The sequence below is a fragment of the Enoplosus armatus genome, chromosome 5 (genome assembly GCF_043641665.1).
Source record: "Enoplosus armatus isolate fEnoArm2 chromosome 5, fEnoArm2.hap1, whole genome shotgun sequence".
Taxonomy (NCBI): domain Eukaryota; kingdom Metazoa; phylum Chordata; class Actinopteri; order Centrarchiformes; family Enoplosidae; genus Enoplosus; species Enoplosus armatus.
This window is the reverse complement of record NC_092184.1, coordinates 14,434,336-14,563,107: the sequence shown is the minus strand read 5'-3', so window position 1 is coordinate 14,563,107 and position 128,772 is coordinate 14,434,336. Positions and strand designations below refer to the sequence as shown.

The window sequence follows — 128,772 nt, the reverse complement described above, 5'->3', positions numbered from 1 at the left end:
TTAGATGTAACTGTAGAGGACTTTCCATCCGAATATTCAGGCACACTGGCATGAGTAGTACAGTATCTTATAATGTGAGTCCAGTCTTTGAACTATTAAAGAAAAGATTGCTCATGCAAACTATACATTTGTAAAATTTCCATAATTTCCTTAGCACTTTTTAAAATCCTTAACATACAACTTAGACATAAAATGACATATTATGAAATAACAATCACATAAGTAATTCAATGTGGGGTTTTGTTTTCTATTTTATCAATCAGCCTACCTGGTAATTGTAGCTAGTTCTGCCAAGGTAGGTGCATTGCCAACTGTGAAGATTTTTACTCAGAAAGTAGATTCTGTAATCACGAAAGCACAACAAAAGCTACCTCCACTGTCTGACAGCAGGAGACATCCAGAGGTCATTATGTCAACAACCTGGCAGTCACTAATCCGGCTCTAAGGTTGTCTGTCTACCTACAGTGACGGTGCTACCTGATGTATCATCATTGTCAGTTGTTTCCAACATTTGGCTCGACTAAAACTATAACTTGAATTGCATCATCAAGTTCACTTTTGTCCTGAACCACTCTGTCCATATTTCAGTGCACCACTTCACTGTCACTGTAAGTAGACTGCAAGAGTTTGTCACAATTAATATGAGCAGCTGGGGTGTTATTAACAAATTCTATGTTAATAAACTATTTCAAATGAAATATTTGTATATTTTAGAACAGAACAGAACGTTTTAGAACAGGAAGGCAGTCTTGCTCCTACAAAATATTTATGAATATATATATTATGATAATTAATAAAATAATAGATAGATTATAAGTGTTTCTTGCTATTAATGATGCCGTAAGACAATGAAAGTTAGGATCGCTGACATGGCTTTTAAATTACAGTATTGTGTATATATGTGTGTGTGTGTGTGTGTGTGTGTATGTAACTGCTTATGTGTGTCTAGATGTATATGTGTGCTGGCATGCATGTTTACATATGTCATCAACATTTTGGAGTAACAAAGTAATGCACATATCAGTAGATGTGCCAGCAAGTGTGAGTATTTCAGTGTGTACTGTATGTTACAGTGTGTGTGTGTGTGTGTGCCCCATTCCCCCTTTCTCTCCTCTCCTCCAGCTTTCCTCAGTGTGATGTTTTCCTTTGGCTCTAATGAGTTCTAAGTGGCCAATACTTTCTTCTGCAGGAAACTCGTGTCAAACTAATTAACTTTTAATGAGAGGAAACCCACTGATTAGAGTGTTTTTCTTGGCAAACGAGCCTATTAATTCTGTTGGTTTGAGCAGCAGGGCCGAGGAGTCGGTTAAGAAGAAGGCCTCTCTTCAGCAGTCTGCACCACTCCTTCTCTCTCTCCCACACACAGACACACACACACACACAGAGCTCCTGCCTGAACCCCTGCTCAGTCTGTTTGGCCAGCTGCTGATGCTTTCAGTCCACACACTTTTACATTCTCTATCTCTCTCTCACACACACACCCACACACACACACACACACACACACACACACACACACAGACACACACACAGACATACACACACACACACACACACACACACACACACACACACACACACACACACACACACACACACACACACACACACACACGATTGGCCGCTCACCGCTGCCCAATACTGCTCTCTAGTGACTGAAAAGATTCTCGGAGATGTTCTATGGTCTAATTTCTGTGTGTTCTTGAGTTTGTCTAAAAGCTCTTTTAGGGTGTATTCCTCATAAGCGGACTCCTCTGCGTGTCTGAAGAAATTAGAGAGAAAAGCAAAGAAAACAAAGAATATCTCGGCTGTTTTTACAAATTTAGACCAACTCACCAAACTAATTAAACAATTAAAGGAATAGTTATTCATTAGTTTGCTTTTTCCAAGTTATGACTCCCTGGACCGCTTCTATCCTTCCACATTAGTTTGTTGTGAAGATACGAAACAATTAGTCGATGAATCGATTCGTTGATTGACAGAAAATTATCAGCAACTATAATCAGTTAGTAATTTCAACTGTGTGGATTTGTTTTTTTTTTCTTTGTCATATATGAATGTGAACTAAATATAATCTGTTTTTGAACTGGTGTTCAGATAAAACAACAAATATGCAGATGACTTGGGCTATAGGAATCACTAAATTCAATATGTTCTGTCATATTATAAAATGATGAATAGATGAATCCAGAATATAATCAGGAGATTGATCAATGTTAAATAATAATAATCATTAGTTGCAGCCCTAATACTGTGCCCTTTAAAACATACATCTGCCTGTGTGCTGTACAAAGTTAATCTTAAGCATACAATTATTTTTAAATGTAAATTTCATGAAGAGTCAAAATGTTGATGCAAAGATAAAGACTACAATAGATACCAGACTGATAACATGGCACTCAGACAGTTTTTTTTTGTGACACAGTTGTCAGTTACTCCCTTTGTGGGGCAGCATGTGTCTGAATTAGGCTTCCATTATAAATCTGTGTAATGTTAGACTGGCAATCACATGAGGGCCACACATTAGGGGGCAATATTTCAATGACAGACACATTTTCATGATGGTGGTAGCTATTTTGTGTGTGTGTGTGTGTGTGTGTGTGTGCTTCACCAGGATCAGCAGTGGGCCTATTTGACTTGAAATTTCATATCAGAGTGAGTTTAACTGCCAATAGACCACATTAGAAAGTACTAACATCTTATTACAGCGGCATTTAGATCCAGTGGGAGCGGAGCGCCGCTCTCTGCCATTCCCTGGAATCCCGAGTGGGAGCGTTTGATGTACCGTTCGGAGTGGGCCTCTCAGAACCTGGAAAATGTGTCTGTTTCATCCCTCAATTACTGTCAGGGTTTGAAGTACTGATGTTCTACCTTTATCTGTCACAATATGGCTCAAGTTTGTTGAAGTATCGGGGAAAAAAAAGGCGAGCCAACGAGTCCAAAAGAGAAAGAAAGAGAGACAAGCAGGACCGGCAGCTGGTGCTGTTTCAAAGCCTGCCCAAGCCCTTAAAGATGAAATCCATTTTGTTTCAAGTTCCGCACCCAGCTTGCCTGATGAGGGCTCTAGGGGTGAAGAGGGAGAGAGAGAGATGGAGAGAAAGAGAGGGAGAGATAGAGAGAGAAATCTGTTTGATTTGTCAGAAGTTCTTTAATTTAATCTACAGCTGTCAGGATGCTGACGATCCAGACCTCATCACTGCCTTTTATCTGCCTGATTTCACCCCAGGCACCAGACACTCTTCTCTAGCACACACACACACACACACACATATATGCACGCCTCCACACACACACACACACAGAGTAAGTGAATGAGAGAGGGATAAGAGAGGATGAACACCATTCATTTATTAAAGAACACAAAGAAAAGCTAGAAAGTAAGAGAACAAAACAAATAAAGAAGGTCATGTCATCTAGTATCTGGGAGTCCATGTTGGACTCTGAGTGACACTTCACATATCTGGTTGACTTTGTAAAACTCCAGCGTGTAGAAAGAAAAAGTTAAGAATCGCCCTGTGGCAGATTTTGAGGTGAGCATAGAGAGACGTATTTACCACATGTACCACATGTACAGTAAGCGCACACATCTACACCACAGGATCAATGTACATAGCAAAATACATGGCATCCATTAGGTGGAAGCTGTCAGGAATCATCTATGTCGGATTTGATATTTAGCATTACAATGGAGGTGAAGGGATTAGTCAAGTTATCTATTAGATGATCAATATTTTCAAGTTCCAGCTTCTTAAATGTGAGGATTTGCTGTTTTCTTTGTCTTGTGTGATAAATAATTTTGGACTCTTGGACAAAACAGGCAAGTTGATGACAATGTCTTCAGGAAATTATTACAAGCATTTTTCACTATTTTCTTAGAAACAATAATTGATTGAGAAAATAATTGGCAGATAAATCGATAATAAGTAATACAATACTTGGATTTTGGTACTTCTACATAAACAATGTTTTTCAATGACTTGCTTTGAGGATCTTTTTCTACAAAATGGAGCACCATTTCCCTGATGTTAAATGTTGTCTAAACACAAGCAGTCGTACAAAAACTGTACCTGGAAGTATTAAATCAGCAAAATTATGATTTAAATGAGGAACTATCTGATCAAATAATAAGTTAATAAGTGAGAATATGGCCAGGCATTCTGTGAAAACTATTGGTACTTCAGTAACATTATATGAAACAGCTGTTTTACTTTTTTGCTTCCTGTCTCAAAATATTTGCAGCCTTTAACTGGCTACAGTTGCATGTACTTCCTCTCATATGTGTGTACACGTGTGTGTGTGTGAATACACTGAGTAGATGTGCAGATTTCTTCTGTTAGCCAATATAATTTATGAAACAACTGAGGTTTGAAAGGAATTCTGCGCAGTACATTTAATACCGCTTGCCTCTTTATGAGCTGATTCATCTATGACAAACACATCAGACATATCAACTTACTGTTTACTGCAGTTGCATTTGATGGCTTCTTTGCAAAGCTATGAGAAAACAGTGATAAACACATTTACTCAGTTTGTGTACACGAATAAGACTCTTCCAAACCTCAAGAGTTAAGATTGTCACCATGATAAAGACACAAATGCTGGAGGAGCCCTAATGTATACAGAGTTAGAGGTCAAATGTGATACTGGCTTGACAGATAAAGGAACAATTCACGGTGTGTATGTGAGGAGTCCAAGGAAATTAAGTTCATTTGGATGGAAGAGGTAAAGAAAAGGTTTTTTGTTAAAGTTTCTCCAGGCTTTGTCTCTTGAAGGCATCACGACTACACCTTTTGTCCTCTGGGTTTTACCTTTGCAGGGGTTGTTCAGGTTCACATCTATTGACTTCACTGCCTGACGTGTTTACAATAAAAAAAAACTTCAGTTCTACAGTGGATTTTCCCCTTGACATTCACTCTCTTCCACAGTTGGAGGCCCATATGCTCAAAACCCTCAACTGTCCATATGTTATTTGCAAATGTTCTGTTTTAATTTTCCTCCATTTTTGCCTCTACACCTACTTTTTAATATCACTGTATTTCTCCCCCTGTTTAAGTCTCTCTCTGTGGTTGTATATCCACCATCAGCTTGTCCTCTACTGGCAAAAGCTCTCATTTCCCATACTCTCTCAATCTTACACAAGTCCAGTCCCTTACTCTCCTACACATCGTATCCACATCTTTTGAAGGATCTCTCGCACACTCAGGAGCACACATGCAAGCATCAGACCCCTACACACACACACACACACACACACACACACACACACACACCATTCTTCTCTTTCCCATTGGGGGACCCTATTGCAGATGGACATACACTCCTTTTGTGTTAGCTTGTGAAAGAGGAAATTAGAATTAGACACTCGGGTAAAGCCTGGCCTGCAGAAATGTGATCCCACTGCTCTCTCTGAAGGTTTCAAATGGTCTTTTTCTTTCCTCTGTCCTCAAGATAGTCCTGAATTGAGGAACCTGTGGACGCTGGAGAGTGCTATCTTGTTATTGAATCTGAGGACTTGACAAGAAAAATAGGCTGCCTAAAGCTGCACTATGTCCAACCCCTGCCAGATGAGATCCAGCATTTCACCAACCCTCTAATAACCCCCCCCCCCCCCCACACACTTTTTTTTTGTCTTGGCTGCTCTATTTACTCTTTTCCATTCCTGCATTTCAATTTCACCTCTCAGTTAACCTTTACTGTCAGCCATACAGGACTGGGATTAGGGTAGAACTCACAATGCATTCACAAATGTCTGGCTAACACATTCAGAGATTAATTTATCATTTGTGAGTCCACCAGCACTTATTTCTTGGCTACTTTACTTGTCTTCTTCATTTCTGCTCTTTCGCCTCTATCCGCTCTTTTAAATCCACTCCTCTCCATCTGGCTGCCTCTGTCTGCAGCTCTGAGGTGAGCCTAGATGTCTGTCAGACCGCACAAGATTTTGTCATGTGTCCAAATAGTATTTCTACATTCTGTGGCCACTTTATTAGTTGTATGTACTAGTACTAAAGAGGACTGATTTGCCCGCAGAGAAGCGATGTTGGGCAAGTTCAATGTGCAACTCTCTAATAATAAATATTTCCCAAGGACTCAGTCAATGCTTTCATGGTAGTTTCATAACATTCCTGCTGAATTTTTGTGGTCCATTTAAGATAGATTATGATTTAAAGACTGTGCAGGCCACTAGATTAATCTTTAGTTGCGATCATGTTACTGAAGCTATCTTGATTACATGTGTTTCCATGGGTGGGTGGACTGAGGCTATGAAGGGTCACAGTCAAGATCTCCTATCAGAGTGCCTACAAAGGTGAAGGTGGGGTACCATTACACCAACAGCAGCCAGTTCTGTAAGCAACATTCATTTATTTGGCGATGGATCAATTGATTGGAATTGTCAAGTTATAAATACAGGTCCTCTTGATGATAGAGTTACAGTTATGTATTCACAACCTCACTGCCTGACATTGTGTTTCAAATCTTATGTATATCATAACCAAATGGCCGATTTTGGCAGTGCTTCGTTGGACAACATGAGGTTTGGCGCATTACTTGTTTTGGATCTTTGGACCACAGAAATGCTTTTATGATCTGGGCAGGCATGTTAGGCCATTTTACCTCTGTCCTTGTGTTGAAGTTGCCTGCAGGGAGGACTATTTGGTGGTTATTCCCACCATACTCTCATCTGTTTTGTGTATTGCAGCAGTCTCTGCAAACTCAAACTGTCCTGGCCATGATAGACAGCAATAAAACACTGTTACAGGCAAACAACATAAGACAGACAACAGAAAATATGCCACAAAGTCAGAAATAAATCAGAAATGCAATTAAGTCATTATGTGTAAGGTGTCCAGCACCATTGATCAAGCCATGTTAAGTCACTTAACCTTACTGAACCTCACAACCCCATCGGTGTTTTATCTGCTGAATGGCATTTACTAAACTCAGACTAGAGAGGTGGAAGTGTGTGCATGCATTTCACTCATATGGATACAGAATATATTTTGATCTATTCCAGATGGCTTCATTAGTATGAAAAGAGAAAGTTATGTGTTCATTGTGAAGATTTATTAGTTCATTTTTTATGTAATACATCACATATCATACATCAGTACTGTTGGATTGGTGCTAATATCACATTCACAGGCTCATCTACGGCAATGCCTGATGTGTTACTGCCACCCAGAGATCAAATCTGGCATAGCAAATTTACACTCAGTTGACAGTTAATTAGGTACAACTAGCTAAAAACTAATCCAGTCTAACACAACAGAACTGCAATAAATCCTACCTTAATGAAGGTTATATTGCTCAGTTTTTGTTGAACTGTTTTAGAGAGGTGTTAATTCAAATCAAATGGTCATTTTGGAGGCAGCAGTTTGTGGTGCTGTTGAATTGTATTGTGTTATCTCGAGAGGTTGTTCTATTATATTGTTTTTGTTCATCCTTATTGGTACAAATGGAGTGGATAAGATATTGAAGACTGCGCTCAGTATAACACAACACAATTTAACAGCACCACAAACTACAGCCTTCAAAATGCTAGGTGTACCTAATAAACTGGCAACAATGATTCTCCGCTCAACATCATTATGTATCTTCCTATAAGTAAGATAAATATGTGGCAGCAGGGGTCTGTGTGAAGGGACTGTTAATCACTATGATTAACATGTATTGTTGCAAGGGTTCTGTCATTGTCCTTATGAAGAACATCACAAAAAAGAATCCCTCATCATGATATTGTCATGATTTGCGAGGGTGGTGGGAGTTACGTAAGCACGTAGGACAAGGATAACCCTTTTAGGCATCTGTAAAGGGTAAAGTGACGGTACTGAAAACAACAGGAGCCAGACCAGGGCCAGCTGTTCTTTTAGATGGGCCAGTTATATCAACTTTGAAACTGAGCGCTCATATTAACAGTGGTTCAGAAGCCAAGTCTGACAGAAATAAGATATAAAGTAAGATTGTATGTCATTTTACCAACAAAGTGAACAAATTCAGAGTACCGTATCATTGTGGTGTAACAGAACAAACCACATAACATGCAATTAGTAAACTGCAAGATGACATCGAGGCAAAAGATTTATAATAACATATCAAAAATAACAAACATAGATACATGACTTACACACATTTCATTAAGTATTATCTTAGCATGCAAAAATATATACCATATAACAAAAGCGTCTACTCTGATACAGGTAAAGATTTGTATTAAATACTGAACAGATTGAACAATAAAAACATTGACAAATCTAAAGGTTTATGTTCACACCAAGAAGTATCAATGCAGACTTCTCAGTCTTATATGACTGGCATTCAAAAACAGCCTTCATTATTAAAGCTTAAAAACAAAACAGCAATGAAAAATTCTCATAAGCAACTGGCAGACATTTTGCACAGACTCATTCACAAACCACACACAGTCAACAGGTGACTGAACAACCAAGAAACGCCAAATTGGACAAGTTATTGAAAGCCCTGTAGGCGGTTTCCCTGCTGAGTGTATCATGCTGTGACACAACAGCACATAAGGTACAGTATTATAATGTAACCTCCATAACACCAACAAGCACACAGCAAGGAGTTTAAAACCCCAGAGAGCCAAGTAGAGACATTTAACATCCAGGAAAGCAAAACAGCAGGGAGCAAAGAGACACAGAGAGACAGACAGGTGGTGTATGTGATTCACCTTGTTTGCTGCTGAAGTCCGGTCTACTTCCTTTCATTAAGATGAAGTATCCATGTTTTATTATATCCAAATGCACTTGTTGCAGTGATGGTCGGTTTGTTTGTTGACAGCACTCGTCTCTTCTTTCCGTCACTGCTAGCTATCACTTTTCTTACAAAACCACGGTAGCTGATATTATTAGCATTAGCATGTGGAAAACTAACGTTAGCTAACTTATTGTTTCACTTAGCTAGCTTAAATGTTGTTGTTAACTGTCTTTTGTTTGTGAGGCCAGAGTGTGACTGGGCTGGCTTCGCAGTTTGCTTTAGTTGTTTTTCCTCAGTCCATTCACAGTTTCTCTATGCCACGAAAGTGACCGCATCTGATAGTTTGATGCACATTTTAAATCATCTTCACCTTACTTCCCTCCAGTAGACTTGACTTGTAATACTGCAATATCAACTTTGACCACACATCCCAGAGAGGCGCTGTTTCACTCAATTGAGGAAATTATTGAAAATGAAGAAGAGATGGCGGTGACAGTGAAATTGTGATATGTGACAAACAAAATCATTGAATTTTTTTTTATTAAAATAATATTTGTAGATTTTTGGGGTGTAAGATATGGTGCTGCTGAGTTTTTAAATTTTTGCTATATTTTTAATGCATTTAATTTTTTTTACCAGTGCAATACATACATATACATTGTTATTGTATAAATATTTTTTATTTTTTCACTTAAATATTATAAATGTATGTATTTTATATATATATATATATATATATATATATGTATATATATATTTTTTTTTTACATTTTTTTTTTTTATATCTTATATTTTTACAGACTTCTCATTTCTAACCCTATGCTACTTTTCTATTCATGAATAGGAGCACCTGTAACTTGTCTAATTTCCCCCCGGGGATCAATAAAGTATTATTCTGATCTGACTTCCCACATTACACGGTAGTGCTGCTTATGCACACAAGAGGGAGGCAGAGCACTACTGCATTTAAAATAAACTGTCTGAATGGGGGTAAATAGTGTGTGTTAAACCAGGCATCGAGGAAGGTAATTTGATTATTAATCCTGCTTAGTTCCTCTCAATAAAAGACCAACACAAGCAACTGTAAACCAGCATCTATGGAGCAGGATATTCATTTAATAAAGCATGTCAATTGCATGCCTATTCCAAACATGTCTTAACCATTTCCTACCGCCACGTGTCGCTGTTTGCATGTGTGTCTTGCACATTCTAACCTCCACTGTAAATGCTGCTCCATCCTTCTTTGGTCGTGACTGGACTGCTGATGAGTAGTTGACATTTCAGAGCTCCCCTTGAGATGCATGATGTATACAGTATAGCCTCAAACACCCTGGTGAAATTCCACGTTAGCAGTTTAAATTGTTAGGCTGCTGCTGAATGCTGAATGAATCCAAAGGCTGCAGATACATTTGGGTTCACAGGCTATATTTTGTTGATTAGGCTTAATGGAAAATAAAATTCAGTGCATCACTGTGAAAATGATCTGCTTCTTTGCACGTCAAGTTGGCCAAAGAAATACTAGAACTACACTGCAACTAATGCATTTAACCTTCAAAATAAAAGCACCACTCATGGTCAAGGAGCCATTTCATTCGGGTTCGCCAAATTTGTTTTAATTCGAAAGTAATAACCGGAAGTACTGTTTTTGTTTCAGTCGAGTTTGACATCAATTTCAGCGGACAGGCATCTTCTGCACTCCGCGCTCTGCGTGTGTGGACTGACGGTGAGTGTGAAACGTGTGTGCGTATGTGAGAGTGTGTGTGTGTGTGTGTGTGTCTGTGTGTGTAAACACAGCTCAGTCGGCTCATGTTAGGAGCGAGGGCCAGGTCTTACTGCAGCAGTTATTACCAGGTTGAATTGTACTCGGTGACCGGTCAGATGAGGAGATGGCAGCCGAATCGACCCGGAGATTCACCAAGAACCTGCTGAAACCGGGGAGCGCGGCGGAGATACGGCAGACGGCGTGCAACGCAGTCAGACACTCCGCAGTGACGGTGAGTAGACCCGAATGAATTGTAAAAACATGGTGGTAGTGAAAAACGCATCACCACCTGTGGGCCCGACGCTTTTTACTGCTCTGGGCTTTGAACGCCGCGACCCCCTCCAAAGCTTTACATCTGGAAGTGAATTAGATTTTGGTCTCATCTGTACCAGCCACACCGCACCACTGCACCGTAGCTCTGGCAGACCTGACATTGGCATTCATGTTGCATCTTTCTTTGCAGTGGATGAGCACAAGCAGCACAGTGCAGCAGTGCTGTTCAGCCTCTGTCTATTGATCGTGTATGGGGGGGAACAATTCAATACGTTTTCAATGGATAATGCTCAGTAGGTGAAGGGATCGCCACATTTCTCTCCACTATTGAACTAAAAGAACCCGCTTATTGGCTGGTAATGTGGCTATAAAGTCGTAGAGCCTATCATATCCCCCTGTGGGTTGGAGTTTATTTCAGTGTGGCTGGCTGAAGTGAATGAAATGCAGTAAGTAGCGGCTTGGTAGTAGGATATGGTAGTGGGATGCGGCATGACACAGGCAGCGGTTTACATCTGCCCAGCGGTGCACAGAGACACAAGGAAAGATGGAGGGAGGATCTGAGAGGGAGATGAATTCGACCACTGGCCTTGATTTACGACTAAGTCTATTATCAGACTATTTCAACACCGCGTATTGTATGAAGTGTACGCTCCAGTGGGTGTGTCACGCCTTATAATGAGAGGCTCTGATTGACACGTAAGATAGTGGGAGGAGGGGTGATCCAGGAAAAACCAGCCACACGCACAAACACACACAAGGAGGATGATTTATGTTTTGATGATGTCCTTTTGATTCATCTGGCAGAGGACAAATCCTTTACCCCACGTTTTGTATGTATGTGATTGTGTGTGTGTGTGTGTGTGTGTGTGTGTGTGTGTGTGTGTGCGTGCGTGCGTCCATTCTGTGGAGATTAGCATAGAGAAAGGTCACTCCACTCCAGTCTCTCTGCTGCTACTCTACATCCTCTTCACTCTGGTGTTAGTGTGTCAGTGGGACACACAGCAGAACAAAGCGTAGTGAGAATTGATTGGAATAAAGAGGGAAAATCTAATATTACCTACAATTTTTTCAAATGGGGTGCACGGCAGAAGACAGGATTAAAATGGAAAAATGAATTGAACGGGATCACAATGAATGAAACTTTGCTTTTTCAGTGTATTTCTCACTGGAAAATAGAAATTTTATCTGAGCAGCCAGATGTTACCACTGACACTGGGCCAGCTGAATAGAACAGAATCCAATAGAATAGCATGAGCCGTAAGAGTAAAGGTTTCTGACAGTATGCATTTGTCATGTCCCCAGATGGAGTACAACAGAATAGTGTTTTATTGATTCCCTTCTTGGATGTAAAAATTGACTGGTGGGTCACCTTGTGTTGGTATCATTTAGGACACTGATACATGTGTTGCACTGCAGCAACGACGCACTTGAGCTTCACTGCCTTGCCCGAGAGCCCTGCAGCTGAAATCACACATTGAGTCTGTGGTTTACAGGCAAAGACACTGCAAACAAGTGACCAGTTTAATAAGGAAGTGAGATCTCGACAGGAGATACATGGAGAAGCCAGCCTGAAACAAGACGGACAGTAGTCTCAGTAGTACCTTAACAACGTATTAAGGTTTAGTATGTTTAGAGTTTATTCAAGAATATAAAATATTTGTTGGATTAAATACATGCTGAATGAGTGGTGGACGATAAAACCTTCCATTATCTATACATTTATTTCACAATATAAGTATTTATCATGATGCAATAAATTTTTAGTTAAGAAATTGTTAGTGGATAAAATAACCAGACAGGCATGTTTGCTTCGGGTAACCCAGTAAATGAAATACCTAACAAGTCAAAGTACTTTAACACATTGGTGCAAAAATCATATAAAACTACAATGCTGCCACTAATGGATATGCAACATTTCCCACAATAGCCTAATACACCCTGAGATATCAAATATATAAGTATCACAGTGTAAACAATGTGGCAAAAATATGTGATGGTTGGCATGTTTTTATCGTCTCATGTATATATTGTCATATCGCACACCACTTTGCAGAATTTACCAGAACACCCAACCATTTCCTAAAAAGGTGTGAAGTTGTTTTTTGTAGCAGTGAGAACTGAAACGGAAACCACGACTGATACGTTGATCTACACCAGCATGTGCAAAGACACAAAGACACTTGCGAGAGACTGACAGGTTCGTCTCAATTCTTTCCTATATCTTGAAATGTCTCTACAGATGAAAAAACCCATAAATAATGACTTAATTCTATGTACAGATATAGGATGCAGAAACATGGAGAGAAGGGGGGGGGGGGGGGCTGGATTGAAGAGTAAGCATGTGTGTAAATGTGTAGGTATGTGTGCGCAGGCTTAGGTTAAGTGGGTGTGTAAATGTCCACCGGCGTTGTGTGCATGTGTGTGGACGTTTTTGTGAGTGTGTTAATACATGGCCTTTGTTGGTGAAAGAAACCAGGTCAGCAGAATCAGGCCCTATGGCATAACATTCAATGAAGCGTGAGCCTTTTTCTCTCTCTCTCTCTTTGACCCCCTCTCTTTTTCACAGTAGCCAACGTCACCCCCCCCCCCCCACACACACACACACACACACACACACATTCACCCATTCCTTCACTGATTTAGATCCTTCTCTGTTTGATTTCGGACACTGTTTTCCTCTGTATTTCTTACCACCCCACTGCTCTGCCTGGGTCCCCAGTCAGGTTAGATCCATTTCGGTGTGTGTGTGCGTATTCGTGAGTGTATAGCATACATGATACCTGCTAAATCCCCCTGGCGCATGCTGCATTTTCCTCTGATGAACTGCTCTGTGAAAGCAATCACTGCTTTCTGACTACTTCACTGTTTCTCATAGTGGTCAGCCCACCCATCCTCAAATATGCAGGGAGCATGGAAGGGTAGATAGATACAAGAAGGAAGGATGTAATGGTCGTTGAGTTTTTTTTTTGTTTTTCTTTTTAAAGGTACAGTGTGTTGCTTCAGTGACCATGGGATCTTTTCCGTTACATGTCCTCGGTCTGGCTCTGAGCTGCTGTACACCAAAGACCAATGAAATTAGATATAAAAATAGATAGAAATAGGCAAGATATGTTAAATATATTAGATAAAGAAGCAAGTTTTGTATCAAACATGCCTAAACTGCAGTATTTATATGACTAAATTACTGCTGATTAATGGCACCAGGGTGAATGTGTTTATTATGACTCTCGGCAAAAGTGAGCAGCGTAGCCGTGTAGACACAAGTGTCATTCTTGTTGTGACTCTGGCTGCCTGCTGGGATGAACCACATGTCATACCGTGCCTGGAGGATGCCAGCCACACTCACCACACAGCCAGAGAACGGGGCCAACATGCCCACCCTGGCATCCCGCTGTAGCTCAGAGTTTATTTGCCCTGTAGCACAGGGTTGCTTGTATGCAGTCACCAGCACTCGCTGCTTAAGGCCATATGCATACGCTCATGCATTTTTCCACATGGTATCCCAATGTTTGGTGTTATACCACCGTGGTCCTGTCTGTCCTTTGGCACCAGATAATGCCACTCCTTGCGCTTGGCATCCTCGGCGCCCTTATGGTACAAGCTTCATGCCTGATCACATATTGACTATTTTTGGTGCCCAGCCGCAGTCTCCAGGCATTTACCAGGAATTTTCCATTTTGTTACAAACCAGTGTCTGTTGTCCAGTCATAGAGATGTCCCTGTGATCCTACAATGTTAAGATATCTAGTGTGTGTAATCATTACAACAGTTGTTGTTTTTTTCCCCTGATTTAGCTTATTAACTACAAATACACTGTATCATTTATTACATTGCTGACCATTTTCCAAATGCAAACCATGACTAAAGCGGACTGTTTCAAGTCTCTGCAAGTTCATTGATTAATAGACTCTATGTGTATTGATTACTGTGAAGTCTAAGGTCTAAAATATAATTTTCACATTTGAGTCCCTGGAACTAGTAAGTCTGTTACTTTTGCTTGACAGATTACTTTAGACAATGGATAAATTATCAAAGTATTGTTGATTAATCTTTTGTCGATCAACTAAATGATCATTCAAATAATTATTTCAGTGCCAGATTGGCACCAATGGCTGCTTTGAAGGCCCCAAATGTAACTGACATCACAGAGGTTCTTAAGTATTTTCTTATCTCCGCACCAAATTCAAGAGAAATTAAGTAAAATATTTATTGTCGTCTGTTTAGATCATTCTGTTAGTTAGATAGTTAAATCATTCTGTCAGCAAGGTCTCTTCTGCGTTACTGAACAAACTGGAGGGTATGAAATTACTCAGTGAAATGACATGAATGTCTTTGGAAACTTCCTGACAGTGACGTAAAACATGTGACTTATCGTTAATGAGCTTAAACAGGCACAAACTCTTTGGTATGATGGTCCTTTACCAATGCGGTTCACCTCCCTGCTCATGTGCATGTTCCTGAGAGCAGTATGTGTTCTTTTGCCTTAACACTAAGACGTGAAAAAACACACACACACACACACACATACACACACACACACACACACACACACACACACACACACAAACAAACACACACACACACAAACAAACACACTGCAACATATAGTGTTTTTCCACTTTTTGTATATGACCCAAAGCTTGCACTGGATGTCCTCAAATATTGAAAAAGGTGTTCATATTTCATTGAACTCCCTTCGGCTTGTCTTTTTTTCTCAGGATTTATCCCATTTGTTACATAACTCCTCTCACTTTTCACTTGGTGGAATTAGGGATGGAAGAAAGGAAGATGGGATATTTCAGATCTCCCTTGTTCTCCTCTCTCTGGAAATTGGACTGTTTTTGGCTTGTCTCATTACATTAGTTTAATTTTCTCCACTCTCTGTTAATCTGTACGTACGTCAGCCTTTATTTCTCTGTCTCGGGGCTTACATTAGTCATGTTCTGTATGCGTGTGTCTGTTCTTCTAGTAAAATATCACTACTGGGCATGTCTGTCTGTCTGTCTGGAGCTAAAATGTGTGTCAGGCGGAGGGGAGCAGTCGTCTGTTGGTGGGGGGCACGTCTACCCAGCGTGCCCCAGTGATGTGTTGCGGGTGCGTGGGGTTGTTGGGGGGGACATGCTGTCAGTCTGGCTCTGCTCTCTCCTCATGGCACATCATGTTAACTGCCTGGGATGCATTGTGCATGACTGCTGACCTGCCTATTTGTCCTGCATACATGCATAGTAGCCTGAATGTACGTGTGTGTGTGTGTGTGTGCATGAGTGGTACTTGTGGCTGTTCCTAGAAACAACCATTTAGGCTGCGTCCTGTAGCACCCTGCTTTAGATCTGTGTCAGCGTGGTTTTTCTTGATTCGACCACAGTGCTCTGCTCTTTTTCAAGAAGAGGGTTGTCAGTGTCACATTAGTCAGTCGCTGGTATCGTGCAATGCCAGCTAATATGCCCGTCAAACGTTCGTCAAACTGAAAATGCTGAAAATCAATTGTCCCAGAGGAGAGACACTGGTTAGATTACCAGTAATTAGCCTGCTCTCCCATAGCCATGCCTGTGTTACCACGGCAACAGAGAAAGGTCAATTAGGATGGAATTCTAACAGGAAGCACTCCTATCACTCCTCCCATATCTCTCTCTCTTTTTCCCCTCTAGTATATCTTATTTCATCTCATCTATCGCTCTTCTGTTCCCACGCTCCCAAGTACTAGTTATTAGTATATTTCAGAAATTAATTTAGCTTCAGTTTGTGTAGCTGCTTATATTAGACGTTTTCTTTTAATTGTATCTGTAACCCGCCTCCTTCAACCACTTTCTTAGCACCCACTCCATCTTTTATCGTGTTTTGTGTTTTCTAAAACATTTTTATTCATCTGTCTTGCTTCTCTCCTGTGAGGTTATTGCTTTCACTGTGACAAGTCTGAACGATAGACTGGCTGTAGTTGTTGAAGGAGATCTGCACTGATCCTGACATTTCTGTCGCATGCCTCTTATGACATCTGGACAGGGCAAGGTAGGACAGGGAATCGGAGTGGAGCTGGAGCCAGAATCAGGCCTATAATTGGGTCAGACAGCCTTATCGTTTTAGAGAGCGAGACCATAAAGAGGGGAAAAACAAGAATAAAATGAGGGAGGAAGGGTGAGAAGAGGAAGAAAGAGATTCAGTAGATCTGTTTCATTTCCCAGAGGAGGTCACACTGAGGCTCTACTGCAGATAACTTGTCCTCTTATAAACACTGTGTCCTGTGTTTGTGGATGAGTTTGTGTGTGTATAATCATACATTTAGCAGGATATTGTGCAATTGTATTGCTATGTGCATGTTTTTAAATAAAGTATTGGCACAGGTCAGGTTGTCTCATTAGCATTAGTAGGCTCATGTTTGAGTTTACATGCAATTATGAGTATCTTTGTGCTATATTCATAAGTTTGCACGCTCACAACTTTGAATATCCCTGAGGACGTTCATGTAAGTGTTCCAGTTCTTGAAGAAAGTTGGTTTCACTTTCACAGAGCAGAAAATACAAATGCTTGTTGTCTTTATTTTCATAGAGTCGGATATGAAGCTGCTTAAATGCATAAATCAACAGAGGCAACATTTCCTTTCCTGCCAATGTAGTTATACTCGTACATACGTTGGGGTTTTTGAAAATCATACCGCAGTCGTATTGTATAACATTATAAATAAGACTGTAAAAGAGATTCTCCCAGCAAGAACAATCAAGAAACTAGCTTTTGGCCTTTAACATCGCAATGGAGCTACTGAAGTAGCACTTTACAGAGCGATTATCAGGGTTTATGGTGATGGTGGGCCACCTCGTCTAGAATAAAGACCACCTCCGTTAATGTCATAAGACATGCAATTTAAGGTAAAAAGAGCGGAGATGCTATTTCACACAGCAAATGCCATATTTTTAATGAGCTTGGCTACTGTTTGGGCCATTATCTGCTGGAGAAATTGATCACTAAACAAGATGCATTATGATCAGGGTGGATGACCCCCACTGCTAAATAATTTCCAAGGGGAAACCCTCATTATACTGTAGCTAAATTAGCACTGATACATGGCAGTATATGACATTGGCCATGCTCGGCAGACACACACCATGAATAGCAAAATGCTGAAGTAATAACACTGCTGTTGGAGTGGTGCACATGTATATAATTCATTTTGCATCTGCGTCACCTCTGGGGTCCACTGTTTCCTGACCTTTTGTAGCCGATGCATGTGATGAGTCACACGCCATCAGAGAGGCGCCTCACATTGTGTTTCCCATCTCCAACTCAGTTTGTGTGTATGTCATGCTGTATCTTATACTCTGCATGTGTCAAACCAGGTTGTGACAGTGTCACCTCCTAGATTGTGTTTGGGCACACCCTGACAGTGTTGGACAGGATGTCATGCTCTCTCTCTCTCTCTCTCTCTCTCTCTCTCTCTCTCTCTCTCTCTCTCTCTCACACACACACCATGCATTTCGTGTCTTTGACAAACTCAGCATGCGGGTTTTCTGAGAAGTGGTGCGGTGCATTTCTTCATTGCGGCTTCATGCGGTGCAACATAGATGTGTGTTTATTGGAGCTGCAACGATTAGTCAGTTAGTCTATCGAAAGAAAACTAATTGCCAACTATTTTAATGATCGATTAATCGTTTCAGTCATTTTTCAAGCAAAATTTGCTGGTTCCAGCTTCTTAAACGTAACGATTTGCTGATTTTCTTTGTCATTTCTGATAGTTAATGAAGAATCTTTGGGTTTTGGACTGTTGGTTGGAGAAAAGAAACAATTTGAAGACTCTGGGAAATTGTGATGACCATTTTTCACAATTTATTTCCATGTTATAGACGATTAATTGAATAATCGTGAAGATAATTGGCAGATTAAATGATAATGAAAATAATCTTGAGTTGCAACTTAATTAGCAGGGTGGCTCATACTTATCCTCTTCCTCCTGTCTCCCCCTCTATTCCTCCCTCCACTTTGCGTCTGCTTGCCTCTCCCTCCTTCATTTTCACTTCTTAACTTCTGCCTGCCTCTGCTCTGCTCCCTCTCTGCCTTTTTTCTCGCTTTGCCTTCTCCATCTCTACACGAATTCCCGTAATTGCCTACACTTCCTTTCTACTCCCTCATTCGTTCTCATAATCAACCGGATTGCATTCAGCCGGCTCTTCAGTTCTCACTCCTTGTTATTTTGAGTGAATGCTTCTAGTGTCACCGGTGTGTGTATATACATGCAGACAGGAGAATAGAGAAAGGGATTAGAGGAGATGAATAGCTCTTTGACATTTGTTATGACTGAGCTGCAGACGACTCAGCCGTGTTTGCCCGATAACAGTAGGACCGTGCACTGCCAGGCCTTGGTGTGTGTCTGTCCCCATCTTCTCAATGACTCATTCAGAAAGGACAGAGAAATAAAAGCAAAGAGAAGAGAGCACAGAAAAGAAAATCTGAGCCTGTCGCTGTCACTAGTGATGCTGTCTCCTGCTGAATTCCCCCACTGTTTGAACTCTGCGTGATGCTGCAGTGATCTCAGAAGTGTGTGTGCTGGGTGTGAGCACAGGAAATTCATTTTTTCCCCCAGCAATGCATGTAATCTTGTAGTTTCAGACTGCCAGTTGTTGATTTGTATTAGAAGACAAAATGTCTGTTTAGTCTAGGTAGGAAAACTGGATAGAGAGAAAGTATGTGTCTGTGTCAGTGTTTGTGAGAGGTCACATGAGAGGAGGAGGAGGAGAGAGTGAGAGAGAGAGAGAGAGAGAGAGGTCCCCGGGGCTCCATGCATTGTGCCAGTGTACGTTTACAATAAGCTCTTTGGAGAGGCTTCACAGCCAGTGAACTGCTCCATTCAGACTTAGCTGACCGGGCTTTGCCTCACTGGAGCTTAACTTTTATCCTCTCTCTCTTTCTGTAAAGCTCTCCAGCCTCCAGCCTCGCCATCCTGCCCCGCACCTTAATAGACACCAAGTCCACTCGTCCATCCAGACTCTTTTCACGGCCCGCAGGGAGGAGGTGAAGAAGGGGAGGAAGAGAGAGAGAGGGGGGGGGTCCACTTCACATACTGGACTAAGAATAGTTCAGTGACTCTCTGCGAGTGAATTGCAGTGTTGTGTCTCTCCCTCACTCTGCATTCCAGAGTAGGAGGCCTGAATATGCTACGGCCATTACCGTCCGACCCCCATGCCCTGCTGCCCTCTCCCTGTTGTAGCCGCACAGACACACACACATACACACTGTGTGGCAGTTATACGTGATGTGGACTTTCCCTCATTAACACTGGCTGGACAGGGCGAGACAGAGAGAGTGATCTGATTAAGCAACGCATTTGCAGGATGTAAAGAAAATGTGTCAGGATTTGTACGAGCCGTCCTCAAAGTCTTCAAATCTTTAAACAGAACCATGTTTTTGTTACACGGTCAAATCCTCTAATCTTTTTGTCCCTTTCTGCTCTGCTTGTCTGACTCTTCTCCGTTGGCTTTGATCAACCCGGCTGACCCACCAATAATCCCGTCTGACCGTGTCTGTCCTCTTGGCTCTGGTGTAAAGTAAAAACAGAAAGAGACAGAAACAAGCAGCCATTATCAATGTTTCACCACCAGCACACACTCTAGTTACTCTCATCCATCCAGACATTTACACCAAGACAAAGGTACACACATTATTATGTCTGCAGAGCCTGGGCCCCTGTCAGAAATAGAACAGACAGCTTTCATTTATAGCTGATGTGTTGTCTTGAGTAGCAGCGCACAAGAAGACATAGCTGGCATAACTGGTCATAGCACAAGATAACTGGCTGGAAAAAGCCTCCAGTTTCAAGATATGGCTGCTATCAGCATCCTCTATTGGTGAAATGCTGGATCAAAATATATATTCTTCACTGGGGACTTTCTGGCACATAATCTTCTTTACACTATGTATCTAAGGTCTGGACAATAAACTGAATTTATCAAATTTCCAACGTTAAGAATCTGTTACCAACCTAAATTCACTAACCAGCAGTTCAACCAACCAATCAGCCAACAGCATGGTACCTTTTTAAAGGATTAACTCAACGCTTTTGCTCTCTTGCTGAGAATTAGATGAGAAGGTCGATACCACGACACCACGCCAAATATGACGCTACAGCCGCCAGTTAGCTTAGCTTAGCATAAAGACTGGAAACAGGGCGAAATGGCTAGCCTGGCTCAGTCCAAAGGTAACTAAATCTGCCTACCAGGACCTCTAAAGCTCAATAATTAACATGTTATAGCTTGTTTTTTTTTAATTTGTACAAAGACATGAGAGTCGTATCAATATTCTCTGGTATCACCTAACTCTCGGCAAGAGTGTATTTCCCAAAATGTCAAACTATTTTTTAAACTGGTCACACTGTAATTAAACAGGACCAACAGAAGTGAGTCAACATGAGAAAGGAAATACATGCACTGATGAACAAAAAAACAATTACGGTTGCATTTATTGTTATCTAAGTAAATCTGATCATTTAATGTTAACTTCTCTCTTTCTGAGTTATCAGGACTCTTGAGGGTGTATGGTCACACATTTCTTCCTGCGAAGTGGCAGGAGTAGAGATAGATTTGACTCAAAGATGCCAGTTCCACTCATTACTATTCATGCCTACTGACACAAAGAGATGTCTCACTGACATGCACAGGAAACATAACCCCGAGCCAAAATGCTCAATAAGTGAAGGTAGTAAAAGTGAATAAACAATACTCTTGTGGATGCTGATGTTAGAGGGTGGGAGTCTGTAGGATTCCTGCTTTTTTTTTTCTGTTTGGGATTTAAAGCCTTTCTCTGGGTCTGCGCTGGCTCACTGTATGCCTAATGTCTTACTCTGTATGCTTTGTGTGCGTACATCAATTTTGTGTGCCTTACATGTCAGCCAAAGAGCTGAAAGGGGATCTGCAAAAGAAATAAGAGAGGAAAAAAGCACTGGGCTGAGAGGGAGACAGAGGAGGGATTTGAAGTCTGTAAGAAGGGGAGAGAAATTGGGGAGGGGATGGGGGGTGAAGGGGGAAAGGTAAGAGAGGATAATACACATGAAAGCGCATGAGGAAAAGTCTTCAGAACAGCTGCGTCCTCAGTCTAAACTGGGACCTCAGGGAGAGGGAGCTGTGCTGAGTGGGCGTCTGGTAGATAGTTAGCGCTGGTGTAGGGGTTGCACAGAGGTTACATGTAGGCTTTGTGTAGGTGTCATGTAGGCGTTATGACTGAATGATTTATTGCAAACAAGCCACTCAAGTGGGCTTTTTCTTCACTGTGAGGGTGTAGATTGGGGGTTGGCATAAAGTCTTGTGATTTATGTTTCACTCAGGCTGGAATGAGGCTGATGTGACTGTTCATAACTATAGTAGCTTATAACCGTAGTGTTTCTGGCATGTCTGCATAAAAGTAAATATTGGCTTGGGCCTGATTTAGGATGAATATGGCAGGTTCAGAGTGAGGACACATTTTTCAAGCTAACAGAGTTACAGGAAACAGAAATCATTAGGGGTAATTGCTTAAGGAATAGTTACGGTTTCCGAGTGTCGGACGCTCAGTGGAAGTAGAGGAGAGTTTGGGGTATTTCGGAGTTTGACTTGGCCGGCGTGAAGGAGTCAGTGAACTGTCTTATTGGTTGGAGACTCTCTTACCTGGACAGGAAACAGGAGAGGCCTAACAGCTGTGTAAATGGCGCAGATAAGATCACAGAGAAACAACGGATTCATGACAGTGCTGAGAGAGTAATCATGACTACCGAACTGGACTGGTATTTATTATGTTGCTGCAGAACTCTTTCCAGTAATATCAGGTTTTGATGAACAGATTAATTCTGGCGAAACCTCCTCCCTCGGCAGTGAGGGCCCTATTTCTGTTTCTAATTAATGCTCTCTCTTCTTGGACGGAAAATCAGGATTAAAGGACCAGCTCTTTTGCTCTGCTTGCTGCTATTACCTTAAACCTTCCCTGTAGTATGAGCTGATGCTTTATCTGTGTTTCTCATTTAAACCATGTATGCTCCTGTTACTGCACAAACCAAAAAAAAAAAACTTTACTACCTCATGTATTTCCAGAAGGATGGGTATTATCGCAAATATTTATTGCAGAGCGCATAAGAAGCCGGTGACCTCAGTCGTCTACGCTTGACTGCTGAGGCCCGATGCGGGACAGGAGGGGGGGGGGACAGCAGGGAGATGTGGAGAGATGCCACGTGGGAGAGTGAATTAATGAGACACCAGCTCTGTGACAGTACAGTGGCTGTGTGTGTTTCTGCTGCATGGCTGCTAAATGATACCAGTCTTCTACTTTACACGTCTCACAGGCCAGATTTTTCTCTTAAGATGCATTTTTATGAATGTGTGAGTCAGTGAGTGAGAAACCAAACAGGCAGGTAGACAGGTATAAGCGATATATATGTTTTATTGTTGTTACTGTTACCGCCATTAAGTCCAAGCTAAACGAAGTGTCACAGAGTAGATCAAGGAACAATAATGTACTTGCAACGTCACAATGTAGAAGCTTGTTTCCCAGAGGGATCCACCAATATCATAAAAAATCCTCTTTATTTATTAATGTTTTTAAATATAAAGTAGTGTCTGCTTCCAATCACTCTCCCATTGATTACTTACCATTTAAAGCTGCTCCTCTGTTGGCCTCTGTTGGACCTAATATGCTGCCTGACCAATATCATTTTCTCATGAACCAAGCTGTGTGTGTCTGTCTGCATTTTGGGTTTATCTAAGAAGTAGAAATACTGTAAAGGAAAGAGTTCATCAGTTCTTTGGAGGGAAGGTAAGATGGACGGACAGGAGAAAAGGTGAGGGTGATTGTTGTTTTGGGTGGGTGGGTGAATTTTCTCGAGGGAGGTGAGTCGAAGAAGAATGAATGGAAATTTTTAACAATGCCCCCCCTTCCCGGCAGTTCCTTCTCACCAATTTCCCCTCTCTCATATTCTCCACCTCATCTCCCCTCTCTTGGTCCCTCCCCCAACATCCCTCCTGCCTCGGGACTTTAGTTCTCAGTTAAAGACATTTTAATAGCTTCCTTTTCTAAACAAACCAGCTGCCAGAAGACCAGATAGTATCTCTGGCACAGAGCGCCTCCTGGAGGTCATGCATTAAAGACGTGGCAGAGGGAACAACTGCTGCACAGAGACTGGCACAGAGTGAAGCGCCTGCTGTGTCCAGTTCTCAGCACTAGATGGCATTGGCAGTGTGCTGTGACTCTGAACTCTGGTTCTTCCTGTTACCTCCTCCAGGGGAGAGTTCAACTCAGAGCCAGATAAAACTATGTCAGACATTCCACACGGTCTGACTTCAGGTTCACAACAAGATCTTGTTACGTTATGGTTGCATAATCACTCGTATTAAATCATGATTTTAATTTATATCTGCAGTTGCATTCTTGCATGAAAGTATTTCTGCAGTTTTTGCATTAGGAGGGCATCAAACCAAGTGTTTCTAATTTACCCCATCAACAAATACCAACACAGCTGAGCATCACATGACAGGCAGGCACTGGCAGATGGGCCAGAAACAAAAACAAAAAATCTAACAGAGTAACAAAGTGAAAGTAAAAGCTCTGGAGGAGCAACAAAATCCAGACCAAAATGAGTCAGAATGAAGAAAACCCCTCCAGTCAAAACTAAAGTGTTGTGCTTGACCAGAAAAAGTCTTAAATCCATTCTGTGAAACTCTTTCGAATTCAAAATGACAGTCATAAGCTCATAATTTACAAGCACCATTTTGCCACAGCTGCAGCACATCAGGGTAACACCATAAATGTATACAACCACATGAACCAACATCATGAAATACAATATGATAAAGCAAGTACAGGTACAGTAACAGAGGGTTTTTATTGAAATATTTTCTGTAATTGATTCTATTCTGATTGACATTTTGTCTTGAATCATGGAAAAATAGATTGTATTGTAGAGTACCTCAGTGCATCAGGTAAAAAATGTGCTCAGTTTAGACCTTGTCCGTCTTCCTGTTTGTGCAAGAGGCGGTGTGCTGTGCTGTTGCTGCATCCGCAGGCTGAGGTTTTACTGAGAACAGCACATCAGAGTGAGTTTGAGACAACATTAACAGCAACACCAGAGAGTTATAAACAATAGTCAAAGCATAAGCTGAAACCACCAGTCCTCTGAACAACAATTGCAGAAACATACTGGTCATTTGATGTTCATTTGACCCAACAAATCCGAACAAAACATGAAAAATGATTTCTTACATTTTCTGCAGCTGAGTTCCTAAGAAAATGATCCCAGATTAACTTTATCGGAGAGCTTGCAGTCTTCAGTTCTCCTCCTGACTGTATTTTCCTTCAGCTGCTCAGTTCTTTGAGTCTTCATCTCAGTACAATCAGTGAAGTTTCTGCATCTCTGCAGCGCGTCAGAGAGAAGCACTGTATGTCTGCGTACTGTGTTAGGATGGGGTGGGGGTGGGGGGGGGGGGGGGGGGGGGTTGACCCTGTGTCCCTCATGTGGCTCTGTGAGTGCCAGGGGCCAAGCTGTAGTTTGCTGAGAACCCAGCACTCCTTGAGTGACAGCATCCTTCCTGTTGTGGTCACCATGGGAACAGGAGAGTGTTTTCCCAAGTAAACTCCGTGGAGCTCTGCACCACATCAAACGCCGCTGCCATGAGTCAGCCTCCAGCTCTACAGGGATCCTAACTATAGCAGAGCTAACTGCTTACAAGGCAGTGTGCAGCAGTTTTAATGGACTGTGGTTTCCTACTTGGCCTAGTTGGCTGAGGCATTTGAAGTCAGTAAAATGGCGTATGTTTGTCTTTTGCTAAATAGTTAACCTCCATACATGTATAGCATGCACACACACACACACACACACACACACACACACACATCAAACTCCTGCAAATCATCGAGTACATAACCGCTGCTATGTCACCTTCAGTGTTGTTCAGCAGAGTAACAGTTCTGCTGGTAACAGAGACTGAGGCTGTACAGCTGGAAAACATTAACTCCACAAATGATGGCAGCACACTGCCCTATACACCCCAATGATGTCATCCCTCACAGAGGTTCAGACTCACACACAGCTAAACCCCGGTCACACGAGGAAGGACAGGCAAGCACTGGGAGCACACATGCTCAGGCACACTGTAGACCCAAACAATAGCAAAGGTGCACACACACAAACTGAATGCTAACACTTTATTTTACAGGTCCATAATGATAATATCTATATAATATATAATATAATATTTTTGGGGAAAACTGAGATAATGTAAAGTAACTGCTATGTTCTTTAAATTTGTTATTAAAAATGAATACAAAGTTAGTATGGCACATTTTTCAGCATAGTTTTTTCCTGAGTTCATCAGGTCAGCTGAACATGCAAAACTCAAAACATTTACCGTACAAAATAAATGATTAGCTTATAAAATGTGTTCCATTGTTATAAATTACAAACTGTAACGACTTAGCTCCGCCTCGACCAGCTAACATTAAAATGCTGCTTACACGTTAATATAAGAGTAAAAATAATGAGAACTTCAAGTAAAACATGGAGGACTAGAACTTGTGTTTTGATATTGTGGTATTGCTAGATTTACATTAAAAAAAATTGAAATAATTCTGTGACCACTTCTTTGCAGTTGGAAATTAAAGGTAGGCATACAATTTAACAAACATGGACAATAATATACTTTCAATCATTAATCTATAGCCTATTGTTACCAAATGGATCTTTGTAAGTTTCTAAAATGATTAAAAAGCCATTTTCTTTCTCGGAAATATCTCTGGAAATGAACTTGAAAACTCAACTGTGCTCTTCTGTTGTCTATATACTATATCATTTCCTTGTTCTTTCTCCTGAAGTCACAGTCAAAAGTAGTGGGTACCAATTTAACGTTTTCTCCATTTCCCCAAACAAATAGCACCATTTTAAATTGTACTTTTTAGGGAACTTTCTAGGAAATCACTTGGAAAATAAATGACCCATAAAATAAAGCATTACCAAAGATATACTGTTAGAGTGGTTGGCATTTATTATGCGTCCAAGGGAGTTCAGAAATTGGATATTTGAGTTACAGATAATGAGCTGAGAAGAAATAGGGAGTGACAGAGGGGAAAAAAGGAGGGACTGAAAGAAGAAGTAAAGCAGATTATTCCGTCTCATCGTGTGCATGGTGGTACGGGTGTTTGTGGTTTTGTCCGGGGATGTGACACTCTGCTTGTAGGGTTTTGTTCTCCCATTTCATTGTGTGATTTATTTAGTCTCCTAACCGACTCTTAACTAAAGGACAGGTGTCCTGGGAGCTGAGCTGCTTTACACTGCATCGTCTCCATGTCTGTGCCTCTAACCACAGAGTGTGTGTCAGCTTCCCTTCCTTGGAAGTGCGAGGTCCTCATCACTTATTCAACACTCACCACCTCATCCGCTGAAAAATTGCCCTGAGTGTTTTGCTTTAAATTCATCCCTCGCTCTCTCTCTGTCTATTTTAAAAGGAGGGGAAGTAAAACAATTACAAAAAAGGGCTCCAACAAAACAAACAAAATGCTGAGAAGACTGTAGCTGTTGTAGCTTTCCATCAATTAACCTCCAGCGCTGGCTCCGCGTTAAGACTGCAGTGTTTTCTTATGGGAAACGTGCAAAGAATTTTAATTTGATCGATGGCTACAGTACAGAACATCATCGGTTAAAGACTTACAGCATGAATATGGCGCGATCAGGCCTCATTCTTACATGATGATGAACAGAACATCTACTTCCTTTATGCACATTTTGCATTTGTGCTTTAATATCATGTGGACAAAAAAACAGCAAAATCTTGCTAAAGGGTTTTACACTTTGCTGTGGTGTACAATTTGGCATATTCATTAAGAGAAGATGCGTAAAGGTTGAAACAGAGTTTTTGAATGTACAGTAACAGGACCTGCTCCTGGTTTGTCTTCTTCTGAGTTCAGGTTGACTGGGCAGTGTAGACACAGCTTCAGCACATTATTGCCACCCACTGTTACAGACTCCACCAGAAAGCTCAACGTACGGAATTGAAAAAATTACTTATATAAATGCCATATCAGCATCAATTAAACTCCGCAATTTAGGAGTCGTTGGTGCTCTTTATGGTTTCCTGTCATCCTCTCCTGTAACTGTTTGCATGTCACCAGATAATGGAAACATGCAATGATTAGTTTTAACCTTGACGCACATTTGGATGGAAACGTACTTACAGCAGCCAGCATGGTGATTTGCGTTTGAAAAAAAAAAGAAGTGTGAAGGCAGATGGATGAATGAGAGCACAACACCGAGCTCGCTGTATAACATGGGGACTTTGCTGGCATCTACAGGGCATGTATGTGTGGGCATATTAGCTTGACAGGACCATTGTGGAGGCCTGGCATACAAACAAAGCCCATCTTTGTGGCGTCCGTGTGTTTTAGCTGCTGCTATCAGGCATGTTGCGCTGAAGAGCCTTTAGTGAGAGGCAGTGGTTTTGGAGGTGGTGGTGGGTGTGGTTAATGTTTCTCTTTCTCTCCACTTTGTACATTGCTCTGGACATATGCACTGTCATCTCCACACACACATTAATATTTGTACACTGTGTGGGTGGGGAATAACAATTCCACCTGTGCCCACGCTCATGTATGTCGTGTGTCTTTCTGTGTGTTTGTGTGTGTTGTGTGTGTTGTACTGTTTATATTTAGCTATGTAAAGGATTATAATAATGAGCATTTATGTGGGTGGTGGGTGGGATTTTCTGTCACATTGGCATGGACACTAATGACCTTAATCATGACCTAAACAACATCACCATGGTTACCTCCTACTCTCTGCAGGGAGCGGAGAGTGTGCAAATGTCTGGACCTATACATTATGCGTCACTTGATTACAGATCTACCGACACCCTTTGAAAGCAAGGCACCCATAGAGCTAGATTAGAAGGTATTACAGGTCAAATGTGTAAAATGTTCCCTCAAATGACCCTGGGTGTGGGGAACTACCGGTTTCTCTTCAGTGATGCTTTGGGATCTGCGTTTACATGTTTGACTTTATTTGTGTTAATGTCTACTTGTTCTGTTCCTTGTGTCATTGTTCAAGTCACCTCTAACCTCTCGTCGCTGTCATGTGAAAACCATGGATCTCCAAAACATCCACTTTTCGTAAGCAATTTTGGAGCTACGTGGTTTTTATGTGATAGTGCCGCTTTTTGTGTTGTTGTTATGTCATATTGCGGCAATTAAATACACAAGTGTGGACATGCATTAAGCTGCAGTTTCTGAATGCTGGTTCCATGAAAACTCACTGTGTTAAAGAAAAATCTTCCAACTTCTGTCTTTAAACACAGTCAATGCATTATTAAATGAATTTAGTTAGTAGTTAGTGTTATTTTCACTTCCTCTACCGTGTGTCGCGGTGCGGATTTTGACGATCATTGTTCCATTGAGGAAATATTAAGGCTTAAAGGACAAGTACTCTGGGCAGTATTTGATTGATTGACAGATGTCTCAGCCTGTCACATTCCATTTCTTGTCCTTGTTTTCCCCATCTCACTCCAACTCCTCCCCGTTTAACTGAATTAAATGTTTTTGGCTCCAGTGACTGACAGATACGGCAAAGACCAGCAAACCAAAATGCAGCTTTCAAAGCGTCCCTTCACAAAATTTGGGTGACATAACTGCTGCTTCGTCCAAATTTTTCTACAATCTATGTTTTGGAAAAATCTTTGGTTCTGCAAGTACGACTGGCAAAGAAGAACAAAGGGAATTTTATAATGAGAATAATTTCAAATTGCTGCGAAACATATGAAAACCATTTTGTTCTCAGAATGCACATTTTTTATTTCTTTTTAGCCACACACAGCGAAAATGGAACATGAAGAATAAAGCAGGACCAGATGTTACGGTGACATGAGAACAATTAGAGTGGTTAAAGTGATTGTCGCTGGCACTCACGGACATCAGAAATTATATAGTGGAATTTTATACTTGAAGCACTTGTTTTAGACGTACCAAAAGCCCAGTCAATAGTGTCCTATTGCCGGTCAATGTGCTGAACCAAAGTCAGGGGAATTTCATGCTAGCTCCACAGTCCTGAAACTCCACATGCACGCTTAATCTGCAAAGCCGCCCACTCCCCACTTTTCATCCACTTTCCGTTCACTAGCCTCTCTCACCACTCCCCAACACTCTCCCCAGAGCCTCACACACACTCTGCCAACTCTGGAGCACTAAGCTGAATTTACTGTAGCAAACACATGCTTAAACACATACATTTAATACACTCTTTAAAAAAGCAACAGTTTATTTAACCAAATCAGAGTGTGGGATAGCGTGTCTGTGCCTTATGTCCTGTCTTCAGTGCACAAACCGCAAATGCACAAACACAGCGAGCAGAACTCTGACTTGAAAGGACTGGTGTGATTGGGAGGAAAAAATGGTGAAGGAGAGTGCTGCAGAATGAAAAATCAGAAAAATGATGTAGGTTTGTGTGTGTGTCTAGCAGCTGGTTCTGGTCAGCTGACAGCTATTGCAGACTGTGATTTGTTGGGTGAGCTGGGCTGGGCTGAACCGTGCACAGCTGCAGTCAGTGTGTGTGTGTGTGTGTATTAGAGGAAGAGAGAGAGAGAGGGAAAGAAAGAGAGAGAGAGAGCCATGTAAGACTGCCAGTGTGTAAGCTCAGCAACAGCAACATTAGGAGCTGGAGACTGGGGTAGAGCAGTGCAGGAAAGACACAGAAAGCTTGCAAAGCAGGACTCATTGAGGTGAAGCAAGGCAGGGGAGGCTAGAGTAGGATGGAGTCTCAGTTATCCTACTGGGCTTGAACCAAGCACAGCACCGCTGGCCGGACCAGGGGCTGACTGGACTGGACTGAACTGGACTGTGTCATCAGGGCAGACAGTTGAGTTCAGGTTGACTGGGATAAACAAGGAACCTCAGTTCAGGTGAAGCCTATACTGCTGGACTGGATCAGGCTGGACTAGGAGACAGTGGATTATGGGTTGTTCGGCCAGTGTGGTCCTGCTCCTACGCTCAGTGGGCGGGGCCGACTGTGGCCACATGTGTTCGCGACAGGACCAGATGTCATTGGATGCTGCCACTCCCACCCTAGAGGGTTACACCACTACCACCTCACCTCTGACCATCATTGTAATGGTAACCAGCTCTAATGCACCTCCAACTCCCCATTAACATTCTACCTAATGCATGTGTGGGCAGGTAGAGGGGGCTACAGTATGTGGGTGTGGAGTAATTGTGTGCGCAATGACATCATGTTTGGATGTGCATGAATGTATGTTTATGTGCATTTTAGCCAGAGGTTAAAAGTCGGCAATTTTTACCATGTGTTTACACTTTATTTTCTTAGTTTTGTTTAGTTTTCTCTACATCTCTGCCTTTCCTTGTCAAATGGTCTCTTTTTTACTGGCTCTTTCTTTGTCTCTCTTGCTGAGGTTGATATATGGTCAATGATTGGGGCCTGGTTGTTTCCCTTCACAGCTGAGAGGCAGAAAGACGGAAATGGAGGGAGGAGAACAGAGGGGGGATGGTGGGGTCAGACATGAGGAATCTAGTTTCTGTGGGAAAAATCTGCTTTCTCTGCATATGGCCCACAGAGAAGATGATAAAAATAGCTATTCAAAGAGAACCATGAATAAGATGGTTTGATGAGAGTTGTTTGGCGGAGTGAATGAATGAGTGCATGACAGGATGAATGAGTGCATGAAGGAATCGATGAATGAATTACATAAACGTACATGTGTGTTTCTCCTTGCTGATTTTTCTTTTCAGTGCAGGGCTGCATGTCAGCCATCTGTTTGGTATCTGTATCCATTAGTGTTGGCCAGAATTTTTTTTTATTCCCAGAAAGACCCTGGTTTCTGTAAGCCCAGTGGAAAGATTTTTAGAGTTTTGGCAGGGTGGGATCTTTACAGTCGCCCCTTCTGTTTCTCCTTTCTTTCTTTTCCTCCATAAACCTCCCGTCTCTTCTGGTGTCGTTTTTTTTCTGATCTCTGTGGCAAACTACAGTTGTGATAGTTTACACTGCAAAGTCATGTTTGCCTGCTGATTCTTGTACTGTAAGTATAAGAGCATGTGCTGATATATTCAGGCCAGTCTGCACCAGAAACTAGAGCACTAATTCTACCTTTTGCTGATATAGCATGCGATATTTCCATGTCAGAGTAAGTGATTCATCAGTGCCAAGGTTTCTACACTTTTTACAGGCTTAAAAGACACTATAGCAATCATGTTGGGAATAGTCTTCTACTTTAAATGATTTAGTCACCTTATTAAAATAGAAAGATGGCACTTTTCTCAATAACTGTTTTTGCAGCACCGTTTAATGCTTTAAGATAGCGATCTGATATGTGATTCACCAGTTGGGATTTAGACTGTTGGCCTGGACACCTGGACAGTGTTACGTTTCAAAAGGTTTTGTGACATACAATTGCATTAGACACTCATGTAGGGAGTCAGGTTGATGGATTCTAGGAGAATCAAGCAAAAAGCTACAGCTGTGTGTCATCTGCATAAAAATGATGCATACAGACAGAGAATAGTAAAGGCCCAATATAGAGGCCTCGGGAACTCTGATGAGCTCATTCTCTTTTGAAGATGTGAATGAAACCAACTTGTCCTGACCCTGAAATTTCCACCCATTGTCTAAGATGTTCAATTAATTGATTGATCAGTAGTGTCTGAGTGGCAGAGCTGTGAGCTAAAATAACTGCCAGCTGCCAGCAGTGAGTCCTTCATAACATAAAGGCATAATGTAATAAAGTGCCACCTCCTGACTATGGTCAGGAAATTTCTTGAAAAGTTGATTTGTGGTCATGAAACTAATCATCTACAACAACTTTGGTCCATAGAAATGTTTGAAACTTGGTTTTCAGTTCTTCAACTCTGTTTGATCAAGAGAAGATGTCTTTAAAGGGTTCAATATACAGTGCATCCGGAAAGTATTCACGGCGCTTCACTTTTTCCACATTTTGTTATGTTACACCCTTATTCCAAAATGGATTAAATTAATTTTTTTCTTCAAAATTCTACACACAACACCCCATAATGACAATGTGAAAAAAGTTTTTTTGAAATTTTTGCAAATTTATTAAAAATAAAAAACTAAGAAATCACATGTACATAAGTATTCACAGCCTTTGCCATGAAGCTCAAAATTGAGCTCAGGTGCATCCTGTTTCCACTGATCATCCTTGAGATGTTTCTGCAGCTTAATTGGAGTCCACCTGTGGTAAATTCAGGTGATTGGACATGATTTGGAAAGGCACACACCTGTCCATATAAGGTCCCACAGTTGACAGTGCATGTCAGAGCACAAACCAAGCATGAAGTCAAAGGAATTGTCTGTAGACCTCCGAGACAGGATTGTCTCGAGGCACAAATCTGGGGAAGGTTACAGAAAAATTTCTGCTGCTTTGAAGGTCCCAATGAGCACAGTGGCCTCCATCATCCGTAAGTGGAAGAAGTTCGGAACCACCAGGACTTTTCCTAGAGCTGGCCGGCCATCTAAACTGAGTAATCGGGGGAGAAGGGCCTTAGTCAGGGAGGTGACCAAGAACCCGATGGTCACTCTGTCAGGGCTCCAGAGTTCCTCTGTGGAGAGAGGAGAACCTTCCAGAAGGACAACCATCTCTGCAGCAATCCACCAATCAGGCCTGTATGGTAGAGTGGCCAGACGGAAGCCACTCCTTAGTAAAAGGCACATAGCAGCCCGCCTGGAGTTTGCCAAAAGGCACCTGAAGGACTCTCAGACCATGAGAAACAAAATTCTCTGGTCTGATGAGACAAAGATTGAACTCTTTGGTGTGAATGCCAGGCGTCACGTTTGGAGGAAACCAGGCACCGCTCATCACCAGGCCAATACCATCCCTACAGTGAAGCATGGTGGTGGCAGCATCATGCTGTGGGGATGTTTTTCAGCGGCAGGAACTGGGAGACTAGTCAGGATAGAGGGAAAGATGAATGCAGCAAAGTACAGAGACATCCTGGATGAAAACCTGCTCCAGAGCGCTCTTGACCTCAGACTGGGGCGACGGTTTATCTTTCAGCAGGACAACGACCCTAAGCACACAGCCAAGATATCAAAGGAGTGGCTTCAGGACAACTCTGTGAATGTCCTTGAGTGGCCCAGCCAGAGCCCAGACTTGAATCCGATTGAACATCTCTGGAGAGATCTGAAAATGGCTGTGCACCGACGCTTCCCATCCAACCTGATGGAGCTTGAGAGGTGCTGCAAAGAGGAATGGGTGAAACTGCCCAAAGATAGGTGTGCCAAGCTTGTGGCATCATATTCAAAAAGACTTGAGGCTGTAATTGCTGCCAAAGGTGCATCAACAAAGTATTGAGCAAAGGCTGTGAATACTTATGTACATGTGATTTCTCAGGTTTTTTATTTTTAATAAATTTGCAAAAATCTCAAATAAACTTTTTTCACGTTGTCATTATGGGGTGTTGTGTGTAGAATTTTGAGGAAAAAAATGAATTTAATCCATTTTGGTATAAGGCTGCAACATAACAAAATGTGGAAAAAGTGAAGCGCTGTGAATACTTTCCGGATGCACTGTATTCAGTTTTAAACTGAGTGAGACTAGCACCACTGGCCAGTGTAGAAAATGTCAGGATAAAAGGTAAAACTACTTAAAAAAAATGACCTCTATTGGGAATTTAGCTGGAAGGATGTCAAAAGAGCCTTATTGTAACCATGGCTTCCATCAAGTACTCTCTGAAGAGTCTAAGGATATAGGGGTGTTAGGGGAAAAAATACAGACTCTGGGACAAACACATGCTCACAAGCCATGTCCCCTAGCTGTCAGACCCTCCATCTCTCTCACCAAGCTTGACACTCCTGACACTCTGCCTATTCGTTGGTCACCCTGTCACTGACACTGCGGTCAGGGAAAGAATGCAAATCCTCCCGTCTTTCTTTGGCTACTGTCAATCCTGTTTGGTGTTGACTTCTTGAGCGGCATTCGATAATGTGTTTTTGGTCGGTTAATTGGTTGTCGACAGGGTGTGTGCTTTCGGGAATTATTTATTTGTCCATTCACTGCCGATGAATGGTCTGCAGAATTACCTTCACACAGCTGAACGGACAGACTGAAATAGACGTGTTAAGTAGACAGCCACCACAAAAACAGTGCTGTGTGTGTGTTTTGGACAAAAGGCAAGAAAGTTAGAAAAAAAGTTGGGTTCACTGGCTTTTCACTTTTAACTCAACACGTCAAATTGGCCCTACAAAAGTGGGGAACGCTGGTTTTCATCAGAGGAGTGACTTCTCTTAGAAGTATGAATCCCCATTAGTCCCACTGTGTCTCTCCTCAGACCCTGTATCGCTCTCATGATGTAAAGCAGATGGCTTCTGTCTGGTTTCTTCTCCCCTCTGCTGTCTCAGCTGTCTCTGTCCCCCTCTCTCCCCCTTTCTGTCCCTGTCTCTATACTCCCTATCACTCTTTCACACTCTTTCTTTACTTCCACACTCCCCTTCTCTTCCTTACATCTTTCCCTTTAGGGGATGATAAGCCCTTAAATCTGTGCTTGAGAATGACACCGACCAGCTTGTGCACACAATGTGCAAAGATGTGAACCCTGTGATTTCTCTCCATCTTTGTCTTAATCATTTCCCAACTTAGATTTATTCTGCTCTTCTTTTTTTCTTCTGAACAGTTATGCTGGAGGAAAGCCATGCTGTGAGCCACCAGTCTAGTGCTCTATTTGTGCCCTCCACACAGCTGTAGTTTACCAACATCAACACCCACTCTATCTCACCCCTGCTAAGAGGGAGGGAGAGAGGGAGGGAGAGAAAACAGAGGAGCAGGGGGACTGAAGGAGAGATGTTAAAAGAGATGTTTAATAGGGTGAGAACAAGGGAGCAGAGAGACAGAGGGAGAATCAAAGGAAGAAGAAATAAAGGAGTACGCTGCTGAGGATGTTTGATGAAATGAGGAAGCGATAGGAGGGGATGAGAGGGAGGACTGGAGGGATGGAGCCAGCTGAGGCAGCTGGTGCAGAACAGAGGATGGATGGAGGGAGCGAAAGAGTGAAAGAAGAGGAGGGAGGTTGAGCTGCTGATGTTAAATAGGCTTGAAGGAGTGCAGGGCTAAGAGCGTAATTATGATTCACTGTTTCAGATGCGAAACATCAAATACTTATTAACGGTTATTAGATTGGGAAAACATACAGTAGATTAAGATTAATGCTTTGCTTAGAAGTGTCTTGTCCTGGTAGACTTGCAGGGTCATGTTGTTGTTTCACTCCCTCGTGAACATCAGAGTTGCAGTCATGAGACAGACTGTAGTGTCATTTCTGCTGAAACACAAAGTGACCCTACTAGTCACACTACTGCCATTAACTGACGTGAGCTTGACATACTATAAACTATAGCATGTGCTATTACACTTAAAAGATGGAGTGTGGAGAGGAATGAACAGCTTCAGATTAGTAATGAATCACTTCTGAATTACTAATCACAAATGCTTTAAAGGCTCAGTACACACAAACCCCCCAACATATTTTCTCACTTAGTACTTACATGAGATTGCCGTCTAACCCTAACCCCAATACAAGTGAGATGAATTTAATTTAATTTGTTGCACAGATGTTGCTGTAAACAGTTTGAATAGGAACTACTTTCCACCAAAGAAATAGCCCCTATATGAAAACTGTTGACAGCGTGTTCTGTAGATTATCCCGAGTGAAACAACGATGCTGTTTCTAGAAAGAATTTCAAACAAACAGTTATTTTTCAGTGTTGTGAGCACCGCAAATGAAATACCATTCAGCTGCATTGGGGTGGAAGCATAAAATTCACCTAATTACAAAATATGGGCATGAATCAAACAAAAATCTGCATGTCCCAACCACAAGAGGGAAGTGATACAATATGTGTGTTCTCCTTTGAAATATGAGTGAATTGACCCTTGATTGTGTCACTTTAATCCCTCAGTGCTCCCAAAAAGCCTAATGGCTGTGCCTTATGTAATGTGTTACCAGCAGGTGTAGCAGTTTGTGTTGTATCGTCAGGAGTTGTTTCCTCTTGTACTTCTCTCTGGGGAAGTGAGTGTCTGTGTGGGGAAGTGAGTGTCTGTGTGGGCAAACATGGATTTAAAAGTTGTGTGTTTATGTTGTGTTATGTTGTATCAGTGGATACCTCCTGTATGTTTTTTTATTTTGTATATGTTTTTTTCATGTGTACAGCGTGTTGCAGACAGTCATGTAGGAGGAGATGGAGGACAGGTTAGCCTTAGAACAGGAAGTTGATGAATTTGCATGTTAGTTCATATGTTTGTGTGCATGTGTGGGCTGATGGTGTGCTATTGATAACTTTGGACAGAAGAAGATAAGATGCTGAGAGTTTGACTTTGAGTGCGTGTGAGTACATGATTGTGCTTAACTGCAGAGATGGGTCGTCCGTTATTGTGTCTGTTTGTACGGTTAGTAATGTGGAGTGTAAAAACATTGATTGTCTGTAAGCTGTTTGTTCAGTAAAGATAACAGTGTCTTACGTTGTCTCGCTGAATTGTCAGAAAGTGAAAGCATTGAGAATGTGATGTGTAGAAACTGGAGCGCCTGATTGGTTTGTTTCTCGTTTACTGGGGATTTTCTGTGTGTGGGTGTGGTTGCGTATGCTGAAGTGTGTGTGTTAGACATCAAACATCAACTTCCTCTACATCCACGTGCACTGACACAAACTCATGAATCCACTCAGTGTTAGTTCTGCTTCTGATAGAGCGCATGTCTGCGACGTGTGTTTTGTTTAGTTCACTTTTAATTTAGCTTCAACCGTTTTTCATCAGGTCGTGCTGCTGATTTTTTTCTGTAATACTGCACACACTCGCTCGCACACTTGATTCTGCTCGCCATGAGCTTCAGGAGCAAAATCACCTTCAGGAAGAGACTAAAGAGCAAACGAGTGCGATCGGATTTCAACCGGCTGAGTATTGTATGTATTCTCTTTCTGTCTCTGCTAGTTGTTACATCAAGTGACACTCACGCCGCACAAGTATTTATTGACTATCACATGACTGTAGTTGACTGTCAGTGACTTACAGGTGTTTACATGCTGTCAGTCATAGTCATTGTTGTGATTTATACAGCTTTAATGATTATAGACCACAGTCTATGGCCATTATATTGTAGTGTTTTATGATGTTTAGGTGCTTCATTTCCTCCTCTTTTGAAGATTTGTTTGTTCCACTACATTGAGCCAGGCTCTGTGACAGGAAGAGCCAGATAGAAGAGAAGAGCTTTGAAGTTGACAGATTAAATGATGTGCGTGTTAATGATACACACCTAGCAGAGCTAATACTACATTACTCTATATCTGTCAGATGTCAGCTCACGAGGGGAAAGCCAGACTTTCCCCTGAAACATTTACTCTGACGTCACATGGGTGAGGGTAGAGTCACAATGCACAAATGAAAACCTCAAGCTTAATCTACTCACCTGCCTTTGGTTTCCTATTTATGTTAGAATCTTATGTCATTTATCTGCTCATACGCACATGTTAAATAATTTTGGTTTAACCATTAGTTATTAGGGCTACAACTAATGATTATTTCCATTATAGATTAATTATTTAATCATTGATTAATTGTTTGTCTAAAAGCATCTTCTATTGTGATTTACTTGACAACTTGACAGTTGGGTTGAGATCTGGTATCTTTGTAGGCCACAGCACATGATTCACATCTATTTGGTAGACGCCAAACATTACAATGTCACGTTTCACTCATTTATTCAGGTTTTTTCTTTAATTTGACCCATCACGATTTATCAGAGACCAAGCTGACACCTTCAAACTGCTCGTTTCATCCAACATAAAAGGTTAATCAATTATCACGATGGCATGTTGACAAATTGTGTTGACAATTAATTTGGCAATCAATCAATCAATACAATTAAACTGAACAGGCACAAGGAACAAAGAACTCAAAAATAACACTCTAGATGAACTGTGACTATATTGTAGGCCTGGACAGAGTGTAAATCATGCTGACAGTGTAAATCAGCATACATACAGTATAGTGTAATACTGCATGTAATATTAACAGTATATAGTATGGGTGGTAAGGGCTATACTTAGACAGAGGGCTGCCCTAAAACATAGATCTCCTTCAGTTGAGTTGCTTTTCTCCTCTGTGCTTTCTCTTGGTTGTGTGAGGCCTGTTCTGACTGTTGAGGTAGCTGTGGTGGGTAAAAGCCCCGGTCTGCACTGCATGTCGTGTGAACCAAACCAAACATCATTACTTCCTCTGCCTTCCTCACCACAGCCGGCTTCAGCTCTCATTTTGCTGCTGTTGCTATTCTTTGAGTGACAGAAGTAATTTGCCATTGTCCTCTAGCTGTAAAATACATGTTTAAAATGTTTTTTTTTGTGTGTGACTCTTTGACCAGTTACATTATCCTTCAACATCGTTTTACGTCTGTTTGAGAAAAGAGAAAGTTAGTGTGTAACGGATTGTTTAGCCTGAAGTGCATCAAGTTCTAGTTTGGTGGTGTATGCACCGAGCGTGGGGTTTGGAGGTGTGTTGGTGACTCTTGTATGTGGTGTTATAAACAGTCAGTTTAAGTTGGTCTGGTTGCTTGTTGAAGTTTTCACTTACTGAGAATAAAATCCACCGGTATCATGTTGTGTGTCCAGTTAAATGAAGCTGTCTCTAAAGTATCTAATGTTTCTCATACTAGTTGTTCTGTGTGGTGTCTCACAGCCTCACTTCAACTGAAGTGCTACTTCCTCTGTGATTCTTTTCGGTCCTAATGATGTCATGTCACAGGAAATGTCATGATCATAACTGTATCTGTCATGGATACTGCTTTAAATAAAATCTTTATGCTGTAAGATCAGTGTGGTTCATGAACACAAATGTAAAAAACATTATACTATATTGTCTTTTTTTCTGCTTTCACAATATCTGGTTATAGATTTGTGTAATAGACAGTTTATAGCTTTTAGAAGGGTTTTCAATATCGGAGCCAAAACATTACTTTTTTGATACTTCATTTACAAACTGCTCACTTTATAAGTGTTAGATAAAGACATCTCCATAGATAGAATATAGTCCAAAGTTAGAAAGGTTTACTAATCAGGAAGTATTTGATCAATTTGACCAAGCAACTTTCAATACTTGACACTTTTCACTACCTATCGTATTGTATCATCGTATATCTCACTATAACTTATTGTTTTGTATCGTATTGGGGTTTGATACCCAACAACAAGTGAACACTAATCCAATGTCTTTGTGTTTCCATTTGCAGCAGGAGAAGCCGAAGCTGATCGATCCTCTTGACTATGAGACTGTCATCTTTGAACTGGGGGACGAGTTGAAGGAGGACCCTCTCAGAGACCTGCTCCTGTTCCCTGACAATGATCTCTCGGTAAGTGTGTGTGTGTGTGTGTGTGTGTGTGTGTGTGTGTGTGTGTGATGGCCTGATGGTTCAGTGGTTAATGGAGTCAGAACAAAAAGGTTCTTGGTTTAATCTGAATCCTGCGTGTTCTGAATTGAGTTATTTATCGATTCATTGCAAGCTACCAGAGGCTGACGTGACATGTATTTTTCTGGGATTGTTTTTGCCTTTATCAGTGTACAGAACAGGGGGGATGACATGCAACAAAGGTCCACAGCCAGGCTCAAACTGGGGACGCTGAGACGACGTTATCAGTGTCTTAAGTAGTGTTCATGCCATGGATGTTACTTGCTTTGTTCCATTATGGGAACTTTTTAAGGCACTATGTTGTGCATAAATTTACTCAAACTTTCTCTGAATTAAGTAAAAGTAAAATTGCGGACAGTAAATGTAGCACACTATATAGTAGATAGGGAGTGGTTTTGGACACAATCCAAGTTGTCAGTTCTTAATTTGACAATGATACATTTTTGTTTAAAATGCAACATGTGATATCTTTTATCCAGCCCAACATGAGACACTTATTCACACTAATCATGCACGTTAAGCATTGCAGTCTTTTCATTACAGTCAACAATTTATTCTCGCCGGCTCCCTTCAGCTCTTTGTTTATTAGTACTTTCATTACTGTGCTAATGTGTTTCTGCACACGCAGATCCCCTGCACATTAAGATGACCTGCTCGTGGTAAAGGGAAACGTTTGCTTGCAGAGTTGTAGCTTTAATGCATAGCTCTGCTGGTTCCCAGCTCTGTCTGGCTACAACACAATCTCCTCTGATTTTCTTTGTCTCTGCAGCCTACAGTCAATTTCCATAATTGTAAGTGAAAGTGGCTTGGCAGAGTATTGCTAATGCACAAAAGGCATTTACTAGATCTGCTTCATTGCCAGTTGGTTATTGAGCTCAGCCCTCTAGCCAGCTGATTGTATAAATCAATGTCTGTCTCTGTTCACACACAAAGATCTTTAGTGCTGACTTGTTTTCATTCCCATTCTGCACAGTCACTTAAATATTGGTTGTTGATTTTATGTTTCATGGATCATAAAATATACTTTATATAATTAAAGATGCATGATTCAAAAGTTTGTTTTGTAGTTGTAGGTCTAAACACTGCTGAGAAAGGGAATACTTATTAAGAGATTTGACTTGAATTATTCATCTTCACGGCAATAAAGCTGGCCAGAAACGATTTCGAGAAGAAGGAATGAATGAATATTTCATCAATACGCTGGATAACTTTCTGCATGTCCTCTCAAATCATCACTCATGAGGTGTTAATATATAAGCCATAAAGCATGACAAGGAGTCCTGATGAGGGGAGACAAGACTAAGAGTACAGTCATGTCTATGGTTCTGTGAGGCTGCCCAACGGTGCTTCAAGCATGCCAACATGCTCATAATGACAATGTTGGCATGTTAACGTTTACCATGTTCATCATCCTAGTTTAGCTTGTTAGCATGCTAGCATTTGCCAATTAGAAGTAAACACAAAGACCACTGAGGCTGATGGGAATGTCATTAGTTTTGCAGGTATTTATAAACCAAAGCACTGGAGAAAGGGACATTTTTGACCTGCTGGTAGCGCTTGATGAAAAGTAATGGGATCACAAAAGTGATTAGGATACATCCTCTAGGGACCATGAATGTCTGTACAACATTTCATGGCAATCCATCAATCCATTTTTGTATTGCCGAGATATTAGGCCCAGTTCATTGTTTCACACAGTATATGAGGATACTGCATTATAGGCTGTTTCCACCATTCATTGCTCAGTTGAATTAGTGAGAGTTAACTGACAATGTGGTGAGAAGTACCAGTTTTGCCATTGTGATTATCTGCAGTTTAATATACAGATGGGTGACAGTATAAAGGGAGAACAACAATTTAAAGCAAATATTAGGAACGTGTTGTGTCACCACGAGCCTCCAGAACAGCTTGAATGCTCCTTGGCATAGATTCTTGGGATGAACACTGTTTGTCCATTTGGTGTTTTGATGATAGCGATGGAGAGCGCCGTCTAACATGTCAGTCTAAAGAAAATCTAAATTGTTCAGTTTACATGTCCGTCCGTCCTGGAAGAGGGATCCCTCCTCTGTTGCTCCTTCCTTTCCTTCCTTTCTTCCATTTTTTTTCTTCATTAAAGGGTGTTTTCGGGGAGAATCTAGGGTCTAAGGATAGAGGGTGTTGTATGCTGTACAGATTTTAAAGCCTCTTGAGGCTTTACTTGACAACTTGAGATCTGGTGTCTTTGAAAGCCACAGCACATGATTCACATCTAGACACCAAACCATTACAATGTCACATTTCTCCACTCATTCATTCAGGTTTTTTCTTTAATTTGTCGTCAATCTGTACAATGTGTTTTGATTTAGAACAACTATTGAACTATGTAAAAGTATATATAGAAAGAAGCATTTTCAATAGCCATGGTGTTTTTATTACCTGTGACCCTGAACAGAGTAATTAGCTTAGAAAATAGACAGATGGATGATTTCCTTTTAACAATAATCAGTGTTTCCCCCAGGAGATCTGCCACCCAGATCCTTACACATCTTGTCTCAAGATCAGTTTAGTTAGTAGATGACAGCCTAAACAACACCCACAATTATCGGATGTGGCATTTGCTTTGTGAAATAGCACCTCTGCTCTTTTCCCCGGTGGTTAATGTTTTATCTCGATAAAGTATATTATTTGTATGTGATTGGAGGTGTTCTTTTTATTTCACCCCTCTATGAAACATATCAAAATAATTGTGTTTCCTGTCATGTTAACAGTCCCTTCTCGATCCTTTTATCCGTCCAGGTATCCACTGTGCCTCAGGAGAGTCGGACTCTCAAGTCAACTGTTCCAGAGGGGGCAGAACTACAGGCTGAATGTCTGCTGGTCAGACAGGTGAGGCATTAGTGTGTGTGTGTGTTTGTGTTTGCCCACATGTGTCTTTGTGTGCACAAGACTGAACTGAAGCCACTGTAGTTTGGAATTGAGAAAGGTTTCGGTTGGTGGTGGATGTCATTGACATCATGGTACCGGTGGAGCGGTTTTACCATGCCTCTAAAATAAACCAGATGTGTGTGTGCATATCTTGATCTGTATATGTGTGTGTGTGTGTGTGTGTGTGTGTGTGTGTGTGTGTGTGTGTGTGTGTGTAGGCTAGAGCTATCAGGGCTCATTTCAGATCGACCAGCCATAATCTCAAGGGCTCAGCGGAGAAATAATATCTGAGTAGATGGAAACTCCCCAGACAGTACAGTCACAGCTCACTGGAGACTTAGCGTGGTTGTCTGGCTCTCTCTCTCTCTCTCTGTGTGTGTGTGTGTGTGTGTGTCTGCTGTCCTGTCTGAGGTTGATATAGTAGCTGATAATATGTTTGGTCTGTTTATAATTTGTGACATTGTTAACAAAAGATTAAGATCGCTCTAAACAAATGGATTAAAGAGAACAGCGACACGGGAGGATGTGAAACTGGCCTCCAGTCTTTGACTTGTGTATGTACAATACAAAGTAAAAGTACACACCCTGTGAGAGTACCATTTCAACCCCTGAGACCGACAAGTAAGCTATAAAGATGTAAAGATATTTTTATTTGCAGACTCCTTGGGGACAGAGTCTTAATTCAGTTCCCTTTATAATTTAAATAATCTAATGACGAATCCCAGCCTGCACATCAGTAACTAGGCCTCAGGAGAGCTGCGGTAGCTTTCTTCATTGTCTGCACGCTCTCCAGCTGCCCCAGGTCCAAATTTCGCAGAGAGGCCATCATTCTGTAAAGTTAATATTTAATCATATTCACCCTAATCTCCATCCTCTCCCCCAGGCCTGTAAGTACTACAACTCTGAGCTAAATGTGGTCCAGTTCAAGTATGACGACTACGCTGGAGACTACCGCCTGCTGCCCAGGTAATACACTTGGACATCTCTTTATAACCCTGTCTTCTGCGTCTCCTGCATGGGATTTAAAGGAATACTTCATCATTTGGGCGAATACACTTTAATTTTTTGCCGAGAGGTAGATGAGAAGATTGACACCACTTGAACATCTGTATGCTCTATATGAAGCTACGTCCAGGAGATGGTTAGCTTATCTTAGCACAAGCTAGTGGAAATGGCTAACCTGGATTATGTGTGCGAGACTGCTTCTTGGCCAGGCACAGCGACTTTGTTGTCATCACCTTGAGGTTGGCAGACAACCAGTGGAGACACCAGGGAGTCACTACACCCAGTCAAGAAATAGTCCGACACAAACCACACTGTGATTTTTGCACTGATTAAACCAACAAGAAGTAATGTGTCTATTAGGGAGCTTGAGAGGTGCTAGTACTGTAGGTGGATTTTGTTACATTTGGACACAAGCCAGGCTAACTATTCCCCCCTCTCTCCAGTCTTTGTGCTAAAATAAAACTGTTTTGTAGAAAAATGTGTTATAGTTAGTGTATTTCTTTGGATTTTGTATCAGTACCAAAACTCGGTGTTGTAGAGAGTATTTTCAGCCCTTGGTTCTTAGTGTTTCCTTTGCTGTTTCCTTTAGTTTTATTTATACATTGTTTTGCAATGTATGATGAAGTGGAAATTTAAAAACTTGTTTGTTTGACTTCCTGAGTTGATTAAAGACATGCAGAAGTAGCCGCTAACATTATGGTTAACCACAATTATTTACTCTAAGGTGGGAGGTCATTAACAAGAACATGATGGTGATGTTGAGTGAGACAGAAGTAAGACTGAGGACATTCCACTTGAACAAACGTTAACTTTCAGTGCTCCCTCGATCCTTTTTTTAAATGTCAGTCATCCAGTCAGTCGTTTATTTAAATCAAGCTGTCAGTCAGTCAACTGGAGTCTGTCGGGTCCCCGTGAGACTGACCCGGAGCAGCCCTGCAGTTACTGCTCTCAACCACAGGAATGTCCCTCTTCTGTCCCATGGGTTGCCACTGTATTCTTTCAGTCAGTTCACATAACCTCTGAACTGACAACCAGGATGAACCATAAAGTAAGATGCAGCTTAAACACAAGTTAGAGCACAATCATACCAACTTTATTTGTCTCTTCCTAGCTGTGGAATTAGCATAAACACACAAACACTACTCTAATATTGTTTGTTTAGAAGGCTAACAAGCTAACCGACCATAAACTGTAGGCTCACATAGTGAAATACACCAGGGAAACCATAGGACAATGGGAATCTACAGCTACTGTATATGTGTGGTTGTCACCACTGTGATTAAGTGGAGTGATCTTCATCTGTGAAGCCAATATTAGCATTCTTCTGTCAGTGGCCAGCCCATAATCACCAGAAATCTTCTAAACATAGTCCCCTTAAGGGATTTTTTCAGACAGCTTTTCAACTGTGTGACTTTTAGCAGAGGGTGGTTTCAGTGTTATCCTCCACAGACTGCAGCCGAGCTGTCTGCAGCTCACAGCACACACACAAAGGCATTTTATCCCATGGCTCGCACACAATGACGGGTCAGCCTGTGAAATCAGTGGAGCGGGATCAAGCGAGGACTACCTATTGTTGACTCCTGACAGAGAAAGATGGAGCAGAGTCAGCCACCCACAGTCCTTTGCACCACTCAGATAGAGTGGATTAATTAAATTCCTGAAAATAATAATCAATATATTCCATTATCAGAGTTCTTCTGGTCTTTCCCCATTCCTTTGTAGGAAACTGTACAAGGCAGAGAAGCTGCCATCCCATTCTTTTGAGATTGACTATGAGGATGTGGACAAGGATGAGGTTAGTAATGACCATCTTCTGACAAATGCTTTTAGAATGAATGCATTACATGACGGATACATCCTGAGCCTCATGTTTAAATTAGTTTATCGCAGCCTTAAAGCTGTTAAATATACTTTGCAAGAGCAGTTAGCTCATTACAGGTCAGTGGGACATTGTTTATGAACATAATTTAACTGTCAAAGAGTCTCGGAAAGTCTCCTGTTCGCCATTGATCATCTGTTCCTCTGTGTCAGAGGGATGAATGGAAAGCTGAACTATAACTGACCATATTTGTGTTTTACAGGATACCACCTCGCTGTCCTCGTCCAAAGGAGGAGGGGGAGGAGGTGGAGGAGGAGGAGGGGGAGGGATCGGTGTGTTTCGGTCAGGCTGGCTCTACAAAGGGAACTTTAACAGCACTGTCAACAATAGCATCACTGTTCGGGTGAGGAAATGTCTGATGCTCTCCCTTTTCATGCGCACACACATTTCGTCTGTCTTGGTTTTTCACCCCCAACCCTCAGAGGTTCCCCTGTTTTTAGTTAAAATGTTTGACCTTGCTCTCTGACCTGGTAAACTTAGTTTGACTCCTTTCAATGACACATTTTTCCCAGAATTAGTTCGTCACCATCTACATTATTGTTTGTAAAGATTTCTTGAACCTCTTTCTATCTGTGCAGTCATTCAAGAGGAGATATTTTCAGCTCACCCAGCTGACAGATAACTCCTACATCATGAACTTCTACAAAGACGAGAAGATATCCAAGGAACCCAAAGGGTGCATCTTCCTTGACTCGTGCACTGGTGTGGTACAGGTGGGTTTTAAAGCATTCATATACGTAAGAGCGCAACACAGTATATATACTATATAATAAATATGTAGACTTGTATATTTAGAGTGATATAAGGAGGCTTTTCAGGCTCCGTTCCTTACAAAACTGTTGCACACTACCACAAAAGAAGAAGGTGCTGGATACAAAAAGCAGCAAAGAAGAAACTGCACTGTACCTGACCTTCATCAGAGGGATGCTCTCCCTCTATAAACAAAACTCAGTCGCAGGATGTAAGTAGGAAGTAAAAAGAAGTGACATTTAACTTTAGCTGAGCAAGTATTATCTTTTATGAGGAGACATTGTGTTTTATAATTGTACTGCTGTAAAATGTGGCTCATAGTTTGATAATGTAGGGCATGATGACACTGCATGCCCCTTTCAATATATTATTATTTTAGAAATGTTTTACTCACCCAGTGACTGACAAACCCCATGGATATAATGTTTATGTCCCTGCATGCAGTTTAAAGACAGTTGTCTAGCTTAATTTACAGTAATTGCTGGATGTGGGTTTGGGAGTTGCAGCTTCCTCTTTGTTACAAGGACCACAATGGAAATAAGCCCTTAGATTTATTGTGTTTTTATCCTCTGCAATGTAATCATAAGTGTATGCAGTCTTGTATTTCCTTTTATTATTGTCAAATAAATCCATATATCTCTCTAAAGGTAAAGTAGACTGTTAAGACTTCTCCAAAGATGGATTGTACATTTAACAAAAGAAAAATGTAAAGTTCAATTAAAAAGGAAACTTACATAGGACTTCCTGTTTACAAGTACCCACAACCATGGCTGTATTTTGTAATAACTTCCAAACTATCACTTTATTGTTATGATTTAATATGTCCTTGTAAAAAAACAGCAGGCTTTATGATATTTTTCTTCTTTTTAGAGGGGGTTTCTTCATCCAGACACTAAACTAAGCTAGGCTAAGTTCATGATTCATGTGTAAGAAGGAGTCAAATTTTCCAAAAACCAAACCAAGTTCTGGTTTTGTTGTGTAACCACATTCTCCCTTCCATCCATCCCCCTAAAGAATAACCGCCTGAGGAAACATGCCTTCGAGCTGAAGATGAACGAGGTTACGTACTTCGTGCTGGCCGCGGAGAGCGAGCAGGACATGGAGGAGTGGATTAGCACGTTGACCCGCATCTTACAGATCAGTCCCCACGACGGTCCGGCTCCTGACCGCAAGAGTCTGGATCTCACCGACCACCGGCAGGGTGAGGCTGATTCTGTTTTTGTATTTAAGGATACACAAAGTCTACCTACGATGGATGTAAAGAGATGCTGAACTGAAAACCAGTTGGAGAGAGCAAAGGGGATGGAAACACAAATGGTAATTTAGAAGAGAAAGGGGTATTTAAAGAGAGACGAAGAGGAAATTTTAGCATAACTCCAACACATGTATAAATTATGGTGCCCTTAAGAGAGGAATGATTTTATACTTAGTGTCAGCAAAAATTGTAACCTTTCCCTCTCTGTCTGACTTACTCTAACTAAATAATATCTGCCATCTTGCCACAACCTTAATGGGGAATTTCTCCTTGGTTGGGGCTCAATCAATAGCATCACTCTCAGGAAATGAGGCCTGACACCAACCAGTGACTCCACCTTTGTTTAATGCATCATACCATGTTATTAAAAAACTGAACATGGAAGCAGAAGTCATAAAACTCAACCTTAAGTGCCAGCTCTGTGAGAGCCTGGGCAGGGGACCACCGCCTGTAACTTAACACACACTGACAGAGCATTGAGACTTGGCCCAGTGAAAAGTGGTGGTATGATGTAATAGCGCTCAGCCGTCACGGCTCTGTGGTCTGTTAGCATGCCTCTAAATCAGGCTGCGAGCATGTGGTGACCTACCATTAATGAGCCATTTTGTTCAGCATGGCCTTTGGGAAGAATTGCTCCAGGCACATGGAGGTTATATTTCTGCAGAAGCCTGCCTGGCTTATGATGATAAATACCACAAATGGAGTCATATTTTATTCTGAGATGGATATATGTCCACTGGCTCTTGTTACTGTGTATTTAGTGTACTGCTGAACCTATTTTAGAAAATGGTATATGGCTGCTTAGATAAACTTTCCCATCCACTCAGTGTTGGCAGTCATCACTCATAAACAGTCCTGACTGTGTTTGTTCTCCCTGCAGATGTGTTTGACCTGTCGCTGAGTGACTGCTGTTTGCAGGAGAATGAAGATACTACGACAGAGAACGGCATCAATCCAGAGCTAGCAAAGGTCGGCTGAACTGAAACCTCTTTTTCATTTTCAAAAAACAGCTTTTAAGCATTTCTGCTACTCTATTGAAGTTACCATTATCATAATTAATAGTTGATGCATGTAAAGCACACCAGTCAGTGTCTATTTAAAGGTACCCTATGGAGTTGACCATTAGTGGTGCCATGGAGCAATGTTTTGCATCATGCACATGCAAACACACACAAGCATGGTCATGATTCCTGCCGATGGTCTCACACTTCCATTGATCAACAGTCGGTGATGGTAACGCGCAAAGAAACGTAGCAATACATCAGCAAAAGACAGGAAAGCCTGCTGATCAGTGTAAACATGGGTGTAAAACATTGTGTAAACAATGAAATAAATAATACAATAAAATTTGGCTCTGTATATATTTTATGAGGAAGGAAATGCATTTGTCATGTTTTTATAGGCCTCAAGAATACACACTGCATTTTGGTGAGAAACACTGAAAGTAAACATAACTGCCCAAGAAAACTCTGCAGACTACCTCTTAGTCCAAGCCATTAGAACACATTACTCACTAATATCGTAATTCATAATGACCTATTTCTTATTTGCATCAAGTTGTTCTTTGACTGTCTCTTTCTGTCTTTCTTGCCATCTCTTCCATAACAGTATATCTCTGAGACGGATGAAGGAATCCGCTCTGCCAGGAGAGAAGAGAGGCTGAATCTGTTCTCGCTGGACCCTGATACTCCTGTATGTGTAAAGAATTATTAGTTATTTATTTTCTCTCTTTTTACCTTTACATGACTTACATCTTGTTTTCATGCATTGTTGTACTTTAGGACATTAATCATATGTCTATGTTAGTCATGAAGTTGAAGTTTTAACCAGATCTCATCAGTGAAATTCTCTCAATTCTTCCAGATGATTCCAGCTTGGTCCAATAAAATAAAGTAAAGCATGCCTCCAGGTAACAAACTGTGTTTCACTAACCACAGGTTCTGAGGAGCCCGCGGGCCGAACATCCATCAGTTGAGAACGCGGCAGTGCGTCCGTTTGAGGAGAAACTGGGCAGAAGGTTTATGATAACCTGCCGATCACTCAGTCTCATGCTGCAGGGCTGCATCAACGAGAGTGAAACTGGACCGGTCACTAATGTGAGGATTAGAAACATTTGCCTTTTACACTTTTAGACATACTTCAAAGTTGACTGTTAAAATGTCTCTGTAAAATAAATGGTAATGGCACTCAAATCTGTTGATGCTAAAAGCTATTATATGGATTTAATCCAGTGTAGGATTTCTACAAGAATAAGAACAATAGCTCTGGTCATACATTAGCAGCAGTAAAGAAGGGAATTAATGATATGTTCTGAAAGCATGTCGAAGGGTTAGGGTTAAGGTCTTATGCGTAAAGGAACTGAGAATCACTGAGCTGAATCTACTCCACTAGATTGAACCCTTCTTCGTGTCGCTGGCTCTGCTGGATGTACGAGAAGGGAGAAAGGTGTCCGCAGACTTCCACGTAGACCTCAACCACGAGGCAGTGCGTCAGATGCTCGGGGGCTGCAGTAACGGGACAGGTGGTCCGGGGACGGTAGGCGGGGGTCAGGAAAATGGCCTGTGCTCTCCTGCTGAGAGGAAGTCAGGGGACTGTTATCTCAGCCTGGACCTGGAGCACTGGCTATGCTTTCCCAAACAGGTACACGGATGTTAGTCCTGCAGTATGATACTTTCCCTCCATCCTTTACTCCACATTTAACATGTAGAATGACTCTAATATGCCTTCCCAATGCTCCCCATGCAGGCCATCTTCTCTGTGACCAACCCCCACACAGACATAGTGATGGTGGCAAGAGTGGAAAAGGTGCTGATGGGAAATATTGCTTGTGGGACCGAACCTTATATCAAGAACACAGACTCCAGCAAGGTAATTCTCACTGATAGTTCAGACCGCATTAATATTTACATTGCTTGATTTATTTTCTATCATTGGCCAACAACATAGAGCTAAACCTTTTACACTGTCTTATCTCTTGAAGCAAGCTGGGAAAAAATGGCTCATGAAACATGCTGTTTGGGCGTTTATTGTAAGGGAAATGGCCTAATCTACTGAAACAGTTTAATGCGTGACATTTACAAAATGGTTTTCCTGTAAGGCCAGAGTTTATCTTCATCACTGAATGCCAGTCCGGTCAGATAGTGTAGAAAGTAGGTTTTTCCGAAATCCTATCCCAGACATTTCCTGGTTTCCCCACTGGCAGTGCTCCATGTGGTCCTTGTTTAAATGGCTAAGTGAATCACCAGATATTCAACCTGCAGCCGGAGTAACTGTATTAAACAACCTCTGATTTAGTTTGTCACTCTGTCCAGGTCAACTAGGATTTAGGGCTGAAAACTAGGATTTAAAAATATCAGCTGTGGAGTCTTGCTAACATTTCCTTCTGTCCGTCTTTCTCTGCTTGTGTCTTGTACAGACTGTTCAGAAGATTATGAAGTCCAACAAACAGTTCTGTAGTAAACTGGGGAAGTACCGTATGCCGTTTGCCTGGTCCGTCAGGTCAGTGGCCACTCGTTGGACGCTCGGTTGTCTAAACATTTTAAAATGTATCTACCGTGTTCTCTTCAAAGGATCTAATCTTTAACCTAAACTCTTATCTCTTTATAGGTCAGTGTTTAAGGACAACCATGGAGCACTGGACAGAGAGTCTCGTTTCTCACCTCTCTTCAAACAGGAGAGCAACAAGATTTCCACAGATGACCTGATTAAGCTGGTATCTGAGTACAGGAGGTAAGGCATACTGTAGGCTTTACCAATAAAGTAGGTCAATTCTCCATGGCAAGACAAACCGTTCCTATAACATTTTTATGACATGTTATTGTGTATGCAGGGCTGAGAAGACCAGCAAACTGCAGACTATTCCTGGGGCGCTGGACATCGCAGTCGACTATGTTCCATTGGAGCATCCTAGTATGCGATCAGTCATGTTTCCATTCTGCCGTCTGTCTGCCTCCTCCTTCCCTTCTCCTTCTCTGCTCTGTAACACCCTGTAAACTCTTTCTTCTCTGTGCTTTCAGACTGTGTGACATCCTCCTATGTCCCGGTGAAGCCCTTTGAAGAACTGAGCAAACACCAGCCCACTGTGGAGGTGGAGGAGTTTGTCCAAGACACCACCAAGTTCACGCAGCCACACCGCGTCTACAGAAACCACATCTACGTCTACCCTAAACATCTCAAATATGACAGCCAGAAGAGCTTCGCCAAGGTATATCACAGTACTGTTAACAACAAAGCGCAGTTTAAGAGAGGAGCCTGAGTTAAGGTTGTAAAAAGGATCCAAATTTACTAACTGTACAACTGCATACAGCGTGCCTCGTGTTTTTTATATACTTTTATTGTTCACTGGTTTTTGTATGTGGGCAATTGTTAATGTTACAATGGTCCTCTTGTTCACAGGCTCGTAACCTTGCAGTCTATGTGGAGTTCCGCAGCTCAGACGAAGAAGTTGCCAAACCTTTAAAGGTAGAGTGCTATCCAAAAACATGCTGACAGGATATTTATTAGCTTTTATATGACTCCTTTTTCTCCAGTTAAACTTTGTCTATCATGAGAAACTGGCTGAGCATGACTTAATTTTCTTGTTTTTAGTGCATCTATGGAAAGCCGGGAGGTCCAGTTTTCACCACAGCAGCCTGTTCCACAGTTCTGCATCACTCCCAGAACCCCGACTTCTATGATGAGGTGAAGGATCATCACATAAATATCATTAGAACCTGGAAGTGGATTAACTTTAGCTTTAGCAATCTTGAACATGAACAAGAAGATGTTTACTAATAACTTGACAATCTATCATGTTATTGTGTCTCCAGGCGAAGATTGAGCTTCCGACTCAGCTTCATGAAAAGCACCACCTTCTTTTCTCCTTTTACCATGTCACCTGTGACATCAACGCTAAGACGAATGCAAAGAGGAAAGAAACCCTGGAGACCCCAGGTGAGTCTGTGGTAGATCTGGAGCTGTAATTTACTGAAACATTTATTAAGCAGCAGGTTATTTTTGAGGTTGGTTTTGTCCACCATTCACATGTTGTGTTTTGCATTTGTGTGTGCTCTTTTTTAGTGGGTTATTCCTGGCTGCCTCTCCTCAAAGAAGGCCGTCTGTCGTCTCAGGAGTTCAGCATCCCTGTCTCCTGTAACCTGCCGCCTGGATACCTGGCCATCAAGGAGGCCAGCAACACCAAGGTGAGAGGGAGGAAGGAAAGGGAAGTGAAAGAGGGAGGGAGATGGGCACTGGATGTACAAATATTAAAAATACTGATAAATAATAAATCAGAAATTTGTGAGAAAAGAAGGGTATTAATCATTGCAGCTTGTGATAACTTGACTCAAACTTTCTTTTCTTTTTACAGAATGGAGCAGATGTGAAATGGGTCGATGGAGGAAAAGCTATCTTCAAAGTGTCCACCAATGTCGTCTCCACAGTATACACTCAGGTAAGACATCCCATCACCTGGGTGTCTGCAGTCTCCCCTCACTGACACTGTGATAGACTGGCGATGTGTTCAAGGGATGCCCTGCATCTTGCACAGTGAACGCTGGAAAAGGTTACAGCCCCACATGAACCTGAAACCTGAAACAGGATAAGTGGAATAGAAAATGGATGGCTTTCTACCGATTCTTTCATTTTCATTTTAGGAGCTGTTCCATCTCAGCTTTCTCCAGCAGAATTAAAATGAATGAGGTTTGCTTGTTTGGAACTGTAAAATGGACCTAAAATGACCAAATTAAACAAATTATGCAGCATGCAAAAATATTTAAACAAATGCAATTTGAGCCCAAGATGCGCAGTCAGCATTAGTGGATAACTAAGTGGTAACTTCCTCTAATGTGGCACATGAACTGTTTCTGTTTCCAGTTTGCCAGTAGGATGTTTGGACAGAGCAGTCTCTTGATTGGCTGGGTGATGTAAATGGGATCAGCCTATATCTTAATTTCACCTGTGATACTTTATAAAAGACAAATTAAATACACTGATTTATGAAGGACATTTAAAATTGCCTTTACAGACAAGTTAGAGATAGAATAAATCAATGTATAAATACATTTAAAACAAGAAGTTTAAAAAAGCAAATGAATTCACAGACAACCAATGAGCAATAAAGAAAGAATATGAGGTTGTGTTGTCATTTCAAAAAGCTAAGGACAAACATATGTCTTAAGACTTAATGAGTGATTTGCAAAGTGGTGAAGTTCACATTTTAAGATGAACTTTTAGTTAAAGAGGAACCAGTCCACTAAGTCTTATTGCAGATGCTAGCTGCTGATTTTAATGGATTGTTCCCTCTGTGCCAGGACCCCCACCTGAACCGATTCTTCCAGCAGTGCCAGAAGAGAGAGCTGGACCTCTCGCTACCTCCTACCTCCAACTTCCTCAACTGCCTGAAGGTCAGAGAAAAGGCACTATTTCCCCTCGATTTTAATTTATTGTGACTGAGACACGGCCATGTGTCTAATCAGTTCAGCACTTTATGCCAAACATCATTTTGTTTTTTTGTCTCTTGATGATTTATGTTTCTTACATATTTCCACCCTTCTCATCCTCCAACTTCTCCTCCTCTTCCTCCTCCTACACCTCTTTTCCACCCCTCCCCAGGGTCTGCTCAGTATGGAGAGAATCCCAGTGATCATCCGATTTCTGCCAGTGCTCTTCAACCAGCTGTTCAAGGTCCTGACTCAGAATGACAACGACGAGGTCACGACTGCCACCACCAGGTAGGCCGTGGTACTACAATGTCCATAACAACTGGGTAGACATCAGGGTGGGGGCTCAGTGGATGTAGTAAAGCACACAGTGAGGAAAGCACATAGTTTAAAACACCATATCCTATTTTTATTGCTTATTTACGACTTTTTATTTTTGGTTTTTAAAGTTTGATTAATCCAGTATTGTAATAATTTAACTGTTCTGCCAGCTGTTGAAGAGAGAGACAAAAAGAGAAAATAGGTCAGTGTCTGACAGATGTTTTCTGTCATTGTTTAAGGAAAAAGGCTATAATTAATAAAACTCTTTGTTGTTGTCTCGTGTCTGCAGAGTTCTGGTCCACATTGTTGCAAAGTGCCATGAAGAAAACTTGGATCACTACCTGCACTCCTATATCAAGGTATAATAACAAAGAGGGTGGTGTGTGTGTGTGTGTGTGTGTGTGTGTGTGTGTGTGTGCTCAGGAAAATCATATGATCATTTTTAAGGCTGTTGTTTTCCATGAAGGAGTGGAATCTCTGCTCATTTTGGGAAAGAAAAATAGAAAAGGGGGGCTTTATGTGTTTGCATATGTGTATGTTTGTGTGTGTGTTTGGACCAACAGGAGTGTGGCGAGGGCCGTGTGCCCAGATCACTGTGCAAACACACACAGAGAAGTAGGGGGAGAAGAAGAAGAAGACGAAATTAAGGATGATTGAGGAGGAGGAAAACAGAAACAGAGGCCATGTTTGTTTAGGGGGAAAATCAGTAAGAGAATTAGAGGAGAGAGCAGGAGAAACCACGAGACCTGTTTCATGTTGGCCACAGTGAAGGGAAACTGCAGCGCTTGAAGAGGCAGTGGCAAAGACGGATGGTGGGAGGGAAGAGGAGAGGACTAGCAGAGCTAATGGAACCAGGGTTGCCATAGTAACAGATTGGCATGATGTTCAGTAGTCGTGGTGCCCAATTTAAACTGCTGAGTATGAGTGTGTGTGTGTGTGTGTGTGTGTGTGTGTGTGTGTGTGTGTGTGTGTGTGTGTGTTCAATGAGAAGTGGGGAAAGAGAGGGGGTTGAATTCACTGTAGCATGAACTGAGGAGTATGCAGTAATATTATCTGAATCAAACCTCACACGTGTTGTGGATTTTTATATACGATATTTTATTCGCCTTATTTCAAGTGCTTTGTTCACATGCATCGATTCAGTATTTGCGAATGTGTGTATTAGTACATATAACAGTTAATTGATTAATTAATCAGCAAGTATTTTGATAATCCATTAATTGTTGAGGTCATTTTTTTCTAGAAAAAATACCGAACATTCCCTAGAGACATTTTAAATTTCATCTTGAGTTGTAGGAAATTGTGCAGACACGTTATGCTATTATTTTATTTTATTTTATTTGTTTACATTTTATAGATCAAGTAATTAATCAGTTAATCTAGAAAATCATTGACATATTGGGACATCCTGGTGGTTGGGACTAGAGCTGCAACTAATGACTCTTTTCATCATCAATGAATCTACCCGATATTTTCTCGATAAATCAATTAATTGTTTGGTCTATGAGACATCCAAAAACAGTAAAAAATGTCCACAATATTCTGGAGTCATTAAATGTCTTGTTTTGTCCGACAAACTGTCCAAAACCCAATAATACTCAATTCACTATAATAAAAGACAAAGAACAGAAGCAAATTCTTTCATTTGAGAACCTGGAAGTGTGAATTCTTTTGATGATGACGATTACGTTTTTTTTTCAATTGAATTGTCAATTAATCGACTAATCATTGCAGCTCTAGTTAGGACCATGAACTGCAACACACCTGGTGTCTGGACGGGAATCTTTGTTGCATGAGATCTTTCTCTACCCTCAGATCCTGTTATCTCTTTACTGTTGCTTTCCAAACAAGACCAAAAATGATCCATCGATAATGAAAATAATTGCTAGTTGCAGCTCTATTATATATTTGTGTCTTTAGCTGACTCCTGCTCTGACTCCTTTTCCCTTCCTCTTTGTGTGTAGTATGTGTTCAAGTCAGAGGCCCACGGCTTCAGGACCGTTCACGAGGAGCTGGCTAAGGGGATGACCTTTGACCTGAAGAGCAACGAGCAGGCAGCAGTCAGGAATGTCCTGAAGGTTCGTCTCTCTCCTCATACCTGCTCTTCTGTTTATGCCTCTGAGGTCCTATAGAAAAGTAAATCAGTGCCTCAAAACAAAATGATGACCTTGATTGACCTTGCTTTGACCTCTCCTGCTTTCAGTTCTCCTGGTTCTTCTTTGAGCTGATTGTAAAGTCCATGGCCCAACATTTAGTGGACTCTGACAAGGTAAAGGTAAGGTGACATACTCTACTTCGAGTGTCTCATTCCTGAAAACATCACATTTTTTAACCACGTGTTATTCTTGTTCAGTAAAGTTCCTTTTCATTTGTATAATCTGACCTGGGACACAGTGCATGTTTAATTTATGCTGACTCCGTGTTCCTACAGCTTCCGAGGCCCCAGCGCTTCCCTTCATCCTACCTGAGCCGCGTGGAGACCCTGGTGGAGACGGTGTCCGAACACATCTTCTGGAAAAACAAAGACCTGGCAGAAGAGACACGTAGTGCCAACTTAGCTGTGGCAGCTTTTGTCAAGGTGGGAGCGAAATGTGGATTTTAAATTATAATGTTAAATGAAACATTGACGCTGTGGGACACAGTCAAGCATGAGTACATGTGAAGGGAACATAATGTGCTATTAAGCTTACTGTATATTGCTCTGGGAGGGATCGATACAAACTGTGTCTGCAAATGAAAATAGTTTCCAGTTATAACTGTTGCCTATTGATTACTCCATCTGTGTTAAATTATCTCTCTGTCTTATTAGCTGATGTTGGGTCTGATCTCTTGTCTCTGTCTGTCTCTTTGCAGCGTTGCTTTACCCTCATGGACAGAGGCTTCACATTCAAACTGATTAGCAACTACATAAACATGATCACTGCAACTGACAGCAAGGTAAAAAAAAAAAAAGAAAATAATTGATTTCAGGGAAACAGTATGTATTAGTAAAAATGAGCCCCTTTGACTTTATAGATATACAATGCAATACTCTTTTTGTGTCTGGTAGGTTTTGTGTGAGCTGAAATTTGAATTCTTGAGAGAGGTGTGTAACCACGAACACTACATCCCTCTCAGCCTGCCCTTACCGTCTGCTCGCATCACAGGTGAGAGAGCCCAGGTCGAACTCTGTAGTTCAGTGACACCAGTGTTAATGTGGTAACTGTCATACATCGAGTAGCTCCCACTCTCATTTGTCTATTAACACTCTGTCTTTCCTCTCTTTCTCTTTCTGTCATTTCCTCTGACTGTTTGTCCATGTCAGACCATGCATCCCCAGAGCCACAAAGTACTCATGGTAAATATGTTCACTCATTCCTTTGTAATGTTGTATGTGTGGCAGAGTGTGTGCTACGGTGGTGTGACGTTAATGACATTCATGGAAAATTGGCTCGTCAAAATTATTTGCTCACTGTAACCAGATTTTTATTTGTAAATGGATTAATTAAGTCCCAGATGGAAAGCAAATATTGGCATTATTTAAATAACGTGCAGCTCAGTTAATTTTCCACTTAAAATGTAAATCTTTTATGCTGTCTCTCCTCAGTGTCAGTGCCCGAGTACAACCTGACTGGAGAGTTCTGCAGGAAGCACTTCCTGACCGGCCTGTTGCTACGGGAACTGGGGCTGGCCCTCCAGGACGAGCAGGACCTGAGACACCTCGCCTTGGCCACCCTGAAGACTCTAATGGCCAAACACTCTCTGGATGCACGCTATGCCACCAAGGTAGCCAGAACACATGTTTACATGGGGAGAAACTAAAAGGCATGAACAATGAGTCATGAGCTCACTGCAGAAATTCTTCCTGTGTGACTCATTCAAACACACACACACACACACACACACACACACACACTGACATGTGATTGTTTGTAGCAGCTGCGAGCGGCAGAGAAGATGCCTTAATGAATGCTGGGAAGTATCCAGATTAGACCGAGTCAGTAATCTGCCCTCTGTTAAACACTACCAAATATTGCCAACCACAACACAACAGCAGGGCTGTAGTCAGACAGTCAAAACCAAATGTGTGCAGAGGCCAAATATAAGCATGTTTCCAAAACAACCACAACATTTCTTGGCAGGATATTAGATTAGATATTATGGAATTGCATTGACATTTTCTGTGGATTACCCAAAGACAGTAGCGATATAGACCATCAAATCTTAAATACATTAATGAAGTAGTAATGAACTCTCCAGGGGCACATTGTAAGTGCAGTTTTATTTTTATTCTATAACCCTTTCCAGGCTAAGGGGACTTTGAGTGGCTTTGCAAACATATCAAATCTATCTTGACTAGCTTTCTAAATCAGAGACCATGTTGACTTGTCGGGGTGTTACAAAATAATGTCACCGGCTATAGAATGTGCAGATTTGTTTTTTAATGCGATACCCCTTTCGTTGGCTGCCTTTTCCAGGAGAAGCAGGCGAGAATTGCATCTCTCTACCTGCCTCTGTATGGCCTGATCCTGGACAACATGCCTCGATTCTTCCTCAGGGACATCTTCCCCATCTACTTCACTTCTAGTGACCAAGTAAGGGACAGATCTTACTGATATCTTTTAAATAATATTTGCTCATAACTGATAAGAAATAACAGCCTGAATTGTAAAATAATAAGACTGGAGGTGGAACAAAAAATATTTTTCCTTTTTAAATAAGTCCTCTCCCCTGTCTGCACCCCTGCCAGGGCTCTCGAGATGACCTCAGTGTGGGAGGGGGAGTGGCTGGAGGGGTGATTCCTGTTACTCGCCATGGCAACTCTGTAGATGCCTCCTTTTCCAAAGAAGTCCTCAACTCCATCACAGGTAGCAGTGTGTGGTGTGCGTGTGTGTAGCTGTCTAGTGTCTATCTAAAAAAGGTGTGAATGAGGACCTTGATGCTGACACCCCCGCCTCCCTCCCTTTCCACCAGCCTTCTCATCCTTGGCAGTTGCCACGGGTAACCAGGCCGACTCTCGGGGCTCTCTGATTAGTGTGGACTCCAACCCTAGCAACAGTGACAGGAACAGTGAGAAGATGGACGGATGTGAGAAGGTGAGAAAGAGAGAAGAGTCAAGAAAGCAGAGAAACAGCCATCACCTTACGGTGTCGCGTCCCATATGGTGTTTATTTCTGACTCTGGAGGAGGAGCAAGCAGATCTGTCAAAAGAACTTAAATTAGATATGTTTGATGTGCATCTTCTTCATTGTGAGTCTTTCATAATCAATTCTACATTATATATTGATTTCTGACTTCCTGTGGCTTCCATTTTATCACACTGCTCTAATACCAACAAGAAAAACTGAGGCTGGGACATCCTGGTGGTCTAGGATTAATCATGTAATTGCAATGTTCAAGTCCAGCCGGGGACCTTTGTTGCATGTCCATCTCTTTTTTTTTCTCACATTTTTGCAGGGAATTGGTAAAACCTTTATTCATGTATTATGTGTTGGCCTAAAAGTAGTAAAATTGAATCTGAAAATACTACATCAGCTTATGAAATACCCATTATATCTAAGTTTCCATCCAGGTTGCTAAAACCCACAAATTCACATAAACAAATACTACTGCCCTGATACTCACAGCATATCTTTGGCTGTATTTCTGTCTGGATGTTTCTTCTTAGTTTGCTCGGCCGCAGTCCCTCATTGGCTACGGTTCTCGTTGTGACAAGCTGGACCAGGCAGAGACCCGCAGCCTCCTCATGTGCTTTTTGCACATCATGAAAACCATATCTGAGGGTAAGAAATCGCTTTTCACAAACGTGTGTTTGGAGGATTCACACAGTCCAGCCCTTGTCGAATTTTGTTTGTAAATGCTATTCATGGGTTATTATATTTAGTACTATACTACGTGTGTTGGTTTCTGACACACTAGATCAACAGAAGCCCAGAAGATTTAGACAACAGTCGTTCTTTTCTGTTACTGAACCACAGATATCTGCACTTTTTTGCAGGTTAAAACACTAATTGTTGGTAACAGTTTGAACTGGGTCTGTTTCAATCCCTCCAGCAGCATCAAAGTTTTCATGCTAGTCTTCTAGAAATCTGCTGTGATGTGTGACATGATGTCTTCTGTCTCCTGTTTCCAGATGTGCTGGTGTCCTACTGGCACCGGGCCATTCACCAGGAGATCTCAGACTTCTTTAACATCCTGGAGTAAGTGCTCTTCTTTCTTCAATGCAGTGTTAGTGTTGTACTTTCCCACTACAGTTACCACAGCTCATTACTAGTGATACTGTGCACAGAGAGAAAACAACATAAGACAAGACAGACAGGGACGGGGACAGGAGAATGAGAGGAGAAGAAGAAAAAGGAAGAGTGGAACCAGAAGGGAACACTTGAAAGTAATGACACAGCAAGAGAGAGAGAAGAAAAACAGACTGTAATTCCAGTGAAAGCTCCCAATCCTCTGAACAGTGCAGCTAATTAACTGTCTGTTTCCTGTTTGTGTCAGCGTCAAGACTGCAACTCTGTTTGATCACATGCACTTTATTTAACCTGCGTTCTTAACTCACAAAACATATAAAAACAAGGAAACCTTCACCCTTCACCCAATATGTTTTTGCAATTTTCTTTTCTTCAGGCTGTGTCTTCAGCACTTCAGGTTTCTCGGAAAACGCCACATAGCCAGGTGAGTGTGTGCTGCTTACTGCTTTCTCTGACAAAGCGGTGGACCGGTTCTCATTCAGATGCATTTATTGTAATGCTGCAGATATGGAAACACCTTATTAACTCAACATACATGCTGCAGCCTAAGGTTGTAACACCCCCCCACTCACTGATACATAATTCATATAATCATGCGCACACATGAATGCACACATGTGCAAATGCAGCCACGCAGACACATGTGCAAACACACACACAAATGAATGAATCAGACACAGTCGGGCAGAAATACTAATATGTTTTCTGCATGCGTGTGCACGCTCAGGGATGAGCTTCAAGAGGGGAAGAGGTAAAAGGAGGGAAGAAAGGGAAGAGAGGGGGAGGTGAAACTCCTGGATCTTGCTGTTGAGAGAGAAGCACTGCTGGATATTGTATTGTAGTAGTTGGCAAGCACAGGATGGGGGCTGTTATTGTGTGTGTATGTGTGTGTGTGTGTGTGTGTGTGTGTGTGTGTGTGTGTGCTCTTACTGGAGCTGAGCCATTGGCACCGCTAGACTCCTCCATCTTCTGGTTCCTCCCAGCTAATTAAATTAGCCCTCTTTTTCCTTTCAGCAATAAGATGCTGAGATGTTAGCCAACAAAAGGCTGGGAGAACACACTGCTTTACTGTGTGCGGAGGCATTAACAGAATAAAGATAGCTGGAAGCCTAGCTAGCGCTCTCAGACGTAGCTGAGCCTGTCTGGGGCTGCTAGCTACTTAACATTCGTCTGTAACACCAGGCCATGGGGGATTCACAGTCTTACGCCTGTGCCTGTCTCAGTGTCTCTCTCTGTTAGCTCTTTGATGCCTGGCTGAGTCAGTGTAGGCACCCATTGACGTTCAGGAGTGATGAATTACGCTAGCAGTGTGTAGCCAGCCAGCAAGCCACAGGAAATCGGCCAGCATATCAGAGAACAATTCAGTCATTGAAGCGCCTGAAAATCAAATTTGAACACATTTGATTGACAGTAGCAGCATAAGCAAACAACCCCACAACTGTCCTCAGTTTGTTTAAAATGTTGCTAAATCCTGATTGCCACATGGACGTACATGACATCACCATTTTCTAACTAAGCCCCGCCCACTTCAAAGTGGTGAGAAGAGCACAGGCAAAAAAAAAACAAAACTGAAATCTATAATGTAAAATAACCAAAGTTGGTCCAAATTTGGCTGTAACATGTGTGTTCTTGTATGGTTTCAACACTCGTAAGAAGCTCACTGAGAAAATAGGTTGTCAGGGTCTTGAAGTTAACCAGCGATGCTGCAGTTTAATGCCAGACATTCTTCTAACGTATCCTGTTGCTGTCTGTGTTGATGCAGGGAGCCTCACTTCCTTAACTCGAGGCATATTTTAGACTTAAGCTAAGACACAGACACACTCATGCACATGCACAATACACACTACATACGCAAAACACAAAGAGAGACACAAAGAAATAATTGTAATGTTTTCTCCATGTTCGACCTTGCTATTGTGGTCTCCCCACCACACTGCATGCCTCATGCCCCCCCCCTCTCTGTGCACGCTGCCGCTGTTAATGGATTGTCAGTGTCACATTATTGATGTTCTGTTCCATCAAGTCACCCTTTCTGTGTTGACATAAATGGTAAATAAACAGGAAATGTACGCTGGTGCTAGTTTTGTTTGCTCTTTACATCCTTCAACACCTTTGCCTCATTGATGTTGCATGTCGACCTTGTGCCCACCATGTCTCCGCTGCCTGCCTCATGACTGGCTGGGCTTCACCTGCTGCTTGGCTTGATTGAGTTTCCTTAATGGGCTCCGAGGCCGTTGTGTTGATTGGCTTACACATAAGTTGTTTCGTCTTTCTTTTGGCTAGCCGTGGCACCATTTGCCTTGCAGTTGTTTTCCTGATAGAGCCTCATTTAAGCGTCATAAGAACGTGATACGTTAAACATCTGTTTGTTGAAATCCGATTACTAAGCTCATTTTTGCTGCAGCTTAACTGTCTTTTGGTTTCATCACATCTGTACATCTTAATCTCCACTGTTTTACATTAATGCTGACCCCGAGCCTCTACCCTCCACTAACACTCAACCAAGAGTTGATGTGACATTTACACAATATTATACTAATGGCAAACTAAAACCATTGACTCTGCTACGCCACTAACCTTTCCATCTGGCTGACCTCCCTCTCTATATGAGCTGTTTGATGTTTCTCTCTGACTCTTACCGCTCTCATCGCTCCAAGGTCAAATTGGAGTTCCTGTATGCTTTCAGCATTTCATTTAGCCTTACAGGAATACAATGTGACCTAGTTGCTATAACAAGGTCACAGAAGTGCAAAAATAGTGCTGTTTTTTTGTGTTTATTTACACTCTAAGGTCAATTTTTATTGAGCAACTATTAGCACGCCACACATAGTTAACATAACTGACTAATGATGATAATGATGGACACTAAACAATGACGGTCTCAACTAAACTAACTAATGTTAGCTTTGATGTGATTGGCTCGTGAACAGGAAGCTAGCAGCGGCACTAAAGCTGGCCCAGTCCACCCAGGCCAATGGCACCCTGAAGGGCTCTAACCACCCCTCTCAACCCTCAAGCCTCTTCCCACAATGGTAATCACCCTCCACCAGGAAAACACCTCAGCCACGATGACCGAGCTAAACTGTTTAAAGATACTGAGTCTTTGGATGCTGAAATTGTTCTTAATGCTAATGATGTCTGGTGATAAACTAGAAAGAAACTCCAGACCATTTAAATACTAAACACTTTAGATAAATACATCCTTGTCCTGTGTATATTCATCTTTGACATGACCACTGTGTGTTTCCATGTTATAGACTGTGACTGTGTTCTCAGCATGCCCCTCCTCATACCTGCAGTGTTTTGTGTGATTTGCCAGTCTCTGTCTCTGTACTCCCATGTGTTAATAGACTCCCAATAACAGCATGTCCTTTGGACATGGATGCCATTTATATTTGCCAACTAATATGTGCAATATCTCTAGAGATGGTTGATCTAAACTTGGTACTAGGTTTAGTAGTACATTTGCTGCAGCGTAATTTAAACAAGTATTAAATAATACGTGTGAGTGCTGTGATTGACACTAGCTGCTGATCCCTGCTGTCGCCTCCAGGATGGCATCATCTGGAGGGGAAGGTCACCGACATGCTCGCTCCCAAACTATGCCCATCATCAGGGGCAAGAATGCTCTCACCAACCCCAAGCTGCTGCAGATGATGGAGACAGGTAACACACACACACACACATTCATATTTTGACTGAGATGAATACAAAGTTACTGAGATGGATTTGAGTTATTCATATATCTGATTCCAGATGGGAATATTCAGGATGGGGACACCCTGAGTCCCACAGATATCGAGGCGAACTTGTCCACTGAGGTGTCCCTTACTGTGCTGGATGTACTAGAGCTCTTTGTTCACCATCACAAGGTCTGTGGTCCTTTCATAGTTTACAACCTGAAACTAGATCTATTTTAATGTATGCTATGTGCTGTATATACAGTATATATTGTGTACTTCAGATATGTGAAACCTCTGAATATTCAAGTATGTAATAATTAATATTATGTTAAACCTGAGCTCTGAGCTGTGTGGCTTTGGCACCTTTATTTTAAAGGTTGTATGTCACATCATAAGTCTTTTTTTTATATTCCTCTGGCTCTACTCTCTTTTAGTCAATTTTATTTAAATAGCCTAATATCAAAATATCAAGGGGCTTTACAATTTGCACATAACAAGACACCATCTGTCCTTAGACCCTGGATTCTTGGAATTCTTCTGGAAAAACTCCCCCAAAAAATCCTTTTAACAGGGAAAAATGGAGGAAATGTCAGAAAGACCAGCAGAGGAGGGGTCCATCTTCTAGGACAGACAGGCATGCAATATATCAATATAATAAATTTACAGTATCAACAATCGTGATGACTAAATTATAAATAGATTGTAACATATAAGTCAGAATGGGTCCGGGAGGACGTTGAGCAACTTCAGGTGTCGCCAAACAGATAAGACCTGAGCCACAGGACCTCCTCTCCACCATGGAAACCTGGAAGAGGACAGACTACACAAAGAGGCCTCATATTACTCTCCCCTTCAAAAATCAAATAATACATTTTCATTAATTTGACTATTTGACTGTAACTAAAGCCAAAACAAATCTACGTTTTTGTCCAAATTTAAATTTTCATGTTGTGTATCCTCCAGAATGAATTGAAATGTAATTCATGCACACATGCTCATTCTAAAGCCAGTGACACTCTATTGCCACCTGGTGGCTAGGAAAATCTCTTTGAAAACTGTATGCTTTGAAGTATAAGATAGTCTTTGCATTAAACAGAAATGAGAAAAAAATTTGATGTTGAAACTTCGATAATAAAATGTGTTTCTGCTTTTTTCTTCATCCATACAGAAGCAGCTGTTGTTGGACGATGGACAAAATGCACTGATGAAGAAGGTGCTGGACACCTACTTGCTCTTCTTTCAGATCAACCAATCGACCGCCACTCTACGGCATATCTTCGCTGCACTCAGGCTCTTTGTACAAAAGGTCCAGCAAACTTCATGTAAACATATAACATAAAATACCTGAAGATCCCAACTGTTATGCTAATGCGTGGTTTCATCTTCATCTCTTTCTGTAGTTCCCCAGCGCATTCTTCCAGGGTAAGGCAGACCTGTGTGGCTGTCTGTGCTACGAGATCCTCAAGTGCTGTAACCACCGTTCCAGCTCCACCCAGACGGAGGCAGCTGCCCTGCTGTACTTTTTCATGAGAAAAAACTTTGAGTTTACAAAGGGCAAGTCTATAGTCCGCTCACATCTGCAGGTCAGTGGAATGTAGTACAAATATATAATTTCAGAACTGTGTGGTTTGAGCGTGACATTGTCCTCAACCCACACTCCTCTTTCCACTTCAGGTTATCAAGGCAGTGAGCCAGTTGATAGCAGATGCTGGTATTGGAGGCTCGAGGTTTCAGCAGTCCCTGGCTATCATCAATAACTTTGCCAATGGAGATGCACCACTCAAGGTAGAGCAGGTTCTATGGGTATATAACATCTTAATTATCAATAATTATGATGCATACAATGGTGATATTTCACTCTACTTTCGTTTTCTACAGAACACTCCATTCCCTGCTGAGGTGAAGGACCTGACCAAACGGATCAGGACGGTTCTGATGGCCACAGCGCAAATGAAGGAGCACGAGAAGGATCCAGAGATGCTGGTGGATCTTCAGTACAGTCTGGCCAACTCCTACGCCAGCACCCCCGAGCTTCGACGCACCTGGCTGGAGAGCATGGCTAAAGTTCACGTCCGCAACGGCGACCTCTCAGAGGTTATAAATGTTACACTTTGTAGGGTGCAATTACCTCAGAAGCTTCACACATGGCTTTTTAGAATGAAGTATTAATTCAAATTGATGGTAATTTGTCCGACTTTCCCTTTAGGCTGCCATGTGCTACATCCACATCTCAGCCCTGATTGCCGAATCGCTGAAGAGGAGAGGTTAGTGCAGACATGCTGCTGCTTTGACTTTACTTTTTGCAGCATGGTTTGTAGGCAGGGCTATGGTATTGCTGCTGTGGTGTGCACATCTTTGCAGACATGGTAACTTCTAACCACAAAGTCCGATCAAAGCCATCCTTTGTCAATCAGCAAACCTCTCTTTCTCTCTGCTAACATGGTTATTGCATCTCTCAGGCATCAGTCCTTCATATCATCATGGAGTTGATGTGTGTGCGTGAAAGTGAGCACACTGGTGACTTGAGTGTGTCTTTGTATGGTGAAGGTTCATTAGGAACTCATGGGGAATGAAGATGGATGGTATAGATCTGTCTTTGCATCCAAATACCATTCCCATTCTCGACTTCTAGTAGAAATAGACTGATGTCTACACAGTTTGCTGTGCTGCATGTTCCTCTGTCTGCAAATCTGTTTGTGTGCACGCTTCCTCACTCAGGTTACAGCATGTGTCTAACTTTTGTTGTACACGTCCGACCATCTTTTCGCATGCACTGTACGCGCTGAGCCTGTGTGGCGATAGCTAGCATAGCATGCCAGCAGCTCGGCTGATTCGTGAGCATTTTCCTTGAGCATCAAAGGCAAAAGCAAATGGAACGTCAACTTTGTAAACCTCCTCCTCCTCCTCCGCTCCTACCAAACAGGCTACTGGAGAGCTGACAAGGCCAGGATGTCCAGTGTGTCCCCTGAAGAAAGCCCTGTCTTTAACTGTAGCTCCTTACTAACTACCTCCCGAGATCAAGACAGTGAGTGTGTGCGCCTGGGGCCTGCTGGGTGGTGGGGCTGGGAGTTCAGAGCATAATGATGGAGAGACAAGAGTGTGGGAGGGAGTGGGTGTGCACGGAGAGGTAAACGTGGTTTGGGTTGAAGGGGCATCGGGTTGTCAGGTGCCACTTTAAATCTTCTTTGCTGGATAAGGTTCTCTACACTGAGTATTATACTACGCAGTTAAATGTTATGAGGACCACTGTTCTTGCCCGAATGATATGAGGTTATGTCAGTATATTGCTTTTTACTGTCACTGTTTGACCTCCACCATTCACTCAAGTCTCACTGGATAAGATGTTCAGTGTCACTGGGGTTTGATATGAAACACGCTCACATAATTTGATGTTTTTAATTTTGTTCTGAGTGTGCAAATGCCTGACTGTAAAAACAACGTAAAACTTCTTGTATTTCAATACAAGAATGTATGTGTTGGATGCAATTAATGCAGCTGTATGTTTAAAAGCATAACACTAGCAATAATGTGTGACCTTTTATGAGAAGTTTATATCTATTGAATTATTGCCCTAATGTCACTTTCACTTGTTTGAAACCCCAGCGTCGTTCTCTATGGGCTGGGCAGCGTTTATGTGCATCAGCCCGAATGTCAAGGAGGAGGGTGCCATGAAGGAAGACACTGGTACACAAGACACACCCTATACTGAGGTCAGTGTTAGCCTTCAATCCTGAACAGAACCTTAAACCACAAACGACTAGTTAAAGTAACATTTTATGATAACCATTTTGACAGTTTGAGAAGATGTGGTGTGCTAGCGGTGTGGCAGGAAATGGGTTTCCCCTTTCACTCTAACATGCTTCCTGATCTTTCTGTACTGTGTAGGACACCCTGGTGGAGCAACTGGAGCTGTGTGTGGACTATCTGTGGAAATCAGAGAGACACGAGCTCATCGCTGACATCAACAAACCTGTGATTGCTGTCTTTGAAAAGAGGCGCGATTTTAAGGTATCTGTTAACCCCTCCACTCTTTGTGTGTGTGTGTGTGTGTGTGTGCATATTGAGCTAAGTTTAACTTTACATGTGTGTTTGCGTGTGCCCACAGAGGCTGTCAGAGCTGTACTACGACATCCATCGCTCCTATCTCAAGGTGACTGAGGTGGTGAACTCAGAAAAGCGGCTCTTTGGTCGCTACTACCGTGTAGCTTTCTATGGACAGGTGAGCGACTGTTCATTACTGCAGACAGTTCACATTTGCATGGGCACGTGTGTACACACACAACTTTGGCTGCTGCAGTAACTCTACAGCCAACAGATTTGACAGATGAAGATGTCCCTGTACGTGTTGCACTTTACCATACAAATAAATGTATTAGTCCAGTATGAAGACCAAAATATAAACATGTAGGTGCTTCTTGAAAGCCAGAGGAAACTGACTTGGCTTATTCCACAACCCACAATGTTTTTTTGGGGACACCTCTTTTCATAAACAATGTTACTTTTCATAAGATAGGACACAGTTTCTGCAAAAAGACTTTGCTGTTTAGTTTTTCCAATGTAGTTTTAAAAAAGTTTGAAGTATATCAAACTGAGACAGCAGAAGTCTCAGTAGCAAAGATCTCAATACCTCTGCAAAAACGGAAATATTCGCATAGCTAGATGCCACCAGGGGTACGTGGGGAATTTTTTGTAATTCATTGAACTAACTCTTTAGAAATGGTGAAAGCATATATTTAATATAACAGGGGAATTGTGCCCTGGTTTATCTTTGAATCCCTGGCTTTATCTTTGCGGTTCGGGCTTGGTTTTTAAGAACCTGGATCCTTGACACAGTTTCCTATTTGTTAATGAGGGATAATATTTCTATGCAGGGATTTCACAGCTCTGAAGTGAAGAAAGAGTTTAAAAAGCCGGTAATGAGAATATGAAGTCTTCTCACTGCTGGAAAAATAGGAGGATATAACGTCTTGTCAGTGAGGAGATGGAAAGATAAGGAGACCAGATTTTTTTTTTACTGAGTCAGTGTCCTTAATTTCTCTGTCTGCTCTTTTCTTCCTTTTTTTATTATATTCTATATCAAGATTGCGGTAAGTTTTGTATGTCTTTGATTTTCCATTTTCCTCAGTGCTAACCACTTTTACCTCTCTTCTCCTTCTACCACTATTAACATCTGCTGCTCTTACCCTCTGAAGAGGTTGTGTCAAGCTTGCTGTGGTCCATTTTACTTCCCATAATCTCCAGTGATAAACACTAAGAAGAGCTGGTGTCACACAGCCACAGTGGACATGAAGATGCTGCTTAATAAACCTCATTCACCTTTGACTCCAATGCTGCTTTGAAAATGACCTCTGAACTCTCCCATCCAGAACTTAACACCGACACCCTGAGTTGTTTTAACACGTGTTATGGTCTATGTGTCCAAGCAGCGACTCAAGAAACCACTAGGGGGCAACATAAAATCAGACTGACATGTACACAGCGTGTTGTGAGAGCAAAAGCAACATCATCTAAATATTGCACCCACTCATACATGTAACAGGCTGTGTTAATGAGTGTGTGCATGTGTGTGTGTGTGTGTTCTGGTAGGGTTTCTTTGAGGAGGAGGAGAGCAAGGAGTTCATCTACAAAGAGCCGAAGCTGACGGGGCTGTCAGAAATCTCCCAGAGATTACTCAAACTCTACTCAGACAAGTTTGGAGCTGATAATGTCAAGATGATCCAGGACTCCAACAAGGTAATTGACAGAATTTGGCTTGTTTGTAAGTTATTTGTTTCATATTATTATTATTATTTATTGGTGTATCACTGGTTTGTGGACGTATAAAAATATTCACTATAGCTTGTGTAACATTTTTTTTTAAAACAGGTCAATCCTAAAGACCTGGACCCCAAGTTTGCCTACGTTCAGGTGACGTACGTGGTGCCCTACTTTGACGAGAAAGAACAACAGGACAAAAGGACAGATTTTGAGAGACATCACAACATCAACCGCTTTGTGTTCGAGACGCCGTTCACCCTGTCAGGGAAGAAACATGGAGACGTGGAGGAGCAGTGCAAGAGACGCACCATATTGACCAGTAAGTGTCTGTTTACATATCTCAGTATAATTTCTGTCCTTACAACAGACTGGCAGGGGACTATGACGTAGAGTTGGTCTGACCAGTGGGATGTTATTTCTCTCTCTTCAGCGAGTTCCAGCTTCCCTTACCTAAAGAAGCGTATCCAGGTGGTGGAGCAGCAGAGCACGGAGATGAACCCGATTGAGGTAGCCATTGATGAGATGTCACGTAAAGTCTCTGAACTCAACCAGCTCTGCAACATGGAGGAGGTGGACATGATCCGGCTGCAGCTGAAACTGCAGGGCAGCGTCAGCGTCAAGGTGGGGATTCTTCCAAATACAGATTTTTGGGTGAATTTGTGTGCTTTGCTCTTCTCACCTGACTTTTCCGTTCAGGTGAATGCAGGGCCTATGGCCTACGCCAGGGCGTTTTTAGAAGAGAAGAATGCCAAGAAATACCCAGACAACCAGGTCAAACTGCTCAAGGAGATCTTCAGGTAGGATTAAATGCACAATTCAGTACAAAGTGTTGTGGATTTTGTTCCTAGCATTACACAGTCGGTATATATTTTGCATGAAGGTTAGAATTATGTCTTGGAACAATAGAAGTCCTGCATGCTTCAGTCCCCTGTAAGCATTTGATAATAAAGCCAAGCTATTTGTATGACAACACTATCAGGGCAAATGTTACCTCATAATGAGACCAAATAGAGTTATGTTATCATATGTCACACAAGTGCACTTGGTGCAAAATGCAGTTCAAATGCATGTGAATAAAAGGGAAGAAAATAGTGCTAAACACACAGGATAACCTTCTTAAAGGGCAGTTCCTATAGTATTTTTGGTCCTATTGCGCCTTTAGGATTTGTAAATGCAATCTTGTAAGTGTAAAATTATAAAAAGTATCATATCAAACATGTTTGTTTAATCAATGGCAAGAACACTTTAGAGCCTAATAGTTTTTGATGTTACTTTTTGAGAAAATCCTTATGTAGATCATAAATGGTCGGGTTCACAGCATTAACAAGTGAAACTTTGTTTGCCCCCTGCAGGCAGTTTGCAGAAGCCTGTGGTCAGGCTTTGGATGTGAATGAGCGTCTTATCAAGGAGGACCAGCTGGAGTACCAGGAGGAGATGAGAGCTCACTACCGGGACATGCTGACTGAGCTGTCTGGCATCATGAATGAACAGGTCTCACTATGCAATGACCAATGAGTGTCCAGACTTATGTCATTACCACACAGTTGTTGTTTTTTTCATTACTCAGTTGCATGGCATTATGAGCATCATCTTGTCCTGTGCATTATTTTATGACACATTTTGCATTTTTCATGAGCATCAGCTTCTGTTTTTACTTCACAGTTCGCTCTACTTCTTTTCAAACTCTTCCTCTCATTACAGCTACAAAAACGTGTTCTTGCTGCCAGTACGTCATCTCTCTCTAACAGCTGTCTGTCCACTCTTTCTAAGACTGGTATGTCATGTCATCAAATTCCCTCATGAAAGACACCATGTCACTTTGCTACTTGCTTACCCCACTTTGTCCCCCCCCCCATATTCCAGCCTATCCAAGAGCCAAACTGTCTTGATACTTACCTCCTTTTGAATTTTCCTGTTCCAATGCAAGCTTTTTATTCTTGCTCTTGTCCAGATTCCTCACACAAGACAACCAGGAACGGAACGGCACAGCGCCTACTGAATGGCCAATAGACTCACAAGAAATTCTTTGTGCCAGGGAGGACTTTTTTTTCTTTTTTTTTTTTGAGTGCCAGTTTGAGTCTCAAAGCGGCTCATTTGCTTGTTTCTGACTGTAGTTGTTTCCTGCTGCAGGGAGCAGCGGGCTAGTGGAACTGTGACCGACGGCGAGTGTAGAGAAAACAAGGGAAGAAGTGTGTAGACTGTGGTCGTGATAGTCTGTAGTCCTGTTGTTGAACGTTGACTATCTACAGTAGAGGCCAGGCTGCTGGACTGTTAGCTACCGTTTGTTTTGGTTTTTAGAGACGCGATCCATGTGTCATGGATTCCCCTGCCCTGCCAACTGATTGATCAGCTTACATACTGACCGACACACTCACAAACAAACACATACAGTGCATACACACAACATGCGCCTTCTCTCCACAACCCTGTCCCCTTAGAGAACAGTGACCTTACTGAGCTTGAGGTGCGTTCAGCTATGTAATATATAGCTTTCTGGTGCATTTTGATGACAGTTTTTACCTTTTTTCTGTGGAACATCATTGTACTTCAAACTATCTCAAGAGGTCTTGCAAGATGACTAATGTGAAAAAACAAAAGACTCTGATTACAGGTCTTTAACAAAGCGAGCATCTGAAGAGTTGAACGCACCTCCAGTTCCTGTTTGAATGTAGAGCAGCTCCACATTGCTACTTTGTATCCTTGCTAACGTTCTGGAAATATCAGCTTGCCGATTTTCAAATGGAAACAAAAAAAAAAAATGTTTTGTAACATTTTTATGATTGAAACTGCATTGTTACTGTTATTATTTCCTGTACTGTTTTGAATTGTAAATAAGAAATATTAATATTTAAAATGTTTGAAATGTTTCTTTTTATAAAATATACAATATATAAATATTTGTTTAGCTGAATTAAAAAAAGAACAAAAACTAAAGTTTTATGTATAACATTTAAATAAAATTTTGTTAATGTCCAAAATTAATTTTCCCCAGTATTTCTTCCTCCACTGCCCTGATGTCAGTGTTGCTTCAGTCGTATGTCCTCTATTGCACCTTACCTTCAGATCTCCTCTCACTATAGTTCATGTCACTCAGTATGTTAATACCAGGTTTCCAATCACATTGAATGGGGTAAAATGGCTTTCTAAAATGAAATTGTGCCTTGGCTGCAGCTGTGCACAGCAGCCCCTCATATCCTGTCTATTGACTGGGCGTGCGACCTGGAAGCAGCTAATTATAGATAATTGCGGGGTCCTTCACCTGCACAATAGATGGAAATGTTTGAAATAGGAATGTGTAATGAGCAAAAGAAGAAGAAAAACACTTTTTGCCTTGGTCCACAGTGTAGAAGAAAATGGACAACGGCTCTTTAAATCCAGCTGCTCCTAACACTATAGTGTTTCCAATATCAACACATACAGTAGTACAGACAATGAGACAACAGAAGTTTAGTAGAGGTCGAACCACCATTTGTCATGTGTGAAACTGTACTGTAAACTCTCACCTTTCATATCCTCATTCTTCAGTTGTGCTCTGTTTTGTCGGTTTCGTCACTAAAGTGATTTAATAAAAAGCAGTGGTACCTATCTGAAAAAGGCCAGTGCAAAAGATGAAAAGGCTCTGCTGCATCAAAGCGCTCTGATAAAAGAGGTCAGGCTTGTTTTCGACCAGCAGAAAGGCATTTGGCTTTAGGTCAACCTGCCATGTCATCTCCCTCCACCATCAATGTCACAGGGCCAGAGCTGCTGTTTATACCTTGAAATTCTAAAAATATTTCGTTGTTAGATAAGTGACATTTTGTAAAGTCGTGGATGGTTTAAACATTTTCTCTTTGCATATCAAATGGAAAACAAAGATATACTGTATTTACAGTAGTGAGACTTTCAACATATCTTTAACTCAGAAAGGCAGGATTACTGTACAGCAACAGTAATCCTGCCCAAAATGAATGGACAGACTCCAAAAGCAACAATCCTTTGTTTTGGATCATTGATTTTGTTTTTTTCAAAGTCAGAGGGGTCAGAACAAAGTCGGCAGCCAAATGAATCCAAATCTGAGCGGTTTGTTTAGATCTGATGGAGCCTGGAGGCTCTCATCATCACTGCTGTGTGTCTGTCTGTTGTTTGGTTTCTCTGCTTCAGACTGTCTCCGCCTTGTTTACCCTGGAGCTCTGTTTTCCTTTGTGCTTTGCATTTTCATTGTCGACTTTATATTCACTATAACCACAACTGATGACAGACTATTTTCCTAGTGTGTGGGCAGCCAAGATGCCATCTGGAAATAGGAATTAGTAAAGGGAATGATTTAGTTTTATTTCATAACAGGAAGACAATTAGATGTGTTTTTGAATCGTCTGTGCTTCTTTTCAGTCGCTTAATTAACTGATTACCTGAATGTTACATATTTTCCCTCTGGTCGACTTTGTTGTAAGTAAGGTTCAATTTTAAGATGTTTTCTCGGCAAACTAGCCATTTATTGACACTCCCTTACGTACAGTATTTTGTGAGCCCATACTGGCCTAAAATGACCCTTGTTGTTTGCCTTTCTGTAACTGCAAAGGGTAACGTCCACAACGTACAGTGCCTCAGCATGAAGAAGTGTGGATTTAAAGGTCTCATCTTACATTAAACAGGTGTAGAGAATTTGATTCAAAAAGCATGTATATGAAAGTAATGTAGACAGAAACGGCACCGACTTCTGCACACAATATAAAGTATGTAGATACTTTTTATATGCATATAAGTATACAACTTGTGGTTGAGGTTTCATTGAAAGTGAAATGACATTAAAATTTAGCATGTGCTCTGACATAGAACAGTTTTCCAAGGGATCTGGTGTCAGTTTTATTTTATTTATAATAGTTGGGTATTCTGTAATTACTGACCATGCAGAGAGAGCGAGAGGTTGTTTACTTATTGATGCTAATCCTGGGGTTAGGGCACTGCACACATAAAAAGAGGTTAAGTGGCCCCGAACATACAGCCGGTGGTAAAAGACAGCATGGAGTCCTCTGTCTCTCTCACTTGTCTGTCTTTATGTCTGCCTGACAAGACAGCTGACACATTTATATCTCCGTCTCTTCACTCTCCCTCTGTGGCTGCACAGCTGAGGGGCAGCAGATTAAGTTTCACTGACCTCTTACCTCTTCTACACAAACTCCTTTCCTTCCAGCCAATCGGATATTTCTCTCCTCCTCAGTCTCATCTCTCTCTCGCCTCCCTCCCTCCCTGTAGCCTATTTTGTGAACCAGAAAGAGGGGGCCGATTGGGTTTCTCTCCTCTACAGACTGGCTTATGCATGCCTGTCTCCCTCCCAGCGGCCTAGACTCTGGCAGGGTCAGGTTGCTCTGATCCAGCACCATTCAGTCCAGGTTGCAGACGACAAACTGTCTCAAACCTACCTGGTAGCTAATGTCTCTTCCTGGCAATATTTCATAATTTATCTCATATTATTTTAAAGCATGTGGGCAGTGTTACACCTCTATTCATGTTGGAGTCAGGCCACCTAAACTACAGGTGTGCTCACAGACCGTGTGGTCTATATTCATAATGGGTCACAACCTGTGGCCACATGGGCTCCATTGCAGCACCTGACCATACAATCCCGGCTGTGGAAGCCCCATTGAGTGTAATTATCTGTAATTTTCTCCTTTGTGTGCGGCCTGCCTGCATTTGATGTCTGTTGCAGTGATTCCTTCTCTTATTATTTATCAAACGCCTGTTTTGTTTTCATGTGTTTCTCTCCCCCAAGACTGCCTGTCATCACTGAGTTAACCCCCTGACCTGCCTTTATCAAGCAACTTGCATATTTAGTAGGATTAAATTAGATGCCAACCAGCCCACATGTCTTCCCGTCTGTGAAATGAATGAAACCTCACTTTGCATGGGCTCCCAACTGTCTATGTGTACATTTAACAGACAAAAACCCACACTATGCATGTACAATGAATCAATATGGCCTTCTTTTTAATTGCTCTGTCTTATATAAATGATCTTCTGCATCACAATCAGAACAGAAGAAAAATACTGACAGGTGGCCTTTTTTAGTTTCCTTCCTAGATTTATCTCTGTTGACAGATTTAATTAATATTTTAGAGGGAGGATATTGTAATCCCAGCAGAGACTTGGTCATTACAAGAGGAAGCCTGAGGTGCCAAAAAAGATCTGATCTTCCCCATCTTTTCTTGAGCTGAAACATGGAGTTGCTCCACATGATTAGGACCAAAAAGTTGTCAAAAACTATCCGCATATTTCAGTGATCCTGCAGGTTTAGTGGGTCTCCTGCCATTCAAGCTCTTATGCAGTGCACATTTCATTTCCGACCCCTGCTTAGTTTTCCTGAAACTGGACGCCTGGGGCTGATTAATAAAACATCCATTGTGTGCTGCTGGCTGATCACCGGAGCCCTGTCAGCTGTATAAGTGGTGAAAGGCGACATAATCTCCCCAGAACAAGATCTGGACTGAGATTGAGGCACAAACAACAGAGAAAGGCACACATCGGGGAGGACCACAAAAGCCTCGGGAGCAGCATGTTGAAACCCCAGCAGCACGGCGAGCTTCTCCTGCACGACTCCCCGCCGGTTTTTGGGAAGCCGTGGTACTGGCAGCGCAGCAGCAGCACCATGGAGAGCACCCGCAGCCTGGCGCAGGTCATCATGGAGATGCGCGATGAAATCAAGAAGCTGGAGGAGGAGAACCGAGAGCTGCGCGGAGACTACGGCCAGCGGCCATTTGGGGGCATGCCAGGGGAAGCCAGCCCGGCGTGTTCAGCAGCAGAGCCGCGGGAGGGAATGGAGGAAAACCCCTATGTGAACCTGAGGCGAAATGCGTCTGCGCCAGTCTTGGAGGGACAATACAAAGGTAAGAGAAAAGGCCCGTTACTGCACAGGTGGTTGGCTGGTTGTTTTTAAACTTGTATTAATATATATATTTTTTTACAATTTTATTATCAAAATAGCACCATAGACATCAAAGGTTGTGATACATTCCTTTAGCACATGAAAAACTGTTAAATAACGTGTTGTGTGAAGTGAAATGATTGTACAAATGTTTAGCCTTTGACCTAATGCAGGTCAACCTCACCCTGGGATTTTTCAGGTCCCACAACACTGTTAAAACCCATGAATGAAAAAGAAAGGGGGGGACAGAATTTTAAAGGAGCACTCCAACAATTTCGCACCACACTTTCATTAAGTTGGAGGCCTCACGAGAGACAAAATCAAGTTTAATTTATTTCAAGACATGCAAAGTTATTACATTTTTAAATTGGCGTAGAAAGAAACTTTTGAATTAGACATCAGAAAATGTGTGTGTTTTCTCTCCATATCTGTATCTGTGGAAATGGATCCACTCCAATGCATCATGCTCATGTTGTTTCACAGAGAACACTGTCATGACTGTCCGACGGTACTCTATCAGCTCCAACCTGTCAGGGGCGACCACGAGAGAGGCAGGGACTGACAGGGCACAGCGAAGTGACTCTGGATGGGGAAGACTACAAGAAGAAATCCAGCACGGGATCGGCATCTTTGATAACTCAGCCAGAGGAGAAGTGGGGAAAGTTACCAACAGGCGCTCCCTGCAGGAATATGTACACAAAAACAGGTAGACAGGCATGTCATTCACTTCAAAACCCAGGAATGTGGCTTTAAAGCAACATTCTTGAATAACGTTTGGTTTAAATTTGACACAGCAGAGATTTTCCCCATTAAAGGCTGTTTTCTCTCACTAGGCTAGACCTTATACTCCTAAGTTGCAGCTTTGTGGAATCATAACTCTTGTGATTTCTTTGACCTCTTAGGGCCAAGGTAAAAACTGTCACATTCCTTCTACCCGTGGATGACATTTACACCAACCGTCCGGTTCTGACCAAGCACCAGGAGGAGCCTAAAATCACCGAGCAGGCTTCCATAACTGAGACAGACTCTTGAGAGAAGACCTTTTAGAGACTTTGGCTGTGGCCATGAGACAAAACACACACATGAACTGAGCCTCCGTGGCCTCAAACCAGGTTAGCCTCTTCATTTAGGTCAGTGTAGATTGGGCTCTTACTGAGTGAGCCAGCAGACCGATTTTATCACACCTGACCACACAAACAGAAGACTCTGGTTACAGGTGTTGTTTTCATCCGGGCCATGGCAATCCAGGGCCGGTCAACAGCGATGAGACACGGGACCCTCTGCAGCGAGGATCAGATGTCTGGACTCCTCTCCCAACCTGGGGTGTTGTTTTTTGGAGTGAGACACACACCTGCAGGTGACAGCTCTTTTATGGACACTTGTGGTCACTGACTCGGGCCTCGTGAGCAACACCACGCTTATTATTTATTCATCTTTGTTTCCTTTCACAAAGTAAACTTAAATGGGTAGTCAAGGGGCCGCTTGTGTGTTTAAACATGTGACCTGTTTCTTGTCTCTGCTTTCATGTATGGAAGGCTCCTTGTAAATATACCAGTGTTTGGCACACTAATATGAAAATGAATGTAAGGCACCTTTAACAGTCATTATAAGCTATGACCTGTGATATATGCTGAGTTATAAATTGTTTTGATTAAGAGGCTCATTTATTGTTACCATTATCTTTCACTCTTGTCTTTATTGTGGGTCAGTTTAAAATGTCAAAATAATACACATTTAAGTATTTATGAGACTGGATATACAGCTGCATTTTGAACCTCAAAAGACGACGTTTTACTCTGAGAGCAGTTCACCTCTAGTTGGATATAATGCAGATTTTGCTGGTTTAAGTGCACCATGTAGACAAGGGTGAGCGTGTCAATTCTTCTCTGCACTGCATGAAAAAAAAATGAAAAGTTACATAACTGAATATTTTTAGCTTCTGTGCTCATAAGATCTATTGGGAGTCAATCACTGACGGGGCAAATGCATTTATTATTTAGTACGTCAGACATGAGCTACAAGCAAAACATATGCTGTCAACTTAATATAATACTTGGTCTACTGCCTCTAAAGTACCACACACACTGACAATGCAGAGAATCTAGCTAGCTGATGTAATACATAATGATAATGAAATTACATGTTAAATACGCTGCATCATGGTTGATAAATCATTTAAAGTCAATCAGCCATTCAGCAAGTAATTACCAGCTCACAGGACCACACAGAACCTGGTGCGGGTGTGTTTGCTTTGATTGTTGGTTTCCACAGCAGCAGTAATCAGTTGTTGTTTCTCTGCGTCCATATGGCTGTCAGTGTCTAAGCCCTCCATATTTGTTTCCGTGATTTTGTCCTCTGTTTGGCCAAATTCATCTGCATCTTTTAACTGGTCTGTAGCTCCGTCCTCTGACTGATCATCGCTGTGCAGGCTTCCGTAGCTCTCAGAGTCCCGGGGCTTGATGGCGGGGCAGGTCTGGGCTTCAGACATATGTGATGATGGCCGGGGTTCGCTCAGACTGTCTCCATATTTCATGGGGATCAAGCAAAGGTCATCCCTGTGCTGCCTCTGAAGAGCTACGACAGAGGAAAAGAAGTGAGTGAGAGAGGGAACGAGACATTTAAAAACAAACAATTGCCAATTAAAAGTCCTTGTTCCCCAATTTATAGGACACAGAGTAAATACATAGATATAGAATTAGAAGAATTTGTCAGACCAGAAACAGACCTGGTCTGTGGAGACCTGGCTGGTAGCTCATGTGGCTGTCCTGCTGTCCAGCCCCAGTCTCTATTTCTGAGAGACCCATAATCTGCTGCTCGCTGACTCCTATGTTCCTTTCAAGAAAGTAAGTTGTCATTCTGCCCTTCCCCTTTACCTCGATCTCCCCTCGCTGCTGGATAACAAAGCCTTTATTTTTCAAAGCCCTGGGAAATGTGGACAGAGGAAATCAGAGAAAGGAGACCACAGGGTTCGTGGTGCACGTCAAAGTGTGTATGAATGCATGAATGTGTGCGTCCTCACTGGTAGACGCTTGGGCTCAAATGGATCTTGTCGGGGAGGCCGTGACTCTCCATGCGAGATGCGGTGTTGACTGTGTCTCCAAACAGACAGTAGCGAGGCATCTTCTCCCCAACTACACCTGCCAGTACAGGACCACTGTGGAGACCCACACGGATCTACAGGAACACAACAAGCAGTATAACAGATGCTGTGTTAGGACACAACACAACAAAACACATTACATGCATATAAACATTGGATTCATTTTTGTTTAATCCTTGAGACATATGCATTTTCAGTGGTGGAAGAAGTACTTAAATCATTTACTTAAGTAAAAGTAGCAGTACCACGCAATAAAAATACTTCATTACAAGTAAAAGTCCTGCAAAAGTTTACTCAAATAAGTACAGAAGTACATAATTTGAAACAAAATGTACTTAAAGTATCAAAAGTAAAACAACTCATTTTATATTACTGGATCATTATTGTTGGTTTATTAATATGTAAGCAGTACTTTAATGTTGTTGTAGGTCAACACAGAACTCATTTTGACTATTTTATATGATGTTGGGTAGTTTAATCTTTAATAATACAGTATATAATATATATAGCTGTCCAATAAATGTAGTCAAGTAGAGGTATAAAGCATCATAAAATGGAAATACTCAAATAGAAATACCTAAAATTTTATCTTAAGCACAGTACTTTAGTAAATGTACTCAGTTACTTTCCACCATTGTGTATTTGAGAAATGCAGTACAATCATTCCTGCACCTGAATGGGTCCTCCTGTGACAGGGTTAATAACCTCCCTGGCAGCCAAGATCATACCCAGGGCGAAGTTGGCCACCCTCTCAGCATGGCTGGTAACAGGTATGGGCACCCCACCTACCACCATATAGGCGTCCCCTATGGTCTCAACCTGGGAAACACCAAATAAGTCAGATCAAATGACAGAAATCCAATCCCTCCATTTCTGAGGAAAAAACAAACTTACAAATGAGTCTTCCTTTAATATCTGAGTCTAAAGGTTCAATCAGTTCCGGGTGTACCTTGTAAACATTGTGCACAGTTGTGAGTCGGTCGAATCTGAGGTACATGGAGTTAAGCATGAGGACAATTTGAATGGGTTCACACAGGGAGCAGATATCAGTGAAGGTCACCACGTCACTGAAAAGTATGGTGCACTCTTTAAATTCTCCTACAAACACACACATAAAGACACAAAGCGGCCATATTAGACACAGTCATACACATAAAACATGCACATTATTCAATGTTTCTAGTATTTGCCTTCCATTAACCTGCTTCTACTGTCTTGCCCTCTTTCAGCTGGTTGGCGACATGCTTGGGCAGCATGGCGTACAGCAGGTTCTCCGTCTTCCTCCTCTCCTCCTCCAGGTGCTGAGACAGGAGGCGGAGCTCCTCCTTCTTCCTCTCCAGCTGATTGGACAGCTCCATCTCAGCCAATCGCTGCTGATTGAGAAGGATGAGGTCGCGGGTGACGTCATGGGGCGCGATGTCAGAAATGTGCATGTCCCTCTCCTCCAGCTCCTGCAGGCTTCTCAGCAGAGGAGAAGCTTGATAGAGCATACAGTCCAGAGAGGGCATCCAGATCATCTGACCTATGTGGAGCAAACATAAATACTTCTTCTATCTGATCAAGGTAGACAATGTGTAGTTTGTTGTATTTCTTTTGTCCTCTACCTCGGAGCTGCAGCATGGGCCTGTCCTGCCAAGCTTCAGGCATCATGTCCCGGCGCGTCTGCAGGACAAAGTGGCTGTTGATGAACTTCCTGATGCTGGAAATGGTGAAGGTGACTTCAGGATGCACAATGCTGAAGTAAAGGTCCAGGTGGATGCTCATAGTCTGGAGCCCAGGGACGATCCTCTGGAGGTTCACCCCTGCCTGGTGCACCACCAGCTGCCTCAGACACCACCAGGATCAATTCGGTTAATTTAACAGCCTCTCATGAATGACAGATTTCAGACGTGAGAATTCACAAAGACCTTCTAATATACTGTGTGTGTAATTTGAACATGTACCTGCTCATCGAAGACTATATGAAAAGGGAAAGCATGGCAGAAAGTCTTCAGATCAATGTTAAGGGTTGTAGGGTACACTGGCTCAAAACCCCTCAACAGTTTGCCTGAAAGGTGAGACAGAGGGTGTAACTTTGCAAATAAAGACACACATGTACAGGTACCTGCAGGTATGCGACTCCTGTTAGCGGTCTTGGGTACAATTAATTCGAGTTCTACTGTCTCTGACTACTGGTGCAACCTCCAGGGTTTCTATATATGTTTATGTGTGTCTGTACTTTACCTTTCCCAAGACGAACCAGCCCCTTAATTGTCTCCCAGTGACTCCTGTGCATGGACAAACTGACACTGGATCTCTTTTGATGAAGAGGCTGAGGACACAGAGATAACAGAGTGAGAATTTCACTATAATCAGTAATATCATGTTCATTGTTATGGCTCTGAGCCTCTCCGCTGGTTGTATGTAGTTTACAAAATAAGTTTTTGTTTTTTACATACAGAGCTTGTAGCACAGACCATTAATCTAACCTCTTTAATCCAGATCAGGGCATTACGCCGGTTAGCCAAAGGCTGGAGGGATTGGGTTCTTGGAAAAGGCCCAGTTTTACTGCTGACCAGTCTGGACTGAGCAGCAGCAGCTGGCCACTGTGTCACCAGGAAAACCACATGCTCCTTCTTCCCAGTTCTCTCCAGCTCCTCCAGCTGGTTGACGACCTCCATCGTTATCTCACTGTTGAAAAAATCTTTAGCAACAGCTCCAATGATACCTGCAAAAGAGAGGGATGTCACATGGTCTTTGATCATAAATACAATCAATCAAATAAAATGATGAGAACAATACAAAAGGACATAGATGAAACTGTGTTTCTAATTACCAGGAACAATGTGGCAGAGTCCTCTGCGGTCTGAATAGTAGTGCAGAAGCATGGTACCATCAGGGTTCCTCTCCACCCGAAATGATGGTGCATTCATTTCCTGCAAGAATCAAACAAATTATAATTATAAATGAATTATAAATCACAGTTTTCTCCATAAAACAAAAAAGATAAAATAAAAGATCACATGAATGGGCATGGGAGCAGGCACCTTGTAGGAGAGGGCGAGGTAGCTGTGAAGGGCATCCAAATTCTCAGTGAATTCAAATAAATTTCCTCCCAGAGTCCGCAGCATGTGATCATAGCCCGAGCGTTTGCAAAACTCAAAGAAATATTCCCCGAACTGCCTCAAGACAACCTCTGGCTTCACTCCTGCTTAAAAGAACAAAAGCAGGATAATGTATTCATAAGCAAAATTATTCTTTTTGATTTATATCAACTGACCAATATTTTAAATGTGAACACACAAAATAATTAATTTACCTAGAAGCTTGCAGGCTTCTGCTACTAACTTCATGGTGATTTCGTCCTTATAGACTTCATATGTCAGGAAGGCGTCCTGGACTCCTGCTTCGTCCCTGTTACAGCATAGTGAGGATTTTGGGAAGAGAGAGAATTATTGTTTTTGTGTTTATGATAAAGAGGACAAAAAATGAGGAGGAGAGAAACATTAACCTCTAAAAGTAATGCATGATTTATTAATAAGTAAACAGCTGCGTTTTTAAGTAAGTCTTGTAACAAATCTTTAAATACAGTAAATAGAAATGTTCCTTTACCTGAGCTTCACCCACGTCTCCTCGCCAAACTTTTCAAGTACCAGCGATTTCAAACAGGTGTTAATAAATCCATACTGTCGGGGACAAATGCATTCATGTAAAGGGGAGCGTTCAAATAAGGGTTGTCGTGCAGGTCTGTTAGGCAATTTATAAAGCAACCAAAAGTAAACAAAGTCTGTAAAGGCAGCGTACCATATCTCTGACAAGTTTCATGCACACTTTGTCCAACAGCCACTTTGTCCTTCACAGTGTCGTCGTCACATCGCAGTAAGTCCAGCCATAAACACCGAAAGACTGTAAGAAACCCAACGCGTGAGGCTGCAGGTGTCCAGAGACAGACTGGAGCTCGAGTCCTCTTCCATGAGACCAGCCCTGCAGTCTTGGAGACGCCAATATTTCACATCCTAAAGATGTCAAATAACCACAAGAAATACCCTGCCACTATTTTATACGTATTGCTCTTCTACTAGCTGCAGTTGTGCGTGTGACAATTGTTAAGCATCTTTCCACAGTTAGAGGCTGTCGGCTCGGTTCTTTTAAATCTTGGGCGAATAAAAAATATTGATGGGTAATTGATGTACGGGAGCCCAAAGGGACACTTTGAAGTTTGACATTTTCCCGAATTTTTGCAGCCACAACACAGGACTCAAACGTGTGTACGTTTATAAACGTGTTTCCTCAAAATATACGAGTTTCAAAGTCTATCTAGATTAATTAACTTTTTACTATATATTTAATGTTTGTAAAATTAAAGTCATCATTTAGTTTCTTTGGGGGGGTCAAGAGAATTTAGATTTGTCACAACATAAAGAAAGCAAAAATAACAAACTGTACTTCACATTAATAATTCATTAAATGTGTATATCAGTAACATATTAGAGGAATCAAGTATTATACTATACTTCATATATTATCAAGTATAGAGTTATTGAAAGCATATTATTCCCTTGTTTTACAGAGAATTAAATTACAGTTTGCTTGCAGGTATGACTAAATTTAGTGGGTAAATTTAGTCTAACATGGTGTAATGAAGCAGAAAGCCTGAAGATTGTGGTAAAACAGTCACTGATCATTTGTTTTGAGGTCGTGATGATGTTGTTCTGGTCTGATGTCTACTGACGTCATGACGGCGGCCCATGGTACCAGCATCAAAGGTAGATAAGACAAGTCTGTCAAAGAGGAGAGCCCGGCCCAACAGGGCCCAGGCACAAGGGTGCAGTGCATCATTGGAATATCTTCAAAAATAAAACCAAGTACTGAGCCAAGGCTGGCTGCCAATGCATGAGCTGATGCATTTGTCACCAAAACAAAGCCAAAATAAACAAAACAGTCTTGCAATCATTTACAAACATAAATACTTTATTTCTCAGAGAAATACATTTTCACTCTAATATGTTTAAAAAGGTCAAATCCACCTTCATATATTTGTAGAAGTAATTACAAATATTATGATTGTAACACACAACACATGCGTGCATATACACACATACTGAAAGTCATGCAATATGACACATCAAGGGGATTCAGTCGGTTCAACCAAATAGAGCACATTATTTCTTTTAGGTCCTTCAGCACATCATTAGACTAATCAAATTACAGGAATATGTATCAAACTATTTCATCACTGCAGTTTCTTTACACTACCACCGGCTGCTGCATCCACTTTATGAATATTTATGACATTTCAGAACCTGTAACTATCAAGCAACCCAGGAATGTTTTAGCACCATGAGATTTTGGCTTCCTTAATAAACAGAACTACTATCATTTTTTAATGATTAATTTAAGTCCAGGTTGTCCATTACTGTAAAATGTGTTTCTATACTTAGAAAACTACATGAAAAATGTGTGTGATTATGAGCTTTATGCCCTCTGCTGGTAAAAGACTTAAACATCAAGTAAAAAAACAAAAAAATGGATCCAGGCAGGTGTTTGAGCCAATATGAACAAAAATGCATCTCTTTAAAACAGTCATTGGACAGTGAGATGACTAATCAGACAAACTGAACTTGTTTTGATGAAATGCACTTTGGGTGGACTAGTAGAGACAATTTAAATCTGGTTTAAAACACACAGTCTTCAGATGTGTTACAAAGTTCCTAATACAGTAAAAAAAAGAAGAATTTTCTCAAAGGATCATATGTTCAACAGACACTTGCTTTAAATAGGCTGGTCTATCATCAGTCTGTGGCTGTGTTGACGGTGAAATAATGGCCATAGGTAGGTAGATAGCACCAACAAGATTAACCTAATGTGCTGTGTCCATGTCCTGGTGGGTTTCAGGTCCGTAACGAGGTCTGCAGAGCCTTCATGTCCCTCAGCAGCCTCAGGTTCCTCCTGCTCCTCTCTCCTGGTCTGACTTTGACTGCTCCAGCAGAGCGACCTCTGGTGGACACTGTGGTAGTTACTCTCACCTCGTTCCCACTGTTCTGCCTAGAAGTAGCCTCCTTTCTTAACTTCTTTATCTAGAGAGACGAGGAACGGTAAAGGTCAGGAGTCGCAAAACGAAACATCTTACTTTTGCAATTTGGTTGTGCGAGGACCTACCTGTGTTTTGTGTTTGTAGAGCTTACTGATCTGCTCTCCTTTCCTCTCCATTTTCAGCAGCAGCCTCTCCTGCTCCCTCTGAAGTTCTTTCCTTTCCTGTTCAGAAACGCTGGCCTCCACCTGCCTCATCAACTCGTCCTGCTCCCTGCAAACACACACATGCACACACAGATAAATAAAATGAACTCTATTTTAAGCAATTCACTCACAATAGAGCTCAGATGCAACTACACTCACAAGCTCATGAGTCGCAGCTCCTCCTGTAGTGCTTGCAGCAGCTCTGATAGCTCCTCCCCACTAGCGGAGGAGGAAGAGGAGGAACTGTCTGAATGCCTGCGACTATCTGTCTCATAGCTGTTAGAGAGGACGCGGCTGTTGCAGAGGTGTGGCTGGTGTCGCTTCAGGAGAGACAAAACTGACTGGACGTTTGCTCGGACTGAGTGGCTGCAGCCTACTGACTGAAAGTCAGGCGGGAGAGTCGAAGAGAGAGCCGGTGTGAGGGAAATGCAGCATTAAAAACTCTAAAAACAAAAAAATGCATATATGCCCATACTACCGTTCCAGCAACAAAAGGTACATCTCTGAGGCTCAGTCTATAGTGTGGCTCTGTGTAGGACGATTGCTGTGGTGAAGATTTCTGGAAAGAGAAAATCAACATAAACAATAGTAAGAAAATGATAATTTGGGAGTTTATTATTGCATAAAGACCCTAGCGGAGAAAAGAAAATCATTCTTGTGGGTGCTTTTTTGAGAAGAGAAAAGCAGAAAATGGACCTTCCATCCATTTTATACCATTTTAAAAATTCATCATATCATAACGAATGCACTTAAATTCCTTCCTACTTGATTCAACATAACATTCACAGATGTACCAACACTGTAGAGAAACACTCGACTGCAGCTGTCTTGTCACATTTGTTCAAACATCTTCTTATAAAGAGGGAAAATACATTCTCATTTCGCTCAAACAGAAAAAGTCAAACCTGGCACTGCCCCTGTGAAGGTCTTTACCTTTGAACTGAACTTCTTTTCTTTGGACTGTCTGGTGGACAGGCAAGGTGACACTGACTGTAGCAGGATCCTATTGGCCTCCAAACCTGTCTGTAGCTGAGGAACACACACACACACACACACACACACACACACAGACACACACACAAACACAAAGAAAACAAAACCCACAAAAGATTATGCAACAGTGTGTGTGTGTGTGTGTGTGTGTGTGTGTATATTGAAAGAAACTGATAGCTAAATAGATATACAAATCAAAGCATTGTTACTTGATTGGCTTTATCCTGGACCAGCTTTCTCTGGTGCTCCTCCTCCTGTAGTTTCATATCCAGCTCCCGAATCTTCATCTGACATATTCAGACACATACAATCATCATTACTGTGGTATTAATAATAATAATAATAATAATAAGAGGATCAAAAAAATGTTTCCTCTTGTCACTACCCACTTTAGATTAAAACATAAATTAGCTTTTCAACATCATTCTGGTTAAGTAAGACCATACCATGGAAATATTTCTGAGTTGATAACTCTGTTGATGTGTAATTTTAAGTTTAAATCAGAGTACACTCAGGCTTGTAACTTCTGAACTGATCTGTGGAATCAATGTCTACTTGTGACCCCTCGTCACAGGTTTATGGCCTTTCTGAGGACATAAATTGCGAGCAGTTTAACCAAAGAGTGACTTTTCCCTCCCAAACAGAGATCTGAAGAGGTAAAAGTATTCAGCATTTCACAAGAAAAATATCAAATATATAAGTTTTATTTTGTTTTCTTACCCCTTTAGTTAACTTGTGACTTCCTCAATATGCATCTTGGGAACCCATGTGGCGGTCCCGACCCCCAGAGTGGGAACTTTTGCTTTTTAAAGCAATTACTCGTCAATGTTTTGTTTGTTTTGTTTGCAGACAGGCCGTGTGCAAGCTTATTAATTAGTGTTATTTCCTCTTCATAGAAATGTACAATTTCGGACCAATGCACCTAAGTAGTTAAGATCTGTAACTACTCTAACTGACATGTCACTGTGTCTTTGTGTGTACCTCAGCGTTGTTTTGTGTGCGTGTCAGCCGAAGATACTCCTGCTCCAGTCGCTCCAACTTCTCCAACTGGGCATGCTCAGACACTGTGTCAGACTGTTGATCATCTGACTTGGCTGTCTCCATGGAAACCTGAAATTGTAGGGAACAATTAATACAGTTCTACCCATCTACTTACTCCCACATGAGGGGCTTTTATGCAACAGTGTGTGTTTTTTATGTATCTTTAAGTGAAGAGTCTTGGCGTCTATATCACGTCCTATGACACTAGAGGAACACAGGGTTAACCTGCTGTTTGAGCAGGCTGATCCTGTCTGCCTTAGCATTGCGCAACATCCTCCTCATGTGATCTAGCTGTCGCTCCAGCTTTGCACAGCGAGACTCTGCAGCAGCCAGGTGGGTGATCAACACTGTGGAGAATAACAATGACACCATAAGATGCAAAAAAGAAGAGATAAAAAGGGAAAATCAGCTAAAAAGTTATTATATCTCATTCATACACCCACCTTGGTTGCAGTTGGACTGGCCACTTATCTTTCTTTCTTTGTCTGTCTGATCATTTAAGAGTCTCTGGGTGACTTTATCGCTCTGCAGATGTGTGTGTGATGCATTTTTCCCCATAGTGTGCAGACTGAGGGCTGCATGTCCTTTCTCCAACTCCAACCTCCTGATCTTCTCCTGAAGGTTCCTCAAGGCAGATAAGATCGCTACACATGCGCACACGCACGAGAGAGATTAGATACGAGTATGCATATATACTGATAGAATTCAAACATATTTAGGGCATGGTTATAGTCGTGGTGTAATAAGATATGATTTTTTGGTTTGGATGGAAGAATAGGAGGGTAGGACAGGAACTTAAGAGAGGATGATGTGAAAGAATGAATAGATGTCAGTGCAGCTGAGACATTCTAGTAGTGCGGCATCATGTTGCACATTGTTGCATGCTGTAACCATGGAGCTCTGAAACACCACAATACCTGAATGGAAACTTTGTAAAGGGAAAACAACCCACACACATACACACAGATGCACAGATGAAAGTTACCTGCACTGCTGGTCTCTGGGAATGCCTTGCTGGGTGATGATGAGCGACAGGACTGATGTGTGCGTGTTTGGGGTGTGTGATGCACAAGTCTGTTGATGAAGGGACTGTGAGCAGGATACTCTTTATAAGATGTGAGTGACAGGCTGTCAGATACTGCTCCACTGGCCGGTGGTGGTGGTGGACAGAGCACCTGCAGAGAAACAAGGCTAAATGTTGAACAGCATCCACAATATCTGGCTAATATTGTAAATATCTACAGTAGCTATATCTTCAACACGGATACCTACAACATATCAGTAATGGAGATATTGTAGTGATAGTAGCCATCTCATTATGAATAACAACCAGCAAATTAAGTACAGAAAATTAAATAAATATGAGCTACAACCTATAATTAATGATTTAACTGAACTGAACTTAATGTAACAACAAATAAACACATTAAGTGTATGTCAGCTCGTCTGGGTTGTAGCAACTGCTGCTAGGTAACTTTCCGTATAGTCTAGCTAACTCTGTGAATAATATAAACGGTGGCGAACAGCTTTTATTCTTCCTTTAAAGTTAAATTAGGCACTATAGAGCAAAGCTACCTTCTCCCGCGAAGAATCGGCAGCGGGTGTTTTTGACAGAGTGTCCATTGAAATGCAGCCAACCCAGTCTGCCTCGCTTGTGCTGAACCAGGTAGTAAAATATGCAACATATGCTAACGTTAGTTTAAAGTAAAACTACAGTCCTTTTTTAATTATGACTGACACCCTGCTAGCTAAACTGCCAGCGCTACTATGGGTAGAGAAAAGACAACATCACTTGACAAACCACATACTCTAGGGTTTCTGAGGGGTTTGAACGATATTTATCCCAGCCTGACCCGTCAGGAGCCGCACAAATACACATCAACGTTATATTTGACAGGCAGCCAGATTGGTGCACCCTGATGAATAAAACAAGCGTACCCAACTTGTTTACCGGAAATGTAGTTTTTCTTCCGCGGAGATTCCGCAGTTGAGAACGGTGATGCTTCAGAGTAAAACTACAATAACTCTGAACCATCTCTGAGGGGCGGGGAGAGGGTTTGCAAGACTTGCCGGGATTTTCATGGCAGATATACCACTCTTGGGATTTAAGAGGAGGTGGGTGGCATGTATGCTTTCTCCCACGTTGTAGTTTATAGCATACACAACAAATAATTATCTAACGTTTAATAGACATACATAAGCTAAATCCGTGTTAGCTATCGCATTAACAACTTGCACTCAAGGGTTTCTAGCAAAAGTGAAAGCTAACGCTAATTTAAGTCGCCATTCACGCAGTAACTTACCGTTCAGTTAGCTAGCTATCTACAAGTTACTGATAGCTACTAACTTACTTTACGTACGGGAACCGCGATTTTATTAACATAACTACAAATAACAAAACTACAATAATGCTTCTATGACATTTCTCATTTACTCAAGTGCACTGTATTTGCTGAGTAAACCGTGATATTTCCTAGCTCCTCAAATACGTTATCAACATGTGTAACATTAGTTTTAGCATTACGAGCCCCTGTGATATTTTTGTTGAATCTCTGAAATGCATCACAAAATAAGTTCTGTAACTTTTCGACAAGAGGTTCAGAGCTAAATGTAACGTTACTACATTTTCTGCAGGGAAGTCTTTTGCTAATCACCTGTCAGGTGTAAACAGGTCTCCCATCATCCCACATCATCATGTCGTCGGAGAACACCTTGTGAGTCTGTTTGAATTACAACTATAAAACCAAATATATTGTGATTGTGCTGGTTGGTTATTTACAGAGCTCCTGTAATCTCCCAATGAATAATAAATAATGTTTATATCTAGGTAATGTACAATGCAGTCTTATGTACAGGTATATCCAGGATCAGAATAATCTAATGTCTGGAGTGTATTTCTTTTTAATGATTGTACTGTGTGTGTGGTTTTTCGAGGGATGATGAGGATACCTTCAAGATCCTGATCGCTACAGATATTCACCTTGGTTACCTGGAGAAGGATGCTATTCGTGGCAATGACTCTTATAACACATTAGATGAGATCCTGAAATGTGCCAAGACAAATCAGGTACATGCTGATGGATGGATGGATGATAGATGCGTATGTCTGTGAGGGTCAGATGGATGACACAACAGTAAATCAGATTCATGTATATCTCTGTCGGTTTAAATGGATATCCCAAAGTGTACCTGTTCTAAATGCCCGCTGTTTTTTTCTTGCTTGTTTGCAGGTAGATTTCATCCTGCTGGGCGGTGATTTGTTCCATGATAACAAGCCGTCACGACGATGCCTCCACAACTGCATCACGATGCTAAGACGATACTGCATGGGAGACACGCCCATACACTTCAACATTCTCAGTGACCAGACCGTCAACTTCAACACCACCCAGTCAGTTTTGCTGTGTTTGTGTGGTCATTCTTGCAAAACATTGCATTTCAGTCAGAAAGTTCAATGCAGTTCAATTAATGTTATGTTAATGTTGTTATATATGCATTGATGTGCTGTAGGTTCCCCTGGGTTAACTATCAGGATGAAAACCTGAACATCTCTATTCCTGCGTTCAGCATTCACGGTAACCATGATGACCCAACTGGGGTGAGTTGCTTACAGCATAAAATAAATGAATTGGATGCAACACAAGATCTTGATATGCATTTGTGTGTGTGTTTTGTTGTTCCTGTATGTTTGTTTTAATGTCATGGTGACTTTGCTTTCCTCAAGGCTGAGGGTTTGTGTGCGTTGGATCTGCTAAGTGCTTCTGGTCTTGTCAATCACTTTGGTCACTCCCAGTCTGTGGAGAGGATAGAGATTAGTCCCATCCTCATGCAGAAAGGCAACACCAAGCTAGCCTTATATGGTCTTGGTAAGTGTGTGTCGTGTGTAATCTTTGTCTGCATTTTTCTAGGATTAAGAAAAATAGGAATTGTTGTTTTAATCTAAATGTGTGTGTAGGCTCTATCCCAGACGAGCGCTTGTACAGGATGTTTGTCAACAACCAGGTAACGATGCTTCGCCCCAAAGAAGACCAAGATGAATGGTTTAACCTCTTCACTATCCACCAGAACAGGTGTGTGCATGCATTTGTATGTTGTTGGAAAGTCTGATCCACTAGGAGGGAAGAGCTGTCAATTTTTGTCATACAGTGCCAAATACCAAAAAACATTAGAGGTACGTGTCAGACTGCCTCTGTGTCTCAGTCTTTCGACAGAATAGAATGTGTGCGGGAAGGGAAATGTTTGTTTAATTGTTTGTTTAATTTTTATGTATTTACTATATGTATATATATACATAAATATATGTGGGGTTTTTTCTAGGAGTAAGCACGGACCCACTAACTACATTCCTGAGCAGTTCCTGGATGAATTTCTTGACTTGGTGGTGTGGGGTCACGAGCATGAGTGTTTGATAGCACCAAGCAGAAATGAACAGCAGCTCTTCTATGTGACGCAGCCTGGCAGCTCGGTAGCCACCTCCCTGTCCCCTGGAGAGGCAACCAAGAAGTACAAATAAACACACACATACACAGACACACACACACACGATGGATAGTAAACTCTATATTCTTTGTGTTTTAAAGTGCTGAAGTAGTCAAAACACTGTGTGTGTATCTAGGCATGTCGGGCTGCTGAGGGTGAAAGGTCGTAAGATGAACCTGCAAAAGATCCCCCTGAAAACGGTGCGTCAGTTCTTCATTCAAGACGTGGTGCTGGCTGACTACCAAGACCTCTTCACACCTGACACACCCCAAGTCACAAAGAAGGTGGAGAACCTGTGCCATGCAAAGGTAACACACAAGTCACCAACAAGCAGTCACCAGTCTGCCATCTATTGCTCAGTCATCTTATCCTTCTTGCTCCTCATCTGCCCCCTCATATCTTTCTCTCTTTTTTTCTGTGATTCTGTAGGTCACAGAGATGTTAGAAGAAGCTGAAAGAGAAAGAATCGGATGTCCGCTCACCCCAGAGAAACCTCTTATTCGCCTGAGGGTAAGATGGACACGCTTGCAGCGTGTGTACACACCTTCACATTCACGCTACACATTCAAATTCATCCTCTTCATTGCCTTCCCCAGGTGGACTACAGTGGAGGCTTTGAGGCGTTCAACACTTCTCGCTTCAGTCAGAAGTTTGTGGACCGTGTAGCCAACCCAAAAGACCTCATTCACTTTATCAGACGCCGTGAGCAAAAGGAGGACATCAAAGGTCTGACACAGACTAAATACACTGCTATGGATCTACAGTATACGCCATAGATCAGTGTGCAGTATTTTTTATTTGACATGTTTCAATCTTTGTGCTATTATGCTGTTATAGATGAGGTCAATGTTGACTACGGCAAACTGTTAAAAACCACAGCAGTTGAGGGGCTAAGAGTGGAGGACCTGGTTAAACAGTACTTTCAGGCAGCTGAAAAGGTACTGTACACACACTGATTCATATTCACATACTTACAGACTGTCATCTATTGTTTCTGCCGTGTATTCTTTTGAAATGTGTGTGGGCTTCTCTTCACAGACAGTGCAGCTGTCCCTTCTGACCGAGCAGGGCATGGGGAAGGCCATTCAGGAGTTTGTAGACAAAGATGAGAAGGACGCCATTGAGGAGCTGATCACTTACCAGTTGGAGAAGACACAGCGCCACCTCCAGGCCAGAGGAGTAACCACAGAGCAGGATATAGATACAGAGGTGAGGGGGTGAGGCCTACATGGGAAGTAGGACAGATGAAGTTGGTGTTGCATGCCATTATAAGAGTGCATGTTTTTACATTTTCAGATCCAGCTATTCAGAGACTCCAAAAAGAACACAACTGAGGAAGAAAATGAAATCAGAGAAGTAAGTCATGAATCCACACAAGCCTGAAATGTTGTGTAGTCTGTTGTGTCTTAACTGTGTGTATTTTTCTCTCTCTGTTTCTCAGGCTATCAACAGAGCCAAAGCTCACCGTTTGGAGCGTGGCAATGACCAGGATGTATCCGACGAGCTTGCTGATGTTGATATGGACTCTGACGAAGGCTCAGCCCCGTTCTCTCCCCCCACGCGAGGCAGAGGGCGAGGAGGCAGGGGGCGGGGTGGCCGGGGAAGGGGGAGAGGTGAGTTATTATATTATCTATCAAAATAGAGGCGCAGAGACATACACGATGGTTAAAAGACGTTCCAAAGGTTTATTTAAGACTGTAGTCTTGGTACAAGGCAATGACTCAGAGCAAATGCACTACAGAGTGCCCGAGCGGCAGGTTACACCAAACATACACAGACGTACAGTCACTACTGTGTAAGGGCGATGCAGAACCAATGGTAATGCCCTGTGTGCACACTAGTTAACTGCAAAGGAAATAACATCGGTTAAACAGAATGTACATCTGCTGTATGATGGATAGCCTAAGCCAACATTGGATGATAATGATGATGATTCATTTTTTCAATTTTTTTTGTCAGCAGAACAATTGTACACAAGAGACCTGGTTAGACAAAGATCTGAAAGTGCTTATTGTAGTTATTGTACTGTAGTGTAATCTCCCGACTGTCCACACACATAAAATAATCAACGCTGTTTGACTGGCATATGACACTAGTATGGCACAGAGAAACTTCTGGATTGAATTACACGTAATGCAGCAAAACAAATAACTTTATGTAATGATGTTGTGCATTGCATCATAAATCCTTCATCTGACCATCCAGGTGCAACTGCCTCTGAACCAAAGCCAGCCGGTCGGGGCCGCTCCCAGAAGTCCTCAGCAGCAACACAAAGCAGAAGCATTATGCAAGGTGGGAGAGAGCGAGATTATGATGATCACATGCAATTTAATGCTCTGTATATGACACTAAAATGCCAGAGCGAGGCGCATGGAGTATGAATCTGTTTTCCACCTTTTGGTGCTCCCCGTCTTTCAGTTTCTCCCTTGTTCTCACCTCGACTCCTCCTTCAATGTGTCTCCCTTCCCTCTTCTTTACACCTCACTCTTCAGCATTTCAAGCTCCATCCCAGAGATCATCTCGGCTTGGAGCCACCAAATCTTACAAAGAGGACGAAGTAAGTCAAATGAAAATACACACACACATGCACACACATATAGTGCAGTAAACACACACATCTCCTCATTTTTAATCCGTATGTGAACTGTACCATCCTCCAACGTTGCCTCTCATCTTAATCCATCTCCAGGTGACCATTGATGACTGGGATGAAGATATATCTGTAATGAAAACTACTTGTCCCCCTCCAAGGTATGTTTGTTTTGATCTACAGTGTGGTATTCCAGCCCTTCACCAGCTGTTTATTTAACTATTAACTATTTAACTATGATGTTTTTAAAAAATTATCCGGGCCTTTCTCTTGCTTACCACAGACCAGCATCGTCATCGTCTTCATCCTTCACTAAGTACAGCTCACAAAGCCAGAGCCAGTCATCTAGAGGAGTTGCATTTGATGACTGTGATGACGATGAGGATGAGGTAAAAACAGATCCGAGAAAATGATATCGCATGTGTCTGAAGTGACTTGACCTGTAAAGTGGGATTACTATGTAACCATATTGTTTTCTGGGAATTAAACCTTGCCAAAAATTTGCTTAAATTCTCAGTTTTCCCTGGCCAATGTTTTAATTTTCCATCTTCATCTCTTTTTTTCATGATACAGGATAACCCATTCAAAGGCCCGAGCCATCGTTCACGGAGATAACCATCTTTATGTAACACTTGTTAATGTTGTTAATTTTCCAAAGTAAATGCTAATTAACAAGTGAGCTGCTGCAGTGTTGTTGTCCGTTGTTGACGGATTTCAAAGTGCATATTTCAATTTTCTCAGCACACTGTCTTCCTAACGTTGACAATAATTGAATTATGTTGGTCGGCTACTGTTGCTTAGGGTAAAACTATCCAATCAAGCTGTTTTGGTGAAAGGGCTACAGGCTATGGGGGGGGGGCTCATATGTTAGTCACCACCTGAACCTACCAACCAGTGGAGCTCATCTGCTGCTGTACATCAACAGTGTTGGGTTTTTTCATCTGCCTTTGTAGTACACTGACATTCAGGAACTAATAAATGTATTAAGTATTTAATCAACTGTCTCTTTGTTTTTGTATTATGATCTATGTCTCAAAGGTTGTGGCTGCACTCATAGAAATAGCCTTGTGTTGACATTATCTGTCAGTGACAGAAGGGAGGTAAGGTGGAAAAAATCTGAAAGATCTTATTTGTGCTGGCAATGGTGAATTGGTTTGGCGATGCCAGGCTAATACATCGACAACTGTGGAGCTCCGTACTTTTTCCCCGCGGTATTGCAGGTAAAACTGGTTCTGCAGCAGGTCATGTGAAAAAATGTGAAAACGAGGTCACACAGAAAATGATATAGTAGAGAAAGTGGTATAATAAAGTCCAAGGCAGTGGGTGACAGTGGAAGAATGTTGCTACATTGGAGTCAAAAACTGGAAGGTGCATTGCATTTATCATAGCAAGGCAACTTCTTCCAAACATTCTCTTAAAGTTATCAAGTAATTTTTTTTATTCATCAGGTGATTTATCTTTCTTGCACAATACCATGTAATTTTAAGTTCCACTGATTATGTCTGAAATTTCAGATGAAAATTAGTCATTTGTGTCATCTTTTGTTCACAACTTATATCATCATTTCCATAAGTTCCCTTTGTTAACTTCGGGTCAGAGGGAGTGTGTGGCCGTGGGATGAAGGAAGACGACACTGAATGGAACAAGGAGAGATCCAGTTTCCAGCACATACACTTGCAGAGACAATATCAAGTTGTGTCACAATTGCAATTGCTCCAATTGCCAAGTTAAAGAAGAATGTCTTTATTATATTTACAACCTATTTACAAGTATATAAAAATCAACAAAATGTACCATACATACAGTCATTTGCTACCAGCCACCCTGTGGCACTCACCGTACTGTATGCAAACCTTGAAAGAAACGCTATCCACATCCAACTATTTTATAATATCAACAGTATAATACAATATGTTAACCTTTTTAAGATTTTTCAATTCAGTGTGCCAATTTATACTTACTGTGTGTAGATCTCTATAGACCAGAGAATGATTAAAAAAAACAAAAAAAACAACAGGTTCAGTTATTCTTTTACTTTGCTACAAATGGAATGATTACTTGAAAATGTATTTGCTCTGAGTGCACATATTTTTTCAATTGGCATACTATACTCTCTGTTGCTCCTTTTTAAATTTTAGGAAATTGCATTTATATCCTTTTAGCTGTGCGGGCAAAAACCCGGTCACCACCTCTCTGAATAATCTGGTCATGGTGTGAGTTTTCTGAAGGCACACTGGACATCTGATTGCACTATAAACACATAACAGTGTAATTTGAGTTATAGTCTTCAGTGCATTATTAGACTAGTTACTTGAATCATCTGCACATACAGTAAGGCCAAGTAATTCTCACTTTCCACGTAAAGTGCTCATGTAAATCAAGCACACTGTCTGTGCTGTAAAAAGGTGCATTTGCCCTTTAATAGGGACACACGTCAGATAAAATGAATCAGCACCATAAATGCATTAAACTCCTGGACTTTGCGTTACACAATTGCTAATATTAACCTGAGGCTTCACACTGACTTCTGCTGACATTATTAAAGCACAGGTTTACTCTGTCTGTCACCTTTACATAGCAGTTTACCATATGAACCCTCACATCACATTTCACACCTAAAATCATAGCACATAGTGATCAAGTACGTTATGTCCGAGGTCTGCCAGTCTGGTCTTCACAGTTAAAACAAAACGCATGAATCGGTGAATGGCTTCCGTCTAATTACAACATTATAAAAGCTAAAAACATCCCAGACTGGCCAGCGACAGATAACAAACATACATATACTTGTCCCCTGAGATAAGAACCTGAAATGGCACAAACAACACCTGAAATAAGTTTGTGTGAAATATGTGTGTGTGTGTGCATATCTATATATATATATGTAGGTGCAGTGTTTTTGTATTGTATATGGCTGTGTTTAAGTTCATCTGTGTTGCTGCTGAGATTGATCTTCAACTTCCCCCTTTCTCTCTTTCTGTCTCCCATCTTCAATCAGTTGAAACAAAAAAGTGTTCTTTTAGTTTCACCGTCTGTCCAAGGTAGACCGGCGTCGAGTCCTGTGGTGGCTGCTTGTCACGAGGGCCTCAGGGGGTTTTCTGGAGGGATGAAGTAAAGGTTATCAGGCAGGCTTTGTATGCATTGCAGTTCTCTTTTTTTAGTCTATATGTTAGTAGAGTAAGTGTTTTGCCAAATAAAGCTGACACAGAGCAACGATTTAACAGTATACACAGCCCTTAAGTGGAAATTATTTTGTTGTGATGTGATTTCCTCCCAGTGCTCATACAATAATTTTCATTCAGGTCCACTTTTCTGGAGCTTCACAGTCTTCCTCAGCAAATGAAGTCTGCTCAGTTCAACAAATTGAGATACAGTTGAACTAAGCAAACTCCATCCTCTCAAGGCAGACTGTGTGATGTAAGGCAGTTGAAAGCTACGGAAAATAACTAATAAATGGACCTTACTAACACAGCAACTTAGCATTTTCTGTATGCTGTACCTCAATGACTGTATGAATCCAGTTCAGCATCTCTTCAACGTTGCAGTAGACACCCGGCCTTCTCTCCCTTGCACAGCCAACTCCCCAGCTCACCACTCCGACCAGATGCCATCGAGAGGAGGTGAAGTACACCAAAGGACCCCCACTGTCCCCCTGAGATTCACAACAGCACAATTACATTTTTATAACAATTTAATATCCAAACCACTTTCCAGAGGAGAACGTCAACATTGGACGATTCTACAAACTACAACTAATACTGAACTGCAGGCCTAGAGCCGTATAACTTGTTTATAATTCATTATAAATGTGGTTGAAATATTAAAAATATTATTTGCAGTCATTATTGATTGTAACTGGAATTAGTGGTCCGTTACCTGGCAGGCATCCACTTTCCCCTCCAGGAAACCAGCACAGATCATCCTTTGGGTTATGGCACTGCCATACACTGTGGGGCTGGAGCACTTAGCCCGGTCTATCAGAGGGATGGAGGCCTTCTGAAGTGAAGGAGAAACCTTACCTGGAGGCAGAACAAAGACGCAATGTTTGAGTTATGGCGGTAACTTCAAAGAAGTTGTCTTCTCAGCTAATGATGATGAAAGGTAGTGTGTAGGTTTCTCACCATTTTCTCTCAGGTATCCCCAGCCGGTCACAGCCATGGAGGCTTTGGCAGGAAGGCCAAAGGCTTTAGGAGGTAGACAAACTGGCTTGCGGCCCACTGAAAGACAGGAGCAGTGATTTCATTTAGAAAATGTTAGCCTTTAGGGTTCTTTTTATTTGCTTTTGACAGCTTTGGCAGTTTAAAGGTAGTTACTAAGTGATTACATCGGCTGAATTGATCTATAGTTAAGAGCTCGCTGTTTGACATATACACCACTAGGGGGCAATAAAGTAAAGCCTTCTGAATATATGTCTCTACTTGCCCTTATCAGGAATGTTCAGGTTTAAATTTTAACTACAGACTCAACAAGGTCAGTTAACCAATATGCTAATAATATACAAATCAGTAAGGGTTTCTGTTGGTGTGTTTTCATATTAAATATTTCATATTATATTATTAAATTAAACTAACCTCCCACACTGATCGGGCTGCTGAGTCTCATCAGTGCTATGTCATAGTCATTTCGTGCTGGATCGTAGTTTCCGTTCAGTATGATCCTGTCGACGTAGGAACCTCCCAGTGTGCCCATGTATGTCCGGCCCGACACCACTCTCCAGCGACTCAGCTCCTTTTTACTGCTGCAAGGCCCAAAAGATGAGACAGCAAGGAAGTGTGAGCATGAGATGTTAATCACCAAGGAAATGCATTGGAAATGGTAGTGATGGAAACCATACTGACCCAGTAAAGCAGTGGGCGGCAGTGACAACCCAACCAGGTGACACCAGTGAGCCTCCACATGTATGCTGGCCTCCCTGCTGCAGGCTAACCTGCCAGGGCCAGTCCTCAATGAAAGCATTTGTACCCCCGACAATACGGTCCTGAGAGCCCACCTGTCCACAGTCTGATAAACAAAGTCATCCTGTTATTTCCAAAGATCATTTTCTTTACTGTGGTCCATTTCAAGCTAACTTTTATGTTATGTTTTTGTTGATTTATCCATCTAGATCATTCTATTCAAACAGTAAAGGTCAGGTTAGACGAGTTTCTTTTCCACCACAAACTCTTTGATTTGTTGTTAAGAATAAAGGGAACTGCTCTGTCACATGTTGCTAAGAAAGAGTTCTGCTGCTTTCTACCGACAAGTATGGGCTTGTTAATGTGAAACTGGTCACACAACCATGTCATCTTCCACCCACCACCACCCCATGAGCCCCACTCTGCCTTGTTAAAAACTGCAAACAATGTTAGCGACGGTGGTGGCGTTTATAAAAATAAAACTCACCTGAACAGGACAAAGATACCACAGAACCGGATCTGCATACACTGTTGTTGGGAAAAAAAAGGCATTCATCAAATATTTAGAGGGACAAATGTACCACAAACGCCCACTAAATTAGTCAAACAGACAAAAAAAAAACAGTCAAATGTTGACCTAACTTTACCCCAATGCTGACCTTTCTGTTTCTGTTCTGCCCTGTTTGAGTAAAATACCTGTCTGTTTTGTTCATTCTCATAGAGGATAAGATGGAAGGGGAACAAAAACTGAGGAATGTTTTGTCTTTTAGGAACAGAAACCTTGAGAACAGACACTGTCTCATGTGAACAAGATACACATGGGGAGGGCAGCATAGAGTGAAAATTTATAGCTGAAAGAGAAAGAGAGAAAGAAACCGATAGGAATATAAAGGGGGGTGGGTGTATAATATAATGAGGGGAATCGCTCTGTCAACTGCTGTGCCTTTGTCGGGCTAGACATTAAAAGTAATGTGAAAAGCAACAGCACACAGTAAGAGTTTCCTAAACTAAACTGCAGGCCTGTGTAGCAATGACAGACAACGTGACTCATGAGTTGTGAGATCAAAAGTGTTTGATTTTCCTATTTGATGACAGCCTTCCTCACCGGTCAATGGTAGCCTGATGTGTGGGTGTGGACGTAGTCCCAGGCCTGACAGCTGTGAATGGTCCAGTTTTCATGGAAGACATTAAAGAGTCCACTGGGACACTGGTGCTACGAGGTTTACTGTTAAGACAGAAAGGGGGGGCGACGTAAGACTTGATTTCAGGTCAAATAACCCAGTCATTAAATTTGCTAAACACAATCTATGTGATGGATGCAATCTCATATATTCATTCTTGGTGGGTGTGAACTCACTATGTGTATCCCAGTTGTTTACATGCTGTCTGGGTGTGCTGCTGGGTCCAGTCGTCACTACACACACTCCGCCAACCAGCGCCGGGACTGTACACCTGCAGGACGTGCCGACCTGACAAGAGGCGCACTGGAGGGAGGAATAAAAAGAGGAGTCATCTTTTTCAAGCTTTGTTTTGTGTTTTTTGGGATGACAAAGCGAGAAAGAGTCGGGCGTGTGTTTTACCTGGAAAGGTACTGTTGACCGTAAAGCTTGACACACAGGTGATTTCATCCTCTCCTCCAGCACAGTCATCTTTCCCGTCACAGGCTTTGTCTATTGGGATGAACTTCACTGAGCTCTTGCAGAAGAAGTATTTGCTGTCAATCAGCTGCTTAACTGGTGGGAAAAGGAGTGGCACAGATGGATGATTGGATAAACAGTAAATGACACTTAATCCTGGCATGAATTTTACACCTTTGTAAAACATGTTTCTCTATTATCCAAGCAATGAAGGCTAATGAAAATATGATGCGTGCATGTGTCCTTAGAGGAAGAAACTACTGTCAGTAATTGTGACTCACTGAAGTATGCTGCGGTGACCAGTATACCCAGTAACACCACAACTGTCAGGACAGTCAGTAACACTCGCTTCCTCTTCGAGGCCTTGTCTTTCTGAGTCTTTGGAGCCGTCATGGGCCTTCTGTGGCGGCCTGGCCGTGGAACCACTGGGAAGAGGGAGAAAAAAAGGAGGCAATGATGGACAAGGGAGATGACAGAATAGAAGAGAAAAGAGGTAGAGGAAAATAGTCAAGGGGAAAAAAGAAGTGTGAACTGAATGCGCTTCTTAGTTCTCAGTACTGCCCAACACTACAGTTCCCACGTATTTGACATAATATTCAACATAGCAACATACGAAACCAACACCAACAGACAGCTTACCTGCTTGCCTGGGATTCAAAGGTTTAGTGCTTTCCTCAGGCACCTGGGTGATCGTCTGAGAAAAGAATAACAAAGGTACATAAGACGAGGTCAGCGCAGGTGTCGAAACAACAGTGTGCATTTCATGGCTAGGTGGAGGTGTAGGTTTGTTACTGTGTAATTTTATGTGCAAGTTTACATGTAATTATCTTAAGCTTTCATGATGTGTTTACATGTGATTTTTGTGTTAATTTCAAGGCGATTGTTCAAATATATGTGAGAATAATACAAATATATAATATAAATTGCATCTATCCATCCAAAAATGCTACAAGACATAGAAAACTTGAGCCACGTGTTAAACAGTGTATAATATAATGCATATCCATGGGAGGAGCCACAAAGGATTACCGATCATGCACACATGGAACATAGTGTCCCACTACAAGTTGTCACATTACACCCATCTATCTCTCTTCATATGTCACTCCATATGCTGAGGGCAGTTCCCATAATCTGTTATCAGACAGACCCCAGCATGAAAGTGATAGACTCTGAATGTACAGTATTGTGGGGTGTGGTGTGGCAGGGTCTATTGGGACCGAGTGTGTCTTGCACTCAAATGCAACTGATATTGTGGAGACAGAACACACTGTAATGATGCAGGGTGGTATAGTGAGAGGGGTGGCCGCCCTTCAACCACAGGAGCCAGGTTAAAGCCCCATGCTACTCAAGTATCCCTGAGCAAGATATCAGCTGTATCCCGCTTGTATAATTGCATACAGTGCATTTCAGTCTGTATTGTGTGTGTGTAGAGAAAAATTACAAACTTAATGTCAGTAGGGATCAAACTATCCAATATTTAACAAGAAAAAAAACAAAAACAAATATTAGAGAAAACCAAATTGTCTTTTGTGTTGCAGATATGTCTTTTCTTCTGGTTTCTTTTCTTGTTTATCAACAATCAGATCTATCTTGCTTCCTGGTGCTGGGTCCTGGCCCCCAGGTTGGGAGCCACCGCTCTGAAGGACTCCCCACATGATGGTAGGTCCTTACAAACAAATGAACACTAGGTACTTACATCCCAGATTAGTCTCATTTAAATCAAACATTTGCACTTTAACACCAGGAAGTTGCCTTCAAATGTAAAGCCTAAACACCAGTGGTAACCTGGGACACGTTTCAGGTTATGTGAGTTGTACAATATATGCTGTGACTTTTTTGTAATGTTTAAACTTAAGTTGCAAACTCTGTTAACGATATAGTAACGTGATTACTTTTTGCAGTGACGTGTAACTTTCAGGGATTAACATTACCCTTTTAATTTCGGCAATTACATTTGGTAGTTAGCTACTAATCCCAGTAACCCTCCATTGTTTCGACAGTCTCGGTGGCGGCTTGTTTTCTCTTACCGGGAATGTGGTGATCAGTTGGTCTCTTCAGAGGAGTAATGTCAGGTCGGAAGTGTTAGCCTGTTAGCTTAGCTTGTGGGGACTCGGTTAGCCTCTACTAACAGAAAAGACGCGATTCCCGGTAAATTGTTGCCTTATTTAAATTCTGTGTACTGTTAGCTTGTTTTGCTTACGTTAACCACTGGTGACTTTACGTTCAGGGCTCACGCCGTTCAGAGCTGAAGAGTGTGTCAACCCCGCGGCTTTACTGCGAGGACTGAACGTTAGTTGAGCGCTTTGAAGATAACTGTTGATGGTAAGTAACCTTAATACCTCCAAAAGGTAGGCTGACTGTTAGCTAGATAAACCACGGTGTCTCCTTTTCTATTTCCACAAGTGTTGAACACAGAAGACGTGACCATGAGGGTATTTTTGTTTTGGTGTCGTTTAGTTTAAAGTCAACTTTGAATATCAGTTTTTTTGGCCACTTGGGGGCAGCAGAAAGCTGTGAACACATCATCGACATATTAATGTCGATCTTGTTCGCAAACATCTGCTTATATTATTGAGCAACATTATCATTCATTTGAAGTCGTGTTTCTGGCCGTTTATAGTGAATGTAAGTCCAATTACCCCCTTTTAGCTCTGTTATTAATCTCTACCAACTCCTGAGGGAAACATCTGGCTCTTTAGCTGCTAAGTGCTCCACTATGTTCACCAGCTAATAGCTAACTGTGTCTGTCTGCTGTTTGGTGCTGAGCAGGTAGTGTACAGTGGGTTTTTGGAGCTTTGTCACTGAAAAAATCTGCCTGCTGTGGCTGAAAACAACACCGAGAGAGCAGTGAGAGTGAACCAAAACAGTAAAGTTATGGCCGATAGCTAAACAATGAGCTGAAACTCACCATAAAGCTGTGTAAAGCCGAGGAGAGCTGCAGATTCAGGTGATAAATCTCTGTAGGTTCATCGCTGCTAGTGACCCCTTTCACATTGTCATGTTGTTTTCACATTGTCATTTGGTACATTGTTTTATAAAAAGACGGATAATAGCCGTTTTAAAGTAATGTAACGAGTCATGTAAAGTTAAATAACCTCACTTGCCATTGAGTAATTAGTAAAGCTTAGTAAATAACTTTTTCAATGAGCTATATGTATTCAGTTATTACATTTTCATGTTACTTTCATGCACCATTAAACAACTGAGGAGGGCACTGTGGATTATGGGATATTGAGTGCTACAAGGATACACCAGTTGTGTCGTCCAAATTCAGGCTAAAGAGGGCTGCATTTCTCGGCTGAATTTGGACACAACTTGTGGCCGAATCCTTACTAGCTCTGGCAGATCTTTTACAACCCCAAGGGACCGTGGACAACAGTAGAAAACGATCCTTGCGGAAGTCTCAATTGACTGTGACACATTTAAAGACCTACTGTGTCTTTAAAGTACAATTTCACCTTTCTATCAATAACATTATTTAGTGTCATTCTATTAACCAAAAGGTAATAAATTCATCAAACTAATGATCCTACAATGCAACATTTTTTCAAAAGATGACTTCTAATTATTAATCACCAGTATCTCAACAACAGACGCATGACACCACATTTTTAAATTGTGCTGTAATTATTCAATCCAAACCCATTTCCTGGGGCACAAACAGAGGTTGTCTGTGTTGCGGCACTTTCACTTTTTGCATGTTACTCTCAGTGCATCTCCTGTTGACAGATAGATAGTGTACCATGTGTGCTTTTATTCATCAAAGGCAAATACGCGATTCATCCTGTAGTGTTATAGCTCAAGTATCACATCAGTATGGCTGCTGACTGGCCGATTTGGAAGATTTCAGCAGGTGGTACATAGACGGTTTGAAGAGCGCTTTCGTCTACCTGCTGTTCTTCCTTTGTCTTGTCCTCACAGCTTTTCATTCATTGTTTGCATTACAAACACATTTACAGTATATATGTTAGGTGATAGTTTTGTTTATTAACAAACAAAGTTCTTTGTTTACTAAATGAGGAATTGCTAGAACATAGCTAAACAAAACAGCTAACAGGGAACACTGTTATATACTGTTCTCTAATTTTCACTTCTGGTTTGAAGCAATATGTAAATTCCCTCATTTGTATATTTCTTTGCCGCCAGGCTCATTCTGCTGTTGTTATTTCAATTAAAGGAAGTGCTCAAAAGAGACGTTTTGAAAGCTCATCTCTGTTGAAGCATGTGTTACATGTCCACAGTCCGCTGTTGTCAAATGCAAAGAACAAGCAAAGTGTATAGACCCTATAAGGAGAGCGGGGCAAAGAATGTCGTTGGGCAGGTTTTTCTTTTTTTTGGAAGGAAGCTCACTTTATCCTGCTATGAGAAACTCCCTGAGACACTCTTATATAAGACAGCATTTCAAATGGTCACATCCTTTAAGCATAAAAGCTGTATACGTCAAAGACCCAGACATTTTGTTCTTTACTCTACATTTTGTGTCGTCAAATCTCTCTCAGATTTCTCTTTACATTGAAACAAGCTTGTTTCACTTTTGTGCATTAAGCCCTGCAGCACTTTGGTAGGTAACATGAGACTTGTACTCACTTACAGTAAAATGCTATTTTGTTTCATATAATTAGTTCATATCTATATACTTTTCATTTTATATAACAGGATGTAAGGTGATTCTGAGATACCCTCAGTTTCCCCAAAAGACTGAAGACTCATTCTTATTTTTGAGGAACATTGATGCCATACAGTACACTATATGGAGCCTAAAAAAAATCTGTGTTAAAAAACCTGCATAATAGTGATCTCTCTATGTAAACTAATAATTTGATTAAAAAACATCATTCTTTAATACACACCCTCATAAGAATCACACTGATTCCAACTGGCATAAATCTCAATGAAAACAAAAAAAACATTAGGAGAAACCATCGTCACCTGATGGTATACAATATGAGTTGAATAAGTGAGAGAGCAATAAAGGCGGAATGAATGAGACAGCACAAAAAAAGTGGGAGGTCCATCCAACCTGGGAAACCAGAAGGATTGCAGTGAGTGGACAAACGTATACCTAAGAATACAAGTTTTGTTATACCATGACCTATGATGATGCCTTCTGGGAAACATAAATGTCATCATTAGTACCATGACTAACAAAACCATTTTATGAGCCAAAGCAAAATTTCAAAATCACGTAGCATTAACCAAGCATTATCACATCTCATGTCTTACTTCTAACAAGTAATGTGTTAAACCTGATTTTGTTTCTTTTTGAGTCTGACTGACCCATATAGTGGACTCCAGTCAGTTAACCCAGTGTTAGTGGGAACTGCTTCAGCTCCAGCGAAAAAGCATAACTGGGTCAGCCTTAACAGATAAAAGCTGTGACACGGTAAACCTTTTGTTCCAACAAGGTGTTCCCCTTGCTGCTTCTCAGCTTTGTTGGATTATATTCCTCTAAAGAGAAACGCTCACAAAAGGGCTTTTGAGAAACTACATGTGACATGTCGGACAAGCTTTAATCAGAGACAGAAATCTAGACCAGAACAGTCCGCACATGTTTTGATATTTAGAGGCACATTTATATGGGCAGAAGTGCTCACTATAGGTAGTGTTGAGTAGGCTGCACACCTGCACACAAGCAGGTCCACATATGCTCATTCATATAACGAGGTGGATGGTGCACACATACATTCTGAATAAATGTTGCTATCTAGTTTGACCTACAGGTAAATTAAACTCAAAACTTTTATTAACGCACAAATCAGTCAAATCAAAAACTAATGACTATCAGCTGCATCAATATGTACCTAAATGTTCCTACCTGCACCAGAAGCTGTAACTGGTTGAGCACAAGTGAGCAAACACACTTCCACACACCAGTTCCTTTAGTATGACAATGTGTCTTTGTACCACAGTATGATAACAAACACGATACCAGGATATACAGTGATGATGACATGAAAATGGCCCCTCCAGTGCAAACTAGTGACCTGGCTTGCCAGCTCCTCAATTAATATGTTTGTACTTCCAGTTGCACTCACCCACATGATGTAGTTGTCTTTCTTGGTAAGGCCTAGATGCACCTCATCCGACACGGAGCACAGAGTAAACACTGCCCTCCCTCCCTGTATGTCCTTCGTCCTCTTCCTCTCACCCTCCTACTCCACTGGCTTAAACTACAAAACCTGGTTTGATTTAGTCTCTCTCTCTCTCTCTCTCTCTCCCCCCTTTTTCTTCCTACAGCAGTGTAACTGAATCCGGCTTGAAGGGTGCCTGACTTGCCCCTCTTTGAAATCCAAGGGCGGTAATAAAGAGTGCTGGTGTGTAGCGTTGTGTTTCGAAGCTCCGCAGATTCAGAGAGAGCTGTTTTTGAAAGACCAAGCCCTGCTGACAGAACCACACAAAACAAAAGTATTCCAGGTAACCTGACACTTGAACCCTCCTCTCTCTATCTCGTTCACTGTCTCTCCCTACCTGTGTGCCTTCTTCAGTTTTGTCCCTCCTCCCACACACCCTCCCACTCCAAACTTTTTTAAACCCTTTGGACATAACGCACCCCCCCCCCCCCCCCTTTTGTGTCCTTTACTCCTTAGCTCCCCTCCAGTGCCTCTTTGCCTCTCAAATTTACCCAAACATACACCCACACAGCCAAACGTCTGCACAGATACAAATACATGCAAAAACACAGACGTGCCACAGTGCACGCACTCACACACACAACATGAAGTTAACAGTGTTGTGGTGTGTGTGCAGTATTATGCCTTGAGGCTGAGGTGTGTTTTGTTTTGACAGACTAATGAGAAGCCAGTTGGTATCAGTCAGGAGTTCCTGTGTGACATCAAATTGTGACTCATGCCATGCCACCATTCACAGCATAACAATGACAGGAATATGACAAATACACTCAATGCCCACGAGAGTCTACAGCCCTACTAGTGGCTGTGAGGCCATACATAGGCACAGCTGTGCTTTGAGCTTAATACTCAAAATGACAACACTTACATGCTGATGTTTAGCATGTACAATGTTCACCATGTTAATGCGGCGTGTTAGCATGCTAACATTTGCTTATTGGCACTAAACAGACGAGTGGAGCTGAGGCTGCTGGGAATGTTATTAGTTTTGCAGGTATTTGGTCATGAACCAAAGTATTGGACAAATTGACATGATAGTGCTCAATCACCAAAGTCATTCATCTTCTGGGAGCCATGAATGTTGGTACAAAATTTCATGGCAATCTATCAATAGTTGTTGAATTATTTGAGTCTGTACCAAACAAACCAACAGATGGTTGTGTGGTTAAAATTGTAATATATTGAAAATACATGTGAATGTGCGTTTTAATCCATGCAGAATTGTAAAACTTGCGAGAAGGCTGCAGTTGTAGGCACACTTAAGTTGTTAGGGTTACAGTTTTGATGTCACTGATTGGATTGTGGCCAGAAGTGCAACAAGCAGCAAGTGTCAATAACCACTGGGGTCACTAGGTCAGTGCTTCTTAAAATTAAGCTACTGTGAATGTTATGGGACGCTGAGCATAGACAACTGAGGAAAAAAAAGCTTGATGTGAGAAAAAAGACATGAGATAAGGTTGGCTGAAGACAAAGAGCCATTGTTAGAAACGGCAGCTGATTGTGTCTCTTGACCTGGACTATTAAATGCAATGGACCTTAAAGCTCACTCCCAACCTTTCCTCACTTATACATTTTGGTCTATGGACTCAACAGTTTTCTCAGAGTATACAGTGTATATGAAAATAGATGGATGGATGGATGGATGGATAGATGTATACATATAGGTGGAGAGGTGTGGTAGGTAGATACATATAGAGAAACATAGATAGAGCTTTCTGAGCAGATTAGTTTGAGTTCTCACGCAAGGTCTCTTTCAGCCAATAACCTTTGTTAACCTTGTTGATATTCAAGTTGCTTTAGAGTTGCCAAGACATTTAAAGTCTCCACCCTGGAATTTTCAATCTGGTGCTTGACCTCATCTTGTGTTTGCCTCATTGGACTCAGTTAATAATCAATAGTTGATATAGTGTCATTTAGATACCAGTTTGTAAAAAAATAAAAATAAAAAATGTAATCCTGTAATCCTCTGTATGTACAGTGAATCACCCATTTTCAATTCTCTCTATTATAGCACATTTCCCTCAGAGTTTACACTATAAATCACAGGAATAGTCACAACGTTTCTCCTGTCTGACATGGTTGAGCAATGGCTGACAAGATGTTTGCACATGCTATAAAAGAGAAGATCAGAGCAATTCAGAGATCTAATCAATCTATTGTACACCCTGGTTTGACTCTAGGCTTTTATTGTTCCGCTGAGTCAAACTGCTTTATTTTGTTCATAATACCATCAGCTCTCACAGCACGACAGCCAAACAAACAGTCCACATCAGATTGATGAAATTCATTCGTTCATTATCCTTCATTTCTTTGTCAATGAAGCCACCTGTTGCTGCTAAAATCATGCGAGCTTTCTTTTGAAACTGGGTATGTGTACAGCTCAAGGACAAATAGATAGACTGCTGACTTCCTGAACGGTTTATAGTCCAGATTGGTTTCATATTAACAGACTCATGTAGGGTTATTGCTATGCCTTATGTATTTACAGTGTAATTAAGAATATGTGCTAACTAAGAGAAATTGAGATAAAACGACTCTATTGAAAATATTTTCAAACGTATTTTCTAACAGCATTTTTGGAAAACGTTGAAACTATTTTATTTCTCATTGACTCGCAAACAATGCTGCGACAGGTTCGAATTCTGTACATCGTGATCTTTGATCATGTTGAAGCATTTCATTTAAGCATTTCATTTGATTACAAGACCAATTTTGAATAACGCAAAAGAAACGTGAACATGGAAAACAACTACAGTCCAATTAGAATACAAATCTGATCTCTTACTTGCAAAACAGCCAATTACGTTGTACATATTTTATATATAAACAGAATTTTAGACTTTCAAGTCGTCTCTCAAACACTGATTTCAAATCTGGACCTTTCCTTTAAAGCATTATGCATCCTTATCAGACTTGCAGTTCACTATCAATTCGTAGGAAACTTGATTAGAGATGATAAAAGTTCTTTTTGAGTTGGCTGAGAAACCACCTCGCATATTTAAATCTAATCTAATCTAAATGTTATAAAAAAACATGGTTGCGCACAAGCAGACATCAATCCTCATACCACTGTACCCTTCCTCACCTGTGAAATAGCTGTCACTCTGTCACTCGTTGTCAGGGAAGCATCTGAGGGTTGGTGAGCAAACTGGTTGAGAAAAGTATTCCTGGTGTCTGAAATTCAGCATCTTTCTCTGTAGAGTTTCTCAACCGACCTTTATTGTTTCAACAGGGAACACCCTTCAGAGTTCCTTCATCCCACCTCTCTCGCCCTTCACTTCCACGACAAACTGTGTGTGTCCCTCTCTCTCTCTCTCCCCCCCCCCCCCCCCCCCCTCTCTCTCTCTCTCTCTCTCTCTCTCTCTCTCTCTCTCTCTCTCTCTCTCTCTCTCTCTCTCTCTCTCACACACACATGCACACTTCATCAATTTACCATCTAACCACCAGTCAACGCACCCAAACCCTCCCTTTGTCCACACAGGTGTGTATTTTGTGAAACTTGATATTAAGCTTGGTAAACGTTAGGGGAAGTGTGGCTTGAAAAATAACTGGTTAATAATTAACACCTTGTTCACATGTTCCCTGGACTCTAAAGAATATATGTTGTCCCAGTACCAACTGAGAAACCCACGTTGAACAGTGGCTCAAAAGGCCACATTTTGATATATTTTATGTTAAATAGAGTCACTTTAAATTACATTTCCTGGATATAGGACAAAGGAAAGAGAAGGGAAAACAAACATGACTAGACTGGATAAAACAAAGACATTCAACCTCCACCAATAATGTCTGTGATAATACACACTTTATGTCCAAAATTGTATACATTTATTATATATTAAATTACAAAATATGTTATCTTAGGCATTCAAATTGTATCATGAGGTTTGATTGTGTAGATATTCCAGAAACAATCAACACAAGTGCTGTGGTCCAAGTCCTGCATCACTGTCCTTTGGGAACACAAAACACTTTTGATGTCATTGTGTCAGCTGCCGCCCGCCTCACCTGACCGATGATATGAAGTAACTGTATTTACAGTATAAGGAAGTACTAGTGGTGTCTGCTGAGAAATATGAAATATATCACAAGTTATGCAAGTAGGTTTCATGTATCCACAGCAGTAGTTATGACATGGTGATAGATGATCGTCATAGATAGAGAGCTTTACAGCCTGATGATCTATTATTGCCTTGATCAGAGGATCAGTAACACTTCTCTGTGTGATGTGAGGTAAGATGAAGTTGTTTCCTGGAAATTTGCTGCCATATTACCAAGAAATCCCAAAAAGATTTCCTGAGAATATTTTTTTCTCTGTGTGTGTATGCTAAATATGAAGCTACAGCAAGATGGTTAGCTTAGCTTTGCATAAAGACAGGAAGCAGGAGGAAACACGTGGATGTAATAAGAGAGTTCAGCGAGCGTGGCTCTGTCCAAAGGTAAAAAGAAATCTGACAATAATAAAACCATAAAACCACAACTACTGTTAATTAGTGTGCTTTAGAGGTGCTAGTATGTGGGTTATTTTAGCATTGGACAGAGCTGTTTCCTGTCTGTTATGCTAAACTAATAATCTGAAGTGAATAGGCTTAGAATAGGAGCTTAAAAACCTACATATGGAATCTTATTAATTATTAACAGTTAGATATAGAGTTGATAAATAAATGAATAAACAAAGGAAAAAAAGAATGCTGACTCTGTACATGTGGTGGATTGAAAAGGGGAACTTCAGTTCATCTTAAATATCAGATGTCAAATGCCTTTTCATTCCTGTCTACCAGCAGTATTTACCAGTAAGAACTCAGACATGTTTATCAGTATAAGATATGCAGTCACCCATCCAGATACATGTTAGTAAATGGAAGGCAGCTAACGTGCCGTGTAGGCTTGTAGTGGTTTGATATGTGATGTCAGAGTGGGAACCGACTACACAAGTTAAATAACAGGAAACTTTCTTGGGTTAGGTTGGAACTGATAACATCTTGAGGATGAGTGATGACATGTCTTTCTAAGATACATTTTGTACATGAAAGTTTGTGGTGATTGTCAATCATTGCATGACAACCGCCTTGTCTGTGTGTTCTCATATAATATTTTCCTCCTTTAAAGGGTAAAACTCCAGAATTTGTTAGACCAGCTACCAAGTTCAATACACTTCATCACACGTTCATCCAACAATCATGAACCTCTGAGACAGAGACAAGCTTTCAAAATGAATACCAAAATGTTCACTTTTGAGACAATTTATACCTTAGCTTAAACGTGAATGCAGGTCTTTTAATTTGAGTCAGCCCTGTTATTGGTAAGTGACCACAGTACTTTCCCCTGATATAATCTAAAAGATAGTGATTGATTAATGTGGGTAATTCCATGTGTTCAGTGATGCAGAAAAAGTGAGTTGGAGACACTCAAAAAACCCATTTACCCTTCAAATGCACCAGCAAGATAGTATCTGCTTATGGTATAAGATTTTAACTGTATAGAGAAGATTGTATTTGCAATTAACTGAAAAACTGTCATTTTTGGGGATCTTTTTGTGATTCAGTGTTAAAAAGTAGGAGTATCTCTTGAGTAATTTTTGAATTACGTCATCATGTTTTGGTACGCTTTCCAGCCCACGTTAAATTTGGTTTCTTCTACTGTTTGCACCATTATTTTCACGGATGACGAAGAGGTGTAATAACTCAGTCATCCAACAGGAGTCCCCATCCACCACTTAATTCAGGTGACATTACCTGTCTGTTGATGATTTGTTGGAGAGGGAAAAAATAGAGGCTGCCATTGGCTATGGGAACCTGAGGGACAAAAGAAGGTAATTTCCTTAGTGAGAGGTTTAAGATAGTTGTCCTAGGCTTGAAAAGACCAGAATGCTGTAGAGTTTCATGTTGTGTTTCAGTTTTCTGTTACATCTCAATGAGACAGATGAATGTCTTGTGAAAAGTTGTTATACTGCCCGGTTCCAAAGTACTCCAGAGTTTAAAGTAAAGGTTGCTAAGCATCCATGTGAGAACGACAGGTTTTCAGATCTACTTTATTCTTACTTTTGCTAATGGGAGGAGGGTGGAAGACCGGCAGGATAGACCAAGAAGATGGACCGGTTTAAAAGAATGACTGGTATGAGGACATGGCCTGGCAGACGTAGGAGAAGGAAGAAGAAGAAGAAGAAGAAGGAGGAAGGAAGGAAGAAGAGAGAGTACTCTGTTTTGGCTCTTCACAGTCAAGACAAATCAATTAATAAAGACTGAAGTCAAGAAAGTGAGTGACAGAGCTCAACCCCAAAGAGACAGGGAGGAGAGAAGACAGACAAGAGATAACATTGGTCGTCCTGGCAAGTCAGCTATGGGGAATGGTGGTAAGAGTCTTTCAGTTGAGATGCTTGATTTAAATTCTGTTTACAGTAACTGTGACGCACATAAACAAGTTTCAAAAAATTGCTCTGTGTAATGATTCAGATTTATTTTTCTACTCGAGTATTTTGCAACAATGATGTCCCTGCTGTTTACCTTTTTGGATTCAGTGTCTTTTAATGTTTTGGTGTTACTTGTTGTACAGTTCACACAGTCATTGAGCTCTGCTTATTTCCCGTAGCCATAAATAGCTCTTCTCATTGTGTTAGCTGGCAACCTACAAGATTTAAAATATTAAGAGTGTTTTAAACCTGCGTGGCCTGTCGCTATCTTCATTACTGCATGCATGTATACAGTATAGCTTTTGATTGAAATATACTGAGGTAAAACTGAAATATCAGCTGTTTACGTCTCTTAAACTCTGCACTCGTCAGTTCAGTGTCTCTCCAAAGACTCCTAATGAAGGCAGAGCCAGCATCTCGGAGATTGATTTCCCAATCTCATTTCATCAGAGTGAATATTCATTCATAATGAACAGATATACCGTATATTGATCCAATTAGGCAGCCAGACAGAGGACTATTTCAGTTGGTAATCATTTATGTCAGGAATACAATACCTTGTAAAATTAAAAAAGAGCCTTTTTGCCTTTCAGTTCACTTGTTTATTCTTCGAATGCTTGTAAGGTTATCCGTGAAAATGTGTTAATCTGCGGCTGTAATCTAATTACCTCTCTGTATTCGTGTTTGCAGGGAGCAGGGTAAACTCAACGGCAGTTGGGATTGCCGTGGGCTTTGGGATCCTGGCGATCCTCTTCACCATTGCCATTGTACAATTCTGCTGCAAGCACAAATGCCAAAAGTGCAAAAACTGCTGCAAGAAAAAGCGTGAGTGGAGTTTAAATGAGTCATTTCACCCAAATTACAAACAAAAAAACAAACTTTCTACCTTACATCTAGTGGTATTGAGCCCTGTAGATAGGTTGGGTTTTATCTGCCCAGGTTTCATGTATATGCTGCCTCTCCAATACGATGGAAGTGATTTGTCATGCACACAGTATTCAAAAATTCAGTTTTCCAAGTCCAACAGCAACATCTCTTAATAATCTAAAGACTTCTGTGAACACTTTTCATACAGTATAGGAACTACTTTCTATCTAAGAAATAGTCTTTAAAATACTGGCATGCACAACATCACCCCAACATTAAGACTACACTACGTCATGCTGTTGTTATATAGAAACGCATATCCACTCTGTCTCCTTTTATTCCTGCATAGAGCCGTCACTGAAAGACAAAGTATTCACGTAAGTGGATTTTTCTTCACAGGCCTTTCACATACAACATTGTATTTCCTCATTTATATAATTGCTTCATGGCTGTATGGGTAAGCTTGGTGTGTTTGATCTCTCCATCTACAGCAAAGTGGGCATAAAGAAGTCTACTCCTCCCTTCTCCATCAGCAGCGTCTTGAAATGACAGCCAACTAGGTGGCAGTTGATTCTGTTAACCACCATGAGGGAAGGCACACCCCTGGTCTGCCACTTTCCTACGCATCACATCTTGTTTTCACGTATGTTATCTGTTCCTGTTTGAGTTTTGCTGCTATAATTCATGTTGATGTTTTAACCTGAAATCAGTAGGGAATTTGCCCCATTCATTTTAAGTTTTTGTGCAATGGCCTACTTTTGAACCATGTAATTGCCTCTTGGCCAACATTAATTTTTAGCCATGTTTTGAAAACCAAAAAAGTTGCTACTTTGTCTTGAAACAGAAAGATGGGCATTACATGCTGCTGTATATGATATGCAAAGTTGTACTTTTTTATGTCATTTTAATGTCATTGTAAAAGAATGTATTAAAAATTATGTGGAATATACATTTAAATGTATATTTCCTTGCAATTTTACTTTTGTCAGTTTTGCTATTTGTCATGAGAAAGGTCTCGGTTTAACTCGTGTGACTTTTCGTGGTTTCAAATTTGAGTATGCACACACACAAACAGACACGCACGCACACACCCACACACCACAGAGAAACAATTACATACATTCTGCTGCTGGTGAGAAGAACTTTTGAGGCAAAGGCAGAATAACAACAGCTCAACCACAGCAAACCAGGCACATCAATTTTCTTGTAAACTGCGGGTGACTTCCCTCCAAGTCACATATCTACAACCTTTTTGATACTTTCTATGGTTGGCGGGACTAATGTCTCATAGTTTTTCCTTTAATGAAACTAAAACATGTTTCGGTATCTGATGTTTTTCTGAAATGAGCTGCCTACAATATGGTGAATAAAGGTCAACCTTTATATTCAGTCAAAAACATAACTTTGATGTACACAAGAATACACAAAAACACAAACCGACACACTCGATGTTAAAGCAGCTGTGCTGATTTGCAATATGTGGCTGTGCACAAGCTGCATTAACTCATGCTGAGCTACTGGCAGTCACTGATCATTGGATATGCATGAATTATAGCACTTTGCCACAGACTGAAATGAGTAATGAAGCCAGGCGACAATGCGCAGATCAACTTTTTGCTCTTAGTTATTGGGATCTTTTACCCTTATAGTTAGTATAGTTTAATTGTTATACAATTCTGGGTAACAGGGCCAGGTTAACCTGTAAGACAGCCCCATGGCAAAAATTTGAGTTAAGTTGGATTTATACTTGACACAAGGGGTTAACTTGAGTCCTGCCTTACAGTGTATGTTTTGAATTATTGTTCAGAGTTGGTTTCCGTTGTTAATAGCACCACAGCAACATTAAACAGATCATAAGTGATCAGGCCTTTCACCACAGTAACTTGTCATTCAAGCGACGGTGGGAATGTCCGCCTTGTTTCGTTACTGAATATGAGACTATTCTGTATGTGCATTTCACACAAAAGCCATGTGATCACTGCACATCAGTTGGTTTCGGTAATTTATTACAAAATTGTTGGGGAATTTTAAAGTACCTTTTTGGTTCACATTGAACTAAGGTGGGTCCAGGCTATTTAGCAGATTTTGTGACCGTGTCTTGAAGAGGGACCTTGTGTCAAAATCAAATTTTGGGAGCTTTGTATTGAATCAAATTACCACAAAAAGTATTATTCCAGCATGGGAGTACTGGTAACACTGGACATAATGGGAACTTGGAGTTGACAGGGTACATACACATTGCACAGAGGGCGGTAGGTGGGGATCAGTAGGGGCTCAAAAGAAAATGTTTACCCCAAAGCCTCCTAACAGGTTAATCCAGCGAAACATGGAGTGGAACAAAAAAAAACAAGAAGTGTGAATTATGAATGAACTATGATCTACATACCAGTAAGTAACATGATACTTTGCAGCTGGAAGAAGGATCTTATTTTGTCAACCTTTAGGATAAGCTAAAAGTTGTCTCACTTCCCCTGTAATTTATGTTGCACATGGAGAAGTATGTCACATGATTTTACTGAAATGCTTCATCCCAAGAAAGAGTGGTATTTACCCAACAGCCAATGAGAAGATATAATTTCACTGAGATCAATGTTGAGTGTGTGGAAATTCAGCCCCGTGACAGTATTTGCCCTCTTTGCTATCAATGTGAAGAGGGACTTTTTTAAATCGAGTGGAAGCCTTAAAGAGGAAGTGTTTGTTTCTTAGTTTAGAAGCTTCGAAACCACTGCCCTGGTTCCTCTACAGAATTTGCATATGGGGATCCCAAGTACAGGTGATATGTAATGTTTATTTTCCAGTAGGTTTTTTCTTTGAGTCATGGTTTCTGAAATCAACATCAGGCCATTTGTTTACTGGTTGGGTTTTTTTTGTGAATGTATGTCATTTACAGAACATTCCAGTTAGACAGTTTCTTTAAATCACATGTAAAAGAGCAGAGTCACATATATTTACAATAATACACAATAAATAAATAGTCTTTTTCATGACATCTATACATAAATATTTTGATCAGGTAACTAGCTGAAGGACGGGGCTGCAGTTTATGGCACATGTAGCTCACTTTGGAGACCATTAAAAAAGAATCTGCTACAAAATGTCCTGCACATCACTGAAAATGATAAAAGACATATTTAGCTTCTTAATTCTGCCTTTGCTTGACACCACCTGGTGTCACAAATGTTTGTGGAATGATGATCTATTAAGAAATGATCTGACAATATTTATGACAAGTGAGAAATTCACCTACCTTAAAGTGACTCACAAGTATGTCACTTTGTCTAATATTTAAATAATGGCAAGAAAAACATTTCAGAAACTTAAAGGGTGGGTTACTGACATAGGGTATCATTGTTGGCAGAGGTGAGAGGCAGGGAGAAATCGCAAAATGTCCAATAGCACGTAACTGTTTAACCGTTTCTCTGCAGTGCTCCCCACACCAGTTTCACTTCCGGCATACAGCATGTTAGTCAGTTGTAAATATACCCAGTGAGACAGGGTTGAATAAGATCTTTGCCGTTACATTTGCCGTCTATAGAAGCTCCTGAGACTCAAACCAACAGCTACCAGTCAGCAGCTGTGTGGTCTAACCTCTTTTCCCTTCCTATGTTCAATAACAGCCTGTTGCTTGCTCTGTTTTCTCCTTACAGTTTTCCCCTTTTTCCTTCAGATTTTCAAAACTGGAGCATTTCTCCTCTAAAAAATACAACTCGTGCTTCCGTTTCATGGCATTCAAACTTTGTGTCATGTGCAAAAAAAGGGAGCGTATTGCTCCAGTATAGCACCCAGACAGGTTACGTCACCATGATTTTATAAATAGCATTGTTGCACTCCGCGGTGTATCAGTCAGTTTTCAGCTGTACGTCACAGAGAGAGAGGGACACATTGTTCATATTGAAGTCCTGTCCTCCCTCCATTAGGGGCAGCGGTGATAGAGCTGTTAGCAGAGGGAAAGTCTCACCCAGTTGTATAAAAGTTGTGTCTAAGTCATCCATCATGACAGTGTCCATTTTTGTTTTTTCAGAATAACTTGAAAATGTAAGCCCCCCAAAATCACATTTGCTGCTCAGTAGTCCATTGTCAATACACATAGCTCTGTATTGTTTGATAACTTCAGTTCCATAATGGCCTTGCGTATGGCACCAGGTGCACTGACCTGCTCCTGAGCAGATACACGATTGAGGCCCGGCCCTGTAGCCTGTGACCACTTCGGCCAAAATTGAACCAGGAAGCATCTGTTTAAACACCTCCTCATCATCACAGACATGAATCTGCACAGTGGAGGGGCTCTGGCTGCGATAATCACCCCCAGCAACGGCCGCCTTTAGAGACCCACTGTCCTGTCCATCCAGATTCATTGAAGAAGAATCAAGCTGGCAGCCCAGCCCCACCCCACTATCCTCCCTCTTCCTAGCTTTGTCTGTATCAGTCCTCCCATCCTGAATGGGGTAATCTGTCTGACTGCTTGTGGAGCTCTCTGGTCCTCCCAAGCTCCCACAGCCACTGTCCTCCTGTCTCATTGGTGGATTTCCTTCGCTCTTTGTAGCAGAGTTGGACTCAATGCCGACCCCGCTGTCCATGCTTGTCCTTCTGTCCTCCTCTTCATTTTCCTCTGTTATCGTAACATGGGTCACTGGATCTTTGACACAGCATTTCTCTTCTGTTCTGTAACTGGACAGGAACCATCCTTTGTCCGTAACAACCTCCATAATCCCTTCTCCAACAGAAAGTGGAAGCCAGCCACTTGCAGGGGATTTCTGGGGTGAGAGAAGAGAAGAAGAAATTGTTGTATCATTAATTCTTTCATAGTCATTAAAGCTTTTTCTTTTTATCTTCTTGACAACTTTTGGTTCTGTTTTCCACATAGTTGGACAGTACAAGACTGCATAAAAGAAATTCATCCCAATATTCTGTGATTTAATATACTTACCAATACAGCAGGTGTTTTCTCTGGACGCCTCAGGTAACACAGGATGATGGTTACCATGATAGCAGCGAAGACCAGCACACCCAGAAAAGATAGGGATGATACAGCAATTATGAACCATTCTGGAAGAAACAATAGTAGGAAAACGTTTAAAAGGAGTGAGGGTGTTATATGTAAAAGGATTTCACCAAAGCTCTAGATTTCCACCTGCATCATATTGCAACACAATATTCCTCTCTGACAAAACTTTAAATTTAGGCTTAAAGTAATTGTTTGACATTTTGGGAAATGCACTTACCCGCTTTCTAGCCAAGATTTAGAGAGAAAAATTGTACTGGATGATCTTATTCCTGTATGACAAATATGAAGCTACCACCAGCAGCCGGTTAGCTTTGCTTAGCGATTGGAAACATGGGGGAAAAATGTCACAATGTATATTTTACGGGGTTTATGTGCAGGATTAAACAACCGAGATATAACATGTTAATCAGTGAGCTTTAGAGATGCTGGCAGATGGATTTTGTTACATTTGGACTGAGCCAGGCTAGCTGTTTCCCCCCGTTTCCAGTTTTTATGCTTTGCTAAGCTAACCAGACATGAAAGTGGTATTGATGGGCTCACCTACACCATCTACCTGGAAGTATTGATCTTCTCATCTAACTAAAGTATATTTCCCAAAATGTCGAACTATTCCTACTATAAGGATTATTTAATGAGCAAACTACTTGAATTTCTTCTTTCCCCTTGTATCTTTTTAGTTGTTTTTATTAGTCGTTGATAAAATCTTATTTTAGTTGACATTGTTCTATTTTCATTGTGAGATCTCCATTTTTCTTTTGTTTTTTATCTCACCAGCTAAATCTTTTTTTCAATCCTTTAATGTAATATCATTTTTTCATCATAATGTTTTTCTTACCTTGCTCTGGTAGCTGCAGACACTGTTTGTGGGACACACTGCTTTTGGAGAGAGCTCCATTGCCCTCTGCCTTGATGCTGACGCAGTATTCTCTCCCCCAGTGGAGAGAACTGAAAGTCTTGGTCCTCTGATCCTCCCCCACGTCATCTGTCAGGTATGCTGTGGTATTCTGTTGGGTAAAAACCAAAATACCAGGCAGATCAAGATACAATATTAACCACATTGTACAATATAGCCTGGGATGAGTAAGGTGCAGATCCTGATTCAGGTAGGTAGTATGACATTACTTATTCACTTATCCAAGGCCAGGATTTTTTAATTGTATGTAAATTACATGTATATTAACATACATACAAGAGTTTGACATATTAATAGAAAATAAACTTGTTATGATAAAATATGGCCATGTTTTTGTAGCACTCAATAATTAACAAACATTTCAAATTAGATTTAGCTGTTTTCCAGTGTGTTCATCTCAGTTTTAAAAGCCCTGCCAGTGAATTTAAGAGTAGTCCCAATCTTGTGTTTTTTTACATTGTTTCAGGTATTGTGCGTTTGACCTTAGTTCTGATGCCCACCTTAGTATCTTGTCCTCTCTCCTCCAGGTAGATGGTGTAGGTGAGCCCATAAGGAAAGAGTTTTCTCAGAATGGGTTTTTGGTGAACATAAACTGTTAGAGTGCTGGAAGTCGCCCACAAAGTGAAGGAGGGAGGCTGCAATTCACCTGTAGCAACAGAGAAAGGTAAGAAAACAACCTTACATTGTGCCTAAATTATAACTTAACCAGCCAAAATACAGTGTTTTATTCATGTTACACTGACCAAACTGACAACTATTCTTACTTGTGTTTGGCAGAAATTTCTTTCCTGTCCACTCAGACACGTCATCTCCTGCGACCAGCTGAACTCTGACCTTGTAGCCAGCGTCATAGTCATGTATAAGGCTGCTGAGGTCACAGTAGGTCTTTGTGGTCCCTGTGCAGCTGTCCACGTTGGCCCATTCACCAGTATACCTGAGGACAGAAAACACACCAGTCACCAACTGGAAGGAGGGGAATTCATGGGTGATAAAAAACAGCATTTCAATAAAAGTCAGACAAAAGGCAGACTTAAAGTTCTCTCTGGTGAATGATTTGAACCAATGGACAAAAATATCATAATAAAGAGGAAAACAAATGTAAGCAGCTTAGAGGTAAAGGAAAATAGAGAATGATGGGAAGTTTTAATTACAAAATAATAGGAAGTTGGTGTGACACTGAAATAAAAGTGTTATTACTGATAATTTGAAGTTAAACATACTTTGCCATTTGGACATTGTAGTAGGAGTTTGAGGGGGCGTCCACAGGATGTCTCCAATGTACTATTACCTCCCCATCCAAAATATTCACCAGCGGTTTGTCAAGCTGAGGGATGCCCAGTCCTGCTACAGAAAAAAATGGGGGATTTAAGATGTACATTCACTGCTCATTATCACGAGATCATTAAAATGTATAAAAATAATGTAGAGCCGAGACAGGAGACATTTGTACCGTTTTGATCTCAAACTGTAATGTAAAATCAGAAATCTAATCTACACAAGCTTTTAATACTCAAATGCGTTGTAAAGGATGTGGTCAGGTGGAGAAAAGGAAGTCTGGTTGATGTAAAGACACCGCAATCTGGCAAATCGTTTATGGGATCTCTTATCATAATGACATTGTGGGTTTTTCGTGAAGGGAAGTTTTATCTATTTCCACTCTCAGTGTGAGTAGGATTCATTTACCTCCGTGGAAGAAGAAAATCTGCGATAAATTGACTATAAAATTGTCTTTTTTCCCCTGACGTCTTCATGGTGGAAACCATGTTGAAAATAGAATAAAATAGAATAATAATAATAAAATAAATTTCTGTATTTGACTTACAGTACTTCACATAAATTGATGACTGTAACAATTGATTAGCCTTAGTAAAAATGATTTAAATACCAAACAAGATTAAATAAAACAATCAGACTTGAGATACAGTGTAATAAAAGCTGTTAATTACCTGACACACAGTTGATATAGTTAATCAGGAGGACAAGAATTGGTGTCTTGTTGCTCATATCCATTTCTGGCATCTGGAGAGGTATCACCATTCAGTCATAATCCACACAGCAGCCACCAATAAAGTCCCTTATTCCGTTCATCAGCGAGACAAATGAGACTGAAGAAACACCTTCTCTCCTCAGCAACTCTGTGTAACGGTTCAGATTAACATGAAAGTGCTGATGAATGTTGACAAAAGTGAAGCAGCTGTTCTCTTGCTGAAGTGGTGACTCTTCATCTGTGGCAGAAATAAGAAAAGGCAACTTGTTTTCCCGAATGATTTCATTTACATAGTTCTCCCCAGATACCTCCCTCTCTTGCTCAACCTCCCTCCCTCTCAGATGATGCATTTCCTGTTGTGACTACATCAGTGACGCTGCTGCTAGTTTTGTCTCTCTCGCACCAAACCTTTTCCTTCCTCTTTTGCTTTTTCTTTTCCCCTTTCCACACTCTCGGCAGGTTCATGATGTACAGTGAAAAAAAGTTGGACCGTACACGGCTCAGAGACAAGAAAAGGGAAGCATTCAGGGATTCCCCTTGCACTTTCTTTAATTTCGGGCAGTAGTTAGATAAGAGAGGCATTCTGGTGCTTTTAAAGAGAATTTGTATTTTTTTTTTGTATTTACTTTATGAAAAATATGCAATTGTAACCAGTAGCAGACACATCTTGTCTTTGTTTGCTTCTGTTTAGTTTGTGTGTGCAGGCCTTCTTGATAACGGTACATGTATTTGTATCTTTTCCTGCGATGGTATGTAAAACCTCAGTTATGGTTGGCTGCATTGCAGATGGGTTTTGCAAAGAGCCCTGGTAGAGATGGGTGTCAGAAGGATGGGGACAACTGAAAATACGTCATAATTAGAACTAATATGTTTAACAAGTAAAATTTACTTGGTTTGTTGATAGCCATAAGTCATGATTTTATATGCATAGACATGTAATTCCTTCCTAAGTCTGCATCATGCGTCTTGTATGCAGGTTATGAGGCTAGAATTAATATTTTTCTTTTATGTAGTGTCTTAAAATGTCTTGTAAGTAAGTTATACATTTATGTTAACCAAAGTGACATTAAGAGAGCTTTTCTGAGTATCTCTCTATCTATGATCTTGATCACAGTGACCATGGAACCATATCTCCACACCTCATCTTACAGGCAAACACACCAATTTAACAGTTTGTCAGTTACCACTTTTCCTCAGATTTTAAAAGGAAATGTCTGACATAACGGTTATTGTGGGTGGCTAAGTAATATATGAGTGTCTTTTTTCATATTAGCTAGAAGTAGTCGGCCAATTACTAATCCAGGGACCATTCTCTGAGAAATGTACCTTCACGTAATAGCTGTCAGTATTGCACTTACATAGTATAGACATAAATGTGCAAAGCTTTAAGCAAGGCCTAACATTTTTACACATACATCTGGATTTTCCTCCTGCGTCTGCTGGAAACTGCTCTATAAACAATGTGAAATAACAAGATGGATTTATAACACAGTTGCCCTAAAACTAATGTTTACTGTTCAGTCAACCAAACTATCTCACTTGTCTCACCATTTACACATCAGTGCCAGCCCAGATTTTTCTCATGACCTTGTCTGGTAACTAAGTACAGTGTTTACATCCTTCACGGGACATTTATCTCATCAGCAAGAGACCAAACTCTTGCTGTTTGCTCACTAACCCGATGTCTATAATGATTACCACTGAAACTGCATTGATAAGTTGTTAGTCTACGCATAACACAGCCCTCAATGCCAGTATTACTACACTGAAGAGGAATGCATCAAGATGTTCAGGAGGAGAAGTCAATCATTTCTTTTGCTTTGTTTAAGCTCTTAACAATAAGTCAGTACTTGAATTTCTGAAATGTTCTTTCAATTCTGAGAAAGCACTTTTCTCTTAATGTGACCTTAGTTTCCCCTTTTGTTTCTCACCTCCTCTTCACATGTGACTGTTTAAGTTTTAGTTCCTGGTAAATGTGAAAAAACACCTGTTGCCTTTTGTTTTGTGTCTTGCAGGCAGACAGAGAACTGTTGAGTAAATCTGAGCCGTGGGCGCTCCACGTAAATGTCACAGATCATCTGCAGTTGTTCAGAAAGAGACTGTGTATGTTCTAGTTGTGTTACAAGGGGAACAAACATAGAATATCTTGTGACGCTTCTCATAAACAAGATAGACCCAAGACTTACAGAGTGTTTGACCAACAAATGTGGTGCATTCCAGTCTTGTATTTCAACCCTCTGATTTTATGTATTGATGTGCTCCACATAAATAGTATATAACCATGTAATAGTACAGCGTTGTGACAAAGAGGAAACACGGGGAGAGAGATTGGGGGAGAAGATATGCCACAAAGGTCCTCAGTCAGGTAAAATCTGGGACATTGTGTTTATGTGGCTTAGACCTCGAGGCCACTGCGATGCCCTATTTTCATGATTCTGTGTTGTTATATACACAAGTGCAGGCACTGAAAATTGTTCCTGATAGGTCCAACATATGGTGTCAGGGTGAAAGACGGAGGAAAAGCATACTTTGAGAAGCTCCTGTAAAACTCCTGTAAGCGGTGGGAAGCTTATAAAGAGAGACATAGCAAAAGATCAGCCTGTTTGGATCTCTAGACCCTGACAAGTACTAATCAACCAGACATTATGCGAATGGACAGGGAACAGAAAGTGAAAGTGGTAATAGATGCCGGGGGTCTCAGGTGATAGAAACTGGAAAAAAGGGGAATATGTGAAACTGGAGAAACATTAGGGGCTGAGAGAGGAACTAGAGACCGTTTGGAAAGTGGATTTAAAATTTAACGCAGAAGTGGAAGAGGAAATCAGTGGAAGGTAGTTTCCAGAAACAACATCTGAGATCTGTGTGCAGCTGTAGAAAATGTAAGATGTTGTGTAGAAAAATTCACGGTTCATGGAAAGACTTAAACACGTGAGTGGGTGAAGGAGCATTTTAAAAATAGTATGACTTCACACTTATCACAAATGTGCACCCACATTAATATTTACCTTTATTTCCTGGATTCAATGACAAAGCTCTTTATTCTCCACCATTTCCTTATACTGCCTACAAGCCTATTGTGACGTAAAAAAAACGATAAGATATCCTGCATTAAACTGAAAAAACGTAGAATTTAATTGTATGTAAAAAACATTCAGCCTCAGCTTTTGTTTTTTAAGTGCAAGTCATTCTTTTTGTAGAGAGGAGGACATTTTGGTTCAAGGCCCTGACAGCCCAGCTGGTGTCATTTGAGCCATAATGGAGCTTCATGCTGTGAAACGAGCTTCGACAGTCTCTGGCTGCAACGAAAACCGGTCAGGCAGGTGGGAAACTGGTGCACTGGGCACGCCCGTCTCTGTGCGGAGAAGAATGAAGGATTGAGGGAATGCTGCAGGTGGGAGGTGTTAGGCAGCGACAGGGAGGGGGAAGGCAGACCTACCTGTTGTTGCTTGGATGAAGGTCAGTGACAAACACACAGTAGAGTAGAAAGGAAAGGAATAGAGAGAGAGGAGAGTAGAGGTGTTTAATGTGGCACCACCATGCTCTAACTGCTGCCCTGACCGCTCTGGATGTGAAAAAGCTGCAACCACCTGCTCTCACCTCCACTCTCCACTCTCTGCTGACCCGAGTCCGATGGCAAAGCATGACCCGGTAGGTTCTTCCTTTGTCTTTCTCTTAACAACAAAATAAAAATAAATAAAAACGCCTTCTTACTACAATGTGCCTCTTGGCGTCTCCTCTGACTTCAACCTTCCTCCAATCAATAGTCAAACTTCCTCCTTAATCAATACTCACCTGTCACTCCTGGCTCACCTGACTCTGAATGGTGGTTCTTGTTTATCTGCTTCTTTGTTTGCTTTGTTAAAGTTTCTGTGTGTTGATTTGTCTGCAGAGCTTGAATAAGTTCATTGCAGGGATTGTAGGCTGACATCAGAGGTTATATTTGATTAAATCTGAATATAGGTTTTGCTCAAAAATGTTTTCTCTCTTTAGGTTCTATAGGGCAACACTTTATCTAATATTGCTAATATATCCCATTTCTCGTAGTGTACCATAAATCTCCACAACCATCAACTCTTCATGAGCTGAGAACACTGCATTTTTCAGATAATCCAAAGGGTTGTTAAAGGGTTTGATTACGTTAAGAGGCAGGAAACTTATTCAAAGTTTGGATTTTGGATGTATCTTCAAATCAGGAGATACACGGTTTTCATCTGACATCTATCTGTACTCACAACATCTATTGCAACATGAACATGTAAAAAAAAAAAACCTGTTAGAGTTTTTTGTAGTGTGTTTCCTTGCCCAAAGGATACAGGATGTTGTATGTTCAGACGGCAAAGCCCTCTGAGACAAACTTATGCTTTTGGGTTATAACTTGACTTGACTGATGATAAGCACATAAAGTGAATTTGTACGTAGTTGAAATTAAAAATGTCAGTGGACTGAAAGGAGAGTATTTCAACTCTGTTTTGTTTGCAGCTCAGATCACTATGTTCTTAAGAGATGCAGTGGCCTGACTTGGATCTGCTGTTATTTTAGGCCCTACACTAACTAAACAGCAACTAAACATAAAGGGACACTGTAGTTTACCATCTCATGTCAGGTAGCTTTGTTACTTTATATTACCATAGTTATTGTTTGAGTGAAATATTGACCTTTTAAATGTCATGTGAACCCCTAATCTCTGAAAGTTGTCGGTATTTTTCCATGATCATGGCCAATAGGCAAACTATGCAAGATGATCCGAGTCTGCTGGGAAATATGATGAACCTGCCCCTCCACCTATTTCAGCTCGGCCATTTTACTTCAATTAAGTGAGGTGTATGCTGCCCATAGGCGTATTTTGAAACTTGATGAGCATGCAATAGAAATGGTTTTATGAAACACCTTTTGTAGCATCCACCCATAGCCTTCTCAGTGCCACCTCGATAGATTAATTCCTTTCTTTTTTCAACAAAAGATCCCCCCCTCGTTTTCGGGGCCAGTTTGGTGAATGAAAAAGGGTCACTAACAGCTAAAAAGATCATCATTGGTTGTTGGGAACTAAATCTTAGCTTTCTCTGCCCTAGGGGCAGGTGGGGTTACTGCTCAAGGCAGCACTAATCAAGACTAATTTGATTGTATTGAACAGGCAGTAACAGACACTGACCCTATAACTGTGCATTTCAGAATTTGTAAAGCCCAATCAAAATGTCTTGCAAGGTGCAATATACATGTCAAATTGCTGCTATGCTGTGGAGCTTCTGATTGTATTAACTCATACCCATAACAAAACT

General features: G+C 41.3%; 8 protein-coding genes across 10 annotated transcripts in view; 4 read left to right on the top strand and 4 right to left on the bottom strand.

Annotated features, from left to right (window-relative positions):
* The first annotated feature begins 30,679 nt into the window (after nucleotides 1–30,679).
* On the top strand, nucleotides 30,680–73,236 carry dock10 (dedicator of cytokinesis 10). Of its 2 annotated transcripts, none has more exons than XM_070906255.1 (56): nucleotides 30,680–30,838; nucleotides 39,956–40,075; nucleotides 42,908–42,997; nucleotides 43,920–44,002; nucleotides 45,764–45,836; nucleotides 46,123–46,263; nucleotides 46,499–46,633; nucleotides 47,685–47,871; nucleotides 48,806–48,894; nucleotides 49,534–49,617; nucleotides 49,863–50,021; nucleotides 50,317–50,565; nucleotides 50,671–50,793; nucleotides 51,341–51,423; nucleotides 51,532–51,654; nucleotides 51,755–51,834; nucleotides 51,942–52,129; nucleotides 52,321–52,386; nucleotides 52,513–52,605; nucleotides 52,734–52,857; nucleotides 52,984–53,105; nucleotides 53,273–53,356; nucleotides 54,216–54,308; nucleotides 54,517–54,635; nucleotides 54,955–55,024; nucleotides 56,630–56,743; nucleotides 56,869–56,940; nucleotides 57,097–57,243; nucleotides 57,519–57,602; nucleotides 57,715–57,811; nucleotides 57,970–58,002; nucleotides 58,252–58,430; nucleotides 59,123–59,239; nucleotides 59,395–59,512; nucleotides 59,619–59,740; nucleotides 60,313–60,427; nucleotides 60,778–60,844; nucleotides 61,272–61,319; nucleotides 63,826–63,927; nucleotides 64,449–64,561; nucleotides 64,652–64,767; nucleotides 65,747–65,884; nucleotides 65,979–66,161; nucleotides 66,253–66,363; nucleotides 66,457–66,672; nucleotides 66,785–66,842; nucleotides 67,502–67,603; nucleotides 68,182–68,288; nucleotides 68,464–68,586; nucleotides 68,684–68,797; nucleotides 70,165–70,311; nucleotides 70,444–70,654; nucleotides 70,766–70,956; nucleotides 71,032–71,132; nucleotides 71,688–71,826; nucleotides 72,287–73,236. In XM_070906255.1, exons 1-56 carry the CDS (start codon nucleotides 30,680–30,682, stop codon nucleotides 72,332–72,334), a joined length of 6,570 nt encoding a protein of 2,189 aa, XP_070762356.1. In that variant the 3' UTR covers nucleotides 72,335–73,236. The 2 variants fall into 2 exon arrangements, with proteins under 2 accessions (XP_070762356.1, XP_070762355.1); XM_070906254.1 differs by having other exon boundaries at nucleotides 72,037–73,236.
* A 3,628-nt stretch (nucleotides 73,237–76,864) lies between these two features.
* On the top strand, nucleotides 76,865–78,265 carry LOC139285469 (putative coiled-coil domain-containing protein 195). Its single transcript, XM_070906036.1, has 3 exons — nucleotides 76,865–77,195; nucleotides 77,717–77,939; nucleotides 78,136–78,265. Exons 1-3 carry the CDS (start codon nucleotides 76,865–76,867, stop codon nucleotides 78,263–78,265), a joined length of 684 nt encoding a protein of 227 aa, XP_070762137.1.
* A 1,180-nt stretch (nucleotides 78,266–79,445) lies between these two features.
* LOC139285468 (guanylate cyclase soluble subunit beta-2-like) lies at nucleotides 79,446–84,286 on the bottom strand. The gene is made up of 15 exons (XM_070906034.1): nucleotides 84,230–84,286; nucleotides 83,925–83,998; nucleotides 83,632–83,726; nucleotides 83,360–83,520; nucleotides 83,149–83,248; nucleotides 82,802–83,040; nucleotides 82,557–82,644; nucleotides 82,277–82,380; nucleotides 81,938–82,154; nucleotides 81,535–81,855; nucleotides 81,283–81,431; nucleotides 81,006–81,152; nucleotides 80,253–80,407; nucleotides 79,959–80,155; nucleotides 79,446–79,807 (listed from the first exon to the last, which is right to left on the bottom strand). Exons 1-15 carry the CDS (start codon nucleotides 84,284–84,286, stop codon nucleotides 79,446–79,448), a joined length of 2,466 nt encoding a protein of 821 aa, XP_070762135.1.
* Nucleotides 84,287–86,098: 1,812 nt separating this feature from the next.
* On the bottom strand, nucleotides 86,099–90,265 carry cep57 (centrosomal protein 57). The gene is made up of 11 exons (XM_070906442.1): nucleotides 90,159–90,265; nucleotides 89,569–89,758; nucleotides 89,027–89,227; nucleotides 88,809–88,930; nucleotides 88,524–88,652; nucleotides 87,752–87,829; nucleotides 87,483–87,578; nucleotides 87,028–87,108; nucleotides 86,709–86,929; nucleotides 86,472–86,616; nucleotides 86,099–86,389 (listed from the first exon to the last, which is right to left on the bottom strand). Exons 1-11 carry the CDS (start codon nucleotides 90,204–90,206, stop codon nucleotides 86,204–86,206), a joined length of 1,497 nt encoding a protein of 498 aa, XP_070762543.1. The 5' UTR covers nucleotides 90,207–90,265; the 3' UTR covers nucleotides 86,099–86,203.
* Nucleotides 90,266–90,654: 389 nt separating this feature from the next.
* On the top strand, nucleotides 90,655–96,647 carry mre11a (MRE11 homolog A, double strand break repair nuclease). 2 transcript variants are annotated; one of them, XM_070905834.1, is made up of 20 exons: nucleotides 90,655–90,698; nucleotides 91,218–91,297; nucleotides 91,518–91,650; nucleotides 91,814–91,974; nucleotides 92,094–92,181; nucleotides 92,377–92,449; nucleotides 92,539–92,653; nucleotides 92,901–93,086; nucleotides 93,199–93,370; nucleotides 93,492–93,572; nucleotides 93,659–93,788; nucleotides 93,900–94,000; nucleotides 94,101–94,271; nucleotides 94,359–94,418; nucleotides 94,504–94,675; nucleotides 95,268–95,354; nucleotides 95,555–95,619; nucleotides 95,752–95,813; nucleotides 95,936–96,041; nucleotides 96,226–96,647. In XM_070905834.1, the coding sequence occupies exons 2-20, from the start codon at nucleotides 91,278–91,280 to the stop codon at nucleotides 96,265–96,267; spliced, it is 2,025 nt and encodes a 674-aa protein (XP_070761935.1). In that variant the 5' UTR covers nucleotides 90,655–90,698; nucleotides 91,218–91,277; the 3' UTR covers nucleotides 96,268–96,647. The 2 variants fall into 2 exon arrangements, with proteins under 2 accessions (XP_070761935.1, XP_070761934.1); XM_070905833.1 differs by having other exon boundaries at nucleotides 92,308–92,449.
* A 732-nt stretch (nucleotides 96,648–97,379) lies between these two features.
* On the bottom strand, nucleotides 97,380–108,496 carry tmprss4a (transmembrane serine protease 4a). Its single transcript, XM_070905859.1, has 13 exons — nucleotides 108,223–108,496; nucleotides 102,824–102,878; nucleotides 102,466–102,609; nucleotides 102,128–102,280; nucleotides 101,905–102,031; nucleotides 101,653–101,772; nucleotides 101,035–101,075; nucleotides 100,491–100,653; nucleotides 100,224–100,390; nucleotides 99,774–99,869; nucleotides 99,529–99,671; nucleotides 99,152–99,304; nucleotides 97,380–98,750 (listed from the first exon to the last, which is right to left on the bottom strand). Exons 1-13 carry the CDS (start codon nucleotides 108,226–108,228, stop codon nucleotides 98,739–98,741), a joined length of 1,380 nt encoding a protein of 459 aa, XP_070761960.1. The 5' UTR covers nucleotides 108,229–108,496; the 3' UTR covers nucleotides 97,380–98,738.
* Nucleotides 108,497–118,367: 9,871 nt separating this feature from the next.
* On the bottom strand, nucleotides 118,368–123,584 carry il10ra (interleukin 10 receptor, alpha). The gene is made up of 7 exons (XM_070906180.1): nucleotides 123,456–123,584; nucleotides 122,730–122,853; nucleotides 122,274–122,443; nucleotides 122,010–122,155; nucleotides 121,432–121,600; nucleotides 120,519–120,637; nucleotides 118,368–120,345 (listed from the first exon to the last, which is right to left on the bottom strand). The coding sequence occupies exons 1-7, from the start codon at nucleotides 123,544–123,546 to the stop codon at nucleotides 119,431–119,433; spliced, it is 1,734 nt and encodes a 577-aa protein (XP_070762281.1). The 5' UTR covers nucleotides 123,547–123,584; the 3' UTR covers nucleotides 118,368–119,430.
* A 3,373-nt stretch (nucleotides 123,585–126,957) lies between these two features.
* The window catches only part of tmprss13a (transmembrane serine protease 13a), a 10,334-nt gene continuing 8,519 nt past the window's right edge, over nucleotides 126,958–128,772 (top strand). The window contains exon 1 of the mRNA XM_070905503.1: nucleotides 126,958–127,144. Within this exon, the coding sequence (XP_070761604.1) occupies nucleotides 127,127–127,144 (18 nt within the window). The 5' untranslated portion in view covers nucleotides 126,958–127,126. The remainder of the gene's footprint in view (nucleotides 127,145–128,772) is intronic.

Coding starts and splice junctions, on each gene's coding strand:
- dock10 (XM_070906254.1), top strand. CDS start 30,680: ATGGGTTGTTCGGCCAGTGTGGTCCTGCTCCTACGCTCAGTGGGCGGG. Junction 52,606..52,733: donor ACCCCGACTTCTATGATGAG/GTGAAGGATCAT, acceptor TTGTGTCTCCAG/GCGAAGATTGAGCTTCCGAC. Junction 71,827..72,036: donor CTGGCATCATGAATGAACAG/GTCTCACTATGC, acceptor CTCTCATTACAG/CTACAAAAACGTGTTCTTGC.
- LOC139285469 (XM_070906036.1), top strand. CDS start 76,865: ATGTTGAAACCCCAGCAGCACGGCGAGCTTCTCCTGCACGACTCCCCG. Junction 77,196..77,716: donor CTTGGAGGGACAATACAAAG/GTAAGAGAAAAG, acceptor GTTGTTTCACAG/AGAACACTGTCATGACTGTC. Junction 77,940..78,135: donor GAATATGTACACAAAAACAG/GTAGACAGGCAT, acceptor TTGACCTCTTAG/GGCCAAGGTAAAAACTGTCA.
- LOC139285468 (XM_070906034.1), bottom strand. CDS start 84,286: ATGGAAGAGGACTCGAGCTCCAGTCTGTCTCTGGACACCTGCAGCCTC. Junction 80,408..81,005: donor TCACAGGAGGACCCATTCAG/GTGCAGGAATGA, acceptor GTGTTCCTGTAG/ATCCGTGTGGGTCTCCACAG. Junction 79,808..79,958: donor GCCAGGTCTCCACAGACCAG/GTCTGTTTCTGG, acceptor CCTCTGTCGTAG/CTCTTCAGAGGCAGCACAGG.
- cep57 (XM_070906442.1), bottom strand. CDS start 90,206: ATGGACACTCTGTCAAAAACACCCGCTGCCGATTCTTCGCGGGAGAAG. Junction 87,830..88,523: donor GCACACAAAACAACGCTGAG/GTACACACAAAG, acceptor TGAATATGTCAG/ATGAAGATTCGGGAGCTGGA. Junction 86,617..86,708: donor GAGCTGCGACTCATGAGCTT/GTGAGTGTAGTT, acceptor GTGTGTTTGCAG/GGAGCAGGACGAGTTGATGA.
- mre11a (XM_070905833.1), top strand. CDS start 91,278: ATGTCGTCGGAGAACACCTT. Junction 92,450..92,538: donor GCTAGCCTTATATGGTCTTG/GTAAGTGTGTGT, acceptor ATGTGTGTGTAG/GCTCTATCCCAGACGAGCGC. Junction 94,419..94,503: donor AAGAAAATGAAATCAGAGAA/GTAAGTCATGAA, acceptor TCTGTTTCTCAG/GCTATCAACAGAGCCAAAGC.
- tmprss4a (XM_070905859.1), bottom strand. Junction 102,032..102,127: donor GGTCAACAGTACCTTTCCAG/GTAAAACACACG, acceptor TCCTCCCTCCAG/TGCGCCTCTTGTCAGGTCGG. Junction 101,773..101,904: donor AAACAACTGGGATACACATA/GTGAGTTCACAC, acceptor CTGTCTTAACAG/TAAACCTCGTAGCACCAGTG.
- il10ra (XM_070906180.1), bottom strand. CDS start 123,546: ATGGTGATACCTCTCCAGATGCCAGAAATGGATATGAGCAACAAGACA. Junction 122,156..122,273: donor GAAATTTCTGCCAAACACAA/GTAAGAATAGTT, acceptor CTGTTGCTACAG/GTGAATTGCAGCCTCCCTCC. Junction 121,601..122,009: donor AGAGAGGACAAGATACTAAG/GTGGGCATCAGA, acceptor TTTACCCAACAG/AATACCACAGCATACCTGAC.